The sequence below is a fragment of the Trematomus bernacchii genome, unplaced genomic scaffold (genome assembly GCF_902827165.1).
Source record: "Trematomus bernacchii unplaced genomic scaffold, fTreBer1.1, whole genome shotgun sequence".
NCBI lineage: Eukaryota > Metazoa > Chordata > Actinopteri > Perciformes > Nototheniidae > Trematomus > Trematomus bernacchii.
Genome location: NW_022987727.1, coordinates 3,378,124 through 3,480,627, shown reverse-complemented (window position 1 = coordinate 3,480,627; position 102,504 = coordinate 3,378,124). Strand labels below are relative to the sequence as shown.

Below are 102,504 nucleotides of genomic sequence, written 5' to 3'. Positions count from 1 at the left end.
TATTTGGAGTCAAACACTTCAGAGACATGTTTTGTATATATCTGAGACCTATTATATATTGATAAAAAAACAGTATAATAGGGGACCTTTAAAACCAAAAATATATTTTATACCTTCATACAAAGACTGATACAGGTGTTTCAGCTCTACACACTCTACCCACAGTTACACAGCGTCCTCATTATGATATTCATGGCTGTGGCGCTTCATCAAAATTCTTCCACAATATGTAAGTGAGTGTAACGACACTGAGGAGCACGAACAGGTACATGCAGCAGAGCGCCCAGCGGCAGCGGTACAGCCAGAGAGCCAGAGGGTGTTTCCTCCACACAGACGCACACCTGGAGAGAGCAGGCCGTCAGTGTCCGTCCAGAGAACATACCCTCACAGTGGCTTTTAAAACACATGTTGACTTACGTGCTGATGGAAAGCTGTCGGCAAACATTAGTCTTCTTTTTATCCTTGTCAGCCTTTTTCTTCGATAACGCAGCTTTGCCCTTGTGTCGCTGTCGTAAGGTGTCCAGAGGGGAACTGTAACAAAGACAGTGACATAACGTTGTTTCAGTTCACTGTGGATGAAATGTTTCAGAGTACAAACACAGCAGAAGAAATATACTCTTTATCTATTTTGTTTTTAAGTTGTAGTTACTATTTGTGTTAAATATAAGTCTCGTCACAGTTCCCTTCATTCCCAGGCCAACAGAACTTTAAGAGTCAAATCCATAATAAAATGTATTTTAAAAACAATACAAGTGAGTTCACATTGATGATACTAAATGTGATTTAGTATATGCACCATAATGCTATATGGAAAATTAAATATATATTTTAATTAATTAATTACAAAATGGTTTCTTTAAGATAGAGCCTCAAAGTTCAGTTAAAAGGAATAGCATCCTTAGTGACATTGTCGCCTATAATTCTTTGCTTTAGTGGTGCATATTACCAGGAGAATATGTAATTTATCAAATTAAATGCAACAAGTAACTGTTGCAATTCCTACAACTATAATTATTGATGGTTTGTTTGTGAACTGTCATGATGTTTGAGATTTAGAGACGTTAGCTTAAAATGATTTTGCAAGTTTGTGACTGAAGCACCAACAAGTCAAACAGCAAATGTCTGTTCTCTCGGTGAGTTGTTTAATTTGGCAAAAAATGAAATAATTAGCTTGGACTTTCATCAAATCAAGCATTTAATAAAATATTAGAACTTGTAATATTACTCTTGCAAAAGTGCAGGTTTTCTAATAGCCTTAAAATGGCTGTTTCACATACACTCCTAAAAGAAGAGCAATCTTTTTAGAAAGGAATCATCAAGCGTTGTTTACTGCAGGCTCTTCAGTGTGGTGTGACTTTATACTTTTTGTTGTTTGTCTTTCTGGGGGCCAGTTGTTTTGATGGGAGGAGCTCTGGGCTGGGGTTTGGAGGTGGAGGGAGCTCAGCAGCTGGAGCCTCTGAAGCAGTTTCATCTGGATCCAGTGGCCTGAACAGAAAACAGATGATGGGAAAATCAGACGCTGCCCACATGCTGATCATGTGTCCCAGATGAAAACATGGATGCTGAGTCTCTACTGTAGGTGACCTGTCATCCACAAAGTATGCGTCGCCGCTGGGGATGGGGGGGCAGCCGGACTCGAGGCTCAGGCGGGGAAGTGAGCTGAGGAGGAAGGAGTCCTTGCTGAAGGACCTGGTGGCTTGTTTCTTCACGTCTCGTTTGATCTTATCCTGTACAGACAAGAGGGTGACACTCTCAGGGGCGGTTCTGGGGGGGGCAACAGGGGCCAGTGCCCCCGTAACATTGACCAGGGACCCCCCTGTGGCCCCCCTCCAAAAAAAGGTTATAATATTACGATTTATTGGAACTAAATCAAATCAGAGACCCGGATGTACAGTGGAGATTAAACTGTTCATGACTTTATAAAAGCAAATACCGGTTATGATTTTTTATTAAATTGTCACTTAAAGTTACTAAAACAAATACTCTAAATACAAATAAACGACTGAAACAAAGGACTGTAACTTACATTTACTAAAACAAATACTTTTACAAAAACAAATACCAATTACTGTATTTTATGTTTATTTTACACAATTACTTTACACTGTCTTTGTCTTTTTAACCCGCTTTTATTGTGCCCCTCTCATGAAATGTACTAGCCCCCCCCCCCCCCAGTCAAATTGGTCTAGAACCGCCACTGGACACTCTTCTGGCTTACTGGATGATACCATTTATAAACAGTTCACTAAAGAAACCTTCTTACCATGGATTGGCTGTGAATTAGTGTTATGCTGACTCTGCGACGATTAATGTTCTGAAATCACACAAACAAAAGACAGATTAAAGTGTTGAAAAGGTAAAGGTTCCTGAAAAAAATGGTTTTATAACCAAACAGCTGCATACCGGCTGAGAGATTTTGCCTATGCCGTCACTTTCCTCCAGATCTAAAACAAAAAAGTCAGTCAAATATATATATTATACTTCATGATGTCAGAATAAGATGAACACCCGTATACAGACTATGGGGGACCTGGCGATGCTCTGGGGTCGTTGAGGTTCCTGCAGGGGGTCTGCGGCTGGACGGAGCTCCTGGTCTCCTCCAGCTCCAACACTGTTCTGTCATGGCGTCTCTTCACATTCTCCACATGAGCCACCATGAGCTCCACTGCTCGGCTCACTCGGGCCTCCTACCAGAGACACAAAGATTATACAGCTCTGGAAAAAATTAAGAGACCACTGCAGCATTATCTGTTGCTCTGGTTTGACTATTTATAGGTATGTGTTTGAGTAAAATGATTTTTACTGACTACTGACAACATTTGTCTGTGTTGGAATTCAACAGACACTGGAATGGAATGGCTGCCAAACATGTAGAGATTAAGATTTAAGAAAAATGTGTAATGGTCTTTAAATTGTTTCCATAGCTCTATATCATAGGCAAACAAAGATATCATTGTTTTCCTATGTGAGAATTATTATTTTTATTTTTTCATTGTGGAGATGTGTTTTTTGGATTTCAAGTTTGCGGTATTTCTTTGTTGTTGTACCAATTGTGCTTCTTTAACTCTTTTAACATATTGGGACCATGTTGGGACAAGACTTTTCAATGTATGTATTTTATCTTTCGGATTTTATGTTATTGTATCTAATAACAGGGAATGATATAAACACTGTTGGTAACCTAATATTCCTGAAAAATGTTCCTTATATAAAGATAAATTATTTCTTAAATCAGGGATTAAAGTCTAATTTATCAAAGGTTTTAGAAATACCATAAAAATGGCCGGTGGAATTGCTCATTAACCTACCACAGTGAGGAAACATTACATTTTTTACATTACATTACATGTCACTTGTTAGACGCTTTTATCCAAAGCGACTTACATACTCAATACTGTGGGCAATCCCCACAAGAGCAATTTGGGGAGAAGTGTCTTGCCCAGGGACACAACGACATGCTGACTGCAGTGGGGTTTGAACCTGTGCTCCCCTGATCCAAACACCAAGGCACTATTCACTGCGCCACAGCCGAAACAAATGTATTGAAGTTGCTGTATATATGAAATTGATCTATTAAAACAGTTATTCTGAGACCCTTCCCCGCCCCACAGGTTGGAGACCACAGTCTAGTGGGGCCACCTGAGTGTACCTGGTGTACCGCTCCGAGCACCTCTGCTGTGTTGGAGATGCGCTCCACTGTCCCACCGAGGATATCCAGAGACAGCTCCAGCCTCTGCAGGATCTTACTGCGCTTACTGTCCAGACACAGGCCCTTCAGCGTCTGAAAACACAAAGACACACACGTCTGCTCTCTGGTGGGCTCAAACTTAAAGGTCCCCTATTATACTGTTTTTCATCAATATATTATAGGTCTCAGATATATACAAGACATGTCTCTGAAGTATTTGGCTCGAAATACCAAACAGATCACCCATTGTAGCATCCCATAAACCCCTCTGTTTCAGCCCTGTTTCAAAAGTGCTGATTCTCTGGCTGCATCTCACTTCGGTTAAATGGATTCCTTGCGTCCCTCACTTGCGTTGTTTCCCTGCGACTAGTCCCTCCCACCAGGGAAGCATGGAGAGACGCAAGGAAACCACGAGAAGCAGGGAAATGAGTTTTAAGAGCAATGGGATGTTGTTTCCCTCCGGAGCAAACACCCCCGCCTCTGTTAGTACACATTTACCGACACAAACATTTGGATCATCTGTTGTAGACCCAAATAAATCAAATCAAATAAGAACTCATTCTCAAAAAAGATAAACGCCATTCTTAAAATGTATAAACGAAAAAAGCGATCATGAAAATGTTTCCAATAAATGAATAAAATGATTTTTGACCACTTTGTTGTTCAGATATATCACATATTTGTAACTTAATGATTGAAACAAAACACAGTATAAACTGAGGAGTGACTCCTGTGAGTTTCATGTGTTTTCTTCACTCCGCTGGGAAACTGCTCTCATGTCAAGAAGCAACAGATCAGTGCATGCGCTGCATCGTCCAATCAGTGAGCGATACACAGTAAGGGGGCGGGGCGAGTATCTGAGGATTTCACCTGAGGATGGTCTGGTAGTTCCTTTGAAAAAATGATTGATGATCCATAATTCAATTTTGATGTCAAAAACTGAGTTTTCATTAGCTGCTAATGGTAGCTTCCAGAGTGTATGACAGCTTCCTGTTTTGTCTCCTTGGATACGAGTCCAAACAACTCACAGACTGCACCGGGCGCTGACGTAGGAGCCCTGTGACCATCAGATTTGATGACGCTGATTGGCTGAAATTATGTTTCGGCGGCATAGTTTAAAGATAGCAACAGTTGGCTTCTGCTGCACTTGCTGCACTCTCATCTGGGCGCTGTGCCAGCGCCCAGACGAGAGAGGGTAATGATACACGGGCAAGGCCAGGCAGGAAACATGTGACTTATCAGTAACTTTAGACATCGTAACACAATTTTAAACGAAATTTTATTGTAGATTATACATTTTACTGATACCAATTATATAATATTTACCTTGTTTATTAAAAAATAAATAAAAAAATATATATATATTTTTTAAATATATATTTTATTATTTTTAATGTGGGAAGAGGGGGGGCGGCGCCCCTAGCGCCCCATATGGGCCGGCCGCCACTGGACACATGTTTATGTTTAAAAGACATGAAAAAGTGGATTTTGCATAATAGGTGACCTTTAAAGCTTATTTCACTCATCGCCTGTCTTTTACTGTCTCTTTTCACCTCCACAGTCTCCCGGCCCCGGGTCAGCTCCAGATGGATGTTCTCCTCAGCCAGGTTGCGGGCGTGCTCCTCCGCCTGCAGCCTCTGCTTCAGGGTGTACTGATCGCAGCTGAAGGCCATGGCGATCTGAGAGAAGGCCGTCTGCACGCAAGAACATCTATTTTACTGCTCAGGTTCGGATGTTTAGGTTTTGAGCTGTAGTTTAAATGATAAATAGGTATTAATAATGCTGTTGATGTATTTTGATTTTAAGGGTGTCCATTATCATCTGGCCGGGGACAACAGCTGGAAATTAGCAATGATTGCTAAAGCTGCCCAGTTGAACAATGTGTCCACGACACTATAAACAAATAAACTAAACTAAACTAAATTAAGATGTCAAGAAAAATCATGACCTACACAGACAGAAATACAGTTTAAAATTAAAACATTAAAGGAGAGGTTGACCCTTTTTCAAGTCTTTCCTCAAACAATTGTGAGTTTCTTACTGTAATCATTATAGGCCTTTAAAACCTTGTAAGGGCCCTTTAAATGTAACGTTTGAATATATTTTTACAGAGGACTGTGGGTTTATAAGAGTGAAGGAGTAGTATGTGACCTTACCTCCAAATCTTTCTCTGACATATCCACACTGTGGAAGTGGAGTTTAATGAAAAGTCAGTAAAATCAAGTTATTTAGATATACTTTGTTAAATATAAATATGTCAGTGTCACCTGTTGAGGCCCATGCGCTCTATGATGGACAGCTCGTTCCAGATTGTGATAGCTGGCTCCTCTTCACTGCTTTCTGTTGTAAAGACATGACCCAGTTAAAATGCAGAGCATGATACTGAGTCCTGGACCTCTGATCAACACTTTGTTACCTTCATCACTGTCATCACTGCCCAGCAGCATCATGGGCATGCTGTCGCCGTTTGTCTCTGCATCAGGCTGAAAATAGGTGAGAAACATTCCATTTTTTTATTCAATAAGAAGAGTCTACAAACAATCAGAAATACCCTTTCAGTTAATAAATAATAATACATTGTTTACATCATTAATTAATATACTTAGTTTTATTTATGTTGAGACAATCATCTCTGCTTGATAAATATGACATTTGCCTAATAAAATAGAAAATTGTTAAGGATAGTCACTAATTGTGCCCTTAATATTCTAAACATTACCCACATGATCCAATCATTGCACAGTGTGAACAGGAGCAGGTAGGAGAGCTGGCAGATTATTTAACTCACCTGAGCGTTCATCCTCACATCCGCTGCTGTCTGCACAGATATAATACAAATGTCTTCCTCTGGTGAAAAAAAACTATTATTCAAATCCTCCTCACAGTCAACACTGGATTTAAATTGTTGCTGGAAACGCAAATATATTCTAATAAAGTCCAGTCTGTGTTCGGGTCATTTCTCCTTCGGCCTTTCTCCTGTCCTGAGAATAGATAATCCTATTAAGAGATCCACAGTCAGAGCAGCCCTCTGCCCCAAGAGGCTCATGGGTAGCCGTGGATCTACCTGTGTTATTATCTAAACAAATGCAGTTCATTTTCCTCGCAATGTATAAAACACAACTCCAAAAGACCACAGGATAATCCCACCTAATAAGGAGGCGTTGTTTAATGGATTATGTGTTATTGTTTTGTGATTTACTTCATGATTAAATGCCCTTGTATATATATACATTTACATCACAATCCATGTGTATAATTTTCCTTATGTATTTTTGTGCTGTGTCTATGGTATTCTAGTACGAGTAGAATATTAGACCTGCTTTAGGTTTTCCGACCAGCAGGGGTTAGGGTTTCATGTCTGATTGCTCCAAGAAACATTTTGCGTGTTGTCGAAGTATTACCATTAAGTACATTTCGAAGCCATACTTTTACTTAAGTAAAGAAATTTAGTAATTTCCCCGCTTTGCTTTTATATAAATGAGCATCTGCTATGGGGAAACTACAATTTTTTACATATCCAGGGTCTGTTGAACTGGCTTCATCGTACAGGCCTCAGGACTTTATACTATTGGTCCCCAAAACAATACTACCAAGTCTTGCTTTGTAGAGATACCATAATGCATATACCTCAACAGTTGAGGCTCTCATCAGGCCTCACTGGAATAGTGGGAAACTACTGAAACACCACATCCAATGTAATACAGCAAAGCCCCATGATTGACTGTTTTTAATTTAGTAAATAAGGCTCAACTTTAAAATGAATTTAAGAGCTACCATACATGTGTTGCATTTTGTTCTTGTGTGATCCAAGTCAGTATTAGTTCAATGTAGATCAGCTTTTCTGACAATAAAAAACAAGTAACCCCATTATGGTTTGAATAAAAGTTGTTTGGAAAATGATTTGACTGAACCAAAATAATTACATTTGTCTACAATGTTAAGCATTTAAAAGTGGTAGTTTAAGTATTTGTGAATATCCAAAACTCATAAATTGAATCTTCTATGTCAATAACACTTAATGCCAAGTTTTTATCCAACAAGAAAAACGATCAGAAACGGTCAACTTTGGAGCATCCACATTTTTTTTATTAATAGAAAAGCTGTCCTTTAGTAGAGGCGCTGGGGTTTGCCCATGGTGCTCTTCACGTACAGGGCACGCACGTTCTGCCAGTTCTTCTTCAGCAGAGACACGAGGAAGTTGACAGCCAGGTGGATGTTGTACACGAGCTCATCCTCAGTCATCTTCACGTGACCGACAGCCACAGCCAGACAGAGAACCTACAGCAAAAAGTACACATTTCATTCAGTAACCCAACCTACATTTCCTCAACATGACTTCAGTGTTTAGGAGAGATTCAAAGTTAACAGCGAAGTGGCATTCATTTACTCTTATTTGAGCAGAGCTGAGCTTACCTTCTTCATCTGGAATTTGATGGTCGATTTGACCTCATCCACCTTGGTGTTCAGGTTCTCGTTGTGGGTGAGCAGGGAGGGGAACTTGCCGGCCTTGTTCAAACCAGGACCGAGGATACGAGGGATCTGCTTGATCAGAGACTCAGAGGCCAGGAAGGCATCGTACTTCTTGGCTACAGTGAGGAAGAAGGAAACGGTGTTCATTAAGTAAAGTATGACAAAAAAGCTTCAATCCACAGATTTAATGATCACAAATCATTTGTCTAACGGGCAATCATCTTACCAAGCTTCTTGACCATCTTCTTGTTCTTGTTCAGCTTCTTGAGAGCCTCGATGTCCATGTGTGGCAGCTCGGCTACTTTGGCCTCGTCGCAATGCTGCTGGTCTCCCAGGACGCACACGGAGAACTTGGGCCTGGGCAGAGTCTTCAGCCTGCAGATCAACAAAACCTTTAGACACCGAGCCGAATCCCACGTAAAACACGGGGGCATCAGTTGGAGGTAAGGCAGAGTAAGGTTGAGACAACTTCTGCAGAGGCTGCTTCGTGTGTGCCAACACCTCTACTGCAGACATCATGCTATGCATTTATCAACAAACTCTGGTTCCCAAACTCATTTTGTAGATGAATCGGAAACTATTAAGCATGATTGAAAACAACCTTTTTTAATATTTCCAAACGGAACTCAAATACTCTGCCAACCCCAAATGACACCTTCCTCATTTTACTTTGAAATAGAAAAAGGCTTACCCATACCACCTCAGTGATCGGTGTCCAGCTGACCTCTTTGGTTACATTAAAGTAAATTGGTCGGCATGAGTACCTGAACTTAAAAAGCTCAGCCACTCAAAGCCTCCCCTCATGTTTTAAGACCCAGGGTAGGGGTCCGTCTGCATCGCCTCCACCAGCCGAGGCCGGGTCAGCTCAGTCAGACTACCCAGAGTACTTCTCCATGTCTGATCCGGGCCTGTCTGGACTTTGTTGCCAACTTCTGATATTTCAGCCACTTGCCTTATATGCAAGGCTTTTCTTTATTTTTTATAAATACTCAGACAGGGCTGGAAGCACACAGGGAAAAGGTCGGGTGAAACAGGAAAAGGGTCGAACCTGACAGTGCCGGAGAAACGCTTGTCCTTCTGGGGATCATAGTTCTTCAAGCTGATCTGCAGCTCCACCGTCTCTGTGAACCTACAGACACACAGAGTTAGACATGCCATCCCACAAAACTACTAGTGGAAAAAACTAACTTTTGAAAAACGATGTCAACCCCATCCCATTATTGTTTGATTCTAGAAATGTATGAAAGATGTTATAATGCTATTGTCACACTTCATTGTAATCTTTAGGTATTTGGACTTTTAGTCAAAAATAACATTTTGTAAATGTAGCACTGAAGTTGTGACAGTGATGTTTTTATGTTTTAACTGAATGATCCTCAACCAGTTGTCAGGTTAGTAGATGATAAAGCTATTTGCAAAGTCATCCATAGATTGTCATCCATGTAATTCATCTCAAAGTAGAGGTTTTAACAACTTTTCAAAGATGTACTTACTTCCTCGACTTGGTCAGAGAGCTCGACAGAACTTCCTTCACCGCTTCGTACAACGTGTCCCTGGAGACCTTACTGTGAAATAAAACATTATAAATATTGTTAAAGCAAATGAAACTAGCGGAACATCTCCATGTACCCGGCTTCGTGAGTCTGTCTATGGCGGCGACTTTACATTCATGAAAACAGATCCATAGCTCTGAAAGACTTTATAAAATATTATCAAGGAGAGCTAATAGATACTTTCTATGATTAGTTATTTTCTAAAAATCGTTTTAGAGGAGTGGATGAAGGCGGATTGCATCTGAAACTAAGCGTGGTGTTTCTACAGCGGAAGATGAACCGGTCTCATTCCGCTTCACATCATTCTGAATAACTGAACTAAATTACACGACTTCCGCATAAGATAACAACACCGCATGATTATAAATGTGATACCGACCCGTTAACATGGGAATAACGTTTAAATTGTGACATTTATCCATAAAACTGGCTCTAACCTCATTTTTGCGACTCGTCCCTGTCGTCTCGCTGAGATGAAAAGGAAGTGTAGCGGGAAGTGACGCAAAATAAAGGCGCCCGTGTGCTGACGTCATCACAAAAAAAATCCTCTGACTAGCATTATTTTAGTGCAAAAACAGTCAATAAATACTACAATTATCTATCTAAAATAAACAACGACTTCGCATTAGAAAAATGTAATAGTCATTTATTTACTCTTTGTAATTCTTTTTTAAACCTATTTCTTTCTGAATTTAATTTGAATTAGAATGTCATGACAATGTTATAAAGTTTCAGGTCAAGTTAATTTAAATATAGCACATATTATTATACAGGATTAGTCTCAATGTGCTTTAAAAAGTAAACTATGGATTCAAATCTGTTCAAAGCTATTGAATTTCCAGCATCGAAAAAAATAGTGTATTGAAATTATGCATCAGAATTGTTTGCCTCTGAATTATTTTGTTTTAATAATAAAAAAATTAAATCGTTTTCCATAGAAATAGACATTGTATGATACGGTATTAATAATAGTAAGAAGATGAAGAACAATCAGAATTCCTTTATTTGTCCAGCAAAGGGCAAATTTACATTATTACACCAGCAGAAGATTAGTGGGGGGGACGACACTTCACCCTATATTGCTCGTGTTGGTATTGTCCCCAATGCTGCATGCATGTAAGTCACTTTGGATAAAAGAGTCTCATAAGTAACATGTAATGTAATTATTGCAGACAAAGTAAAGACTTACATAAAACATTTTATTAAATAAAACTAAGAATGCAGCATATTAATGATAAAAAAACACAATTAGTAAATAAAACAAATAGCATGGATTTCCACCATATTAAAAAAAAGTAGCAGTATATTTTTTAAACTACCAGTGGTCGTGGTGGTCTTACTGTAAGACGAAGAAGAAAAAGCTAATAAAATTCATTCTAAAATGATGATTAATAAAATATATGGAAAATGTTTTTTGTTTTTTTTAGACTTTGTTGATATCTTTCTCGTTTCAAACCGGTGGAATGAGTTGCTTCATTTTCAGGTCACAACCTGTCATGGTTAACATATTGACAAAAAAGTAGACAAGCTCTTATTCATATATTTTTATTAACAGGCATTAGGTCAGATGAAACCTCATGAGTTGGTGATTCTTTTCAAAGCAGCTTGGAGAGACTTTTTCAGGAAGGTCTCATTTACCATCAGGCAGCTGTGCAGGGACTGTTTGTGCTCAGCTGTCACCTGGAAAACAAATTGATACAGTTGCTAAAAGATGACATACAATTTCATCCACCGTTCAGTCTTTTTGCATGATACAAATGTACATAATACCTAACAGTGCTCAGTTAGTGTGTGTGTGTGTGTGTGTGTGTGTGTGTGTGTGTGTGTGTGTGTGTGTGTGTGTGTGTGTGTGTGTGTGTGTGTATGTCATAGTGAGGGTCTTTGGCAATGCCTTCTCTGTGTGAGTGTGCGCTTACGTGGGTGTCGTGTTGAGGGGGTGGGACTTTATATTGCATCTTTGTAGGTAGGTTTTTACTGGTGTGTGTACTGCACCTTGACAACGCAAATCTTCATATTTGGGATAATGAAGTTGGCATTGACAAACTTACATGACTGTTATATTTGGTGAGGACTGTTAGCATCATTTTCGCAAACTTCACAGACTTAGTGAATTTAGGACCCTGGCTGACAAGCTGTCCAGTAAACTGTGTGAACAGTTCTTCACTCAAGTCAAGCTGAAAACAAACGAAAAAAAACAGGCAATTCAATAACAAAGAATATTATGACTAAGTTGCATTGAAGCATTTTTAACATGAATAACAATCATCTTACCTTGGAGTCTAGCAAGCTGTGGATAATGGAGAGCACTGCCTCGCTCCACGTCATTTTAAATGTCATTCTGGAGGGTAAAAATTTAAAGTACTGCATCAAGCTTTTATGAATCTGTTATTTTGTTGTGCTCCTTTAACTTGTTACAGCAGTAAATACATCATTGTAATGTGTTTTCTTACTGGAGCACCAGCAGCCTGTAATGGGAGTCCAGGCAGCTTTCTACCAGTCTGTTCAGCAGCTCAGCCTGGGGATTCCCTGAAGACAAAGCAAAGGAGGAGTAATTCAAGTAAAAGTCATAATGTTGTGGTTCTCTTTTATAACTGATACCGGCACTTAGTTGTCGCTCAACCCTTTCCCCACCGATGGTCTTTTCCTCTAGAACTGGTCCAATCAGAGCGTGGCACATGGGTCTGGGGTAGCGGCTGCACAGTGACGTCCCCGCGGTGACGAGACATCGGGAGGCCGGTTCTGACAGGGACAGGATCTGCAGTCAAATGATATCCTGTCAGTGTCAAAAGAAACACGGAGACACACTTTTGCATCCTTTGTACATTCAGAGATGGACCTTCTGCAGCAGGAGGCTCTTGATGAGGGTTGCTGCCGTGCTGTAGCTGAAGTCAAAAGAGGGAGCCAAAATACTGCTGCAGAGTTTAGGCAGGGTCTGCTCCGGTAAGTCTGGAAAACGCAGCATGCTGCACAACAGCTCCACCTGAACGAGACAAGTGTGGGGTTTAGTTCTTTCTCCACCAATCAGCAAGCAAAGGTGTTATTTTCTTATATTATTTTTTTATGTTGTTCTAATTTTAGGGAATCTCTGGGACAAGATTTTTTTTCTCGGGATTAATAAAGTTGTATCCCAATTGGTCTCTTATTTGTTTCTTATATGGCTCTGATATACCTACTACCTCTGTACAAAATATCTTTAAATTGTTTAAGATTTTGACTCAATTATCATTTCTGACTGTATATGTATTGGTGTTGTGTATACAGTACTTTTGAATACAAATCTAATATGTTCGAGTGTAATACACCTGTGTACAATAATGGGGTGGATCAAATATTAAATTAATAAATTGCAATTTAACTAGAAGAACATTGTTTCGTTGAGAGGATTTAGAAATAATGGAGAAGATCATTAAAAAAAATGTTTCAGGACCAACATTTTTCTGTTGGTTTTTGATCCAGAACAATCAATGTCAAATGATTGATTTCTTTAGTAAGGATCAATTTAATAAGCAGGATAATGTACGTGCCTCCTCATTGCACTTTGGAGTCCTGTTCACACTGTCGGGTATATGTATTAAAATCTATAATACAAATATTGTGGTATTTACAGCTACAGAAGTATTTTTTGCAGGGGTAAAACATTAACAATACAAATGCGAATAACATACTTGGCCTGGGTCACAGTCATTGAGCACTTCAAACATCTCCATGGAGCTCTGGTCCCACTGTAAACAGATAATTACAAGTATTATAGTAAAGACCACATGTCCCTCTCAATCTATAATAACCCTGCTGGCTACAAAAGAAATACATTGATTCTTACCTCTGTCTGACTTTCCAGTAATTCTTTTATTTGAAGAACAGAGACCTTAGTAAACACAAAAATAGACCAAGTTTAGTTATTCCAACTAATTGTTACCTGTGTGAAAAAAATATAATGTTCTTATTAGTACACTGAATTAGATTATTACATTATATTAGATGTTACTTGTTAGACGCTTTTATCCAAAGCGACTTACATACTCAATAGTGTGGACAATCCCCACAGGAGCAATTTGGGGTGAAGTGTCTTGCCCAGGGACACAACGACATGCTGACTGCAGTGGGGTTTGAACCTGTGACCCCCTGATCCCAACACCAAGGCTCTACCCACTGTGCCACACGCCTCCTCAGATCTCTTTAGAAACTCTTAGCTTTGGAAATATTCACTAGGACTACTCAATATGTGATAACAAATTTGGTAAATATATAACATAATAGCAATAACAATATTACTTTTGATAAATAACAATTATTAAAGTGTACTCAGTTGTCCGTTTCTGCTGCTTTGAGTATACTGTTAATACAAATATATAAAAAAGGCATAATGTTTGGCTATGATTTTCATCTTGTACTATGCATGTGTTTACAGATTAGTTTAGCTTATTGGTTTAGTTGTCAGGGACCATGTACAAAAATAACATACATCTAAGAGAGATAAGATGCTTTGTACCAGATTATAGCAGTTTGCTAATTTCCATCTGCAGTCCCTGGGCAAGTGTGGTTAAGAAGTAACATTGTTTAAATGGGTGATATATTTCAGTATACAAGACAGGACAGATAAAGCCTGTATGCATGTGACAGACTCTACCTTTATATGTTCAGGCAGGACATCACTTGGACTTTCTGCTGCTGCTGGCGTCCTTTCTTCAGCAGGAGTTTCTGCTGGCGCATCATTTCCTAATCGTCCTGATAGCTCTGTTGTTGCGCTCTTTTCTTCATCATCTAGACTTTCACTACCACAGACTTCCACCTTTATCCGTTTACTTTCCTGTCCTGTGTCCTCACCATCAGAGTCAAGAGCGAGGAAGCTGCCCTTTCTTTTCCGTTGTGTCCTCAGCTCTGATGACCCAGAGGCCCTCTCACATTCAGATGTTTGACGGCTGAAGCACTTGGCCCATCCTCCAGTTTCATCAGAACCAACCAAACGCTGTGACAGCTCCTTGAGTCTCTGGCCGCAGTGTGGAGTGTAAAGGGGCTCCTCATTGTGGACCTCCAGGTTTCTTTCCAGCTGTCTTATCATAGCGGTCATCCAGGGACTTCTATGAGGGTCCTGGCTGAGGCATTTGAGAAGATGGAGGACAGGGGGGCAGGGAAGACTGAAGTAGACCAGATGGATGAAGGACAGCAGGTTTTTTTTTAATAATGTTGTAAACAGCCACACCAGGGGTCCACTACAGCAGGTGAGGAAAGAAATGGATGGGTATGTGTTTTAGAAAATATCAAAACACTTTTCCAGACATTATGTTTTGCACATACATATGTCTCTGTACCTCTTCCTTCCTATGTCCACGACGTGTCTCAAGTAATTGTCATGAGACCCTTTTCCATACTTTTGGCATATCGTTCTACATGGCTTGTCATTTAATTTATTCACCGAAAAAACCTGCAAAGACTTTCATTTCCTACTAATATTGACAATATTAATTATTTTGCTCTCATAGAACACAAAGAAGTGCTATGATGTTTCATGATACAGGGAGTGGATGAAATGTAATGCAAACCCAGAAATGTAGGACTTTGTTTTAACTCAGATTTGGCGTTGTGTTTCATATTACTGTTCTTACACGTGTTTTCTGCTTTACGGTCTGGTAAAATCTAGCAATACACAAGAGTTGATGATAAATTCTAGCAGGAAGACATTTCTTCATCGCTTTTTGTTTACAAAACAAGGCTGCCTCCTCTCGAATTACTTATAGTACTGGGTTAACAGCAAGTTAACGTTACATTAAATAACTGAAACCACTCTGCGGTGTTCTTTTACTTACACTGTCAGTGGCTGTCCTGTCCTATCTGGACCGCACACTTCGTCTTGGCACAGGGTTTCTATAAAGTTAGACAGCGACATGTCGGGGTTGGCTCTCTGCTGCCGGTGGAAGACCTCCAGCGCTCTGTGAGCCCCGGAGCTTCCACACAGCAAGGCCCGCACCAGCAGCTTCGACTGCCCGTCAAACCGACCCAGAAACATTGCCGGGTCCATACGTCTCGATACAGCCGGGGGTAAATGTTCATGCCTGTTGTCACCCGACATCTTGTTGACATTTGTTCTTCTCGAGTGTCATTTCTGTGCGTTTGTGCTACATATCGCCACCTAGCGGTAAAACTGGAGTCTAGCCATTAGGGAAAATTCACATGTCTTGTTATGGTGTTTATCGATACCCAATATTTGGTTTTGATCATTGAGGTTTCTGAGAGCCTACAGTCACGTTGTTATATTATAGACTTTTGCTTTAACAGTATTCAAATGGACTCCATGAGTAAATATTATAACTAAGAATACCTCACTTCTATATCAGTTTGAACATTTCTTAGAATTTGTGCTTGGTCAAAGCCAGAACACATTTTGAAACTTAAAAGTTCAATTGCTAGCACAAATGGGTTGATTCGACAACTTTATAACTGCGGGAATGTAAATGAAAGAGCACAACACACCTTTTTATTGAGACAAAGTGTGAAGCAATGTTTATTTTTTGTGTACAACTTGTTAAAAAAAAGTAATAAAATCTTAACATCTTTATATTCTTGCCAAAACTAGGACAAGGGTTCTTAAGGCATCAGCAGTGGACATTAGCAAGAAGGGGTATAACACTTTTATCTATAGAGAATTAAAACTACAATCCACACAACACTTTAAAATACCAAAAAAATGCACAATTCTAGAAGAGAAGTCAGGATTGAATACTCCCAATGTTCAGAGGTTAAGGATAAGTTAAACAATTATGCTACATGTTTGAAGCACTTTGGCCACAGGAGTGAAATCAATCCAAACTAGAAGGTCACAGATTAACCACAGGGTAATTAGACAGATTAAAGATGAGTCTGATAAGGGATGATTACATCTAGAGCAGTGGCAACAACCATGTGGCGTAGAGAGACAAGTGTCCATGTCCTCATTTGCAAACAGGGACTTCAGCAGGTGATTTTAAAGGCAAGTTCCTCTCTGGTTGAAGGAGTGCTAGTCAGTAAAATTCCTTGCTGTAGCCTGACTAATCAAAACCCCCAACAAACTGGGCTATCCATGGAGCATGGTTGACATCACAGATCTTGTTCAGAGCTACTCAAGAGGGGGTTTCCATACGGACAGAAGAGTCAAAACACAGCCCTGGGTTCTTCTTGGGACAGTTTTTGAATTATGACCCAGTCAGTGGTTTCAGGCACTGACAAATGAGAAACAGCTCATAAACCATACTCCTCAGATAGGTAGAAAGGAATGCCAATGTCGTCGTCCTCATCGTCGTCCTCATCATCATCGAGAAGAGTCATGGCTATGAAAAGGTTAAGCAGATCTACGCTGTCGTAGTCGTCTTCTTCTGGATAATACTGTTGAGCAAGAAACAAAAAATGGTAAGGGGAAAATAGACATATGGTGGTTACAATTTGAGAGCATAAAACTGAATATATTTACCGGAAATGATCCGTGATAGGCATGTTTGTCGTGCCGATAAAGGCACTCCGTTTTGAAGGGGCAGCATCCATATCGGGAGTAGTTACTGCATCTTTTTTTACTACAATTATAGGACAATACACATGGGAGGGGGGGCAACATTTCAAGCAATTTTGCAATAGACTTTCAATAGTAGACTGCATGAAAAATGCAAATATGAAATATAACAAGTTTAGAAGTTAAAGAATTGCATTCCTATTTTGTATAAAACATTGTGAACGTTCAGAGTTCATAATGGACAGAGTTCTGGCTTAACAATAGATACAAAATCCCAGCAATAAAACATGTTGGGATTAATCAAATTGCTTTACACCTCAAGGATGATCTTCGTCATTACCATTATGGATAGTGGTCCCAATTATTTATTAGTTGGGACATTTAAAAGTCACGTCTAGTTAGTAAGCACTTGACAGGAGTGTTAAAACTGAATCTCATTGCATACCTGAATTTCTCTTTGAAGGCAGCAATGACACCTTCCTTTGCTCGTCCTTCAACCCAGTGTCTGTGAGGCACATAGAAGGCAGACCTCACTCGGCACTGTGGGCAGCTCCTGGGGGATAATCATTAAACACGGTTGTCAAGTGAAATCCTTCATGTGTAATGAGATGCAATAAACTATTCCAAATATTACCAACACCTACTTAACCACATCTGGCCCGAGGTCTTTTGTTTTCCTCCAGGTCATAATGCATTGTAAACAGAAGGGGTGATCACAGTTTGGCAAGATTCCAAAAACATGGGTTCTTGGATCTGGCTTTTCATACACCTTGTCCATGCAGATGCCACAGGTCACGCTTTTACTCTGGAGGGAGGCTTCTATTGCCTCAATAATCCTCAGGGAATTAGAGGCTGCTGCAGCAGCAGCTGCACCATTGACTGCTGCTTCATTAGAAGAAATCTCCTGAATGCAAAAAGAATAGCAAGTTTAAGCCTTCTGGGTTTAACTTCTTCGGTCGCCAGGATGCACCTTGGAAAGATCATACTCATGTTAAGCAAACCTGCTCATTTCTTTCGTTACATGCTTGAGCATTTTCTGAACTCTGGACCGATTCCCAAGATGCAGAGAGAGGAGTGCGAGCATCTGTAAAAACAAATAAAAAAATAAAAAATAAAAGTATGGAGAAACGCTGACCAAGTCAGTCACCCATGAAAACAGCCATTACCTTGTGATTGTTCCTCGGCAATATCTGCTGCCACACGCTCGTTGTTCTGTTGAGGATATGACCTATGAACCAGCAACTGTGATTGGCTACTGGACGTCACCGCAGCCTGCAAAAGAGCTGGCTCTGACCCTCTTCTGTCAGGTGGAGTGTAAGACACACTGGAGGAGGAAACGGTAGGCATGGAACCTCTTCTAGGTGCAACAGCTGCATCAACTTCGGGGTAAAGGACATGGACGTACCTAGCGATGGAAAATATTGGATGAGCTACAGTAATCCGTGTGCATGACATCCTCCTTTTCATTTAGTTACATAAAATAGAATTGGGGAAAAATTATGAAAGCTTACCTACAGCGTTCACCATACCAGCATATACCTTTCTGAAAGTACCTACATATTTGAGCCGGCGGTATATATTCATGTCGATATATACAACTGGAACCAAATCTACATGTGCCATTTAAGAAACGCCTGTAATAAAAATAAAAGGTAGAGTAGTGAATTTCGAGCATGTAGCATCAAAAGCAGCATATTTTTATATAGCTGAGGCTAGGTTAATTCAGTGTATAAGCAGAATAATTTGGGTATTCAAAGTGTGAAGTAATAAAAACACCTCAATTGTATCTTTATTTTAGTGCAGGTTAAAACATAAGACTTCTGTTTTCAAGTCCCATAGCAGTCAAGTCAAATATGTGCCCGCAACTGACGTGTATGTGTTCTGTCTCTTTGCAAATGAAAATATCTGAATTAAAAATAAAATCAGGTGTTGTCAATAGGTTGTGTCCCTACCAGATTTCGCCAATCAGAACAAATGTTGCATGTTTCTTCCACTAAATGGTCTCTGATTTATAATAACACAACTTTAGGAGAAGCTGAAAGGTTATTTTAGGATTTTATAAAAAAAGGTGCATGTAACCTAGACATCAATTCATATGTAATGAGCACGGTGTGTTGAAGCAGCTTGGGTTAACTTTGAGTTGACTACAGAAACAAGTAACCCGAACCTTTGAGGATAAATACATGGAAGTCAACACTGGAGTGGTCATAAGAGGTCCTGCATGGTAGACCTCTATACACAAACCATGACAACTAAATCTCGCGATAGGCCTATTTTTAGGGAACTATTACTAGAAATGTGAAAAGGGGTGGGATAACTGCAAACACGTTGCCCCTTACTTTTTGTTTACGTGTATTCGGGAAATCTAGGGCAGCAGCTTCAAAAAGTCGTAATTACAAACTAATGATTCAGACAATGTTCAGAATACTTAATCACGGTAGAATCTCGTTGAATTTGAAGGCATTTAACAGTTTCGGCCAATATTTGAGCTGATTTCAAAGCCTAGCTAAACTAATCCTTAAATTTACACACACACCCATCACATTTATTAACATGGCTCTTCTTGCAAAACGCACTCAAACACCAACTTTGTTCGTTTTTTTCCCAAAGCGAGTTTTTGTAATCCTCAAATCGTTACTTATCCGCCATAACGTCCGCTTTCGAATGCAACACAACAGCGTTTAAAGACAGCACCAACAGGCTCTTTAGTAACGTTTCTCACCATCAGATAGACTACCTTTACATGTCATTTTACTGTAATGGCTTAAAACACCTGCCGCTTACCTACAGATACTTTCACCACGAGCTGCGTCCATCCTCCGTATGTTTTGAGCATGCCGCCAAACAGCGTCTCCTCACTATATAAATAGTTGACAGGTGGTTCCCTCCACCAATCAACTTAGCAACCAACCAATGGAAAGGTGACGCTGACGTAAGCACGTTTGTTACGTATTCCAACTTCCTTTTAGTCCCTTAAATTGTAATCATACAAGGGAGTACTTAAACAAGTAAATGAAGTTGATAAACTGCATGCATGTGTATTAGACAAATACTCAGAGATAGAATAAGTACTCAGATGTACTTAAAGTATCAACGGTTAAAGTACTCCTTATTCAGAATGGATTCTTTTGGACAGTTATCTACCATTATTCAGTTTATATTGCTAACAAATACACCTAGGAGCATTTTAATACTGAAGTTCGTCAACAAAACTGTTTATAATACTGGGTAATATTATGTAAAGTATCAAATACATTTAGTAGATTGATAAGTACTATATTTACCATTAGATGTAGTAGAGTAGAAGTATAGGGTGGCCTACAACGAAATATTCAAATAAAGTCTGTGAACTAAAGTATGGTACCGGGTAAATACACTTTGTCGGTCTGATGATAAAAAATTGAAAAAATCAGTGTTAATATTTCTAATACAATTTATAAGTGAAATGTAACTAAACTAATTCTGCAAGTATGTTACATGTGACTATGAGGGCAAAACTTATTCAAGTCTTAACATGTTTTTGTGAGCAAATATGTCAATCCATCACTCAAAACAGGCATAGAGGTAGCTTACATAAACTTTTTGGTGAACTTTCTTATTTTATCCATCCACACCCTTTGCTAAATTGGCACACTGCACATTAGCAATTTCAGATTTCAAACAGGTACCAATAGCAATAATTAAGGCAAAAAAAATGTCAGAGATCAGATGAGACAGTGGGATGAAGTCACAGATCATACATTAGAGGTAGATAGGGATCAAGACAGATTAAGAGCACAGGGGGAAGATTTCTGAAGGTGACTTTGTGCACCAGTGCTGAGATACTTAAGTCCATTCAGAGTAAGTACAGTGAAAAAGTGTCCTAAAGAATGAGGGGAAGAAAAACGGTAGGAAACTTGTGAATCCTGTCAACAGTATCATAAGGCTTTCACACTTTGTAGCTCTCCCAACAAGAACATTCCGATTGCACACAAAAAGGAAATTCATCCAGGACTGTGCTTATATCTTGTGTAGTACAGAAGTGACTTATGATACAAGAGCTGGATGTTGATTTCGAATTCATCATTCATTTTTCCCAATAATGACATTGTGATACATTATACTGGTTTTAGGTCAATCCTGCTGAGGCGTGAAATCCAAATTCCTCATCAAGGAATTGTTGTTGGTATGCTTGACGATATATTTGGTACAACCTAAACTAAATAAACAGTCATGTAATATGAAATAACACACATACATAAAACATGATCATAATTCATGTTTTGCCCTTACAAATATGATCAACAATTACAAATAATTAGTAACATAATTACAAAGAATGGACTAAGAAAAACAAATTAAAATGGCAAATTCACGATCATTTGCATGTCAAAAGAAAGAAAAACATGCGGTCCCTTGTACTTAAGTGGGTAATGTGTTTATAGTGTCAGTTTAGAGACAAAATCTGTGCAGCATAGTCCATAAGTTACCACTTGGGTAGATGGCTTTAAGACAAAACCTATATAACTTGGATCTCCACATTTATTGAAAAACGGTATTGCACAGAAAGCTGCTTTGAGAGAGCTCTATACACTGCTGGAGCCAGCCCAGTGTGTGTTCTATTAACCAAATGGCAAAATTGCGGTCATTGATGAGGATGATGATTATGTAAACAAAAACCGAATTGTGCATCTTCAGCTTTACCAAAAGTCTGAGAACAATCACTACCAAAGACATTGGCATCATAAGAAACTCTTGCACAGTTCAAACCTTTTCTATTTCAACTATGCCATTGGTGTTAAGAACATGAAATGCTTTCCCTTCACAGACAAACACAGAGCCGAGGTGAGCGAGGAGGAGCTCTCTCCAGACGCTGCTCTGGGGTCAGCTTTGCTATTAGAATGTAACAGGAGCAGCCTCAGCGAGAAAACAAATCTTTCTCTCTGTTAAGTGACCGTTGTGGGAAACTAGGACTTGCAGCAAGTGATTCCAGATGCTCATCTCACACACACACACACATACACACACATACTGTGCTGAGGATAATGCTGACATTTAGAAGACATTGCTGATTGTGTTAGCCCTACTATGTGACGTTGCCTCTTCTGCACGTTTCAATCCATGCCTGTACGTGGAACAGTGCTTGTACTGAATGCAGTGTCGAATCATGAAAGTATATTCAGTCTGTAACAGTATTGCTAAAATGAGTCTGTGCTGGAGAACACTAATACATGTCTTTGTAGATCTCCTGTAGTAGGGGGTGCAGCGAGGTCTCCGACTCAGTCTTTTTGATCTTTTGGACAAGCTGAACGTTTTCAGTTACTAGTTGACGGAGGTCGGCCATCTTCTGCAGCAGCTTGGGGAAGAGGTAGGCTGAGTCAGAGTGGTTGGCTTGTAGGTGGAGGTCCAGGGCCTGGAGGATGTTGTCTTGACTCTGCTCCACCTGCTTCACGTTGATTAGCCCGGGACGATCTGGGAGAACAACAAGGGACTCTTTATTATGAGTTACAATTGTCGCTGAGCAAACATAGATATAATATATTGATTGTTGTGCTTTTATTTATGTCTTAATGTGTGCATAAGTATAAATGTGTCTTTTGATTGTGTATATATATATGTATTATATATATATATTTGTTTTTGTATTCGGGATTGTTGGAAACGGTATTTCGATCTCTCTGTCTGTACACATAAACTGAAAGATTGACAATAAAGTTGACTTTGACTTGAAATCATAAAGCCAATCAATACGTGTTCAACTTCAACTTTAGATTTCCTGCTTTTTTTAAATGTTTATATCATATACTGAATGTCTTTTTTGGACTGACAAAATAATATATTTAAATAAATTTAACTTGGGTACTAGAAACTGGGATGAACAGTTTCCACAATTTTATGAAAATATCCAGCCCGGTTTTTAGCATAATCTTTCAATGATATAATAGTTGAAATAATGCAGCCAGAACCCGTTCCAAGCGGCATCAAATGGATTGATGGATTAACCATTGGAATGGATGGAATGGATTCAAACTGATTACATTGTGTTAAACCGAAAGTTCAAATAAAGTTTAACACTGCATAGATCTGATTATGGGGATATCTCTTTGATCAAATTGGACTCAGAGACTTTACAGCACTCAAGCAAAGGCAGTGTTCATTCCATGTTTATATTTGTTCATAGGTGTCTCTCAACAGCATGCAATCGGTTATGACTGACAAACATTTCAGAGTTCTAGAAATACAATTGAAGATCTTTTTAAACTCTCTAGGGCCATTTCTTTTGAGGAAAATGGTTTCTTATGAAGACTGCAACAATACATATACACAACATTCTTGATACTTAAAACGGGCTTTAGTCTCACCTCCACAGAGAATGATGGCAGCAACAAACAGGGCCAGGTCGCTGTCATCCAGCTCCAGAGCATTAAACTTAACGGCAAACTCAAACTTGGGCTCCATGATCTCACTGAAGGGCTTCCTCAAGCTGCGCAGAAACTCCCTGGTCACAAAGCCTTTTCCATTTGCCACCAAGAGTCCATCTTTGTTCATGAGAGAGGGCAACATGGCAAAAATAGCCTCGTGCACACCGTACTTCAGCAAAGTAACCTGCAGAGTGCACACAGACAATTGTATATTAATGGCAACAATTCTCAACAAAAATACTCAATTTGGCAATGATTATCCTTTGAGTATTTAATCTGCTTTCTTCTATAAATATATCTCAGCAGTTTTGACCACTATGACAATAAAAATGTTGGATTTAAAAGGCAAAATGCTTATGGATGGAAGCAGAATATGTTAAAACATGTATCCGTCAAAATATCTTAACTTTGGACTAAACTACACCCTTGATTTATTGTAAACGTTTGGATCACACAAGTCAGAAACAAGCCTACGCAGCCACCACTCGAATATAATGCTACAAGTAGTTTAATACCAATAATATCAGTGTCATCTTATTTTGAATTATTTTTTGTATAAATATTAATACACATGCAAAAAAAAAAGAAGCTGTGCTGCACTTAGTTGATTAGGAATATACATTTCAACAATATAAACTGAAAATATAAACTATTACGCACCGCCCTACAAATCATTTTCCTATAGTGCACACAGAGCAGGCAGCGACTCACCTGGTCATTTAGGAAGAGGTCCGTAAACCCTGGAATGCTCTTGGCAAACTCTGTGAGCTCTCGCACCGTCTCCACCGTGGTGCACTGGCAGCGGTAGAACACATGGACCCCAATCTCCTTGGTCAGGGGGGCACCTGCAATCAACTGGCTCCATACCAAACCACTCTCAGCCTGCCAGAGCGTGTCCATGTCGTAGATCACAAACGGCTACACAGAGGACAGAAAAGAAAAGAAAATTACAAAACAAAAACATAAATGTCATCTGTAAATTAAAAATACTTGGAGCTACATATATCATGACATGGTCACAGGTAAGAGTGCTGCAGGAATGAGTCCTAAAACCCAGTAAGGAGTTTTTGCATTTCCTGTTACCTTGTCTCAAAGTTAATGGGGCTTTCAATAGGATTTTTAGTTAACACTTGTCAAGGGATTTTCACTTTTGTTCAGCGACATGACCCCATTTGTGAGCTTTTCTGTCTTAAAAAAAGGTGGTTGCCTACAAGTTGCTAAGTGAGACTACCAGTGGTTGTCAATAAACGTCATCACGGCGAACCAGGAAACTCATCAACAGTGATAATAATAATAATAATAATAATAATACATTACATTTATATAGCGCTGTTCCTGGAGCTCAAAGCGCTAAAGTGATATAGTAGATATAGTGATGGTGACATTGAAGTCATGTGACAGAGGTGTAGTTCTTTAAGTGTTAATACTTTTACCTTTCCGGCGTGCCTTTAAGAAATGACAAAAGTGGTGTTCTATTTGTGTGTTAAAATCCAATGTTTAAATGTTTTCTTACTTTTTAAAACAATATAGTGTGCGTAGATTAGTATTAGTATAGTATTTTAAGCCACCAGCAGTTATAAATAAATGCAATAATTATTTCCTGTGACCCATTGATAATAATGTTTTACCTTTACTTTATATCTACATAGATTTATACATCTGTAAAACCAGAACTGAGCTGTTCTAAGACTATAACGTACTGAATTGCTGCTGGTTTTCCCCGACAGGATGCTGCGGGCCCTCTTCTTGGTCATGACGAGGTTCTTCTGGTAGGCTGCGTTGACTTGTTTGGCCAAAGTCTTCAGGTCTGATCCGCCTGGTTTGCTGAGGCTCACTTCATCTGCAAGCATGCCTGCCACCAGCTTCTTCCTCTCTGCTTCAGGCATACGTCCATATCGGATCGCTGAACACACACACAAATGCTTTTTAGTTTCTTGAACAGATTCTTAGTTAACTAAATGCTCCCAGAGAAACTAGAGTATAAAATATTCAATGGTGTGTTTTGACACAGACGTATTTTGTTGTATAAGCATTTATCAATGCAAATTGATTATAGGTTCACATGCACTGAGCTTGAAAACAACTTTCTACACCCCCGAAACAGACAAAATAATACGTGAAAAGATTCAATAAGAATACATTTTAATAAATTAGCAGATTACATTTCCAAGTCTTTGATTTGTACATTTATTTTTGCTATAACACTTTATATTAACATGTCCTTGTTTATAGAATAATTTGCTAATTTTAGTTTTCCTCTCACCATCATGGGACATTCCCAAAGACAGGCACTTCTGGAAGCGACAATATTGGCACTTATTACGATTCTTTTTCTGAATCCTGCAGGAACGCTCACAGCGATCATATTCCAGTTTCATCCGCACAGTTCTCCGGAAAAAACCCTGAGTTTGAAACAATGCAAACGATTCAGCAAATCATATTGGACAAGACAAAAAACTGCTGTTATTGAACTTTGTAATGTCACTTATCTATTCTGCAATATTACCTTGCAACCCTCACAGGCATGCACACCATAATGAAAGCCGGAGGCCTTGTCCCCGCAGACCTTACACTCCACGCTGATCCCAGACCCTGTGCTGTCTTCTTGGCCGAGACGTAGCTGTTCTGACAGCGAGGGCGACGAGGTATGGGACAGGTCTGCATGGAGAGAATGCATGAATATTAAGGCTTTGTCCTCTAATTATGTCAAGTACCATTTATTTTACAGAGGGCAGGTCATGGGATTTTGAAAAGTCTTACCTGTGTAGTTGGATGCGGCACTGCTGTTTTGCTTGCTGCGTTTGTTCTCCTGATCCGGACAATCTTTTTTCTTCTGGTCCCCTTTCAGGCCTTTAGAAGGAGAAACTACATCCCTCTCCTTCTTGTCCTCCTCATCTTCCCTTTCCCTGGCCTTTAACTCTTGCATGTCTATCGGCTCCGAGACACTTTTCCCCCCACAGCTGTCTGAACCTCCAGACTCTCCCTCCATAGGTGACCACCTGCCATCGGCCGTGTCCTGCGGGGATTTGGACTTGCGATGGCCATTCACCCTCTCGTGCTGCTCTCTACCTTCCATGGTTACTGTTTAAGCTGACTCAGCGGGTCCCCTCCTGTCACGTTGCCATCATAGTTCCACTATTGAAGAATAGAATAAATAGGCAACATTCAAATCAACAATGTATGCTTAAAATGAGGATTACATTCAGAGCAAGAACAATCACGCCATTACTGTTAGTCGACACATCATACATAGATCCAGCATGGGAGTGGTTAACTGTCCAACTCCAGTGAATACTCTCTCACCAAATGGGAGCGTTAAGCTTGTTGTAACATGTTACATGGCAAAATGTTCCCATTATGTCCCTTGTTCATCAAAGCAGACTGGTTAAAAATGAATTTACAAAGTGTGGCTATTTACTTTTAGTGTAACTGATCTTCTACAGTGTGTTTATTTAGGCAGCGTTTTCCGAGACAATCCATTACTACTGGTTGTGTTTGAGCAGCAAGGGAATGTCCTTGATAGTAATAGGCTTATGACATGATATACACACGCTGTGTAGGCATGCCTGGATTATCCACCAGCCAAGTGGAACAGACAAGCAGTGGCCTCAGACCATTAACAGCCAACAATTTAGTTTGAAAACAAACTTGCAACTCGGGCCGCAACTAACAAGTACTTTCATTATTGATTGATCTGCTGAATATTTTCTAGATGAATTGTTTGGTCTCTCAAAATGTCAGAAAAAACTAAACAAAAAAAGGTCCATCCCAGTTACTCTTAGTCAAAGGTGATGTCATTAAAAGTATTGTTCTTTCAGTTGGTATTAATTAAATATTGCACATCAAGTATTTGCTCACATGTAGTTTGCTACATAACAATCTGGGTCAGCGACCTTTGAGGGCAAGGTACAATATTCTGGGCTCAGGGCTTCCTTTTTTCTTACACTGCTCCTAAAGAAGCTAAATTGTTGTCAAATTATCTGTTTTTTGGAGACAAGTAATTTTATTATGTGGTTAGTAATTATTAGTTGGCGTTCACGTAGACCCATATTGGTCAGAAAAGTTATTTATTAGCATTAATGTTGACAACAAGTCTAGGTAAAGAGGCAATGTTTTGGTGGTCTTAGTGAATGTATAAGTGCAGCATTATCTCTGGGTCAGCAATGAGATGTAAGCAATGTAAACATTATATAAACCTCTTGTAAATATGCTCTAAATAATGACATACAATACATCCTATTTGATCATACTACAGTCAGAGGAACAAATTCCCAACACTGGAAACGAGACCTCCGGAGGAGCATTTTAATGCAGCATATGTGAAAGCGACTGCTAACGCCCAACTCTTAATTAATTAGGTTACAATTTTACATAAAATAAAAATGCAGGCCAGGAATCAAATAAGAGCCCAAAATTCATGAGCATAAAAGGGCCTACAACTCTCGATTCCTAAGACAAACAGCAATATATAGGGAATAATGTAGGCTATCCTTAAAAACAGTGTGTTCTTTACTATCTTAAAAAGTAAACTTTGGGAGACATCTGTATTATTGTTTGCCTTAGATCGGGTAGATAAGGTAGGGTGCACACAGTGTACTTGGTGGGTGCTTAAGGGCACCGGTGGATGCACTATGTACACACTGAGCAGTGCTGATCGCTGGTGGAGGGCGGCAGTAGGAGAAGGCTTGGGGGTTGGGGGTTAAATATTTGCCCCGCGGCCCCCTAGTGGATTAATCCGTCCATGTAGTTAGTAGATGTGCCCTGACAAACACACAGCGTCTATTTATTACAACAGTTGTATTAATGTTTTCCGACTTAATATTATTATTACAATATGTCCCATAGCAGGACAGAGTCTGAACTGTGTTAAGGTTTATGCAACAGGTCCGCACACCTCAGACCAGGACTGTTAAGACTCGTCGTCCCACAGACAACCTGTCACACTAGTTCTGGGAAATATCTGGCAACAGCCCTGTTAATGACAGGACTGTAACTGGATACACACATTAAAAGAATGAAAGACGGCAAAGTTATCAACACGGTTTCCGTCAAGCGTTTTTATTTAGAATAAGTATATATAACAGCTTTAGGTTGTCAGTCGGCCGTCGAAGAGAGTTGGCACGGCTAGCTCACTTAGCTAGTTAGCTGCTAACCTTGAATGCTGACTACTACTAGCTGTTAGCGTGGCTGACCCACATTCCCGTGAGTGGCTTTAAATAACGTTAGCATGCTTGCCAAGTTAGCTTACTTACCTCTCCCAATAGTGCTGCTGGTTCAGAAGACTTTCACGCTACGTGGAGTTACCTAACAGGCCGAAAATAAAATGTGAGCGAAAGCAGTCCCGTCCAGGATCGATCGGCTGTTGACAAGTGATATGAAGTCCAGGCTAGCAGCAGGAGCTAACGTCAGTCTGCTAACTCAAACTTAGATTGACTCAGGCCTTCATGTGGCTGACAAACCGCTGAGCTCAAGAGAACAGAAAAACACTTTGGACACTTTTGCTCACTACCATATCACATGCAGACAAGCATAGTGAACTGATAATCCCTCCCGACTCTCTCCTTGTTGTTCCTAGCTTTGCTTTGCTTTGCTTCACTCCCCCCCTCTCCTCCTCCTCCTCCTCCTCCTCCATCGTCACATGCCAGGACACACGCAAACACACACAAGAGGACACAGTGGATCCAACAAACAGCTTTCTGGGGAGTCAAGGTCTGAAACATGTGTTAACACTAATATGCACTGTTGTTTCTGTAAAATGCAACATGGGCATTTTTTATTTGGTTTTAATCATATCTGCAGGATTACATCTTTCCAGCCCTTAAGGCAAGTGTCTGATTTTGTTCTAAATGATGAAAAAATGACTTCACTTTACTTCATTAGAATTTATATCATGATAAATACATAGGAGGACAAACATTTCTTAATCCAATAATTGTTTTTTTATTTAAAAAAACGTGTTAAAAAGTCTCCTGTCTATAGATAAACGTTTCCAATACTTAATTTTGTTATGCATTTATTGTCTGTATTTATTTCATGATTTACATGTTACTCTTGTGAAATCCTCTTAAAACTGCATAATATAATTGTTTCAAGCTAAGTGTGAATTGGACACTAAAAAAGAAAAGAAAATTCTGTAATTACCAATCCATGAAACTAATAGACCTAAAGTGTATAAAGAATGAGATTTTTGAAAACAGTTTTTGAGTTAAAAATGCTTCCAGCCTACATGCAGTTTGCTCTGTTTGTCAGAGGATGTCTCTGTTCACTCCTGTATAGATACAGTATGGCCTACTCATACCCAAACGTTTTTTCAGTGGGAGCAGTCAGCGATGACACATTTTGACACTGAAAAAATGGCTGAGACACAAATTCAAACTCAAGCGGACGTGCAGTTTGCAAATTCAGCAGTGTGGGTTTCATCTTGTTCCATAGTGTGGCCTGGGTAAAACAAATGAAACCATTTCAAACATATAAATATGATTTATTTAAGATTTTCATAGTATAAATATTGTATCAATTGAGTAAAGATACAGCCAGAAATCAGGTTAAGGAATCAATTCACTCTTTTATTTACAATTATGTTAACCGACAACAGAAACAGGAAGTTCAATGAGAGCTGCTCTCTCTCTCTCTTTCCTGTTTATCAGGGGTGATACTCATCGACTGAAAACTCTAATACTGATCCAACTTTTTACGTAAAAAAGTCAAGCTGCCTTCCACTCCAAAAAATCCACATTTAAAAATGAAATGTTGTTATGTGTCTATATTACAGAGTTAAACAGATGAGCTTCCTTGTATTGTATGTAAGTATTAGCCTTTAAACTTCACAACTTAATTAGTTATTTCAGGATCTTGCTTACAGCTCATGTTTTTTGCACTGAGGTATGGTTTATGTCCCGAACAGGCCTCACACAGGCTGCATTCAAAGAATTAGTTGCTTCTGCAAATGCATCTTCTTGCTAAAATGTTAAAAATTGTTTCTTTCTGATATATGAAGTCAGTAAATTCAACATTTAATAGGAACAGTAGTACTTTTGGTAGTTAATTCGGTTTTAAGTGCAGATGTTTCACTGTTTTAATCTCGTACCATCCTTTTCAGAAACCTACGTAGCCTCTAAATTCATGTTTTTATGGGATGTCCATGTCTCCATTTGAGGCATGGGAGTGCCGTTTCTCTAAATCACATCCAGCGCTGTTGTCAACGTTTTCTTTGCTCTCCTCATCCTGATCCTCTGATCCTGATTTCCTCCTGATACGCAGCCCGGGGTCTCTCTGTGTCGGGATCTGGAAGCTTGCGAAGGAACTTCCCAACGATGGCCTCTTTTCTAAAAACAGCACAAACAAATTGCTTCAGAAAATGCAGTAAATGTTTACCGCAGGCAAGTGAAGTCAGGCATAGTGGTCTGGATTTGAGGACGCTGAATTAGAAGAGGAATTCTCTGAATAAAAAGAAGGACATTTCAGGAAGTATGTTTAAAGAGCAGGCAATGAAAACAAAACAAAGGGAAAATATCATTTTTTCATCATGTTCTACCATTTACATTCTCATCTTTCTGCACCCTTCAGCAATTGTACAATTTGTAGTATGATATAATTTGTGGACGCCAGGAAAATAGTATTTATTACCAGAAACACCTGAATTTAAAACAGCTAAGTGGAATTCAATCATAATTCTGTTTCCAAATGTGATATCTCAAATGATTTACTGTAAAAAATCCCTAAGGTTTGAACTTCATCTGCTGGTGTGAAAGTTGGATAATTAAGCTGCTTGTTGGTCATGTCACCCATTGCACCATGGGACACGTACCGCCTGGTCCGATGGGTCGCATCAGTCTGTTCATCTGGACGTTCCAGTGTTTGACGTTGGTGCTCGCCTGGCGGAGTTTCCTCTGGGCAGCCTGTCACAGAAAAAGAGCAGCTTATTAAAATGCACAATACCTGCAAGCAATAATGAACTAAACTGCTGTTAGCATTAGCAGCATATATAACTGATTTATAAATATCAGCTATTGGAATCATTTAGCTTTTAGGACACAATGTTCTCTCACGTTAAAGAAAAACATATTGACAGAATACAAGGTGTTTAAAATACTGGCTCTCTTAAGTGAGATAAGCAGAAAGATTTAGCTACTGATACCATCGTCAAGTATACAATTCATAAAATGAGTCATATAAAGTCTCCAAAGACTATAATTATGTCTGATTGGACTTTCAAAACATTTAATGGTTTTGAAGGACAGACAAGAGAGCAGCTGCTGCTGTTGGTTCAATGTTTTACTCAAGTATCAAACCAGATCCTAAACAAGCTAAATTCCCTCTAAGATAGATCATTAACTTAAATGTAGTTTTGATATTTGGTTGATTTTATTATTAACCTCTAAGGGTTTTTATTTTTTGATTCTTACCACGACATCCTGGTCCACTTTGTGCCGGTTGGCCCGCACCTCTTCCAGCTGCCTCTGAGCCTCATCCAGGGACCGGGACTTAACCTCCATTTCCTGTCTCAGCTCCTGCTTCTCCCTCTGGGTCTTCAGGATGTACTCCTCCTGTTCCTCCTGCAGGCACATCAGGGCCTTCATTTTCTCTTCCTCCTCGGCCAGTAACCTGGAAACAACAGAGGACACAAACAATAACATTATAGTACACAAGACATAGTGTGAAGCATTAACAATCAAAGACGACTGATATAGAGGACAGAAGCTGCCAGAATATAAAATAAAAGAATTGAAGTGTCAACAAATAAAAAAACATGCCATTAACTGATGTGATAATAGTTAAATTAAATGTAGGCATTCATTCATTAATATCTTTGGTGTATTTATTAATTTTGAAATGTATTTATTTCTGTATTTTTCCATTTGTATTCTTTCCCACTATTTTATTTCCACAGACTAATTTTGTTCTGTATTATTTTCTTTATGCATTTCTTTATTATGCAAATGAGGGGGCTGTCATTCAAAGTGGGCAATGCATTCAACTTTACACTCATCGTTGATTGATTGACATAAACTAAACATTTGATTAATCATTTTATGCCCACATTTTTATTGTAAATAATATTGGATAAATGACATATTATTTCACTCATTAAGGTACATATTTATAAATGTTCTGTGGTAGCACCATTCCTTGATGCACAGAGAGCCTGCTGCAAGTTGTTTGCAGATTCGTGGGATGAATTCATCAGAAACTTTTACTTGAAAACTTTGAGATAGCACAAAAACAGTGATACAATAGATCTGACTGATGGCAGCGTTAAACAACTTCCTCTGCCGGCAGTTCAACTTCCTCAGGAACATAACGCAACATGATCTCCTTCAACAGCTGAGCTTAAAACCTGCTGTCAGCACACAACACCTCCCTCTTACAACGATGATAGTTTACAAGCTGTTAACCTAAACATATGACTTCTTATTGTGCCGAGAAAGAGTATACACGTGTTAGTATCGATGGGTAGCTAAATATAACACTCAACCCTGCTTGAGCGTAGCGGAAGACCTCCTCATCCCGCCTGGCCTTGATCTCCAGCTGCAGCGCCTCCTCCAGACGCTTCTGCATCTCCTCCAGCTCCTGGATCCTCTTCCTCTGCCTCTCGGCCTCCTCCTCCTTCAGAACCATCTCAGCCTGCATACTGACCCGAGCCTTGACACGCACAGCAAGAAGCAAAGTAATAAAAACTCACATATATTCGCTTCTGATTTCAAACTCTTTTTGTTCTCCACACTCACCTCCTCGGCCTCCTTTAGCTGGACCTCCAGGGCCCGCTGCATCTGTTCGTGCTGCTGCCGCCTCCGCTGCTCGTCCTGCTCCAGGAGGGCCTGAGCCTGCTTTTGCGCCTCCTTGAGGAGATCTAGCTCGACCAGCCCCCGCTCCCGCTCTTCCTGCAGGGCCCGCAGTCTCTGCAGCTCCTCCTCTTTGGCGTGGCATCGCTTGTCCCGCTGCTCCCGCTGTTCACGCCGCTTCAACTTCAAATCTTTGTGGAGGGACGTTTTCCCCTCCACATGCAGCCTGATAGCTGTTTGGATAGCTGTGAAGAAGATCATGTTTAATATCTCTGTAGGAAGAGGAAGCTTTTCAGAATGATCCATGAGCTATCAGGGATTAGCATCAGATAATATGAGTTCTGTCTGACCTGTAGTCCACTCCTGTCTCTGTTTGGTGTCGGATGCGCTCATCTCATAAGTCTTGGAGAGTGTTTTCAGACAGAACATGCACCTCTTCCCATCCCGGTCTGGTAGCACCTGTTTGACAAAAAGAACAACGATTCCAGTTAATATAATATCCCTTCTTCATTTCTCTTTTAACATTTGTTGTGACCATTTCTTAAACAAACAGTTGTTAGTAGAAAAATGGTAAACTCACAGGGAAAAGGGCGTTTTTGATCCATTCTGAAGGACCAAACACTATTTCATCACCTACTACCTATAATAAAGCATGGTTTTAGAATGAATGCTTGTTTTCCTTTGGAGTAACACATGGTGCACTGTGTAGTGCTCTTGCTAAATAAAAAAATTGCAGAACTTGACCTGGTTTGACATAACTCAGGCTGCTACTGTGTGGCATTGATGAGCTAATAATTGACTTGGTGGTCACGTCAGAGGCCCAGGTAACAATCCCTTATTTCATTATAGTGAGGGACTTATCTGTAGTTCAGTTGGGATTTTTGACGAAATAATAATTGAGACAACTTTCATAATTTTTTTTTATGTTAAGAAAAAGGGGGAGGGTTTGTAATGTTCCCCTTGGTAAAGGAAAGGTGGTTAAATGTTTTGCAAGGGAGAATGACCTTAGGGGAAGACTGTCACATCACTTGTCAATATTCTACCGCACCTCCCTCCTTCACTTTAATCAGAATCTTAAAAGAAAGCATTATGATAACTGAAGTTATGAATACATTGTTTATAAAATAAGTCAACATGTTGAAGGGGAACATGTGTATAAAGGTGTCTGCGGCTCAAGAGAGAGAGCTGCCTGAAATCTGATAATTGGTTAGAGCGGAGGAAGTGAGGTTACCAGACCTCTGTAGCACGCTACCTGTCTCTGCATGACACTACTACACAAGAACATCTAGGAAAAAATGTTTGCAGTCAAGTTGCAGTGTGGTTTAGGTAGGTTAAAACACAAGAGAATATTTAGATTTGATTATGTTGCATTGTTGGAGAAGCCTGTGACCTAAGATTTTCAACGACATAATTAACATAATCTGTAGCTATGTTAGTTTGACAATAAAGAACCTTGAACCTTAGATTAAAAAGGATACAAATCTTTGTTTTGCTGCATCGATTTTCAACCCTAACATAGTTATAAGTCTTCAGATCTAAATGAATGGAGAACTTTAGTAAAGTTTAAATTGGAGTACTTCATTTGAAATGCTTTTTACACTTTAAGTTAAATATGTCAAAGTTGTACCAATTCAATTGTGTTAGATTACTTTAAGATATAGTAAAGAATGTATTGCAGTCCATCTCATAATTTAGAAAAGCTTTCAAATATACAATAACACTTTTTTTTATTAAACTGAGACATAAAATTCTGCCTTCTGGTCTACTGACTGAGCAGTGTGAGCAACAAGTTATTTATTTGAATCATTTTCTTACATGCTGAAGCCATAACATTTAACAGTTATTTACAAGAAGGATGTGGAAAGTTCTAAAATAAAACAGTAAACCATCTTGTGGTCACTTGCACCCTCATCTTGCAACACTTCTCACCCTCTGGCTTAAAAAATGATATTTCACTCACATGTACAAAGAAAGCCAAGGAGCAGTATGTATCTTTTTTCTGGATACACTGACAAACAATGCAGTACTTTAGAAGCCTGAGTTAACCAGTGTTGACAATGTTTAGCCTTGAAAGAGGGTCCCCTCCAGCTGCTTACCTCCACACAGCAGTTCCCATCCAGGACTATGTTTCCCTGGCAGTCCTTGCGGTCCTCCCCGGTGTAGTAGGACAAGCTGCTCGGCCTCAAAGTGAACCAGCGCTCCTTCCAGTTTCTCCTCAGCTGGCCTTTCTTCCACAGATAACCCTGCACCCCGACACACATATACTGTCTATAAGCAACATAATGCAGCGCATGAACCCAAACACAGACATCTGATAGGTCTCCTACCTCTTTGAGGACATCACCAACTATCTCCCTGTAAACTTCCTCTATGGCCATACTGGTTATGCTCTTATCGATTCCTCTGGTTAACTTTCCCGAGTTCATCATCTCCAGAAAAACCCACACAGTGATGCCGGTCTGCTGCACTGAGTCCTGGGAGAAGAAGTCTTCTAATTCAACACAGTTGAATTCGATACTCATAGACATGCATATCTTCTTGAGGAGGTACTCCACCTGGAGAGGAAAAGAAACCAAAAGGTTTCGAGAGTGAGAATTATGTTGGCTCATTTAAATTACCTGTCCTCGCTGTATAACAGCCTGAGAGCTATTCATGCTAATTGTTCAATTGCAGATAAAAGCAGTCTGGTTTTACGTTAAGTGTAGTGTCAAATATTCAACATAAACACAACATTACAAATCACATCCAACATTGACCTCTCTTAAGGGTAACTTTTACTTATGTTTATTCTTAACTAAATGTTCTTCAGCAATAGTATTTATGACACTGCAGAACTCACTACACCACAGATTTGTTTGCAGTGGTTGGTGTTTGTAGCACATACTAAAATAAACTGGATAATGTTTTCTTAAACTCATGATAGAAACTACTCTGCCCTTGATATGGAGGGTTTTGTCTTGGCAGCGACAGTGAAAAACACACGACAGGAAACCAAAACGACTTGCAAGTGAGAAACAAGCCCACACTGCTGCATAAAAAGAGCACCGTGTTCCATGAGGCAAAAAACAAAGTTTCAGGCAGGGTGTATTTAGTGGTTGTAAAAGACCCAACAACACTTATAGGAAAAAGATTACTGACTCCATTCTCTAAATTGTACTCAAAAACAAAGCACGATAACTTGAGAGTATCCAATTGGCTGGATTTAGAAACAATTGTCACTAACATTAAAATGTAGCCACCATCGCCTGACGAAGATGTGCATATTTGTTTTTTTATACAGTCTTAAACAATTAAATACTCTTTACAGACCAAAACTGCTTCTTTAAAAAAACATATTATTTAAAGTGTTTGTTTTGTGATTCTTTAAATCTTATTCCAGTTGAACCTACCTCATCAGGAACCATAACCAAAGGGTACTTGTCCTCAGAGAGAAAATTAAAAAGGCACCAAAGCCGAAAAGCATCCCTCTCTGGCAGAACTGTGCTGCTGGTTTTGTCCGTCTGGTAGTTCTTCTTTGCCGTAAGAGTCCAACAGAGTTCATCCACGTTTTCCTTAGTAAAAGAGCCTTCAATAACCTACAACAACAACATGCAGAGATTAAAAAGACTATAACAGCAGCCTTGACTACAAAGCTTAGCAATTTAACAAAACATGGAAAATGTAGCTGTGTTTTTGACACCTTATCCAAGATGTATTTGTTGAGGTAAGGCATGTAACCCTGACTGGAAACGGGACCGTCATCATCATCCCTGAAGTGATCCTCCAAAGCGACAGGGTCATGTGGGATACACAAGACTGTGCACAGATTGTGGGACAGTACCTGGAAAATAACAATATACAGGGGGGGAAATGATTTTAAGGACAACACACTGCAGCAAGGAGATGCAGAGCTAATCAGATACAAATTGATATGCTTTTAATGCCATGTATGTGGATGTTACAATATTTCAAAAACTACAGTACATTACACAATGTAAATCTGGCTGGGATAAAACATGTGTGGTAAAAACCCTCAGATAATTCAGGGAGACCATGGACATTTGATCTTTAAGGAACTGACATGTTTAATTTCTGCTGCATCGTATTTCTAAAAATACTTTTGAATGCACACATAAGTGCGAAGAAAAACCAGAAAAAGGTTGGGTGCCTGGAGTGAGACACTTTATGAATCAATGTTTGAACTGCCAAAAAGAAAACCTTTATCTGGTTTCATCAAATGAAATTAGAAATGTTGCAGCAGCTTCCTTTCATACATTTAGTGCTGCACAAAGTGCTTAACAGGGGGCTGACAAACTAAGTAGAAACACAATAAAACAATAGAGACTTGTGATATAGAATCTAGACATAAGATTGAGAAATGGTCATAAAAAATATAAAAGTCAAGTAAAATAAAGAAATTATAAAATGGTAAAATTCCCCCCAAAAAGGAATTAAATATAAATGAGACATGTTGAAAAGTCAAAAGATAAGTTATAAGTAACAACAACGAACAAAATCAGGGTCGTTTTTTCAACCTTTACTAGGACACATTTCCATAAGTGAGAGCGTGCAACATCTTGAGATATCAGTTGCATTTAATCAGACAACCAGTCACTGTGTGTTGAGCCATAACCACATCCTGTCTCTGGTCTCCAGCGCAGTACAGCATCTGTACGTTTTGAGGCCACGGCATGCAACCTGCTAGCTTCTGAGTGCTTTGAAAGAACATGGTGCCTGTACACAGGCTGCATGCATGAGGGGGATAAGCCATGTCATGAGGCTGACGAGCTGTGAGCCAGCAGCGGCAGGCAGCTCATCGCAGGGACGTGGAGGTGGCTGGAAATGGAGTCTGATCCACAGCAAGACCAAGAAGTGACATAACAATGACACCAACAAAATACAGAGACTTCATTGACGCCCTGCAGCGAGGGGACAACAATAACCAACATGTTTCCACTTTGTCCTTGCGCTCACTGTAACAATGTTCTTTTATACATACTCGGGCTCATGTCTATTCAACTTGCTGTTCTCTGGTCAGGTCCAGTGCAAGAGGACCCTTTGCACTACAGGCTGGTACATGGAGGCCCAGTGAAAGCACAGCTTGGAGATGAGGGCTCCCATTCATATACAGACTGAGAGCAAACTGTTACTCTGGTGCTCCACTGGCCAGACAGAGGTGCATATTGTGCCCTCTTTCAGCAGGGAGAGCATTTTACTCAAAATATAGAGAACAAATGTGTCCCTTGTTGGACAGGATTTAAACGCTCTAAATATTGACGGTTATAAGTAGTATCAGGTTGGGTACACACTTAGTTCCTGAAGCACAGAAACAAAAGTAACAAACAACATTTGCATTTGTGACATTTAGTTTGCTCAGCACTTCAAATATGTTCACCTCAACCTCCTCAGAGTAAGCCCACGTAATGGAGTATGAACTGAGGTAGGAAATTAGGTAGCCGACAGAAAAAGAGAGTGAATTTATAGAGACAAAATGTATAATATTTCAGGTAGAAGACCCCACACTCACCTTCAGCTGAGACTTGGACACCTTACCGCTCTTCTCCAGATCCAGGGCTGTGAAACCGTACCAGATGGACTTTAGCAGCTCAGACCGCAGGTCCATGTCTGCAGCAGAGTTACTTTCTGGTTTCCTCCTCTACGGCTCTTCTTCTTCCCTCTGCTGTTGACACAGGGCCTCTGGTTTGACAGGCAGACACCCACACTGTGTTGCTGCTGTCAGAAGGGCATTGTGCCTGGCTGGGCTGCAGGCAGCGACCCCTGCAGGCCGCTCACACTCAGTGAGGGAGAGGGAGGGTCTGATCGTTTACTACATGATCTGTGATCCTGCCTTCCAATGTTGAAAGAAGTATAAAGGGCCTTTAAAGAAGAAATATTATAACAAAGAAATTATTATTATCAAGTCCAAGTACTTGGTACATAGTATACTTTAGTGTATTTTAAACAGATGTATTATCTTTATAGTTTAATGCTATTTTAGTAGGCTTTGTTTGATGCATTAAGGTGTAATCAGCATTTTCATGATGTATAAAGTTGGTCCAAGTGGAGATCATTTTGACAAGCTGCTTATATGTATGGTAGCCTACTCTCGTTTAAAACAAGTTATCATGTTTTATCATAAATATATTTTTTGTCAGCAAAATCTTGTTCTGATAAAAATACCATTACAGTTGTCAAATAAATGCTCCTTATATATGAAGTAGTATTAATAAATACTCAATACTTTCAAATTGCAATAAGGTACAGCTACTACTTGAGTCAATATGTAGCCTACTACTTAGTACTTAGCACCTCTGTTGACTTCAGGGACTGGATATACTATAGAAATTAAACATTGGAATTCTCTAGGAGGCGTAATTAGTCGAAATGTGAGAAAAAAAATGGTGAAGCTAGTTTTGTTTTTTCTTAAACTGTTGGTCCATTGTTAGCTCTCTGAGTCCGTTTATTTATGACGAATGAGCCTTTAGCTGTTAGCTTCAGGACAAGCTAAAACAAAGCTACGCCTAAAAGTTAACATTAATTGTTTATTGAGTCTTTTACATTGTTTTAACAATAAACAAACTGCAAGAGTAACTCACCTGCTAGCCATTTAACGTCAGCCTGATGTCACCTCATCTCACCATTTGTCAAGGGATTCAAATAAATTATGTAGTCATTAAATAAGTGAGAGGTAACCATAATCAAATGTCTACTAACTCTTATATCAGACTGCTGCTAACTCCAAAGATGGCACGACAAACAATGACCTCTAGAGGCCCTTTGGGAGTAAACTAACTGCGGTGTAGTTGTGTATCTTTAGTATTGATAGTTAGATTTGTTTGGGTATAGAAATCAAATCACAATACAAATAAATGATCAACACATGAACCAGATGCACTGAGTTCATTTGTGTTTGGAGTAAACTCTAATTTACAACACCTTGAAATATAAATAAAGAGAAGAAAATACATAGGCCTACCAAGAAAATACATAATACAAACTGCCTCCACTAATACCACTAACATATCCAGACAAAACTCAAAGACAACCGAGACAAATCTTGCTCCATATTATGCCATGTTTTCAATGTGTTATGCTTCTTAAAGTACTATAATTGTACTTATTGTGGTGTATTTTATTTGGTTTTTCGTAGCAGTGGCTTCTTGTTGCTGATGTGTGTTGCTCTTCGGCTGCGTTTTGGCGACATTAATCTATTCCACTCAGTCAGTCCGCGGCAAAAAGCAACCACGTGATTAAACAATGTACGCGTCGTTACCTATGGTCGTTACCATGGAGCTGTTTATGAAAATGCGTTCCTGATTGGTCGACAATATTGCAATGACTTAAGAACGCACATTCATTGGTTGATACGGCCTTAAGTTACGACCAATAGCTAAACGCGCTTTTTACAAACTGCTGCGGGTTCAGGAAGTTGACAGCCCACTGCGGTGTGAAAGGGACAAAACAAGGGACCTTTAAACTCCTAAAAACATATATTTTGGGCTTAATCCTATCAGGAATACTTTTTTGGACGCACAGAAGGAAGTTACAGCGGGACATTTCTTCTTGTAAAGTATGTAACGACTCCTTTTAAACGGCTCTGTGCGTATCTAGCATGTGCTAGCGAGAAAAGACATTAACCACTCAGGCTTCTGCTCGTCTTAAACTGACCTAGTATGCTTTCTATTTAAATTCGGAGTGGATAATGTGATTTTAAACTTTGGAAGGACTTGTAGTCTGATATATTTATATACTGTCTATATAAAGGTTTCTGTTGGTGCAAGTTTGCCATTAACCCTTATTGTGTTTCAAGTGTTGTTGATCTTTTGTGTTGCCATTTGTTGGTCCTCTAGTTGCTCCTCACACCTTGCTTTCAATATGGACTCCTCTCCAGTCCTTCGTCAACAAAGCCACAACAAAATCCGCAGTGAGTTGACGAGGTAAGCCAGTTTTAGAGATATGTGTTCACTTTATTTTCCTTTGCTCTTAGTGCTAGAAATAAAAACCTCTTGTCTTTGTCTGGGGCAGCTGGTACAAAGTACCAAACTGTGTGCATGCTTTTGTATTTTATTCAGTGAAAGTTAAATATGCCTGCTTGCCTCTTCATTTAACATTTGCAAACTTTTACATTTTTTGTTGAATAAAAACCAGGAGAGATATTTATTTATCTGAAAGTAAAAATTGCAACTGTTCAAACATTGTCAAACTATAATTGCATTTATTATTTTGGTAACTGACTGGTTTTCTTTACACAGAACAAAGAATGAAAATAACAAAATGCCTGCACACCCAAAGCCTTCCAAACTCCTCTCTGCACATCACCTTTCCAACCATAATATTGAGAATCAGGATCCAGTCAAATCAGAAATGGGTCGGAGGGCAGCCGTGCGACCAGGTATTAGTCGGCTTCCTGTGCTTGCCAAGTCCCTTCATCTTCAGACCACATCCGACTTCGGTCGATCTCATTATAAGTGGGAGGACAAACCTCTTGCTGTGAGTTACTTCTTCCTGTCCTGCATATTTCAATGTTTTAATCGGATCAAGCATTTGTTCTTAATACTTTATTTTTTTTTCTACAGGGGAAAACGAGGAAGAAAAAGCGTTACACCAGGGTTGTACCTTTCAACTTTTGTCAGCCCAAGAGCTCGAGACTGGGCCATGAAAATCAAGAGCCTTGCACTGTGTCACTATCAAGAACTGGCACTAATGCTGATAACAGTGTATGCAATTCTCATCTTAAAACCCAAAACGTAAATGCAAAGCCTACTAAACATCCGGCTGCCTTAATGCAAAATATAGATTTAACCAAAGGAACAGGGACATTTAAAGGAAAGGCTATTCCTAATAACGCTGTGCCTCAGAGCAAAGAGGATTCTTCTGCAGAGCCTGCTGTTAGTGCAGATTCCTGCTCGGATAACATGAGCCTGCTCAGTCTCAAAGATCCAGCCAAGACATCCCATGCTACCCAGAACATGCAGCTGACCGCGCAGCACCCCAAAAGTTCAACCGGTGAGTTGATTGTGTTGTTGCCTGTTTGTCTTTTCAAAAGCATACTTATTTGTTCTGTGCACAATACATTTCAATGTATTTGCAGCCTATATTTGCACATCTTCAAATGTATTTGTTAATGCACTCTGTTTCCAGTTATTAGGTGACCTCATGTATGTCTTGCTGCAAAAACACTTTTAGCTTATTGTTAGTTGCATAGCTAGAATCATAGCCCATTATAACCAGACACTTTATGTATTTCAGACAAAGGGGATAACTTCCAGTCGGATCACGCTGCTTTGCTCAGTATCCTCTGTAATGAAGGACTGAGTGCCACAGGTCTGGGATCTACAACTCCACACTCAAAACTGTATAACAATCTGGTGAGTGTGTTTTTATAATTGCTCTTTTCTTTATTTTTTTACAATGTGTTTTGGTCCCTACACTTTAACTGATGTGGTAGCTATTGAGGTTTTGATTACGCTTTGTTGGAATAGTCATTTTTAATCGATTTTCTTTTTGTTTTAATAAAAATGTGCTGGTGATTCTCTTGTTTGCAGCCCCAGAGAGTGTCTATCATGAGTAGTCGACACAAATCAGGACCCATTTCAGGTAAGTTCAGAAACATAATGTGTACCTGAATAAACAAGTTGTTAAACCCATTCACAATAGAGTGCCACAGTGACGCGTCCTAAAACCCAGAAGTAAGTTAGCATTTTACCACTTCCGGTTCCTTCGACAAAAACCAATGCAATTTCTCCATAGGATTTTGGAAAATAGCTCGAAATAAGGTCTGTGGTTGACACACATTGAAGAGACATATCACGTTTTGTTCAGCCGGATAATATCCACATGTCTACCCTACTTTTATCATTTTCAAATCATAAATCTAATCGATAGATTTATGATCGATAGATTTATGATTTGAAAATGACTTCCGGGTTTTAGGACGCGTCACTGTGGCACTCTATGATTCCTCACTTTCCCTTTCCTCACATCAGTATTTTTCAGTCAAACCAGTCGAAGAATTGTAAAGCGATATCTTGTTATTTTGGGGATGCTGTTTTTTTGTGGTTATTACCCTGTAAGGCCTACATTTGCACAACTACATTCATCACTTACATCTCTTTTAAAATTGGAAGCCTATTGGAAAAGTCGTTTTTGAGCATCTGGGAAATGTTGTTCTAACTCTGTTTCTACATTCATTACAGACCGACTAAGAAATAGTTCTGGACATAACTCCATGTAACACAGCAACATGTCATTCTTGAATCAAAGCTCTTTGTGCTCTTCTTCCAGGATTCATGAAGTCTGGGCAGTCCTCCCCAGACGTTGCTGCACTGCAAAGTATCCTGCAGAATGAAGGAGTGAAGGCTGAATGGCCTCTGGGGGCCACGCCCAGAATCTCTGTCTGTCCAGGCAGAGGCACGTCAATCATAAATGTATGTTTGCAAACAATATGTTTTCACTCTGGCAATTTGTTTTAAATAAGCTTATCACATTGCTTTTGAACGACACGCACAGTTTAACGTACTGCCTCACCTGCTGTCTTAGGCTCAGAGAGTGCCGGTTAGAAAGAATCGTGCGGAGGCAACCGAGGGACCAGTAGGTAAGATGCAGAATCGTTGTTCTTCTTATGAAACCTTCTTATATCTTTGTCCTTTTACCCTGACGTGACGCTGCTGTTTAATTTTCAGTTCGAGCACTCAAAGAGACTCCGCAGAAGCAATGGACCCCTCAGAGGGTCCCCAGCACCAGACATCGGCCCATGTCTGCTATGGTCAGTATTACACGTATATTGTATGATTATAAATCTGTTTGTTATGTTGTCAGAGTCTCTCCCTTATCTCACCATGCTGCTGTTTTCAGAAATGGCCTCTGTCATCACATCAGTCACCATTCGCCATCACTCCCGGGCTGCAGCGCTGCAAATCCAACCTTAAACCACAAAAGAAGGCGAGAGCAGAAAGTCATGTCCATTTCATAATTTGTCTAGAGGGCTTTACACAAATCAGTTTGAAAGTCTTGAAACAAAACAAAATGGGAAACATAATCTGTGTGTGCAGATACAGTTTCAGGCAAAAAACAAATTGTTCTTGAAGAGTTTTCAATTTAGCTATACATTTAATTCATCAACAGCTAAAGTTTTTTGACCTCATCATAGGTTTTGTATCATAATTCATTTTATTTTTTTGTCTGTTATCAGGAGATCATGCAGAGGTTATTTGATGATGAGGAGGAAGAGCAGAGCACACATGTGGCCGACAAACATCCTGAGAAACGAGCAGAGCAGCTCCCGACTCAAAACGCAACTGTAAGAAGTGAACACAAAATAAAAAGGGATGTTATTTATTTAAGATGTATTGTTAAATGTCTGTTGGTGTTTGGTGTCAACCCTCACTCCTCTAGGCTAAAGCGCACGATGAAGTAAAGGTAGAAGCGAGCGGGGTCAGCACCGACAGGGATGAAGAGGAGGAGCAGAGGATTGTGGGACGACAGCCATTCTTCCAAGCACCGCAGAGAGAGTCTGTCATTTTTTTCTCGACGGGCAAAACGTTGCGAAGAGCTCCACGTTTTGAGAAGCAGGAGAGCTCCGTCCGCCAGGAGGAGCATGGCCCGGTGCTGCCCGTACATGAAGAGACGAGGCCTGCGTCTGCCTGTCAGATCAACCCTGCACAAAGTCTGCACAAAGGTAACACTCGCATCTCAAAGTCTACATCTTTCCTGACTGTGACTGTGAATATATTTTAAGGTTTCATTTCTTCTATTATAGACCTCATATCCCAGAAGCCTTCTACTCTGAGTTTAGCCATGGCGCTGCTGCGGAAGCGTCTTTCTGCTCCGGAGGAGCTGCGTATGGACGAGGAGGTGGCCTCCTACTGTTCTGTCCCTAACGCTCCCTGCCTCCTCCCCCCCTGGCCCCGCTGTGAGAACCCCCTGGCTTACACACTGCACTTCCAAGAGTCCTTTGTGAGTACACACGCTGTGCATTTACAGAACAGTATTAATGAAGCGTTGCAATATTAAATGACATGACAAATATATTCGTTTTCAAATTGAAATTCTTTTAAACAATCAATAGGTCAACCAAGTGTTTAAAAGGACAAATATTCAGCCTAGGTCACCAGATCAAAACATGATGTGCAAAATGTCCTATTTAAACTGATTAAATTATTCATACCTATGCAGTTATTAATGTGTAATAAAACAGCATATATTACGATGATGACATTGAGAATTAGACAACCATGCTTACAGCGAAGGCTGAGGCAGACTGATGCTATATCCCAGGTCCACACCACAGACCAAATCTAAGCATGGTTTAAGTATTTAGAACATTCACAAGTACACTCTTAGAAAGCAAAAAATTTAATAAACATATTCAGAAAATATTGAACAAATCCTTTATTTTACAACACAAAATGCTCCAACACATTGTAGAGCTACAATCTGACAAGTTATTATTAAAGTTATTTAATTTGAAGCATATGGCCCTTGAAAGCATATTAAACATTCCCTGTATGTGCGCACAGACACAATTGAATTTGCATGTTTTCTTTTTTGTTTTCCAGACATTTGTTCCAATCGGCTTGTCCGGCTGTTCTTCTCCGAGCAGCTCCCCGCTGCAGGAGAGATGACTTTGCACTACAAGTACAGTATTTGTGTTACTGGTAATATCCGGAGGAGATGAGGTCCCTCTGGAGTACTGATAATACTTTTTAAATTGAACTGATTGGTCCCCACACTGTTGTTGTCAGCCTTAACTAAAGTCCAAAGAACGCTGCTAGTTAAATTGTGTTAGATACCTTTTTGTTTTTTTGAATCTTTATAACTGAGCTCATTAAATGCTTTCCTAAGAAAATAAAAATACTCTGTTAAATGATGCATATTTTAAACAGTAGGCACTCTAATAAAACTAATACATATTTTAAAAGGTAATTAAAGACTTAATCAGTGTTAAAGCTTTTGTATACAGATAGATTAGGATGGCTCAGAGCGTCACACTAGAGTTATTTGTGTTTTCTTTATGTACAGTGTTTATAATAAATGTATATGTAACTGTCTGACCATGTTGGATTTGTATTTTTTTTCAGCTCTTAAAATTATTTAATGGGGTGTCACAATCATTTGTCTAAATCCTACACTTGTATAATGTCTTGCACCTTTCTGGAGGAGCTTTTACAAACTTTCTACACAGAATTTTTAAACTGTTGACATTTACCAGGCAGTTGAGGTCGAACAACCGTTACATTTCTAAAAACACTAAATAGTTTGTGCTGGAAATCCATACTTAATCACCTTCTATTAAGAAATTAACACATCTACAAGTTTAAACCAAGTTGTGTTATTTAATTAAGAGTTACATTAGCAATGTAGTACAAGATCTGACAAGGTTACAAAAGAAAGTATGTTATACAGGAAGAGACACAGGAATCAAATTCTACATTACAGGCCATTGAAGATTGGTGGCTAGACGAGTAACAATGCATACATGGTGATCACATTACCTTACATCCATATGGTAATTTCCCTGACAATGGTCAAGGCGACACCCTGTCTGTTGAAAGCTTGAGTTACAGTGACCTATTTATGCTTAAAGTAGACTTATGATACATTTCCACCATATTGTTAGCTTCAGTGCTGAATGATTTAACAATTTGTTCGATCCACAGAAAGTGAATTGTCAACAACTTTTGATAATCAAGAACTTAAGTAATTTGTGAAGGAAAAGTATCATATTTGTTTATTGAAGGTGCTCAAATATCACAATTTGCTGCTCTTCTCTCCCCTTAGTAAATTGAAAATGTTGGAATTTTGGACTGTTGAAGGAGAGACTGTTTTATACCTTTTTTATATTTGACCAGAAATGTGACTATTGAGATTCAATAATATCCTTGACAAGGGATTCCTGACCAACACAGCGGCATAAAAAAACTTTCATTCAAATGAATAAACAATAGACTAAATAAAAGTCACACATCCTGAAATGAATGAAACCAGATACATCGGGTTGACTTTCATTCACCAGGCTGCCTCTGGGGCAGATGTTAAAGCCTTTTTCTGGAAACAAGGTGCACATTTCAACACCATGCGACACGGTATCCTGTTCACAGAGAAGATGGTAATGACGGTATGTGAAACACACCCTGCTGCTGAATCAGCTCGATTCTGACAGGCAGTTTTTTTTTAGGTTATTAAATGTCAAATGTCATAAATGAAGTTCGGAGAAATTAATTTAAAAAAAAATGCCAATAAATGCATAAAGAAATGTATAAAAATATAATGCAGACATAAGTTTGGGGAAATAGTGAGGAGATTTTTGGGAGCGACAGTCCTACATACATTTCATATGTTGAAGTGTCAAAATAAGTTCAAAATCCTTTTCATGACTTTGTTGCTTTGTACACATTATTTGGAAAAAACTAATTTGAAACGCATTCAAAATGTGAGTGCTATGTGCCATTGTGTCCCACTGTCTGTAACTGTCCGCTGCAGGTGTTAGTGGGCCTGAAGTATATTTAGGAGAGCTGTAAGAGAGGAGGTAAGGGAGTCAGTGGGAGGGGGCTCGGGCAGCAGCAGTCTATAAAGCCTGTGCCTTTACTCGTGCCTCCCCTGAGGAGCAGAAGAGAGAACAGCTTTGTTCTTTCTCCTTTTCTTTTCCCTTTGTCGTGCCCATCCTCTGGCAACATGTCCAGTGTTCTCCATCCCACCCTGGACCCCACAAAGATGGGGCTCGGACGCTCCATCGCCGTGCTGACGTCAGGAGGAGACGCACAAGGTGAGCAAAGGATGAGTCATTTATTTTAAGATTGTTTTGAATAAACTGTTACAATACGAGTCAGAGGGTTTGAACTCTGGCTTCGCTGCTGAATCCCAACCAACCTTTTGATCTTGCCGCAGCCACTGATGTATCATGTTTAGTTCTTTGCATGGCATCCAAAGTAAATCCAGGAGCCAAATAACAGAAAGGGCAAGCAACATTTCTTCCAGGAAGTGTTACAGTTGAAGGCCAGCTGTCAGTCTCTCGGATTCAAAACACCTGCAGTGTATCCAGGAAAACTTCAAATGTCCTTACAAGTGATAGGTTTAGCAGCCCCTGCCTGAACTATAGGGATGTCCTTGACTAAAGAAATATCGGTGAGCCACCATTCCACCAATCCAATAATCAATTCAATCAAAAGATATGTTAAACTGAGTTTCTCAACAAGATATCATGCAAAAGTATCACTTTAAAACGTGTGTTTACCAGAGATGTGCTCATGAGTTTATTTGAAATACATCATTTGTTGCAGTATAAAAAGATGACAAATACATCAATTATTTGAGTAGATGTTTGACAAAGAGTAAGCAGGCCTATCTCAAAATTGATTTCTAAAGCTTATGCACTTTATCTGCTGCACATTTTATTTTGTGCTTTGCCTAAAAACTGACATTAAGCAGCTTCAGACAATTACTCCACTTAAAGTTGAAAGTTCTCAAAATCTAATTTTCCCGCTCTTCAAACCTGAGTCCAACCAATAATTATGTGCCCAACCGTTCCCTGATTTTACTTCTTCGGGGCTAAATTTAGTGGAGTTGACCTTTTTCTGGTATTAAGGAGAGAAACGCCCCCATCCACAGCTGCTGTCTGCTGAAACAAGAGCCGCAACATGCCATCCTGTCACAACACAAGCTCATGCAGTGGCCTTTAGTGTGCTGCCCATCCAGGGGAACGATGCTACACAAGACATAGAGTCTCATGAACTCACTCTGTCCTTTACATGTGACTATTTTTGTCTCATCTAGTGCCAATGTGCCAGTCACTTAAAGGTTAAGTCTCAAGCTGAAATCTGACAGGAAGTGTTAATAGAGCAGAGTCTGTCATTATGCTATACTATGAAATAATATGAGTGAATGAGACTCATTTCATGTCCTTTGTGTCTCAGGTATGAACGCTGCTGTGAGAGCCACAGTCAGAGTTGGTCTCTACACCGGAGCAAAGGTCTACTTTGTTCATGAGGTACGGGGAGCATACAGCACGCATGTTATAAATTGTAAATACAAATAATTAAAGGATTCTTAATTCTTAATTAATTTGTGCGTTATTTATGTTATGAAAAAAAGGTGTCACAGCATTATTTTAAAAGCAACATATTCTTTATATTTTGACCAATTCTCTATTGGAAATGTTTCTATTATATTAGAATCCAGTTAATTGCCAAGTATACAGGCTTAACCTTGAAAGGACATTGATTTTGTGTAATGATGCAAACCATGAGCAAGAGAGCATTTAATTAAAAACAAAGACAGAGTATTCAAAAGAAAATAAATATTATGAAGGAAAACTACAGTTAAAATATGAAAAAAGCATTAAAATATTAACCTTGGAGTTAAAATTAAGACCTTATCTTAGTATATACTGTGACTCTTGACTCTTGTGCTGTGTGTTTTGCAGGGCTACCAGGGCTTGGTGGATGGAGGAGACAACATTCACCTCGCCACATGGGAGAGTGTGTCCATGATGCTTCAGCTGGTGAGTGATCTGCACACAAGATTGTTGGTGGTGTTTTTAAAGCGTCAGTTCACCCCCCAAAAAGCTTCACTCACCTTTGCTGGTGTCAAACCATGCAGACATCATTACACCACTTTCCTTCAAATGATTTTATTATAGCAAAACAATCTGAAGTACTACAAATTAGGCATTTTTAATTATTGTTCTGATCTTTTAATATACGGATCTCCTAGAAAGTGAACCTAACCTGACCTGATATTTTAACCTTTAACACACCACTCACTCAGAGTCAAAAGCTTCCTCAACATTTAGGAAATGTTGAGTGATGATATCAAATGTTCTCATCCCTGCAACTGAAGGGTGATGGAAATGCGACACTATAAAGCTCAGGGTTACCATTTTCTTTCTGAATGATCATTGACTAAATAAAGAGGCCTGCAAGAGGATAGGAGAATGATATGCTCAGATGAATGAAGTGTTTGAAGTGAGCATTGGAGTGGGAACGGGTGCTGGTAAGCTTTCAAGGATGTCGCTTGTTCAGTGCCTGTGTTGTTAAGCATGATGCAGCCTTACTACGTAATGAGTCTAATTCCACAATTTCATAAAACCTCAGTGATGCTCATCCCACAGTAAAAATATATTGGATAACTGACATAACTGTGTCAGCAAACACTTCAACATAATTTAATTCTTCTTCCTCCAAACCCAGGAAATAAGTGTGTATCAGTAACTGTTTTAAAAACCCCTTATCCTCCTCCATGTCAGGGAGGAACTGTGATCGGCAGCGCCCGCAGCAAGGACTTCCGCACCAGAGAGGGTCGTACGAAGGCCGCTTGCAACCTGGTGAAGCTGGGCATCACCAACCTGTGTGTGATCGGGGGGGACGGCAGTCTGACCGGAGCCGACGCGTTCAGGAGCGAGTGGAGCGGGCTGCTGGGAGATCTCGTCACCGCTGGTAAACAAACATGGAGGCTGTGAGGAGTCCTGAGCAGGGTTCGAGTTATAAACTGAGCTCCATGGGGTCTTTAAAACTAACGCGCGTGCACGCACACGCACACTCAAACACACACACACACACACACACACACACACACACACACACACACACACGCGCGCACAGCAGCAGCCCTCTACTTGTTACAAACTTAAATATGAAAAGCTTCAACTACGCATACCACATAACACATCATCTCGGCTCGCGCAGCACGCTCACAGGCATAGATTGCACAATAATGTATTGCGCACCTTGGAGGTGCAGTGCATTGTTATTCAAGAGAATGCGTAGTTATTTTGGAAAACATGTTTTTCTTTTAGCCTATTTACCTCGTTAACGTAAATAATACTCATTACATTGACACATGCATTATTTGTGATTAAAATAATTGTTGTTGGTAATGTATTAGCGACCCCCACAGATGTATGATTTCACTGCGTCCGTGGGAGCTCAGACCCCTCCTTGTGGGAGCTCAGACCCCTCCTTGTGGGAGCTCAGCTCCCACATAACTCGAACCCTGGTCCTGAGTGACATCATCAACAGCCTCATCCCCTCAACTGTGCCAAAATCTTAGCATGTCCTCTCTGTCCATTATAATATCGTTAAAGATGAGGTGAAATAACTTATGGGTCTTCTCTTACAAACCCTTTATAAAGTATCCAACACCTTGGACTCAATATCACAACAGCTATTTGATGCATTAAGATTCAATTTTGTTTAGACATTTATGTGGTTTTCCAGCAGAGTATCACAGTTGTTTCGGGGGTTTTTTGGGTGGGGGAAATATTTGATATGTTGTCTTTGATAGGGAGGCAATTACATTTTAAACCAGAGATCATTCCTGTGTAAAGGAAAACAAAATGTTGACAGGCTTTTATATTCTTCTTTTTATTAACGTTACATCTCTGTTTGCCGTTTTTGTTTTTATGCAGGTTCGATTTCTGAAGCGGAAGCCAAGCAATCTTGCCATCTGAACATCGTGGGCATGGTGGGCTCCATCGACAACGACTTCTGTGGCACCGACATGACCATTGGCACTGACTCCGCCCTGCACCGCATCATCGAGGTGGTGGACGCCATCACCACGACCGCTCAGAGGTCAGACATCGCTGTCACCCCTCGTCCAGGCGTGATTGAGGAGATTCACTTCAATATACAACATACACATTTGAATGAAGGTCATAGCAGCAGTACAGTGCAGTAGACATGAAGTATATGAAGCATCACATTTCTAATGCAAAGCAATACAATTCAGCCAGAACTAAACAAATAACTGACACTTTCAATGTTTTGTGAAGTCTGATTCTGTATTGTTTACTTAAAATGTGTGTACTTTTTATGTCATTGTACAAATTATCCTTGCCAATGTTTACTTTTCTTATTTGTACAAAATGCTTTCTGTTCATCCACAGCCACCAGAGGACATTTATCCTGGAAGTGATGGGCAGACACTGTGGGTCAGTAACTTGTGTGTCTGTATTTATTAACATTCCAATCTAAAAATCAACGCCTACCATATTCACATTCATGATTATGCTAGAAGACGGATACTGCTTTTAACAGTCTGTAACAGCATCAATAGCAGGGCTGATGGACGGGAGTTAAAAAAACAACAATTCAACTTTAAACACATCTTAAAATATTTTAAGAATTGTTTCTATTAATGACAAAAAGGCCGGAATAAGGTCCTTAAAGGGCCAGATTTAACCTATGAGGCGCCAATTGAACAGACCTGGGATTAAGTAAATCCACCTAAGGAATCAAGATGTTCTCATCCAATAGAGAGGCGAAGTCCCGCCCATCTACTTCCGACCCATGGGACCTTATTTCGGAAACAGTATGTATTGAAGTCAATGGAGAGAGAAAGATTATCTTTCGATCCCGTTTGAATTGTGCCACGAATTACACATATGATGTTTGTCAATCTTAAAAAAATCATTTCCATGTCAAAAAAGTCACAGTTTGTCGTAAAACTGTTGAAATATAAGACTATGAAAAATATGCAACTAGAAAGACTACAAATCCCAGAATCCCGGTCCCGCATGCTGGCTCTTACGGAACTGACTAACTCCCCTTGTGTGTATGTACAGCTCTCAACATGCCCAGACTTGTAGTGATTTTCACCTCTTTTAATACTTTCCGCCTCATTCTGAAAGAAAGAAGTGAAATGTGTCAACGTGACGGCCGTCTTGGTGTGTGGTGCGAGACGGGAGATGTAGTTCATTGAGCGGTTACACACAAAAAAAAGTGTTACTTCACAGTTTTACGACATTTTTTTTTTTTTGACTTGTAAAATGATCTTTTAAATTGACAAACATCATATGTGTAATTCGTGGCACAATTCAAACGGGATCGAAAGATAATCTTTCTCTCTCCATTCACTTCAATACATAATTTTTCCGAAATAAGGTCCCATGGAGGTCCACCAGAAGGGGAGGGACTTCGCCATCCTATATTGATGGCTGAATATTGTAGAGATATTTCTGGCACATGGGTTAATCTTGTGGGTCTGTCTGCAGGTACCTGGCCCTGGTGTCGGCTCTGTCCTGCGGGGCCGACTGGGTCTTCATTCCAGAGATGCCCCCAGATGATGGCTGGGAGGACCATCTGTGCAGGAGGCTGGCAGACGTATGTGTGTCTTTATTTGCAGAAGATAATGCATTTCAGAGGAAACAATACAACATGTGTCAGTCAGAAAGCTCTTTCTTTTCCTCTGATTTTTTCTTTTTCTTTTTAGCAAAGGGCCAGAGGTTCTCGCCTGAATGTGATCATTGTGGCTGAGGGAGCGATGTCCAGAGATGGCCAACCGATTACATCTGACCAGATCAAGGAGGCAAGCCTTACTGCCGAATTAAAATGTTTTTACTATTTCAAAAATAGTACAACATTAAATGCATCACAAAATATACATCGAAACATTCCACCCTTAACCATGACATGCACAATTGGCCATGCTGTCAACATAAATACCCTTCATTATATTCAGTGGACGCAAATATTTAAGACAATCAAAGCACCGCAAAACAAGGAAGATCAAAGCAAATTCATATTGTTGTCAATGGATAGATTAAGAGTCACAAATCATGCTAATCCCCACACAGTTTTTCCTTTCCCTTCATACAAATATTTGCCACATTTTCTATTATATTCATCGAATCTTCATTTATAGGATGTCTTTTCGGATGCTGGGGCAAGCCCTTGTTTCTATTACCAGTGTGATAAATTATTATTCCAAGGAGCAAATCTAAAATGACATAATTACTTTTTTTTGTCTCCAGCTGGTGATTGACAGGCTCGGCTTTGATACCCGCACCACTGTTCTCGGACACGTGCAGAGAGGAGGAACCCCCTCCGCCTTCGACAGAATCCTGGTACATGTCTGAATGCAGCACTTTATATAAAGGACAGTGTTCAGCTCAAACACACACACCTGATGATCTGAATCTGTGTGTGTGTTGTCCAGGGCAGCAGGATGGGTGTGGAAGCGGTGATGGCGCTGCTGGAGGCCACTCCAGACACTCCTGCCTGTGTGGTCAGCCTGTCCGGGAACCAGGCAGTCAGACTGCCGCTCATGGAGTGTGTGCAAGTGGTACGTCAAAATATTTAGTTTTGATTTATAAGATGTGCGCTGACATTACAGTAAGGGATTTCTCCTGCTTCTCTCACACTCTCTGTTGTTCACTGTGCTACAGACCAAAGATGTTACTGCCGCCATGGCTGAGGGCAGATTTGAAGATGCCCTCAAGCTCAGAGGAAAGTAAGTGTGACATTGTTATGCACAATGCAAGGTTTAATTATTATGTATTCATCATTTAAGGACAAATGGCAAACTTCATGTTTTTATTTTAGGGTTATAATGATCAGATAGAAACATTTTTCATGGATTTACACTTTTCTTATAATTTAGTTGATTTGTTAATTCACTATAATCTGTAGAAATCTACAATATTGTTGGTGCCACTCTCCAGAATCTATAATAGCATAAACTTGTTTGGAGGATAAATTGAATTAATTTTTTTAAATGGGTCAAACGAAATATAGAAGTGAATAATAAAATAATTAAAAGAAAAACTACCAACACTCAAATCTATTTATGATGTGCAGGAGTTTTGAGAACAACTGGAAGACATACAAGCTGCTGGCTCACATCAACCCCCCCGATGTTAAGGTAAGGTCATATTCAAAGTCAAACCCCTTGCATTGTGATAAAAATAAGTCTTAATGGAAATAACATTTATGATTTTATTGTTTTAATCAACATATTTTCCTCCATTTTCTAACTCTTCTGTCTTCTCGTTCTTTGTCCCTCTCTCACTGACCAGAGCAACATCAATTTGGCCATCATGAACATCGGCGCTCCGTGCGCTGGGATGAACGCTGCGGTCCGCTCAGCTGTCAGGATGGGAATCATCCAGGGCCACACCATGCTGGCTGTGCATGACGGATTCGATGGTCTGGCTCACGGACAGGTAAGTGTTCACTTCTGTCTTTGCTACAGTTCGGTGAAGTCTGTTCACAGAGTTAGGTAAAACATGTGCTTCTAATATCTGTTTATTTATTTAATCATTGATCTAATTTACAAGTCAAGATTCTGAAAAATAGTAGATAAGATAACAGCAAAGATAGATTTAAACATGCTGTGAATAGAATGTGAAAAAATAACAACATGCCAAGTTATGAATAAATGCTTTCTGAAATATTCTTATTTATTATAAAACCATATTGTTTAAAACTGTTACACCTAAAATCAATTGAACCTCCAACCAAATGTATGAATTTCACCTTCTTATATTAGTATGTCAAGTGTCAATTTATTTGTAATCTTGAAACATAGTTTATTAGATTAAAAAAAATATATATATATATATAAACACACAAGGTGTTAATGGTAAACCTTTATAAACGACAAGAGACCTGTTCTCTCTGGTTAGGTTATACTAATAACATACATACATTTGAAAAAGGTATATGTAAGTTTAGTCTCAAAGAGTCCCTAAATAACACACCCACATGAAATATGCTGTAAACCAAACTGGGTGATTTGTATTTGTTTTTTTAAATAGTTATCCATCTTTCAATATTCGTTAGATAACAAACATTAAATTATAAATGCTGTTGCAGATTGAGCCTATCACATGGACTTCAGTGACAGGCTGGACTGGAAAAGGAGGCTCAATGTTGGGCACCAAGAGGTACAACACAAGTTGTTTCTCTTTTCCTCAGCTTTTGTCACAATTCACACTACAAAATGTTTCACACTTTAATCTGTCACTGTTTCCCAAAGATCTCTACCAGGCAAAATGTTGGAGGAAATCAGCCAAAATATTGCCAAGTTCAACATCCACGCTTTGGTGATCATCGGTGGATTTGAGGTAAAAGATGTCATCGCTTTTATTCCTTTTAAAACCAGTAGTCATGTAAGTGTTGAATGATCTCACTAAAAAAGCCATGAAAATTGTTCTTCCTCTTCTCCCCGCTGCGGTGCAGGCCTTTGTGGGAGGCCTGGAGCTGGTTCAGGCCAGAGAGAAGTACGAGGAGATGTGCATTCCCATGGTGGTTATCCCCGCCACCGTCTCCAACAACGTCCCCGGCTCTGACTTCAGCATCGGCGCTGACACCGCCCTCAACACCATCACCGCTGTCAGTGTCTCAAAAACAAACATACACACATACAGTACGCATACAAAAACCCAGCTTTTCTCTAATGTGTCTTTTCTGCAGACCTGTGACAGAATCAAGCAGTCAGCAGCAGGGACCAAGCGCCGCGTGTTCATCGTGGAGACAATGGGGGGGTACTGCGGCTACCTGGCCACTATGGCTGGTCTGGCTGCTGGGGCTGATGCCGCCTACATCTATGAGGACAAATTCAACATTAAAGACCTGGAGGTGAGCTGATACCACAACATGTTTATCAAGTTTTCAGTTTCAAGTGTCTCTCCACCTTAATCCTATATGGGGCCCTACAGACCATATCTCTGATATCTCACAGGTCCTTTATTCTATCTTTCAAACATTTCATGACTGTGTCTATCAATGTGTTCATAATGACGACATATCATGGTTTTGTGATTCTGTTTTGATTAGTGCTTATTTAAAATACTAATGTGATTGTGTACTGGTGGAGCGCAGTCAAAATCATATGATTGCAGCCTATATACAGTTTAAGTTGGTGGCTCATATTTACTATGGGTCTTAATTAAAGTCATATAAGGTTAGGTGCAGCGTTGTGTCAGTCATTTTTAAGGAGACAGTCACAGATGTAGTAGACCATTTTTTTTATGTGCTCGTTATACAACAGTTAAATTAACTGTAACTTTCCTTTAATATGTATTATCTTAAGATGATTAAACTCTGTTTATAACTAATGTTTTGAGAAGAAATAAGACATTTGAGATATACCATTTTTGAATTGTTTATGCTTGGAGTCTCCAGGATCCCAGGTATTCCTTGTATGCTAATTATGTTTGTAGGATGAGGGTTGACTAGGATTCTGTTTCTGATTGTGATCTGTGGACTATAGTTGAACGTGGAGCATCTTGTGGAGAAGATGAAGACAACAGTGAAGAGAGGTTTGATTCTCAGGTAGGATTTTAATCAGGTGTGGAGCAGATATGGATTGAGGTACAGTATAATGTTACATTTGTTCTTACAGGACACAACTCCTCAAGATGTATGTTGTAAAAATAGCACCTTTTCACTTCAAACAGTATGACACAGTATGTAAACAATAGAATAAATGATGGATGACTTCCATTTAGGTGCTCCAGTTTCAGGGTCCTGTTGTGGTGCATGCTGGCTCGCTTTCACGATTTACTGGAACACTTACATAGATTACAGCTATTGTTAATGTTATTAGTAACACCTAAGCTTTTACTGCTGCGTCTGTGTAGGCCTTATGCTCACTATAAGAATCAGTCACATCATATCGCTCCAGATAAAGTTCAATAATCCGTCTCTTTTCTTTCTACGATAGGAATGAGAACTCTAATGCCAATTACACTACTGACTTCATCTTCAACCTGTACTCAGAGGAGGGCAAAGGCATCTTTGACTGCCGTAAGAACGTCCTCGGACACATGCAGCAGGTCTGTTCACGCAGCAAAACCTCCTTTTCCATGTTATTGATGTATTACAATTGGATGGATGCTAAACCCATTTGTCCTTCATTGTCTACAGGGTGGCACTCCAACACCCTTCGACAGAAACTTTGGCACAAAGATGGGTGCCAAGACCGTTCTGTGGCTGACAGACAAACTCAAGGAGTGTTACAGACACGGTATGTGCAGATCAAAGGTTTCTGTTGCACATATTTAAAATATGAAATGTACTTGTACCCTCTTGAGCTTTTCCATTTTATTATTGTTGCTTTTATTTAAATGTTACTACATCTTAAAGGAAGATACTTTAGTTTTTTCTCTACTACATTAATCTGTACTTTGCAGATGAAAATCTTATATACAAAACATATGTTCAGCTGATGCAAACTACAGAAAATAAGTTTGTGAAATTGTAGAATTAAAATGCCACTTACACAATTAATGAGTAATTATGTAATCATATAACACACACACAGGGGGGCAATAATGAGTCATTTTGATAGCTACATTATCTTAGATAACCTTTATTAAATCAGGTAAATCCCATCAAAATTGGGATCTCATTTTAAATGAAAACCTGAGTTCATGTAGAAATGCATACAATATACAATCATATAAATCAAATATAAAATCATGATTTAGATTCTCGATACATGTCTCCTATTTCTTCTGTATAATTTTGATTGCAGGAATTTGGCTTGCAATGCAGTATTTTTACATTTAGGTATTGCTATTTTAAGTAAAGTAAAGTCTGAGTGCAATTGTTTAAATTCCTGTGTCCTTTAGGTCGCATCTTTGCCAACACACCAGACTCTGCCTGCGTGCTGGGAATGAGGAAGAGAGCGCTCACCTTCCAGCCTCTGACTGAACTGAAGGCAGACACAGATCTTGAGTCAGATGTTTTCCATATAACTTATTGCACTAATTATGACATATTTAATGGTGAATATATGGTGAGTAACATCCCTCCTCCTTCTGCTGCAGGCACCGCATCCCTAAAACACAGTGGTGGCTGAAGATCAGGCCCATCATGAAGATCCTGGCCAAGTACGACATCAAACTAGACACATCCGAACACACCGACATGGAGCATGTGATCTACAAAAGGGGCGATCTGGGGAAATAGTCTTCTCCCAAGACAGAGCCAGGCAAATGTTCTTGTCCCACTTCCTGTCTTATCCTTTCTCAGCATTGAAGTACAGGGCTTTGGCTCAATCTATGATACTTATGACTCTTTTCCTTAATTAATCCCCAAGTGTATCTACAGTTGTACTGTATCTCTCACAAGTCTCAAACCTTTAGTGATTCTGATACCAAGCAACCAATTAAAGTATATTTACAAAAATGGGATTGTTTGTCCTTTATTTTATATAATGTAGAATGTGAATTTCTCTGAGAAACAAACAATTAAAATAAGAATTGAATCAATAAAATACAGTATACCAGTATATGTACATTGAAAACATTGATAAGTTATTCACCAATTATGATTTGAGCAGGCTGTGTGTGTTTAACACATTGAGTTTCCGGTCTACAGGGGGACATTTCACATGTGGAGTTTAATTGAATCCAAATGTATCTGTATAGCACCGTCAGATGATGAGGATTCACAGGCAATGATTGAGGAAGAGGAAGAGGTTGACAACTCAGAGGAGGAGGAGGAAGAGCAGGAGACGTACAGAGTGCTTTACATAAAAATAAATCTAAGGTTTTTAGTAACAATTTATTTATGTTGACCCCTATGTTGGCATTTTTTTTTGCTACTTTATTTATTTATTTTGTAATCCCTTAATTGCAATCATATACATTCACCAATGTATGTGTTTAATTAGAAACACATTTTGTATACATATTTCTGTATTGTGGACTGACTATTTCAATGTATATATGTATATATATTTGTTTGTGTCTGTCTGTTTACTATAAATATACTTTTTATATTGAATATATATATACATACGTATTATGTAAGCCTGAGAGATGATAGCAAAAATAATTTACATGGAGAAATTGTATCTAATTAACATTTTATTGTCAGACAGCCCACACAGTGCTATTAGAAACAGGAGGGCAGTGTGGGGGTCCTGTGCCTCACCCCTCAGCAGTGCCCAGTAGGCGAACTGACTTCTCTCCAGTTACCAGTTCACACTTGTTTTATTTGGAGACTTGAACCGGTGACCTGAGCCAAAGGTCCATTATGCCACCCCACATTATTACAGTATATTAAACAAAAGGTTAAAATGATAAACAGTACAGTATGTTTCTGTATGTGAAATTATTTTATGTGTATTCATGTCTCTTTCTATTTGTACATTTTGCTGTTCTTTTATTTTTTATGTAAAACACCCTAAATGCGTGTTTTCTAAACTTATTGTGAATTGAACTCCAGACATGGACTTTCCCATTGTAGGCCTTAACATCCTTGGGGGATTAATGACTAACTTGTACAGTCTCACAGTTTTAAAGGCTTTTGTGTTTCATTTATTTTCTCCATTTATCCTCCAGAGACCCACCCATTCATTTTTGTCCTCTGTGGTGCACATTGGTTTTTGGTTCATTACTATGAGGTTATACATGCCACAGCATTAAGTCCAATTGTACTCCACAGAGGACATTCTGGGCTTTTCAAACATATGACATATGTGGGGGTGTGGCTTTGAAAATGTCATTGTATTTCAAAATGGCGTCCATCAACACAAGCACTATTTGTAGAAAGAGAAATGGTAAGTTTGTAATTTTGTAATTACCAGTGTTGTGAGTTCGATGTTTTAATTACTTATAGTAAGGGAACATCTTAGGAGTTAGTGTAGTGAGTTTTCAGAGCAGTGTATTAATGATTTGACCTAAAACTAAATGTTTTTATGAATGTCCTCTGAGGAGGACATAGGGATTTGCTAACTTTTTATTTCCCTCATTTTACACGACACAAATGGAGGCAGCTCACTAACCAAGGCAGAGAGAAATCTGAACAGAATCATTGAGGGAGACTCAGACATAGACCTGTCAGATGATGAGGATTCACAGGCAATGATTGAGGAAGAGGAAGAGGTTGACAACTCAGAGGAGGAGGAAGAGCAGGAGACGTACAGAAAAAAAGGCCCGTCGTCCACTATGGGCCAAAACTAACACGTGGGTTTCTGTAGGGTTCATGGCAGACGGATGCAGTGGGAAAACATACATCAAGTGCCTCAAGTGTCAGATTTAGCTCTGCATTTCGAAAAAGGATGGAGTACTACAAATGAGGGCTCAGTATTTGTTACATTGAGTTGTTGTGCTCTAATGTTGTCTAAATGTACTTGTATGTTAATGTTGTTTGTATGCTTCGCATAACACCCGATGTCCTCTACAAAGGACACACAATAAAACAAAAATGTAAATATATATTTTTAGTTTGTGTTAGTCATTATGTTAATACCACCCTAAACACTTGTGTGATCTAAAAAAAAAAAGGAAATTTGAAACCTTTTTCTTTCTGGGTCTCAGGAGGCTACCTCCTTTCTTTATCTAAATAATTTAACTGATGTTTACTTTAGAAAACTCATATTTATGAATGTAAAACTATTATAAGATTGATAATACAAAACTCGCATAGTGTATTGTGTTGAATCTATCGCTGAGGCTTTTTTTTTTTAAACTGCAGAAAACTACAGTGTGGATCCGGAAAAGGAAGAGGAAATGGTTTTTGCAGAGGTCACCGAGAACCCGCGGTGGCAGCCGGGACGTCGGCGGACTGTGTGTGCCTGCGCGAGGAAGGGTGCGTGTCCCCAGTGTCCGCTCCGGTCGCCCGGTTAGGAATGCGCCTCACGAACCCGCAGGGTGGTGTTATATTTGACGAAACGCTAGCGGAGACTGTGGTCTAAGAAGAGTCATGGTTTGAAATCGTTTACACCATTAGTATCTGACTGTGAGTTTGATTCATTGAGCTAGCTGGCGTTAGCCCGCTTCGTTGATTCATAGCACGCTAGGTCGCTAGCTGTGTAGCATACCTGCTAGCCGGCTAGCTAGCTAGTGAGCTAGTTTCAGTGCTACTGCCAATCCAGTCGAACAGGAGAGAACCGGACTGACTGCTGAACACAGTCGCCGTTTCGGGGAGGAGAGGTGGTGGCAGGCGGGAGAACGCGACGGAGAGGAAGTGAGTCAGGAGCGGCTGATGAGTTCAGACCAGAGCGGAGAGCCGCCGCTGCTGCAGGAGGACCCCGGACCGGAGACCGGTGGGAAGGACGAGGCTCCGCTGGGGAGCGACGGAGGGTCAGGCGGCATGGTGAGGCCTACTTTAGCTAGCTAAGCTACCCTTTAGAGACCTGTTAGCACAGTACGCCCCCCTCTGCGCGACGAATGATATGCATTTAGCAAAAGCTAAAATTAATTAAAAACCTATTTAAAGATCCTATGTTTCAGACTTTGTGACTATTTGTGATATCAATATCTGATAGGGTTTTATCGAAACGTGATATTGATTACCAAGCAAAAACAGCCTCAGACGCCGCTCATACGGCAGCAGTTGCAGGACTAATGACTAACTTGCAGCCCTGTGTACAGCAGGTGATTTTACACACTTAGCCTGATCTCCTCTGCAGTCCCTACAGGGAGCCAACCGGTGCTAGCTTAGCCACTGTAACAAGCAAGCTCGTTAAGTAGTTTGCTGAGTAATCGTTAGCCTGTAAGTTAAGTTATGGCACAGCTGCAGACTGACGGCATTGGTATTGGGAGCCGAGGAGTGCTGATTGACTTGTTTTCGATCGGTATGGGATCGATGTCTAGATTATTGGCCGAAGGGTAAATATTCATTCACTAACGGTATCTGTTGGCTAATCGTGCTGCTAGCTAACTGAGCTAGCGCAGTGACATGCGTTGCAAATACCTGGCCTGTGCTGCGCAGCGCAGTCAGCTGACATTACTTGGCTTGCCACGGCCTGCAACACAGAAGCCAGCATTGTAACCATGTGTCAAGTTGCACATGCATGCTTGTGCTCTTCTGAATGACACCCCACCGTGTGGCACATCCATTCTCGTATACTTTGTGGAGAGAAGTGTCCTGAGGTCAATCGTAAAGTGGCAGCTGTACTTGTCAGGCCGAATGCTTTTACTGGAAGCATCTATTGGCAGGTGGCAAATTACAATGTCAAAAGAAGAAGCTGGTACATTTAACAGTTTCAAAGTTGGTGAACAGCTGCCATCCACTCCTCTTTGGACATCAGTGCAATCCACCTTGCTTAATATCAGTATCAGTAGCATCTGTATGCCTCAACATGTAAAGTATGCGATCTATTCTTGGCCACAGGTCTTTGCTGGGTCAGGATTTATACTGCCAGTCCACAGCCCTTTTGATTTGCGGAGTCTGATCTAATCCTTAAATATTGTGCATCAAAATATAAATATGTGGGTGAAAAGCCAGCCAAAGTCAACTTAAAATCGTTATTGTTGTTTCTATCAACATGTATTACTACACAGACTGTGTGGTTGCTCAAAGCTTAGGGTAATATAGCCTATTTCGTCAACAGGGGATCATGGGGCCCTCTCTGGCACATTTCATTGCACTCCTTGTTTCCAATTAGATGCCATTAAGGCCCAATAGTTTGCAAGTGTTACCAATATCCTAAGATTGCATCAGGTGATTTTAATTAATCCCCGCTCACTCACACAAGGCAAAAGTAATAAGTGATCTCAGCAGTTGTGGTGATGGTTGGTACTTGAGCAATTTGTTGGTGACCACTTTTTAATTCTGGTTAAACCTGTAAAGTTCTTCGGTTGTATTTGCCTGGTTTTCGTTTGTATGTTGATGCTTTTTGATGGATAATAGGCCTTTGCAGCACACAGTATTGATCTAATGTTTATCCAAACACAAGGTAAATATAATCTAAGAATGAAAAATGGATTTGTTGATAATTGCTTTAATCACATGGATTAGTCGTGCATTATCTGGAGTGTTTTTTTTCTTTCAGTTTGCTTGTTCAAACAAAGGCAACTGTTTAATTGTTTTTCAGGTTACATTAGTATATACGTCCATAGCCGTAGTTACATTAAGTTATCATGTTCCCTTCAGATTTCCGCCTGGATGCTCATAGATCTCCTCAGGCGATTGGATCCTACACTTTATGGTCATTAGGTTTTATTTAATGCATTAAGAAGGCTGGTGCTTGCTGCTCAGTGCTTGATATTGAATATAAAAGGAAATCAATGGTTTTGTACTTATAAATAAATAAGTATTAATGGCTTGACATGAGAGTTGCAAACATACCTGGTGCGGTGGTGTGTTTAAAAACCTGTAACGTTGTCAACACATTTGTTTTACCAGCTCAGTTTTGACAGTAGCCCTGAGACAAGTGTGATGCCAAGAAGAGATGAGATGGCAAGTCTGTGGTGAATCAGCAAGAATATTTAATCTGATCGTACTCTAGGTCTCAGTTGCAGATGAAAAACACCAGTTAGATGCAAATCACATAACAAAAAAAAAGCAGTCTAAATGGGATTAGTTCTCGCTTTACATGCAAGCTGTGTAAATGGTGTGTTTGTGGCTAATACATGTTAGATAAAGCTAAAATTAGCATGTAAGTCTGCCTTTTATCTTTGCTATTAATTTAACTTGCCTAATCATGCTGTTTCTGCTCTGAAGGTCACCTCTAAGGGTGCCGGTTTGAACCCAAATGCCAAAGTGTGGCAGGAGATGCCCGTGGCCCCCAGCGAGGCTGTTACCAACAGCCCTCATTGGCCCCCCGCAGACATCAGTGAGGGTGAGTTACACTTGCATCATTGGAATTAAATGTGCTTAGAAAACTCTAAATGGTGTTTAATAAAATTGACATAGCTTTAATATGTAAAAGCATATTACATTTTTTTTTTTTTTTACAAATGGTGACCTTTTTGCACTTGTATACACGTTTGAATTACAATTTGGATTTTTGTTTATTTTAACCATATGTTGACATCACCTGTAAAACGACTTATTAAAGGCCTTGTAAAGACAAAGAAAAACAGCCCTGAATTTTAGACTGGATGTTGTTGCTTCTCAATAAAACTCTTTACCTTGCTCACAGGTTATTCTGAGCCTTCGTCTGCGGGGTGTAAGCCGTTCACCGTGGGATTCACGGCCCTGGATGACAGCAGCTCCTCGGCAACAGCTGAGATAGCAGTAAATGGAATGGACCCTCCAGAGTTGGGCGTTTCCCCCGCCGAGTCCACCACGGGGATCCCAGGTCAGTCACTTCACATCACATGCTGTCCTCTCCACACACCAACTGTGACTGCAACTCAGGCCTCTTCTCTTTTTATTAATGTATTCATGTTAAGCTTGATATAATAATGATGGTGAAACATCATAAACAGCCCCATCCAGGGTGTCCGCGGGGTCTTAAAAAGTATTAAAAGTTGAATCAATTTAGCGAAAATTAAGGCTATTAAAAAGTATTAAACAGCATTTTCCAAGGTATTAAATGGTGTAGCTTGTTTTCAATAAGTATATAAATTGTCCAAAGAGGTTGTATTCTACAGTCTGCCTGAATGTAATCATTGCGTAGGTGTGTAGTGTGTCTTAAAAAAAGGTCTTAAAGGGTATTCAATTTGACTGCAGGATTCCTGCATATACCCTGCCATCAGCTTAAACACCAAATCTGTTGCGCGAGTATCGTCTCACTAATGGGCCTTGCTTACATTTAATAACATGTCTAGCCTGGCTCTTCCAGAGCTTTCATTATATAACATTAGCTGTAATTTGTTTTACAATAAACATGGCACAGTGTTACTTTAAAGGGGACCTATCATGCAAAATGCACTTTTGTACGTCTTTTATACATGAATATGTGTCCCCGGTGTTCCAGGGAACTCACCAAGTGTCAGAAAACACAACCCTCTCTATTTTCCTCCATACCCAAATCTCTAAAAAAGGGGCTGCAACGGATCTGATACAGACTGATCGAAAGCGCTGGAGACGCTGTAGTACATATGCCAGGCCTGTAAGTGGCGCTGTAGTCTGCCACAAAAGCAGCGAAGAAGACTTCCCGCCCATAGTTACCATGGTTACCCTTCTGTTTATTCTCCGCTGTGGATTTTTTTCTCCCTCCCCGAGGCAAGCGTTTGCTCCCGCTGCTTTAATTCAATGCAATCCCTCCCCGTCGAGGCAAGCACTGTAATTCTCTCCGGTTAGTCCACCAGCAGATGACAAACACCCACCTCTCCGCCTCTTCCAAGGAACGAGGGGACCGTCCGGCAGAGTTTCAGTTTCAGTTTCTTTCGCCGGTCAAGATGTCCGTTAAAGTTTCAATCTTCCGGACAAAATTAGAAAAGTGCCGGTCAAAGGTCTTCTTTGTTATTTATTGAGCTTTAAAACAAATGAATAACGACTCTATATAATAAAACACGGAGGACGGAGATCTCTTTTTCTCCCCTTCTTCTGACAGCCCAGCAGCTGATCAGAGCACGTCTCACCTCTCCTGCAGGGGGGCGTGGTCAGCAGAATCAGACCCGTAGACAGCAAACAGCACATAGAGTGAAATGAGGCATGGCTAAAATGCATGATCTGTTTGGTATTTTGAAAACAGAAACGTATAAATATACCTTATATAGGTATGGCCCTACAATATATCATTTAAATATAGCATGATAGGTCCACTTTAAATGAAGAGCATACCATAAATGGAATTATATTCTGCTAATTTATTCTATTAATTCACCTTAAGCCCTTCAGGTTTAATGTTCTCAGTCCACTTGGTCCTAATCTAGAATCATGGTTTAAATAGTGTTCCCAACGGGGTGTCTCACAGCCAGCTGGAACTATAAACACACAGACGCTTTGGCTACACTTGACTTACACAGCTACTAGTATTTCATTTATCACCCCACATGTAAGTCCTGTGTTTGGCTTTGAGATAATTAATCACACGTTCAATCCTTTTTTGACCTGTTTAGACTGGTTGTCTAACATACGGCCCTTCTCTTGAAGGTGTACTTGAATTCAAAGTAGGAGTCAAACTCCGCAATGCTGGATCCTACACGGCCCACAATGCAACATAACAGCATATTTTGTATTATACCTTCCCTCTCTGGTAAAGTCATTTTTCACATATCAAATAGTTTTCACATGGCTATAGATTCACCCTCAACATATCTCTTGAGATGAAGGGGAAAACGATATATTTTTACTTGATGTCCCTGCCATTGTTAAGAGGCATGTTTGAGGGTCCACTTTGGCTCTGTCCATGATGACGCATATTATTGAGTTATGACATTGTCAACAAAAACTCAACATTAAATGCGTCATAGAGAACATTATTGACAGTTGTGTTGTATTACGACTGACATTTTGTTTTGGGTCTCAGCAGATTCTAAAACTGAAGAGCCGCCTCAGATCTCCTCTGAGAATCTACGAGAGTCTCTGAAGAAGGAGCTGGAGTTTTACTTCTCCAGGTAAGAGTCAAGCACTCGAACCACCATTTTTATAATGTAAAATATAAAACCTGTTTTTCAAGAGAAGGCTAATCTACATTGATTTATTTGTGTTATTCAGAGAGAACCTCTCAAAGGATTTGTACCTGATGTCCCAGATGGACAGTGACCAGTTTGTCCCCATTTGGACTATTGCCAGCATGGAGGGCATCAAGGTCCTCACCACTGACATGGACCTCATCCTGGATGTGTTGAGATGTGAGTGGAGAGTTTAAGACGATGTCAATTAAAAAGAGCTTCATGTATCTGTGATGTGTCTATATTTAAATACATTTCCCCATCTTTCCCCCTCAGCCTCTCCTATGGTACAAGTGGATGAGAAAGGGGAGAAAGTGCGTCCAAATCACAAGCGGTGCATTATCATTCTCAGGGAGGTACCTGAAACCACTCCTGTTGAGGTAAGGCTGACCTGTGCATACACAGCCACACTGCCTTTGGATGCATCAAATTGCAATAAGGATGTAGATGTTTACATGTTTAAAACCCTTGTTTATGTTATTCACAGGAAGTGGAGGCACTGTTCAAAAATGACAACTGTCCAAAAGTGATCAGTGTTGAGTTTGCGCACAACAACAACTGGTACATCACATTCCAATCAGACACCGACGCTCAGCAGGTAATGCAAAGTGAAATGTCTCTACACGGTCTTTTCTCAGTAAGCCATGTATTTCACTCATGATTCTCCCTTGTACTCCCCTAGGCATACAAGTATTTGAGAGAGGAAGTAAAAACATTTCAGGGAAAACCCATTATGGTGAGTTAAATTAAAACTTCTTTGTCATTTTGGAAAGGCCCGTCTGCGAAGTTGTTTTCAGTTATTTCAGTCTTTGCTCTTTCCCTGGTTTTCCATGCTGACAGGCCAGGATAAAGGCCATCAACACATTCTTTGCAAAGAATGGCTACCGTAGCATGGACAGCAGCCTGTACGCACAGCAGTCCCAGATCCAGTCCCAGTACAGCTCTCCGCTCTACATGCAGCACGTCTACCCCCAGCAGCAGTACCCGGTCTACGGCATCGTACCTCCCACCTGGACGGCTTCGCCCACACCGTACTTTGAAACTCCTCTGGTGAGACATACTGCACTCACAACGAGACGATCACACACACCTACCCTGTAATATTCACCCTTCATGCACCACTCTTATGTTCATGTTGTTTCAGTGCATCATCAGTAAATGTGATGCACGAAACGATCCAGAAACCTCAAGGCCACAAGTAGTGTGGGGTCAAACCTGTTTGATGCAACGTCTGAAAAGCAATGCATCACGTCAATTCAAATGAGTCTTTCCATCTCTGCAAATTGTCATAGACCTAAACACACAGTAGTTTGCATAGCAAGTAAATCAAAACATTGTGTAATTTATAAAGTTATACCCCTTGGGGAATGTTTTTTCAGGTCTCTGTGGCAGCAACTAGGAAGAACATAACTTTACAATTGTATTTGCATACTGAAATACATGAAACCACTGACTCAAATAGGGTTGGTAAGTGTTTACTCTTTTCCGATTTACAGGCCCCGTTTCCCAACAGTAGCTTTGTGAATGGATTTGGCTCAGCCGGACACTACAAAACTGGCTCCAATTCTCTTAATATCACTCGCCCATTCAACAGAAACCGGTAAGCACATGTTTTCTTGTTGTTTGTTTGTTTTCTTTTAGTTTTTTGACTTAAAGGCAACATTTGTAGGATTTTTTGTGTAGAAAATCCCTTTCAATAATGATGTATGACTCACTACAAGTGTATGGTGTTGTCTGCATCTGCAGGGACCCTGTCCTCTTCCTGTATATCTTGTCCTTATTTATTTGGCTGCGTTCGGGACATTAATTGGCTTCAAGCTCTATAAAAACAACAAGGTGCCAGGTGGTAAACAAGCATCCGAGAAAACTATAAAAATGGCTCACAACACTGGAAAACTGCAAATAACACGAGAGTAAAGCTGGGGTTAGTTTTCAGCCCCGGGCCAGATCCCTTTCCCTCGTTGAGCCGGGGAGTAGGGGCCAAATCTTGTGTTAAACAAAAACAGACAAATCCTACTCATTGTGCCCTTAGATCTAAGTCAGATTTTTGCATTAAACATTTTATTTAAATATTTTACCACTTGTGTCATTGTTTGAATGATAAGTTGTGAACATCAGATCATCTGACAGTGAAGTGTTGTCCAAGTGTGCGACATAATGTGAACTCACCGGGGAACTGTGCTTCACTCCCTGTCTTCTTACTGTCCCCACAGTGTCCCCCTCTATTCAAGAAAGAATGTAATAAATGCCTTCAGGTACCACTGTTATACAATAAGCTTCATTTGCTACCTTCATCTCTTGCCATACTGCCACTGCCAAAGATCCATAACGGGGCTTTTGCCTTTTGCCGGTCAGACTTTATGGCCATTACCCTTTGTATATGTTAATGTTTGTTGCCAGGTAACGAACAACCTAGATTTGCCACTTCATCTGATAAATGTAGGTTTGTCTGCTGACTGGCAGAAGCATCCATCTGATTCTGAGCAACTGGCTTTTTCACTTATGGCCGCCTTGGCTCCAAAACTTCCTTTTTTTGTATCAACATGGTTACATGTATCTCTCCATCACAACTAATAACCATTATTATTTGTTCATTGCTTTTGTTTTTACTGCTGCTTTCTTCATCAGTGATTGTATTACTTTGTTACATGCTTTAGCAAAGAGATGCCCACAGTTTGGGGTTGGGTCCCGGTCAGGCAGCCGTCAAGCTTTAATCAGTACGCTTTGGTCTTTAACAAAGAGATGAACAACTTTGCCAGTTTGTTATTGTGATAAAAAAGCAGCTTCACCAAAAAGAAATATCTTATTGGGACTCTTCTCAAGTCAGAACCGATGATGAGATCAATATGCGCATAGAGGGAAACCCGGGAGTGGAGTAACTGGCTTCGGGGTCTATCTTTATCCTATCAAAGGTAAGAGAGAGAGAGAGAGGAAGAGAGCGTAGAGAGAGGAGAGAGGAGAGAGCGAGAGAAAGAGAGAGGAGAGAGAGAGCGAGGAGAGAGAGAGAGAGAGAGAGAGAGAGAGAGAGAGAGAGAGAGAGAGAAGAGAGAGAAGGAGAGGGAGAGAGAGAGAGAGAGAGAATATGAGAGAGAGAGAGATAGAGAGAAGAGAGAGAGAGAGAGAGAGAGAGAGAGCTTATAGCATCGCTCTATCTCTCTATATCGAGATCTCTCTATAGCTATATCTTTTTTCTAAGTGTCCGGCTCTACTCTTATCTCTCCTGCTCTCTCTATATCTATCTCTCTCTATCTGCACTACTCTATCTCTCTCTCTCTCTCTCTCTCTCTCGCTCTCTCTCTCTCTCTCTCTCTCTCTCTCTCTCTCTCTCTCTCTCTCTCTCTCTCTCTCTCTCTCCTTATCTTCAAAAGTCAGGAGCTTCACTCGGGTCCCGATGAGCGTTCAGATTATGAGATCTGAGGGCCAAAGACTCACGAGAAGATGAGTCCATGTGAATCACGCTGCTTACCTTTGACAAACAACGTCTCGGTGTTATTAGTGGCACATGTATGTTGCCGTCAAAGTCTCCACAGCTTCAACCAATCATTAACACAAATGTAGTCCAAACCTCCGTCCATGCATGCCTTCACATTTTCCCTGAGGACAGAGCATGCTGTCTCTTATTCCTGCTGCAAACTGAGCACACCAGTGTTTCCATCAACTGATTCAGATGCTTCAGCCTCCATTATATACAAAAGTAATATAGGCTTATTACGGTCTGTTCCAATTCTCATCTCATAACCGTGATTACACTGTTTACTCTGTGATGGCATTAAGTCCAATCACAAGTGCCACTTGAAAGACCAAACTGTGGTTTACCATGGCATTACCATTTACATCATATCTGCTCAACTGTATTTGCTGCTTTTTAAAGCATCAAGATACTATTATAATAATACATTTGATTTATATAGCACACTTTAAAAACAATCTCATCTCAAGGTGCTTCACAAAGCTATAAGGAGAAAATAATAAAACATTAGCCCCCACATATTAATGAATTGTTGAACTACATTGGTAGAGTAACTTTAAGGACAGTCATGCTGTCCTTTTTAGTTTTTAACACTGGTTGCAAACTGGAAAGGAAACACTGGTCAACAGTATGCCTTACAAACATTTTCATCTTAAGGTTGACCATGCTTACCTTCTCCTTCTCCCCTCTGCTACAGGAACCATGTGAAGCCCCAGGTGAGGACAGGTGAGGTGACCTCAGCGTCAGTAACCCCTGTCCCCCTGGAGAGTCTGACTGGACTGCGCAGCCCCCAGCCCCCTGCTCCCCTCGCCACCCTGCCGGTCCAGGCCGCCTCTGACCTGAGCTCCGCGTTCTCACATCTTTCCTCCTCTTCCTCGTCTTTGGATCCCAGTGATGACAGCGGCATGGCTGGACGTGGAAGGTAAACATACTTCACTGTAATGGCTGCTGTTCATTGGTTGTGACAAATGTTTGGTTAGACTGATCGATTAATCGACTTTGAATTGTCCCTTTTGTTTTCACAAAGAGAGGACAACTTTGCAAGTCTGTTAATGCCATTTTAATAAAAGCAGCTTCACAAAGAATGATCGTACTGGACTCTTCTCAAGTCAGACCCGATGATGAAATCAAAATGCGCATAGAGGGAAACTGGGGAGTGGAGTAACTGGCTTTGGTTCTCTCTTTCTCCTCTTCATGTTTCTCTTCTCTTTGTCTGTCTCTCTCTTTCCTTCTCTTCCAAAGTCAGGAGCTTCACTCACATCTCGATGAGCGTTCAGATTATGAGATCTGAGGGTCAAAGACTCACGAGAAGATCACCCTGCTTACCTTTGACAAAGAATATCTCAGTGTTATTAGTGGTGTGTCAAGATATTAGTGGCTCGTTTAGATTTAACATCGGCGTTCTCAGCTCTTCCTAATGAGTTTATGATGTGTTGCACATCTTCTCACGTTCAGTACGTCTCTTTAAGGTTTCCACAACTTAAACCAATCATGAACTCAACTGTAGTCCATACCGCTGTCCGTTCCAAGGAGATTTTTTAATGTTTTTTAAGATCTCCCAAATATTCAGTTTAATATGATATAAAATGGAAAAAAGGACCTACATTTACTTGTAAAGCTAAATGATCATTCCACTATGCATTGCATCTCAAGTCTTGTTCAGTGTCCCTTTTTTAATGGTGAGTTGACTTAACTGATCATTTATTTCCATTTCAGACGGAGCACAACCTACCGAGGAACACGGAGGAGGCGAGAAGATGACCGGATTGCGGTAAATGGCAATTTTTATTGTCGTTGTAAACTCGAATGTATTTAAAACATATGAACCGTTTGGTGATATTTTCTGTTTGTTTGCTCAATTTCCCTTCCCAGAGGCCTGTACCGCTAGCAGAGATCAAGGTTTCTCAACCGAAGTTTGACTTGGCCGCTACCAATTTCCCACCACTTCCTGGCTGCGTGGTCAGCACACAGGGAGAGCCAGTGCTGGAGAACCGAATGTCGGATGTTGTACGCGGGTTGTACAGGGACAAGGTAAGAAGAAATGAACACTAACGATTTGTAAATCTCTTGTCTGCATAGAGCATTGTTGAGGTTGAGGTTAATCAAAGGTTTAATGTGCCTGTCTCCCTGTGTTTTTATAGACAGAACAAGCCAATAAAGAAGCCACTGTGAGTCCAGCTTCAGGCCCCACCACCAGTCACAGAGGAGGCTGTGGCGGTCTCCAGTCCTGCCCTGCCAGCAGCCAAACCTGCTGCACTCCCACTCGGACCCCCGGTCTCTGGGTAAGACGAAGACAATTGAGCTCAAAATAATCTAACACCTTCGTTAAAGTCAATTTGAATGTCTGAAACTCTTGTTTTTCTTCAGTATCCCTCGCCAGGAGAAGAGGGTTGAACGGGCGGAGCCTCTAGCTCCAAAAGTGGCTCCACGCACGCCAGTTCAAACTACCGTAATCCCACCCCCCACCACACAACCTGTGCCTAACCCCAGGCCTCAGCCCCCTGCTGCTGCTGCTGCTTCTGTTGCGGCTGCTGCTGCTCCTCTTGCTGCTGCCCCCGTCACCTCCACACCAGCGACTCCAAGCACGCCGGCTCCTGCTGCGGCCCCCCCTCCTCCCAGCGCCACACAGGTGAGGATGTGGTTCTGTTTGACAGCCTGCTCTAGAGCTTAGCTGTCTTCCTGATGATGAAAACATGTTCGCATAGAGGGAAGTCAGGTAGTGGACGGACTGGCTTTGGTTCTCTCCATTCTCTCTACTTGTCACTCTCCTTCAGTTTCTCTCTTTATCTCTCTCTCTGCCCTTTCCAACCAAACGTCCAGGATGTTCACTCCTACCCCGATGAGCGTTAAGATTATGAGATCTGAGGGTTTGATGAAGGAAATCAATAAAGTTGATCAGTCACCTTTGCACGTTTTCTAAAATTGTGTTTTTTCCATGCCTTGTTCAAGGAGCCACGCAAGCTCAGCTACGCCGAGGTGTGCCAACGGCCACCCAAGGACCCTCCACCTGCGGCCCCTGCCCCAGTTTCCACAGGCACAGCGTCTGGCCAGCCGCTACGCGAGTTGCGCGTGAACAAAGCTGAGGATCAGGGCTCCGGCAGCGTTGCTGGAGACAAGCAGGAGAAGGTCCATGACAGGGAGGGGGGGTGGGAATGCAAGGAGAGCCGACCTCCACGTGATCGTGACTCTCAAGGCTACTACCGCAGCAACGGCCCCAGAGGCAACGGGGGCCTCAAGTTTCGGGAACAGAGGCGCCCGCCTCCAGCCCGACGCAGCTCTCCGCAGGGAGGCTACAGGCACACTGGCAAAGAGCAGAATATCCCTCCAGTATCGCCAAAGTAAAAACTCGACATGAATAGAAAAAAGATGTTTGAATATATACATGGATATATATAATTATATATAAAAATGAATAACATAAAAGCAACAACATAATGGTAGCCACCTTCCCCCTGGAACTTGTCCACAGAAAAGCTTTTTAAAAGACATTAAGACCGGGACATCCAGGACCAATGGGCAAAATGACACCTGAAGAACTTTGATGAATTATTTGAAAAGGAAACAAATCTTGTTTTGACCTCCAGCATTATGCTTAAAAGAATTGTAAGTGTCTGGAGGAAGTCTCATTTACGCCCTGCTAGGGAAAGGTGGGATGCTGAGCCTCGTAAATGGCTCTCTACCTTTTTCTTTGATTTTAAAGAATAGATGTCTGCAAGAACAATATGCACTAAGAAGAAAAGAACATGCATATATGTCATGTACATATACAAAGATATCACTAACACGCAATGAGACATCAGTTTGTTTTTTCCGTGTGTGCTTAGGTTTGCAAGTATGACTGAAAGGTTGACTGATGTCTGTGTATGCATTGATTGTTAAGCAATTTGATTGAAGTGCTACAGTGTGCTGCTGCACTGATGTAAAGAAATTGATGATGTTTAATTTTTACATCCGACTCACAATCATTGTCCTGAAACTGGACAGTGTGGCTTCTAATGTATATTAATGAAATGTGTTCTATGGTGGTATTTTGATCCTGGTTCATAATTGGCTAAAATTGTATCAGTCGGATATCAGAAAGTGTCGCTGTACGCCACAGTCAAATGTGTGGTTTTGTTTGAAGCCGAAATCCACTTTGGGGTTCTCACTGGCCCGTTAGCCACCGTTAACCCGCTAGCCTGGTCCAAAGTTTTTCATGTTTAAGTTTTATCTTTATTAATCTGAAACTGTTTTGGTTATGGATTCAGAACATTGTCATGTTGATAATCAGTCAGGTTCTCTGTTTACATGTTTGTTTTTGGTAGTAGGGTGACGTTTTCAAGGAGAAAAAAAAAACAATAGGTTAATAAGATTTGACTGTTCAGTGCGCCTGGTTAAGGTGAGGTTTGGCTTTTCTACATCATCAATGGATATCCAGGTTAAGCTTATATCTGTGAATTGTTCTTAACAATGGCATAGTGTCAAAAATAGTCTGAGGAGTGCTGTTAGCTGAGGATGATAGCTACATGATATCTGGCAGCCATGTCGTGGTTATAAAGAAAATTGGAACATTTTCACGTGCTATGTGCCAGCTGCCTACGATCATAGTGTGCTAGGATAACGTTTTGATTTTTATTGACAGGTCTGCTAAATAATGTAGTCTTGGGCAAACCTTTGGCCCAGTGAAACTGGATTTTGAAGAAGCTGTAGAGGTGTAGTTGCCTATGCTATATTTCGATTACCCTTCACTAGAAAATGTGTGTGGGAGAATGTAATTGTTCTAGTACTGAATTAACAGAGAGAGGCTTTTGACAGCACCTATCCACCATATTGTTTGTGCTTTTAGGGTGAGTTTGCTGGTTTCTTTTCTTTTATTTCCTGTTTTTTATTTTCTCCCTTTTTTTATTTTTGAAAAACAAAAGGATTGACTTAGAATTTGAAGTTTGACTCACTGTATGTATTGCTTTTTAAATGTATTTATTTTAATTCTGATGCACAACGCTTTTCTCCCAATCTTGGTAGGCTGGTTTCCCCAAAGTTGTGTGAAATCGCATTGGCAAAAAATAAAATCACGCATATGACATTTATATACTGTTGGAAATGTCAGCTGAGCAAACATACTTGATGCATTGACTTTTGGGTTAGTAATGCAGTAAAATGAGTAACCAATCACTGGGGCTGTTATTTTTTAGTATGAGCAGCTAGTGATTTAGTATAATTAAATAAATGCACTAACTTGTTTTAAAAAAGAATCTTACTCATAAGTAATGTGAAATCATTTTAGAAGCATATGGTTGATGTTAACATGCTTGCAAATTCCAGGATTACAGGAATTCCCCCCCTCCAAATGTTTGGATTATTTTCTGTTAATTTGGGTTGGGGTGGCAAAAAGAAATATAGTAATGGATCAACCAAGTGTTTGAGACACAATCCTAGAACTGTATGAAATGTCACCAAAAAATAAATTATTTTGATTTGGCTTTCCAGTGTCACATTTCTTTTGTTTTACTCATTATGCACATTAACGTTGGTTGCTGTTTTTTTTGTTTTTTATAGAAAATAAATCCTCATGGAAGTTTATAAATTATTTTAGGATGTTAGACCCAGGCCCTCTGAATTTAAAGTATCTTTAGTTTGCTTCTAAACCCTTTTTATATAGTTTTGTTGTATAATGTAAAATTAATATCTTCATTGTTGCTTTTGTCCAATCATTTCATTTCCATATTGCAGACAAAACAAAAGTATCACTAAAAATAGCAAATACTCCCATAGCAAAACAAATCTATTCAAATGCAGTTATTTCACAATCATACATACTTTCTGCTGTTTTCTGAAGCTTTGTGGCTTAAATAACATGACTGGCATTGCCCAAAGGTTCTTCAACTTGAACACTTGTTTCCAAATGTAATGGACTCTCAACTTTCTGATTAATAACTAGTTTGGATATTAAATATACAAAAATATGTGAGAGAAGTGTTTATCTTATATGAAAAACCCAAAGTCATGACAAATACAAATGCAATGAAACTTCCATGTTGCAAAACGACACCTGAAATTAATACAGTAAAAAGATTCAAGGCAGCCCAATTTATATATTACAATGGTTCCATACAAAATAAATCTAGAAATGATACTCTAACTATAATAGTGTATTACACCTATACTACAACCCACAGCGGATAAGGTAGATATGTAATAAAAGCTTGCCATACTTAACTAAATTCCTCCTCAGGTCCTCCTGCTTAATAATACAACTTTTAACAAAATATGTATAGAGTATGATTTTCCATTTATGTTGTGTGCCCCTGATCCATTTGGTGTAATGTCTTGAATGTGTAATATATGCATATATCTGTGTCTTTGCTGTGCACCAGGGGTCCTGACAGTGATTAGTGAAGCCACTTGTTCCACTGTACCTTAACATGGTCATGCGCTCGAGGCATTCACGGCATGCTGGAGGCCACATCTATTTTGGGAACGCAAGCACACTTTTTAAAGACATGCCTTCCAGTCAGACATCGTAAACAGCCGGCGTTTAAATAAAAGCATCAAGTTATGTGAAGTGTTGTCGCAGAGTAAGGCGACCTGTCCGGTTTAAAGAGAGGGACGGAGGGCGTGGCGGTGGTGACGCGCTGTGTTTATGGAGCCGAGCAGCTAACATACGGTAACCTGTCAGAACTTCACACCGTGGACCCACAACGGTACGTTCTCTCATTAGCATCAGTCATTTATACATGGATGATGCGAAGATGGGTTGAAAGTGCGTTCACGAGTATTTGTAGTGAATGTCAGTTGATTGTTTTTCGCCTACGAGTGTCGACTGTTCCTCTGGATGCTAACGTTAGCTCGTATGCTAGCTAACTTGGTGCTAAAGGTAGCTGCAGAAAATGTTTTAGCCGAGGATATTTTCTGCTCAAAGTCAAGTGGCACGTGTGTTTTGTACTTACCTTTTATTGATTATGTTTTAAACACATGTCACTGAGTATTAAACGTGCATCGCTGTTTATGTTATTCTGTCGTGGAGCATGTTCTTGTCAAGTGAGCTAACGCTAGCTGTAAGTGACAGTCAGTTGTTTCCGTGTACTAAATGACAGGCTGATATTCTGCTGGCTGTTTCCCATTGAGCAGAAACAGCTAAACATATGCATCGCCAAACTACAGTAAAAGCAGACACCATGTAGTCTGCCTGTGCTATGCTGTCCTGTCAGTATTTACCTAACAACAAAAACAATATGATCAAAGAACGGGACACAATTATTCAGTTCGTCAAATGTTGTTTGTGCTCATGTGTCTAATACAATATGTTGTAATTGTCATCATACGTTAATGCATGGAATTGTGATCTTGGAATGAGTTTATAGTAATGAAAATGTTTTGTTATTTGACATGTGCATTTCGGAAAACGGGAAAACTCCCAGATAAAATTAGATATTGCTAGACAAGATATTCAATATAGCTCACATTTCCCGACCCATTTATGTACAGCCAATGTAATTTATAAAGGACTGTTACAGATATCTAAATGTTTACATACATTCTGTTCTTGTGTATCCTAGTCTATTTTACATGTATATAGACTTCTGCATTAACTTGGTCATTCTCTTCAACATAATCTTGAACTATTTTATTTCTACTCTATTTCTTCCACTATTTTTATAGTTTTTTCTCAAAATGTTTTTAATTGTTTTATGTCTTGTTGGAGGAAACTGGGACTTGACTCATTGCCATAACTACACTGTAACTACTGTGCATATGAAAATAAAGCCTTCGAATTAAATCTTGACACACACTAGCTTTACAAAACACTATCTTTTTGGAACTTCAGTTAACATTTTAGCTGGAACCATTGCAAATCTATGTTAAAGCATCATTAAATTGTGTTGTGTGACATGCACTCTCTCCCAAAACGTTTTGAAAAAGATCTAATAACCCATAAAACACTAGCCTTGAGGTAATTTAAAAATGTGTTTTGTTTGACTCTTTACATTTTTGTAAGACCCAAGAATCACCATTGTTTTAGAGTTATTAAACCAAACTCATTAAATTGTGTGTTTCAGTGTGCCGTAGTGTCACCCTGGCCTGGGTGCCATGGTCCTCAGTTACACATGAGCTCTACTATGTGGTACATCATGCAAAGCATTCAAAGTAAATATTCCTTGTCCGAGCGGCTCATCCGCACCATCGCAGCCATTCGCTCATTCCCACACGACAATGTGGAGGATCTCATTCGTAAGGTAGGCCTCATCTTCCAGTCCAACTTCAAATGTATAATATTTGTGAATGTTTTCAGTTATATTGACATCTTTCTATCTCCTGTATACCCCAAGGGAGCTGATGTAAACCGGATGCATGGCACTCTGAAGCCCCTGCACTGTGCCTGTATGGTCGCTGATGCTGACTGTGTGGAGCTGCTGTTGGAGAAGGGCGCAGAGGTACGTCATAGATGACTCCTACACACTGAACAATACCTGATATCATACACCGATTATAGGTTAGCTTTCTACCTTCTAGGTGGCCACTGTACTATATTAAAGTTGGCCTGTTGAGAGTTGAACCTTGCCCTGCAGCTGGTACCAGTTGTTAAAGCTCTTTCTGTGGGGTTCTCTTTAAGAAAGCTTTGGCATCTGGATTGAATGGGTTGTTTTTTCTGAACCGAACCTCTAACTTGCGAGCAGCGCTAAAACAGTTTGGCATTTTCCTGACCTTCAAATTATTTTTGCCTCCCTGTGTTATTTTTGTGCTGAATCACCACACCCTCTAATCTATATCCCACTTCAGCCAGCCCTTTTGCACTTTGTGCTGCTGCTCATACTTAAAAGTGCACAGTCCATATGCAGAAAAAGTATATCACCCTTCTGTGCTGGTAATTGTGTTTGCATGATTTAAAATATAAATATGTCCAAAAGTGTAACTCCTTATCAGAGCATTGTGCTTAACATTATATTTCCTATCAGGTGAATGCTTTGGATGGATATAACCGCACAGCTCTGCACTATGCAGCAGAGAAGGATGAGACCTGCGTGGAGCTGCTGTTGGAGTACGGGGCCCTGCCCAACGCCCTGGACGGCAACAAGGACACTCCACTCCACTGGGCTGCCTTCAAAGATAACCCAGAGTGTGTGAGGGCCCTGCTGGAGAGCGGGGCCTCTCCCAACGCCAGGGACTACAACAATGACACGCCTTTGAGCTGGGCAGCAATGAAGGGCAACCTGGAGAGTGTCAAGGTGCTTTTAGACTACGGCGCCCAGGTCCATGTCACCAACCTGAAGGGCCAGACCCCTATCTCCCGCCTGGTGGCCCTGTTGGCCCGGGGCCTGGGCACTGAGCAGGAGGAGGAGTGCCTGGAGCTGCTGTGCCGGGCTGCAGGACGCTTTGAGATCCGCCGGGCTGACGGCACGCTTCCCAAGGAGCTGAGTAAGGATCCCCAGCTGCTGGCCAGGCTGACCAACATGGTGTCTCAGGCTCCCACGCTGCGCTCTCTGTCGCGCTGTGCCATCCGCCAGAGTCTCGGGGTCCAGTTCCTCCCCACTGCTGTAAAAGAGCTTCCTTTACCAGAGACTATCAAAGAATATTTACTGCTGAGAGACTGAAGGGATAACACCTTTGGGGAGCTCTCAGACCTCACTAGCTTTTTTATTAGCTCAACAGAAAGCAGTTATTGGCAAGGGAGTGTCATGGTATTGTGAGATACTGTCTGAAAGTGGCCCGTCATTCATCAAACTTTGCAAATGAGTACAGATGTATGCCCCAGGAGAGATGTTCAAACCTCCAGGTCTTTATTTTGATTATCTATGAGGAAACTTCTTAATTAGCAGTGCATTTGTTTTAGTGTGATCAGTTTCAGTTGTTGGAAGAAGACTGCCCCAGTTCATGTTTATATTGTTTCTACAGCTGAAAATGATGCACATGTAGCTAACGCTGGCCTGTTGAAGAGAAGTCTCTTCTCAGCCCATGCAGTACAGAGAAAAACTATAACATCAGGTTTTTTAGGCTTCATGTAGGCTTATTATTGATTTTTCATTATGCAAAATGTATTATGTTTGTATTAATGTTACATTTTTAATACTTAATTATAATGTTATTATGGTTTGTCACGGAGCATGAGGAAAATCCTAAATGTTGAGTTTGGTGGTAGAATTAGTATATGCTCATTGTGAGATTTAAATGTAAGATAAGATAAGGGCTAAAGTGTGATGATGCAGGCAGTCAGGTCCTGAAATAGTGCTAAAGAATGTTATGTAGTGTTTATAATAGTTGGAGGGGCCATCTTTCTCTCAATGACATCCCAGTGAACTCACTATCACTTTTGCAACACCAAGGAAAGACAAAAAATAAAAGTTGAAAAACACTCTCTGCCCAGCATAGAAGATGTTGTGCCCGATGGAAACAGCTTTGTTTGTGATGTAGCAATGACATGTTGCAACAAAAAAAAAATTAGGTTAAAATAAGTTTCTCAAAATGTGCCAGACACATTGTTCTAGTCCTGTGTTCAACGCTGTTAAAAGTGACGTCCACTAGCCTGCTTTCATATGCGATTTTACTATTTATTTTGGCTTTTATTTTAATGAAGATGCAGTTGCCAAGGAGGAATACATGTTGTTTCTTTGTTTGTGTTACAATGGATGTTCTCAGTCTTACCTTGCAAAAGAAAGGGTTTTCAAATGTGTTCCTAGGTCCTCATTCTTGTAGCATATGTTTTAAAAAAAAAAAACTTTAATTTAAATGTTAGAACCAAGAAATTGCATGATTACTACGTTTTTGTCCTTGAAAGATTCACTTAATAAGCTTGAATGATATATATTTGCGTTTGTCATGTCATCTGTTTGACATCTGATAATTTCTGTGCTTGGTTTTTGTTTTCCCATTGGGCTGCTGTATAAAAAAAGATACCTTGAATCATGTCTTGTGTACACCTGCAAAAGTGCTTTTTCTTTGTCAATGAAAGTAAATGCCTTTTTATATTTCATTTATTTTCTTCTCTCCATTGTTCTTCAAAAATAAATCTGCTATTTTGACATGTAATTGCAGGGTGATAATTGTGGTGGAAATTCCACACTTAATCACCTTCTGGTAAGAAAAGAACAAATATACAAGCTTAAACCAAAGTTGTGTTATTTAATAAAGAGTTATAGCATTTAACAGAATCAATCATATTTCCAGCTGGAAAGGACAGAGGTCCTGCACTAGTAGATAGTACCAGGATCTGACCCGTTACACGGAAAAGCAATGTCATTTATAGAGATGAGACACAGGAAGGAAGGCAATCCACATTACAGTCCTAAATTGGGTGGGAGGCAGACAGGAGGGGAAGCACAGCATGTTAATTACAATTAACATCCATATGATAATTGCCTGACAATGGTCAGGGCGACACCCTTCGGTCTGAGAACATTTCATAGCGAGGAAACCTACATATATATATTGAATCAATATAAATTCCCATCATAATGATTATTATGGCCCTGTTCCAGTCATCTTGACCATGGCTCTAGTGTCATGCTTGCTCACTGTAACAATTTGGACAATTTAATTAGAACGTCACCATAATAAATGTTATCTGTGTCAATGTCAGATGTCAAAGCCCATATGTATCGGCAAATCATCAGCTGCAATAGGCTATGAAACCCTGCTGAAACAAATTAGCTGTGTCATTTTCATAATTTTGCCCCTCATCAGGTTGGGTTGTTTTTTTTGCATAATGCTTTTTCACAGCAGACATTTTTACTTATAAGAGCAGGAAAGCCATGTGTTATTGATAACATTAACAAAGGCTTTGTTCCGTTCAGTAAGTGAAGGTGAGCCAGCATGCACAACAGCGGACTCTAAATCTAAATGTCAGCCATCATCAATTTCACTTTTTACAGCTGTGTTTAGCTTGCACCTTAATACACTGCGATTAAGGCTCTGTGCTAATTAAACTACATTTTCCATGCTCCTCTAAGGAACATCCTTAGCAGTGTCATTGTCAGTGTCATTGTCTGTGTCATAATGACAGAGACTGATGCTGCTTTGGAAATTCATCCACAATTAAACTCTAAACAACATTATCTACGAGATCAAACATGCCATACAACAACAACAACACCTGACTGTACACTATTACCACTGCACTCAGTCAACTGATATACAGTCATTTTAATCTGAGAGCCTGAGGAGCTCCAATATGAGAAACCCCATCATACGTTTACAATCCTGACTCTTACTCTGAGCTGATTCCAAGATATTTCAAATACTTTGGGCATTAAAGAACTTATGACACAACACAGGCATAAAACAGTGGTGACCTTGGCAAAACATTAAGATGGTCAATTAAGAGCTTGTGTATTTGTATTGTATAGTGCTCCCTTTAAAGGAATAGGCCCACAGAAGTCAATGTAAGCATGTTTTAACGGTCTGATTGTCCACTAGGGGGCCCTATAGCCTTGTCTCTGATTTCACGAATGAGTAGAGTAAAACAGTAATAAAGTTATACTGTTCTCCAAACAAACAATTTAGACAAATTGTACATACATACAGTACATACATACATTCATTCATACATACATACAGACATACAGACATACATACAGACATACAGACATACATTAATACAGTACATACTAAGGCCAGATATGGGGATGAAATGGTGTTGTTAGCTATTGGTAATGGTGTACTTTACCACTTTACTATAGGCTGGCTAGCATAATCTCAAATCCAACCAATTGTATTATTAATGTTTCGGCCTATTGTTTGAGGTTTATACAGCATGTTGCCTTGTACTGCCACAGTCAGGACGTACACTTCCAAGGACAGAGAATAGGGGGAGAATATCAGGAAGGAAACCATAGCAAGAGGGGAAAAGACCCCCCTCAATTTAATGGTCATTTGTTCACACAATGGTTTCAACTATTTGCTTTCATCATGTGTATTGTAATACATCATGCAACAGTAATTGGGTTTAAAATGGAAGCACATATATGTAGTATACTAAAATAACACACTTGTGTGTTTATATTTAGGGTCTACATTGACAGAGCAAATATTTGCTTGTGTTTGCATGTAGGTACAATTTATGCATTATTATAATAATAGAAGGCAACAACATAAACCTCAGGAGCCCCTCCTCTCAACATTATACTCACAAAAAAATGTCCTCCTCTTTATTTAACAACACATTTACAGACAGCAAAGAAGGTAAACACATTATCAAATTCCTTGTGTCTGAGAAGTAAAACAGAAATAATTAAACAATAACACAAGAGACAATAAATTAAATTGCTATATTGTAAATCATAGTTTTTGCAATGTATATATGCAATACAGGTAGGGGCTATTATTATTATTATTATTATTATTATTATTATTATTATTATTATTATTATTATTATTATTATTATTATTATTATTATTATTATTATTATAATAATAATAATAATAATAATAATAATAATAATAATGATAATTATAATAATTATAATAATTATAATAATAACAATTATTATTATTAGACAGGATTACTTAAATTATATAATAATAATAATTATTATTATTATTATAATTATTATAATTATATAATTTAAGTAATCCTGTCCGCGAGAACTGAGGTGAATTCTCGCGATGACTTGACGTCGAGGGGAGTGTCAAATTCCAAGAGAGGAGAGGAGAGGGGAGCCAGAGAGAGGGGCGCAAGGGTGAGTTTGTAAACACTTTATTACCTTTTAAATTCACTATATATATGTGGACCGGACTAAACTATGACAAAGTAGCCATCGATGCTTAAGTTCTCGGTGTTTTTTAAAGTTAAATATACATGTCTGTTTAATTGTCAAACTGTGGTGGCAGCGCTTCATTCGGACCCACTGTCTCGCTTTGCACTCAAGTGTCAGTCCGCTAACCAACTAACTGTTAGCTTTTTTTTTGCTTTTGTGACTTTCACTGCCCTTAATGCCTTTAAAACATACCAGTTCACCTCAGATATATTTAAATAACTTGTAATGTGTGTTAGTTGTCATCGTTGAAGCTGGTAGTAGCGCTGTTATTACACACTTTGGATGTGCTTTCGGCCTGTGTTAACGCTAGCCACACCAGCTAGCCATTAGTTTTTCGTGGATACAAAAGTTGATTTCGGGTTTCTAACCAATGAGATTCAGCTACACGATGTTATTGACAGCATCCAAAGCGTTGCGTGCGTTAGATACCGTTGACTGACGTGCTTATAACCAATTACTGAGGAGAAAAGGCGGTCTTGTTACGGGAAAAGGCAGGGCGAAGTGTGCCCGTATGTCGCCAGACGGTAATGAAGGCAAACTTTTTTCAAGTCAATCGGCTATGTCTGGAAGAAGGAACTAGAGTTTGCTGGACTTTGGGATTTCAGCAGAAGTACTTAGATGTTGTAGAAGTAGAAATACCAGAGTGTAAGAATACTCTGTAACAAGTAGGAGTCTTGCATTACAATCTTTACTTGGGTATTGGCATCAAAATATACTTTTCTTAGTACTCATTATGCAGATTTTCTAAAATATAATCTATGTTCTGATTATAGTTAATTAATTAAAGTTTTTATCAAATATAGTAAAGTTGCAGCTCATTTGAATTACTTTGTTAGCTGCAGGGTATCTTTTGAATTTCTTGATTATATTTTACATCATTATTTAAAATCTGCAAAGTAACTAAAGGTATTCAATAAATGTATTGGAGTAAAAGTACACTATATACCTCTGATTTGTAACAGGGCAGAAGTACAAAGTAGCAAAACATTGAAATACTCAAAGTACAAGTCCCTCAAAATTGTAGTTAAGTACAGTACTTGAGTAAATGTATTTAGTTACTTCACACCACTGGATTTCAGTTTGACATTGACCTCGTTCACATCCCTGCAAACTCACAAAGCATATTTTCCTGTCTGTTGTTTGGCAGTAAAATGTGATGTGAGTCAAAGTCTCAAGTAATAATGATATCCATAGTATTGCAATTTGAGCTGTTGAACGCCCGAGGATCCGCATCCCCGTGCATGTCAACACCTTCATTAGGAATGTAGGTCATGTTTTTGGCAGAGTTGTACCTCATTCCATCACATAAAGCTACACCCGAGAAAGCAGACGGTCCCACCAAACATCTTGACCCACTCTGAGTCATGATATATGGGATTTTTCTCTGCGATTGAAATGGTCTTTACAGCAACTAAAACATTGTCACATCACGCATATGGTGAATAAATGTTGTTTTTTTGTAATACAATTTTCTTGAACATGTATGCTTTTATTTACGAGTCTAAGCATTTGATTAAAATGTCAGTGATTTGAAGTCTTTTCTATTATATTCCATTATTTGACTGACGATGCTAGAGCGTAATATTGCAAAAATGATTGTCAGCCCCAGTGGCTTTTTGGCAGGCTTTATTTGAGATACACGACATCAAGTGACTTGTTTTTTTGCTTTTCAATTTGTCTTCATCATTGAGCCAAAACCTCACGGCAAGTGTTTATAAAAATGACAGACGGTGAATAACCTTGGCACAGAGTTTTTGATTTAATTATAGAGAACTGCCCATGCCATGTCTATCCCGTATTGTTTTCTAGCGCAGCATGGATTTGGCATCTAGGCCTGGTTAGTTATGCACACATAGATATAGGATTTCATTTGTTCCATTTACCAAATCTCAGGTTCACTTTGCTTACATAAATACATATTGGCTGCTGCACCCGCCCAGCTACTGCCCAGATCTCCGGTCTCTAAAGCTCACAGCACACATTTACACGCCCTCACCTTTGATCCAGCAAATATCCCTGATCCTCCAATTGATCCATCGCTGACGGGCTTTCACTATTTCACTCCCTCCCTCCCCCCTCTGTGGCTTTTTTTTCTTTTTGTGGGGTCTCCCCTACCCTCTGGCAATTCAAGCCTCAGATTCCACAGTCATGGCTGCAGCGCGAGCTATTAATACAGTTTGTTTAGCCAGTTTCCTAGCAGGCTGCATCAAACACTGGATGGCTGTGGCTGATTATAGCCGGGACTCGTTCCCCTACACCTGCTGAGTCGGAGAAATCCAAGTTAACGGTGGGACTCTGGCAGCAGCTCAATGAGAGGGACAGGAATTTGGGAACTTTGACTGCTTCCATGTCACCTTGACTGAAAGGAGGCAAAAATAGGTGGGCTTGATATATCCATGCCTGTAATAAATATCAGTGATGTGCTCAGACTGATTGATTGTGTCTCACTGTTGAGATCTGGCATTTAACTTTGCGCAGTTAAACTTTACACTGTCAACTCATTACTTCTATTATATTTATTCTCAGTAAGTGGCATTTGACAGACAAGGTCATAAATTAACAGTTTAATTATTTTCTATGTTCATGTTAATTGAGCAGAGAATGACAGATAGTGCTGCAGTATGGGAAGATTTCCTTCAACAAAGATTGTCTTACATGAGGCAAGGCAATATATGCTAAAGAAAAGACCTCAACACATCTGTTTTAATCAGGTTAAGATATGGGTTGTGGCAGCTAAGAAAACAAATGGTATTTTTCCACATCTGAAATTTATGGTGGACTTCCCACAAAATCCCACTTTTAATGTCGGGGCCAGACAGCCAAGTTAATGTCTAGCATGTCTTTAGTAAGATGTAAACTCTGAAAATCTGTTCCCACTCCTCACGCCAGATGTGTCCATTTCCCCACACAGTCCACACCCTCGGCATAACGAGCTAGACGGAGTATCTCGTTTGCAGACACATCTCTGCCCAAATAGACTCAGTGGATTGGAAGCACTTTGTGAGGGCCTCTGGCACCAACCTGTTGCCTTTCTCCAGAGCATGGGAGGTCTGCAAGAAATCAGACTGCTCTGCTTTATCGGCCCTTTGATCTGGAAAGAGAGGGACAGGGCTTGTGCTTGCAAACATGAAGCAGACCCCTTCCCCTCCATAAAGACACGGGGCTGGGAGAAACAGTGGTTGGGCCTGTTGCAGGCTGGGCGTCATGGGAGAGCGTTGTATTCCAGCGCAGGGCTTCAGTAATCATGTGTTGGCTCAGGGGCAGCTGTCCTCGGCAGAGAGAGAAATGGAGGGAGGAAGGAGGAAAATATACTGACTTCAACACTGGGAAAACTTTCAGACATTTATGCCGGGCCAACATAATGAATAATGTGTCCCACTCAATAATGTTAGACTACATACTCTAACCATGTTGTAGGTACAGCGTAGGTCAACACGGTCGCTAACTCAGTTATATAACAATAATAAACTTGCATTGCTTTCCAAATTGTGAAATAGCTGAACATATTAAATTGGATAATGCTAGGGCAGCAACTAACACTTATTTTTATTATCAATTATCTGCCAAATGTGTGAGTCTGTTCTTTCTTTCATGATGAATCAGGCTTTTTCAATTGTCTAACATAAAAGCAAGACATTCTTTTCAAGTCACTCATACGAGGACGTTCACAATTATCCCGAAATATAAACTCACCAAGATCACAAGCTTATTGTAAGATTCTTTTTGTTTGAATGAAGAGCTGCAATAAAAGCGTTTAATTGTCCCATCCGTAGGTAGTGTTGAATGATCAAAGCCGTCCCTGATCATGACTGTGTTTGAGCAGAAACCCTGTTGAGTGTTGCACTAGTCAGTCTGTTTATTGAAAGGTTTTTACACAGCAAGGTCCTCGATGCAGGTTGGTAGTTGCAGTAGTGTGAGTGCAGCGTTGTGTAATAGTCGCCTGCCAGACGGCACTCTGGGCCCGTTGAGAGTGCTGAAACATTAATGTGCTTTTCCATGTCTACAACCAAACATAAAATTCCCTGATTTAAATGTTACTTATTTTTCTAAACTTCACAGTTTGTCTTCACATGGAGTGGTATTCAGCTGTGTTGGGAGTGGGGGGGGGGGTTTCTGCTCTGTGGAAACAGCTGATAGGAGCAGAGAGCCTCCCACAGCTTTAGTGTATGTCACTTCAGCTTCAGACACAACAGGAGGAGAAACCAAACATAAGCATGTTCATATTTAACTCTTGACAATAGCATTACCCAGGAAGAGAGGGACGTAGCATCAGATGTGTAGTCCTGTGGAAAGCTGTGGAAGTGTTTCAGTCTTAACACTTGTATATGTATGCTCATGACTGTTTCAAAAGTCCTTATTGAGTGTTGCAGTAGTCAGTTTGTTTATTGAATGGCTTTAAATGGCACCCCAATACAATCTTTCATAATTATGATGTTTTACAGCACTATTATCTTCATTTAGTCTCATTGCCGTTTTCAATGAATTTACTTTGTTAATCAGATATACTTAAAAAGCTAATAGCTTTGTCAATTTTATTTATCGCAGCAGCCATCTAGTACAGGTACATGTGGGAGGTGATTTATAATCATATTTATATCATATTGATATTGAATAGTTTAAAGGTGTTGTATTTCCCTTGGCTGTACCTTGAAGCCTTTACATAATAATCTTTTTTCCAGACACCCAGACCTACCCATGATAACATTATCATCATCAAGGCACTAACAGTAATAGTGATATAACATTGTAGGTATTCAAGTATTGAATGGTGGTATTATATCACTTATATTTTGTCAGTCAGATATCAATACAGAAAAGAGCAGGTTTGTTAGATTCAACCCAAACAACAAAGGTACAGTACACTGTCAGGTCCGTGCCAATGTGCCCATTTCAAGATATTCGTGCAAATGAGAGTTCACAGAAAGTTGAGGGAAATGACCAAAGCAGAGATGTGTGTGCGTGAGAGAAACAGCTGATTTAGAGCGAGATTGAACGAGGGGTACAGAAGGTTGTGCTAGAGAGGTGAGGAGAGGGAGTGGTAATGGGAGAAGGAGGGATTGGCAGTGAGGGAAAATGATAAGGAAGCAGAGGGAGATGTCTTTGTGTAAACAGTAGCCGTCGCTCTCTCTCGTGTAAGCGGCTCCTCATTCGCAGACCAGAAGCCCCCCTGTGTGGAGGAAGTATCACCAGGGAAACTTGGTCTCGCTGCCTCTGTGCCTGTTTTCCTCCTTTGCCAGGGTTATTTTTAAATTAGCATTCGGCTTCCTGCTCAGACTAAAGACTACGAGCCACAGCATCCCGTTGTGTTGTTTTCTGGATTTCACAAATCAAGAAAGAAAAAGGCAGCAATGTTCTCCTCTTCTCCTCTTCCACAGTTACATTGCAAGCTCTTCGCAAAAATGGGGGACGACCGACCTTTTGTGTGCAACGCTCATGGCTGTGGACAGGTAAGCTTTCTGCCTGTTTTTTTCTAGCTATCAGATAAGTGCATGTATGTGTGGTGTGGGTTATTTATGCTTTGTTGAAGTACTCTACAGCAGTTGACTGTAACTCGTTATGATTGAATGTATAAAGTTAGTTATTTGAATAGAATAAAGCTTCATATATACAACGAGAGAACCTTAAAAACTATAGCTATTTTCACTTTTGTTTCATAGCCAGAGTAAGCAAACTGGCTGTGATTTAGGCAACAATCTTTATGATCATCACACAGATAGCTAACATGCTGTCTTGTGAGACTGTCTCCTTCAGCCGTGACTCAGTGGAGGCTCCAGTGAGTAATCAGAGCGCAGTTATTGTTTCAACCTGTCACTGTTGACTTTCAACGCCTGCAGACACAGGTTAGAGCCACGGCAGTGACTCAGAGTGCCAATAGTTCTCTCACATGCCAGTAACGTGGTGCACGGTTGGGGCTTGGCCCGATATCACAGCAAATAAAAAAAAAGTGTTCTAGGACTCATGATTATTCAACACAGGAAACATCATGTCTGATGCTGAAGAAGCTGTCTGATCCTGTGTTCAGTTGGGTGTGATACCCTTAGCTAGTGATGGATTATCTCTCCTGGAGTCTAGAGCAAGAAAGTGTTTATGTGGTTCAGAAACATTTGTGATTCATGAGCCGTCTTCCTGTGATCAGGAGGATCATGGGATTTGCGGTTTGAGCATACATGCAGATGTTGGATAAATAAATAAAGATCTGTTTGCTTATTTTCCTCTCAGAACATTATGGACACCTAGGGACCCCTCCCATGGACATGTTTACCTTCCTTTTGATGTCTTTCCTTGATGTAAACAATCTGTATATTTCATTTGTAGATTATTAATTTAGTAGGCAGTTAAAACAACAGAATCATGTGGAAGCTTTCCGAGGCATAGTGAAGATAACTGTGCTATAAATGTCACTGTGAACATGTTTGCAAACAGTTGGCTGTTTAACAGCTACTTCATCATTTATGTTGAGTCATGTTCCTGTCAATGTGAGAAATGTTAATCTAATAGTCTCTTTTTTTTAACTCTGTATTGGTCTCGGTCAACTCCCACCAGTAATATCTTTAGCTTCCACGTTCTTTAATATCATAATAGCAACAATTATAGTAAAGCACTCGTTGGCAATAAAACATTTTTGGATCTCAGGCTTCCTCGAAGTATAAAGAGAAGGGCAAAATAATGCAAGTCATATCAAAATGTGTATCTTAGACATCAAATAAAGCAAGTTCAAATAAAAGGCTCAAACATACATAAATAAAACGTCAAACATATCCTTATCCTTCATTTTAGTAGTATTTTAATTGGATAAATGTCACGTTAACAGGACGGCGGTAGAGTATATGCATCTCGCTCTGTAGCTGCTAAATGTCCACCATGTTCAGGAGCTAGTGTTGGTTTGTAAACCGCATGTCTGCAGTTAAGTGCAGGCTGCACACAGTCGATTTATTTAAACAATCCTGACAAATTGCATTTGTTTCGATCCAAGGGTAATGTAAAAATATTGATACGTGTGGGTTCAATACAAAGCCTTAGATAATATATCAGCTTAAGAACCATACAACTTGTTATGAAGCTCAGACATGTGCTGCATTTATATCAATCATCTTTCACAATATTTATTTGTGTGCATTTAGACACAGAACATCCTTTATGTTACGAGCGCCTTATGTCTAAATGCCATTTTACCTCTGCCCTTTACAAGCAACAGCTGTCTACCAGGAAAGGCTGAATCATGCCCGTAATAGAACGAGGATGATTGACTCTTGGCTTGGCCCGGGGTTTTCCTTTTACCAAGTCAACAACAACAACACCAACAACAACAACAACAGTGGCACCCCATTTTGCGATGCCCAGCATTAACTGTGTGGACTGGGGAGTAATCCTATCTGCCAGTGTCTCATACAGGGAGATTAGTCAGAGATAGTTTCCTCCAGTCGCCCTGTTCAGAGCGACGCATGAGACATGTAGTTGTACTGGTGATGCTGCCTGGTAGGGCTAAAAATAAGCCCCCTGACACTTGACTGTGTTTCCACTTCGCTCTCTCTCGACTGAACTCGCAACGGCAACGCAGCCCCCAAAAATAGGCTGCAGCGACTGGTGAATAGGCCGGCACCAGAGCCAGGATTATCCCTCCTACGTCCCTGACTGATTCACCTCGCCACTTGTCAAAAGAAGACAATGGTGCTCTATCTAAAAGTCTGATATGCAAGTGGCCGACCTCCTGTAGCTCCCACTTGCATTATGTTGTTGTAACGTGTAAACTCATTTGCCCTTGCTATTTTCCCATGCTTATCATCATTTTTCTACAATATGTCGACATTCTCAACCATTGCTCCAGCCCTACATTTGTGTGCTGGTGAAATCATCAACACAAGCCCTTTTTCCTTTTTCTAAATAACTCATAGTTTGTGTAATGATATTTGAGCCCATGTGCTGCGGCTATAATGGACCCATTTAGGGCTATTAGACATGAGGAATAGTACACCACACATACAGTGCTCTCCATGGTCTGTCTCAATATGTATACAGTAAGCTACATGCTGTATGCCTTGGTCGACATCTCCAAGAGACTATTTCCTAAAGTCAACAGAACAAGTAGACAATTAAGTACGGTACTTCATATAATGTACTTACTTTTCCTCTTTGTTTCTTGGTTACTTGTCCCAGAGGTTTACCAATGAGGACCACTTGTCTGTACACAAACACAAGCATGAGATGACTCTGAAATTTGGACCAGCCAGGACTGACTCTGTCATTATTGCAGGTACTGTTTTCATTTGATACTATATAAAAGCATTGCTATTGTTAAATATATGTTCCATGCATTCAGATACAGACTGTTTTAATAGGGTTGTATTGGATAGTTTGAAGCTTTAAAACTTCCTTCATGTTGACATTCAAATGATAAATCTACATTTAAATGCTGCACAGCTTTTTAAATCTGGTTTAAATATTATATTCCTTTACATTTGCAGATACAAATAAGGCTACACTTATATTGTTATTATGATTTTATTTTAAACCATATTTATTGTGTATTTGAGCCTTTGAAAAAACACATTTTAAAGATGTCAATCCAATGAATATTACAAAAATAACCCTACTGTTTAGCATACCTCTGATTATCATACGTAGGGGTTTCTACAGTATATGTAATGCTAAGTGTTAGCTAAGTGTGAACACATTACTTTAAATAGTTATCTCTTTGCATTCCTCTTCTCCAGACCAGACTCCGACTCCCACCCGCTTCCTAAAGAACTGCGAGGAGGTCGGTCTGTTTAACGAGCTGGACAACTCCTTCAATCACGACGATGATGAAAAGAGAGCAAAGAACTCTGTAAGAGAAGCTTGGGGTCAATGACTTTGCACATGTGTTACCTGTACGTGTGTTTGTGTCTTTTATGTATTACATCAAACTATGGAATTTCCTACAAGACTCCCACATAATGAAAAGTTACTTTTTACTTCCTTTTCTCTAACCTCAATGAGTTGATGATGTCTCTAGCAGAAATTCCTTATGCGCTTTGTATGTGTGTCATAATAATTCAAAATGTTGCTACAGCTTCTTCCAATTAATGTATTTATTTCACTTTTAACTCCAGCAGTTTTTATTCTGTTCTGTGTGATAAATACCAGCTTCCTCTTTTAATGTGCTGTAGTCCGGGAGTGTCTTCTATAAGTCATGTGAACTCATCTCACTGTCCCTTTTTGTTCAGCACCCTGCTCCTAACTCAGTGGCTGTGGACATGAGAATGCAGGCCTCATCAGAGGTGAAGGTGAAGGAAGAGGAACCTGTAGAGGTGGACTCCTCGCCACCAAGCAGCCCCGACTCCTTCTCTGATGATTCAGACTACAGCATAGAGCCTCAGGTTAGAGCAAACACAATGGGAGGAGGGGGTTGTCAGTATAGTGTGTAGAGAGAAGGGCGGTTCCTTAAATGATGTACTACTCTCCCAGGACACACCACCCAGGAGTTCAGCCCCCACCCCGACTATTATGCGTCCAGGTTCCCTCCCACTACACCTGGGCTTTGATGGCTTTCATCCCACCATGCCGTCTCCCACCTCCGTCATCACACAAACCCCGCCCTCCAATCGTACCCTGTGGTGAGTGCAGTTCCACATCCTTTCACTTCATCAGGAAAGGGACCAAATAGGTGGATCACAATGAGAAAACATGTTGATCAAGGTGTAGTTCCATTCTCAGGATAATATCCTCACATGAGTGAATTGAAAGAGCAGTTTAGCTTGCTATACAATTATAGAAGTGAAAAATACAGCCTTGAAAATACAGGAATGATCATGTATGAAAGAAAGACTCACACAATGTTGCGATTATTTTATTATTTTATTTCATTTAGAATTTTTTCATTGTTTGTTTGTTTGATTCCAGTATGTGTTCACGCCATTTAAAAACGTTGAAGCATATTATGATGTTTATCAAGATAATATGGTGAATTGCAATTTTAATCGAGATAATTCTGAAGCACAATTTACAGACAGTGTTTTTTGTTTTTGTGTGAGTTGTTTCATGTATCATTGTCCTCCATGTTTTTCACCAAAGCCTCACTCATTGTGCATTTAATCTGACATTAACATATATTAAGAAAACAATTACATGTGATATACAATTCTGTGGGTTTTAAAAGTCTTTGTATGCACGACTTGGACGAGTACTGATGGATGTAAGTGTGGATTTTATGTTGAAGTGGTTAATTGTTTTGCCTCATGTCGATACTAGCTATGTTACAAACACTTTGTGGTATCAAATTGCAATCTAAACTTGACTTAACTTCCTGTTCCTGTGTGTCCGTGTAGTTCGCCGACCAGCCACTACCCCATGATGATGCTTCCCTCTGGTCAGGCCGTGCCTTTGCTCCCTGGTCCAATGCACATACCTTCTGTCATTAACGTAAGGCCAACCATCAGTCTAGATATGTTCGTATTATAGCTAAGAAGTTAGTTCAAGTTGTTAACACATTTTTTTTCTTTGCGCATCTTTTCTGGTCTGCAGCTGGCCCGCCCCATGTGCATGGTACCCAACATTCCTGGGATGCCCGGCCCCCCTCTGGGAGGCAGCAGCAGTGGCTCTAACTCCCCCTCTGGCTACAGCATCCACTCAGAGGCCAAGATGGTCAGCACTCGATTAGCTCTCTATTTTTATATTTCTCTATCTGTTCTTTTTGTCTCCATCTTCACCCTGCAGCCTTCCTTCAGCACTGGCTCACTTGGATCATCATATGACTATTACTGCCGTTCCTTGTTTATTTAACCCTTCCAGCACAACACAATCTGTTCTGATTCTGAGATAAAGTAACGCAGAGCTCCATGTTTCAACAGTATTTACGATAAGACTAAGTGAGTGTGGTCTGTGTGCGCAGTATTGCACATACACAAAGTACCTCCTTTGGTGGTATCTGCCATTTGCACACCGGATGCGCCTTCAATCTCAAGTGTAATGTATTTGTGTTTGGGCTGTAAGGAGTAGTTTAAGCTTCCATCCTACTGTTGACGTCTTGTTTTTATTTTTTAAACCCCGGTGTTTCTTCACAGTGGTAGATAAAGATGAGATAAATATGTCAGTGGTGGCTACAGTATGTAGAATTACTTCTGTGATCCAAACATTTCTAACAACTCCAATCATTTCCAAAATTCAAGACATTATCACTGCGGTCATCGCCAACAACAAACTCTCCTCTAATCTAATAAATGAAGACTAACCCATTTAATATAACTTAATTAACACTTTATTTTAAGGCTGATAACATCATAAAACTAAATAGCAGCCTAATGTTGCTTAACTCCCTCACCGAGAATGAAATACAGGCTATCTGGACTGAAGAAACGAATCATTTGATGGAACAATACTCGGAAATATATGATCAGAGCTTATAAGACATTACACAAATATACATGCGTACTGGAATAATTACAAATGGACCCAAAATCTACCATATAATGATTGTCAAAATGCTTTGTGCCTTCCCTTTGTGCCTTCACTGCCACGATCAGATGTTCTCTAAATCATTACTTGCTACTAAATGAAGAAGCCATATCACAAAGCAACATCTTCTGAAAATTGTTCAGGGAACATATAACCTTATTTGGCTTTTAGCTACAAAGCCTCCAGAGCTGAACCCAGAACAAAAGGGTGGAGACAGAACAGGATGTCACATGAAATGCTGCTGCTGAAAAAGCGCTGAAACTGTGTGTCACTGTCAGGTCAGCAGCAAGGGCGCAGATGTATGCACAATAAGAGCTCCTTTTCAACAATACATGCCCAAAGAATAGTCTTTTTCTTTAAATATGTTATAAAACCACCAGAGATGTAGCATAAAAACAGATGTATTGCATGTCGATTGTGTCACTGAGCTGCAGGTGTGCTTGTTATTGATCAAACTGTCTTCTTGCAGCGTCTGAAGGCTGCCCTGTCACAGCACAGCCCCTTAGGGTACAGCATGGGGGCCATGTCCATGGGAGGCAGCCCCATGGCCCCTCAGAGGGCGGAGCACAGCCAGCTGCTGGTCCAACATCCAGACGCTCCATCACCTGCACAACCTCAGGTACAGAGGATCGTCTAATGTCCAGGACCCTACTGTAATGTGGCGTTCAGGTTGTTCTTACCTGTGGTCTTATAACAATGAATCACATTGTCTTCGTAAAGAGAAAGCAACAGTGCCAGTTGGTCCGGTCCAATAAGGGCATGAGACTGCAGGGCCGTGTGCACACACAGAAACCTAAAAGAACAAATTAAAGCATTAACGCAAGAATCTGCAAACTGAAGTATAAAGAGGACGGAGGTAGAAAAAAAACTTGTGAAGTTCCTTCTGCAGGAAGTGAATGCCAATAGAGCTGTTATATTTAGAAGCGTCACTCAGAAGAGGATGTAAAGTAACACAAGAAAATAATTGTTGTTAAATTATTTGAAAAAACTCTTTGTAACAATATTGAAAATAATTCTGAAAAGACTACTATAAATGAAAGATAATCTTGTAATTTTAAACTTCTATGATATAAGATCATCATGGTAAAAATGATGAAAACGTAGTCTCTTAATACTTTTGCACAAACCTTTGAGCAGTGTACTTATAATCCGTTCTTCGGTAAGAACAAATTACAAATAAGAAAAACGTTAGAGGATGTCTTGAATCGTCTCGAAGAGTGGATTTGACGAACTTCCTTAAGACTTGTTGATCTGTTCGATTTGGAAATGTGTAAATAACTGAGCTTGTGCCTTTTGGATGAATGACATATCACCTTTTTGACTTAGAGAAAATGTGTCTGTACTTCTTAGTAATGAGATGACTACAATGTTCTCTGACCAAAATAATGAAACTATGACTCAAACTTCCCTTTTTCTTTCTCGTCTGTCTTCCTCTCCCCTCCCCTGTGTCTCTGCTTCCTCCCCTCCCCTGTGTCTCTGCTTCCTCCTCACCCCGTGCGCTGTCCTCCCTGCAGGTATCTCCAGCGCAGCCTACAGGTGGGCGTCGGCGGCGGACGGGAGAAGACGACCCCGACGAGCGAAGGCAGCGCTTCCTCGAGAGGAATCGGGCCGCGGCATCGCGCTGCAGACAGAAACGCAAAATGTGGGTCAGCTCTCTGGAGAAGAAGGCCGAGGAGCTCTGCAACATGAACGTTTCACTGTCGGTGAGTGGGCCTGCAGTGGGCGGGGGGGGGGGGGGGGGGGGGGGGGGAGAATGAGGCCTGCGGGAGGCCTGTGTTGCACAGTTACCCTCACTGTGGTCGATAGACAGGCATTCATCTAGTGGTGGAACTTTGAGAGGTGTTTTCCATCAGTTTCAGGTGGTAAAGGGTCATTTTACAAATGTTTGAAGTTACAGCAATTGACCGTTTGGGACTTCTCACAGCTTCCCTCACATCTTTGTTGTGTTGTTCTGTGGGTTTAGGTCAGCTTTTAAACTCAATGACCACTTCTGCTCTGCCAGGTGTACTGGAGTTTAACCTTTTAGATCATCTTTTAGCTCCAAAAGAAATGGTCTTTCTGATTTCAATTCAATTTATGTTGTCTTACCATGATATGCATCCTCTATGAGTTATTGAAAAGTGTTGTAAGACATTATTTTCTGAACCCACAGAACGAAGTGTCCATGTTGCGAAACGAGGTGGCTCACTTGAAGCAGCTGCTGCTGGCCCACAAAGACTGTCCTGTGACGAATCTACAGAAGAAGACTGCCTACTTAGGTGAACCTTTTTTAATTGTTACTCGCCTGGTTTCCTCTTATCTCTATTTTTCTCATTCATAATCATTATTACAGAGTCATTCTGGGGTCACATGCTAGTAAAAAAACTCAATGTGAAATGTATGTGAACAGAACCGTGTCTTCAGCTTTCACAATTGGACCACAAACTAAGTAGACCTACGAGTACCTTACTGTACACTGGCATTTTCTCTGCTGTTGTATAACTATAATATTCCTTATGGTTATGTGGTACCGAGTAGTGCATTTATAGTGGCCTTATGGTATATGGTACATTATGTTTCTGTAATATTTCTACAGGGAGTTATATACATCATTGCAATGTATGTAGATTATTATGATTACATTTTTCACATATGCTGCATATTTAAATTCTATGTTGTAAATATTAACTTAGGAGTCTTTGTTTTTGGTACATAGAACCCATGCTGTAATATTTATGTATTTAATTGACCTGCTATTTATTTACTATTTTATTGTTTTGTTTAATAACAGGGGTTGATGTCCTTCCCTTTGGTGGTGGAAGACAAAGTCACTCCCCTATTAAAGTAAATGTCCCAAAACTATACTATATATATATATATATGGGGATACTGTTAATGACCTGCTAGACAACCAAATAATGTCCATAGATCTTTTAGTATGGCTGGTAGGGAGTGTATTCAAAATTAAAAGTGAAATGCATTTGCTTGTTTAAGTATAAATCTGTACGTGTCATTATCTATTTTTTCCTGTTTAGCAGTGGAAGAGAGCATGAAAGACATCTCGGAGCCGACGGGGTCCCCTGCCCCGGTGATCCAGCACAGCTCTCTGGCACACAGCCCCTCCGCAGGGCACAACGGGCTGAGCAGGGCAGCAGCGGAGGCCATGGCCATGTCCGTGCTGGCAGGGATGGGCCAGCACCAGAGGTCTGAGAGCGGACCCTCTCACATTATCATGGCTGCACAGTCTCAGTCGGCTGCCAGATGATGAGCGATGCCACCACGGCCCAGACTTGGCTCACACTCGTCACCCAGGGGTAGGAAAGAGCAGCGGACCCCCCCCCCCCCCCCCCACACTTTCCCCCCGAAGTCCAAGTTTCTCCTCGCCCCCGCGGCTGCCTCCTCCGCTCTCTGACCCTCCTGTGGAGCCGTCACGCTGCGGCCTGGAGCTCAGCAACAGCCTTCTGGGAATGGACTGAGACTTTTTTGAGAGAGCTTCCCGTTCACTTTGCCATAGACTACAGGGGCTGGACTCCAAACTTCATCCTCGTCTCCCCCCCCCCTCTGTGCTTCCCCCCCCTCATCTCTCCTTCCCCCCTCAGTTTAAATGACCTCTTCACTGGACTGTAGGACTGCATCGCTCTGAGTGTCGTAATGAACTCTCCACACGGACACAGATTCTAACACACAGGTGTTGCACAAACCTCGTCGATCAAATCAGATACCAAACAACACGCAGGGCTTTACACTGTTTTCAGCAGGGAATTGTGCCTTGTGCCTCACACACACCCACACGCCATCACAGCACACATCCTCTAAAGATGCAGTAGCTGTCTAGACGTCAGTGACTCAGATCTGACGTTAAACCTTTTGTACACGGTTCCACATCAAGGTGATCTCAACATGGACCCAAAAACCTTACCTCAATTACTCCCCTTCATTAGAAAATTCATAAACTTTCATAAACATAAGCTCTGTGCGTATATATTTATGTACTTAGCAGTTTGCCTACTCCTGATCTGATTCGTTAATAGCTGGATTGTTAGCATGTGACTTTTTTCTATTAGTGTGTTCTTGATACAGCTATGTGCAGCTATACTTTTTAACCAATTGGCACATCCTCCCAGATAAGTCCAAAACAAGTTGGATTGACAGAGTATGATCTTTAAATCTGTTCTAACCTGAAGGGAATAAGCCCCTCCTCCTCCTTTCCTCTTCAACAGTTCTTCTGGTTACTGGTTTTCTAAGTGGATGCCTTTTCCATTTGATATGAGATATTCTAGTGGCTGTGTTTCTCTGTGTGTGGGCCCTGGACTTACTGTAACTGTTATTTTCACACTTCTCAGGATGGTTGCACATCCTTGCTGCTCGTTGGAAGTGCGATGAACCCCTTAATCTCTCTGCTCTTTACCAAACCTAAACCAAGCCATAAGGACTACAAATCAGATGTCTGAATCTCCAAAGACCACCCTGTGTACGTGTTTTTGGGGGCAGGAAGTAAATAGCCTGACTGTTATTTTGTGATTCAGATCTCACAGTGACACACTCTGCAGTATATCACTGCCTTTTACTTGCACTTACACTCTCACACAAAATGTCTGATCATTTTTGCCTTAAAACCACATTGGTGCCTCCCATACCCCCCCCCCCTAGAACAGATTTGCTCCTGAGCCATACAACAATATATATCTTCTTAACTTCATCAAATGAAAAACAACTAATAAGGAACCAAAAATGGATTCTTTAAAGCCTTTAAAAGAAGTGACAACTCTCTTCCAGTGACACAAATGATCCAGTACTTGTCTGTCATCTGGTGGAGAGACTCAGATAAGACATCCAAGCTTCGAGGAAGGAACACTTTTGGATATCTTGTGACTGAACAGCTCCATTTCTTTAGAAATCCCACTAAGATATATTTTACATAAACTCCTAAACAAGCGGTTTTCTTTTCATGTTGTCTTCCTGCATATTGGTCTGATCTGATCAATCATATATTTTAAAGATGTGATATTTCAAAAACCTGTCCATCAACATAAGGGCATGTCTTTATGCACTAAGATAATGCAAGTTTCCTAGTTTTTATATTCATTTAAAATTCTCTTGGTCTTTTCCAGAGATATCAGATGTTCAGAGTCTCCTCTCTGTACTGTATACGTTAATGGGAATTTGATCAGCAACTTTAAACGTTTTCACCTTTGACTGAACCTCTTGTCCTACAGTCCCAATGGCGACCCCGGCATTTTGTTGTACTTCAGAGCTGGCGCTATATTTGGCTGGCAGTCGCTTATAGACGATTGTTCGTATGAAATGAAAAGTCAAACTATATTTAGCTTTCATGTTTTCATATCATTCATGTCATTGGCACCTTTTTCTGTCAGTTTTTGTTTTCTTTTGTGTATTCTTTTCAGCACAATGCAACCTTTGTCATTATGCTTCTGATTGTACTGATGAATATAGACACAAATTTCCTTAACACACATTTATTTTTTGTTCGAGAAATGTCAGTCCTTTTTCAAAAAGCGATTTGGGTCCTCTTTGTTATATCTTAAAAGATAAATTTGGTCGTGTCTTTCTAACTTATTTTTCTAATTGGTCAACTAACAAACGTCATTACAGTCTCTGGCATATTAAAGTTACCTAGGATTGTTGTGAAAAGAGCAATTTAATGAAAGATGCAACAATGTGAAGGTTGCACATAGCATACTCATGTTTGTTCACACTCCCATTGTTGGACTGATGATTTCGGAAATTGTCCTTGTACATATCTGTACTATATGAATATATTTACTTTTCCATGCATGTCCAAGTGGAATACTATGAACACTTACAGTGCTGCAGTTTTAATTAAAGAAACTACATGTTAATGAACAGTTATACAGTCTGGGTTGTTTGTTTGTTTGTTTGTTTGTTTGTTTGTTTTCAGTGTATTTCACAATGACTGAAATAGTTTTGGGTAAAAGCGCTGTCATTTTACAAAACAACTGAAGACTTGGTCATTTTTTGTTAACCGCACAAGTCAGTGTATTTGAATACAAGAGAATACAGTTTATGAAAGGACATTGTACCGTCTGCTTTTTTACTAGTAGAGAGTAACTCTGGTTCCTTTACTTAAAGTGGACCTATCATGCTATATTATAATAATATAGTATAGGACCATACCTATATAAGGCATATTTATACTTTTTTTTTTTCAAAATACCAAACAGATCATGCATTTTAGCCATGCCTCATCTCGCTCAATTTGGACTTTTTTACCCCTGTTTTTGCAAGGGCTGATTCTGTGAGAACAGCACCATCTACAGGCCTGGCATATGTACTACAGCGTCTCCAGCGCTTTCGAACGGCAATGGCCGTGGCTGTCTCCTCCTGATTGGTGGAGTTGGCCCAATAGCCGTAGCGCCACTTCTGTGACGTCATAGAAGTGTTCAAATCTGGATCAGTCTGTATCAGATCCGTTGCAGTCCCTTTTTTAGAGATTTGGGTATGGAGGAAAATAGAGAGGGTTGTGTTTTCTGACACTTAGTGAGT

General features: G+C 40.1%; 10 protein-coding genes across 14 annotated transcripts; 5 read left to right on the top strand and 5 right to left on the bottom strand.

Moving 5' to 3' along the window:
- Nucleotides 1-7,749: 7,749 nt before the first annotated feature.
- Nucleotides 7,750-10,212, bottom strand: rpl10a (ribosomal protein L10a). Its single transcript, XM_034145314.1, has 6 exons — nt 10,149-10,212; nt 9,652-9,723; nt 9,207-9,287; nt 8,385-8,533; nt 8,102-8,274; nt 7,750-7,966 (listed from the first exon to the last, which is right to left on the bottom strand). Exons 1-6 carry the CDS (start codon nt 10,151-10,153, stop codon nt 7,796-7,798), a joined length of 651 nt encoding a protein of 216 aa, XP_034001205.1. The 5' UTR covers nt 10,154-10,212; the 3' UTR covers nt 7,750-7,795.
- Nucleotides 10,213-11,240: 1,028 nt separating this feature from the next.
- Nucleotides 11,241-15,786, bottom strand: fance (FA complementation group E). Of its 2 annotated transcripts, XM_034144585.1 has the most exons (10): nt 15,516-15,786; nt 14,339-14,921; nt 13,532-13,576; nt 13,377-13,433; nt 12,548-12,691; nt 12,343-12,466; nt 12,162-12,237; nt 11,983-12,049; nt 11,760-11,885; nt 11,241-11,391 (listed from the first exon to the last, which is right to left on the bottom strand). In XM_034144585.1, exons 1-10 carry the CDS (start codon nt 15,776-15,778, stop codon nt 11,287-11,289), a joined length of 1,590 nt encoding a protein of 529 aa, XP_034000476.1. In that variant the 5' UTR covers nt 15,779-15,786; the 3' UTR covers nt 11,241-11,286. The 2 variants fall into 2 exon arrangements, with proteins under 2 accessions (XP_034000476.1, XP_034000475.1); XM_034144584.1 differs by having other exon boundaries at nt 12,162-12,466.
- A 365-nt stretch (nt 15,787-16,151) lies between these two features.
- mkrn4 (makorin, ring finger protein, 4) lies at nt 16,152-20,032 on the bottom strand. The gene is made up of 8 exons (XM_034144695.1): nt 19,973-20,032; nt 18,700-18,822; nt 18,355-18,593; nt 18,190-18,272; nt 17,833-18,092; nt 17,634-17,741; nt 17,153-17,252; nt 16,152-17,067 (listed from the first exon to the last, which is right to left on the bottom strand). The coding sequence occupies exons 1-8, from the start codon at nt 20,002-20,004 to the stop codon at nt 16,924-16,926; spliced, it is 1,089 nt and encodes a 362-aa protein (XP_034000586.1). The 5' UTR covers nt 20,005-20,032; the 3' UTR covers nt 16,152-16,923.
- Nucleotides 20,033-20,603: 571 nt separating this feature from the next.
- ppardb (peroxisome proliferator-activated receptor delta b) lies at nt 20,604-29,201 on the bottom strand. Its single transcript, XM_034144694.1, has 8 exons — nt 28,842-29,201; nt 26,350-26,724; nt 26,096-26,247; nt 25,853-25,991; nt 25,290-25,492; nt 24,301-24,507; nt 23,530-23,773; nt 20,604-22,639 (listed from the first exon to the last, which is right to left on the bottom strand). Exons 2-8 carry the CDS (start codon nt 26,663-26,665, stop codon nt 22,392-22,394), a joined length of 1,509 nt encoding a protein of 502 aa, XP_034000585.1. The 5' UTR covers nt 26,666-26,724; nt 28,842-29,201; the 3' UTR covers nt 20,604-22,391.
- Nucleotides 29,202-30,129: 928 nt separating this feature from the next.
- LOC117494046 (differentially expressed in FDCP 6 homolog) lies at nt 30,130-39,060 on the bottom strand. Of its 2 annotated transcripts, XM_034144692.1 has the most exons (12): nt 38,878-39,060; nt 37,051-37,191; nt 36,761-36,946; nt 35,699-35,926; nt 35,468-35,614; nt 33,952-34,011; nt 33,722-33,830; nt 33,318-33,616; nt 33,065-33,231; nt 31,995-32,193; nt 31,397-31,487; nt 30,130-30,914 (listed from the first exon to the last, which is right to left on the bottom strand). In XM_034144692.1, exons 1-12 carry the CDS (start codon nt 38,971-38,973, stop codon nt 30,718-30,720), a joined length of 1,920 nt encoding a protein of 639 aa, XP_034000583.1. In that variant the 5' UTR covers nt 38,974-39,060; the 3' UTR covers nt 30,130-30,717. The 2 variants fall into 2 exon arrangements, with proteins under 2 accessions (XP_034000583.1, XP_034000584.1); XM_034144693.1 differs by lacking the exon at nt 33,952-34,011 and having other exon boundaries at nt 38,878-39,058.
- A 1,715-nt stretch (nt 39,061-40,775) lies between these two features.
- troap (trophinin associated protein) lies at nt 40,776-46,399 on the top strand. Its single transcript, XM_034144691.1, has 14 exons — nt 40,776-40,920; nt 41,201-41,287; nt 41,603-41,840; nt 41,927-42,356; nt 42,600-42,718; nt 42,896-42,947; nt 43,635-43,777; nt 43,890-43,944; nt 44,033-44,115; nt 44,205-44,291; nt 44,542-44,649; nt 44,745-45,027; nt 45,109-45,305; nt 45,908-46,399. The coding sequence occupies exons 2-14, from the start codon at nt 41,226-41,228 to the stop codon at nt 45,971-45,973; spliced, it is 1,923 nt and encodes a 640-aa protein (XP_034000582.1). The 5' UTR covers nt 40,776-40,920; nt 41,201-41,225; the 3' UTR covers nt 45,974-46,399.
- Nucleotides 46,400-47,956: 1,557 nt separating this feature from the next.
- Nucleotides 47,957-59,246, top strand: LOC117494044 (ATP-dependent 6-phosphofructokinase, muscle type-like). Its single transcript, XM_034144689.1, has 22 exons — nt 47,957-48,114; nt 49,262-49,335; nt 49,771-49,848; nt 50,593-50,782; nt 51,754-51,919; nt 52,234-52,278; nt 53,341-53,449; nt 53,559-53,654; nt 54,100-54,192; nt 54,285-54,410; nt 54,514-54,578; nt 54,926-54,989; nt 55,144-55,290; nt 55,943-56,013; nt 56,106-56,193; nt 56,309-56,461; nt 56,543-56,707; nt 57,342-57,403; nt 57,795-57,906; nt 57,998-58,097; nt 58,705-58,810; nt 58,903-59,246. The coding sequence occupies exons 1-22, from the start codon at nt 48,024-48,026 to the stop codon at nt 59,042-59,044; spliced, it is 2,343 nt and encodes a 780-aa protein (XP_034000580.1). The 5' UTR covers nt 47,957-48,023; the 3' UTR covers nt 59,045-59,246.
- A 2,372-nt stretch (nt 59,247-61,618) lies between these two features.
- On the top strand, nt 61,619-76,301 carry LOC117494043 (la-related protein 4). The gene is given in 18 exon segments (XM_034144688.1): nt 61,619-62,179; nt 64,532-64,649; nt 64,953-65,111; nt 67,230-67,317; nt 67,418-67,554; nt 67,651-67,754; nt 67,862-67,972; nt 68,057-68,110; nt 68,215-68,424; nt 68,871-68,974; nt 69,588-69,629; nt 71,541-71,765; nt 72,560-72,614; nt 72,716-72,874; nt 72,985-73,035; nt 73,037-73,125; nt 73,211-73,472; nt 73,793-76,301. Coding segments are annotated over 18 exon segments (2,472 nt in total). The 5' UTR covers nt 61,619-62,068; the 3' UTR covers nt 74,186-76,301.
- A 1,032-nt stretch (nt 76,302-77,333) lies between these two features.
- Nucleotides 77,334-81,844, top strand: asb8 (ankyrin repeat and SOCS box containing 8). Its single transcript, XM_034144687.1, has 4 exons — nt 77,334-77,523; nt 78,880-79,056; nt 79,150-79,254; nt 79,777-81,844. Exons 2-4 carry the CDS (start codon nt 78,928-78,930, stop codon nt 80,410-80,412), a joined length of 870 nt encoding a protein of 289 aa, XP_034000578.1. The 5' UTR covers nt 77,334-77,523; nt 78,880-78,927; the 3' UTR covers nt 80,413-81,844.
- Nucleotides 81,845-84,439: 2,595 nt separating this feature from the next.
- Nucleotides 84,440-101,850, top strand: atf7a (activating transcription factor 7a). 3 transcript variants are annotated; one of them, XM_034144685.1, is made up of 12 exons: nt 84,440-84,492; nt 89,946-90,017; nt 92,725-92,821; nt 93,282-93,394; nt 93,774-93,926; nt 94,015-94,163; nt 94,875-94,968; nt 95,071-95,190; nt 96,470-96,619; nt 97,515-97,703; nt 98,153-98,258; nt 99,015-101,850. In XM_034144685.1, the coding sequence occupies exons 2-12, from the start codon at nt 89,970-89,972 to the stop codon at nt 99,242-99,244; spliced, it is 1,449 nt and encodes a 482-aa protein (XP_034000576.1). In that variant the 5' UTR covers nt 84,440-84,492; nt 89,946-89,969; the 3' UTR covers nt 99,245-101,850. The 3 variants fall into 3 exon arrangements, with proteins under 3 accessions (XP_034000576.1, XP_034000577.1, XP_034000575.1); XM_034144686.1 differs by lacking the exon at nt 84,440-84,492 and adding an exon at nt 85,801-86,949; XM_034144684.1 differs by lacking the exon at nt 84,440-84,492 and having other exon boundaries at nt 89,666-90,017.
- Nucleotides 101,851-102,504: the final 654 nt, after the last annotated feature.

What these genes read in the sequence shown, in the direction of transcription:
- rpl10a (XM_034145314.1), bottom strand. An exon ending in TCTCTGACCAAGTCGAGGAA is followed by an intron (nt 9,288 to 9,651) that starts GTAAGTACATCT and finishes GTGTGTCTGTAG; the next exon opens with GTTCACAGAGACGGTGGAGC. An exon ending in TCAAATTCCAGATGAAGAAG is followed by an intron (nt 7,967 to 8,101) that starts GTAAGCTCAGCT and finishes TTTTTGCTGTAG; the next exon opens with GTTCTCTGTCTGGCTGTGGC.
- fance (XM_034144584.1), bottom strand. Translation starts at nt 15,778, where the DNA reads ATGTCGGGTGACAACAGGCATGAACATTTACCCCCGGCTGTATCGAGA. An exon ending in TACTGGAAAGTCAGACAGAG is followed by an intron (nt 13,434 to 13,531) that starts GTAAGAATCAAT and finishes ATCTGTTTACAG; the next exon opens with TGGGACCAGAGCTCCATGGA. An exon ending in ATGACTGTGACCCAGGCCAA is followed by an intron (nt 12,692 to 13,376) that starts GTATGTTATTCG and finishes TGTCTCGTTCAG; the next exon opens with GTGGAGCTGTTGTGCAGCAT.
- mkrn4 (XM_034144695.1), bottom strand. Translation starts at nt 20,004, where the DNA reads ATGGACGCAGCTCGTGGTGAAAGTATCTGTAG. An exon ending in TGCCGAGGAACAATCACAAG is followed by an intron (nt 18,273 to 18,354) that starts GTAATGGCTGTT and finishes TTGTTTTTACAG; the next exon opens with ATGCTCGCACTCCTCTCTCT. An exon ending in GTAACGAAAGAAATGAGCAG is followed by an intron (nt 18,093 to 18,189) that starts GTTTGCTTAACA and finishes TTTTGCATTCAG; the next exon opens with GAGATTTCTTCTAATGAAGC.
- ppardb (XM_034144694.1), bottom strand. Translation starts at nt 26,665, where the DNA reads ATGGAAGGTAGAGAGCAGCACGAGAGGGTGAATGGCCATCGCAAGTCC. An exon ending in TTTGGGAATGTCCCATGATG is followed by an intron (nt 25,493 to 25,852) that starts GTGAGAGGAAAA and finishes GTGTGTGTTCAG; the next exon opens with CGATCCGATATGGACGTATG. An exon ending in GGAAAACCAGCAGCAATTCA is followed by an intron (nt 24,508 to 25,289) that starts GTACGTTATAGT and finishes TCCTCTGTGTAG; the next exon opens with CCGTTTGTGATCTACGACAT.
- LOC117494046 (XM_034144692.1), bottom strand. Translation starts at nt 38,973, where the DNA reads ATGGACCTGCGGTCTGAGCTGCTAAAGTCCATCTGGTACGGTTTCACA. An exon ending in TCAAAAACGCCCTTTTCCCT is followed by an intron (nt 33,831 to 33,951) that starts GTGAGTTTACCA and finishes TTTGTCAAACAG; the next exon opens with GTGCTACCAGACCGGGATGG. An exon ending in AAGTGGACCAGGATGTCGTG is followed by an intron (nt 31,488 to 31,994) that starts GTAAGAATCAAA and finishes TTTCTGTGACAG; the next exon opens with GCTGCCCAGAGGAAACTCCG.
- troap (XM_034144691.1), top strand. Translation starts at nt 41,226, where the DNA reads ATGGACTCCTCTCCAGTCCTTCGTCAACAAAGCCACAACAAAATCCGC. An exon ending in GCACCCCAAAAGTTCAACCG is followed by an intron (nt 42,357 to 42,599) that starts GTGAGTTGATTG and finishes TATGTATTTCAG; the next exon opens with ACAAAGGGGATAACTTCCAG. An exon ending in GAGGCACGTCAATCATAAAT is followed by an intron (nt 43,778 to 43,889) that starts GTATGTTTGCAA and finishes CTGCTGTCTTAG; the next exon opens with GCTCAGAGAGTGCCGGTTAG.
- LOC117494044 (XM_034144689.1), top strand. Translation starts at nt 48,024, where the DNA reads ATGTCCAGTGTTCTCCATCCCACCCTGGACCCCACAAAGATGGGGCTC. An exon ending in GTCAGGAGGAGACGCACAAG is followed by an intron (nt 48,115 to 49,261) that starts GTGAGCAAAGGA and finishes TTTGTGTCTCAG; the next exon opens with GTATGAACGCTGCTGTGAGA. An exon ending in TCCTCGGACACATGCAGCAG is followed by an intron (nt 57,907 to 57,997) that starts GTCTGTTCACGC and finishes CATTGTCTACAG; the next exon opens with GGTGGCACTCCAACACCCTT.
- asb8 (XM_034144687.1), top strand. Translation starts at nt 78,928, where the DNA reads ATGAGCTCTACTATGTGGTACATCATGCAAAGCATTCAAAGTAAATAT. An exon ending in TGGAGGATCTCATTCGTAAG is followed by an intron (nt 79,057 to 79,149) that starts GTAGGCCTCATC and finishes GTATACCCCAAG; the next exon opens with GGAGCTGATGTAAACCGGAT. An exon ending in TGTTGGAGAAGGGCGCAGAG is followed by an intron (nt 79,255 to 79,776) that starts GTACGTCATAGA and finishes ATTTCCTATCAG; the next exon opens with GTGAATGCTTTGGATGGATA.
- atf7a (XM_034144684.1), top strand. Translation starts at nt 89,919, where the DNA reads ATGTTCTCCTCTTCTCCTCTTCCACAGTTACATTGCAAGCTCTTCGCA. An exon ending in ACGCTCATGGCTGTGGACAG is followed by an intron (nt 90,018 to 92,724) that starts GTAAGCTTTCTG and finishes TACTTGTCCCAG; the next exon opens with AGGTTTACCAATGAGGACCA. An exon ending in ACATGAACGTTTCACTGTCG is followed by an intron (nt 97,704 to 98,152) that starts GTGAGTGGGCCT and finishes CTGAACCCACAG; the next exon opens with AACGAAGTGTCCATGTTGCG.